We start from the raw sequence: 104383 nt of genomic DNA on the forward strand, positions 1-104383 counted from the left end.
CGCTGTGCCTATTTCGATGTTGGGCTGAGCAACGTCGAAGTTGAACATCGACGTTGCCAGCCCTGGAGGACGTGTAGACGTTATTCATCGAAATAGCCTATTTCGATGTCGCAACATCGAAATAAGCTATTTCGAAGTTGGGTGCACGTGTAGACGTAGCCGGAGAGTCCAGCAGCCATGGGGCAGAGGTGCTATGGTTGCACAGAATTATTTCCCTCCAACCATGTGAGTCTGAAATATTCACTCGAAGGGGTTTCCTCGGAAGGCTCCCAGTTCCCACCGCACGAGTGATTTGAAACCTGTAGCTATGTTAAGTAGGGCCTCAGCACCGCTAGAGAACGAGAACTGGGTGGCTTTAAGAGTCACACCATCATCTGGCCTTGGGGAACCCAGCAGAAGTGCTCTCTGGCAGCGGGGCTTTGGCAAGAGTGGCCTCCTTCCCTGACAGGAATAGAGGGTTTCCCAGAGTGGGTCAGCTCAGGGGATGGCTCCAGCCCAGGAGCCAACAGCTGCCATTAACAGCTGCAGTGGAAGATACCTGGCTCTCTGTTCTGCTCTTCAGCTGCGACTGGCTGCCTGAAGCCATCCAGCCACACTGGTTTCCAGCCAGCTGGTGGCTCTCTGGGGCATTCTACATGTGTGCAGCCCAGAGGGCTAGGATGGAAATGGAGCCAACCTAGGGGCATCACTGAAAGTGAAACCTAGGATCTGGTTAAATGGGGTTCTTACTGTCTTGTAAGACAGGTGTCTTTCCTACCTCCCTGCTCCTGGGCAGCCGTGCTGGTCTGTTTCCAGGTTTTGGTGCTCCTTGGGTGATGCGCATGTATAATACAACATCACTTTTATCACCACATTCATTGACTTCCCCATATACTGGGGCATCAATTTTTATATGCAAAAGTCCCAAGGGAGTTACAGCGCGTATGAAACACCTGCCCACAGTGACAAGTGTGACGTGTGTGCGTGTATTGGGGGAAGGAGGGAGGTTGTGGATTTCACAACTAGTCCAGAAATCTGGGATTAATGCACAGTAGGAAGAGCGGAAGGGGGACAAGAGGAATCACTATTCAAATGCAGACTCCCTTGCTGCCTGGTCCTGCACTCAACGCTAGCGGCCCAGAGAAATGTGGCCCAAACCCAGTGGTACTGTGAATAGGGACAGTAGGGCTTTGGGTTGGTAGGTGAGTCCATAAGCAGCGAAGTCGCAAGAGGTAGGAAGATGATTGTAATTACAAGCTGAAGGAGTAAGAGGAAGAGGAATTAGCATGAGGCCGCACACCCACTTCCCTAATTAATCGAACGCTGGCTGTTCTGGGCTGCTGTCCTTCCAGCGAGCAGGCAGTAAGCATTAATACTACCACTTATACCCATTTGGAGGTGTAACTTACCCCAGTGTATACATCTCTACTTCATTTGGCCCAAATACTTCCAAGGGCGTTATTACCGCCTATGCCAGGCAGCAGACGTCTGCTTGGGAGTTGGAATGAGCACACACAAATGCCTTGTTTGTGAAAGACGCACATCACACAGACCTCCAAGTTGTGCTTTGCAACACACACATTGTCTGTTTGGATCAACATGGCCAGCGGTGGCATTGCAGGGAGGACCGAGCAACAGTGATCTATGCATTGTCACCTCCCAGAGAAGAACGTGCTCAACTCATACTAGCTGAGACCGAAGGTAACTACTACGTGGAAATGATCACTGAATTATTACACAGCCGGCCAAGTGAGGAGCGAAACAGCCAGCATGAAGGCGTTTCGCACCAGAGGTCTCCAGCATCTGGTGGCTAACAGACTGACATCAGTCCAGAAACAAAACCCTTTAAAGACCTACAGGGCCAATGACTGAGCTGTGTCCCACAGCCACAAATCCACCTGCAGATTGACCAAGACCACTTTACCTGTCAGGGACACTGCACACTTAAGATCACGAGGTTCAGACAACCCAGGGTGCAGGATCAAGGCATTCTCAGCAGCAGAAGCCTGGCTCACTGTACCACAGAAGAGCAGATTGATCTCCAACTCAGCTCCTTGCATACTAATGGCATCTCCGGCCCAGGGAGACCTGTGAAAGAGAGAACTCTGGGACTGTGGAAGAGGAAATCCTACTGCAGCTCCTGGCAGCCTAGCATTAGAGCAATGGAAGAGCCAGGAACTAGCTTAGTGATGCTACAAAGGATTAGCAGATAGACAGGGTCCACATTCCCTAAATCTTAACCTGCAAACTCCTTTTCAAACCCCAGTACATCCAGGGCCCCTGATCCTTGTTAATAAAGGGCAGCCAAGCACTCAGCAGACTGACATTTCTCAAGCGCTTGACACTGTATATTCAGGAGCGTGATGGCAGCGTGGATTTGCTGTAGCATACAAAGCCACTTACCATTTTAAATCCATACCCAGTCAGTCCAACTGAAAGCTGTTACCATGTGACAGCGGTTCAGCATCCTGCACATTGGGAGGGGTCAGGCCAGCTCTTCAGCAGGTAGCAGGTCACATCTCAAATGGCACCCAGGCCAGCGGTTTCACTGAAGACACAAGAGACGGCATGAACATGGAGTCATTTGAGCTCCAGGTCACATTTCACCTAGTGCACTGCCAGGGACAGGTTTAGTGGCCAGGGGATATTTAATTATTATTGAAAGAAAGCACAGAGATTCTGCTTTACCACACAGTGCAGAGGAAGGGGTGGCTCTAGTTTCCTACCACGAGCTGGAAGTGGCTAGAATCTTCTCCCACAGGGGAGTGATTCCAGAACTGCCTATTACACGTGAAACTTGTTCGTTTGATTGGTTTTGAATATTGTTGCCTTTCCCTCCCCGCCCCACCCCCACTGCAATGTTTTTCGTGAATTGTCATCATTCAAGTTCTAATTTGGAGTGGGGAAGGGGTGTTACACTTCCTTCCAAGGAGATAGTTCCAAGGGTTACAGGCAGAACTTGTCAGAGATCCACGCCAATCTGTTTCAACAGTGAGACAGACTTAGGCCCAGTCTCTCTAAAATTATATAGGGATCTGTGCGCGAAATGTCAACATACAGTGAATTTTTATTCCTGAGTTATCAATCCTTAAAACAGGTGGTTAGAATGGAAAGCTGCAGGACAAGAGAAAACAAATATTACAGCAGCCATGCAATTGCTGAAGTTGTAAAATATTAACAATGCATTCGCTCTGTCTCTTCCACCAAAGCTCCCATCACAAGAACATCATGTGCTCAGGCCTCAGATTACTGAAATGATTTCTTATGACTATGCAACACACTGACAAATGTCCTTAATGTGACGCACAGCATTAACCTTGCACAAACACTGCGTCAGACTGGTGAGATATTCATCCTATCTTACGTAGGCAAAAGTGTACACTTACAGGATATATGTAAGGCATTTTTATTTTTAGAATGTATCCTTTTAATGCTGAAAAATAACAGCCACTATTAATTTTCACTTTAAATGCAACCTGAATACCATTGCAGACAAAGCATACAAAGATCACCTACAGACATGGTTAAGTATACGGATCATAAGACATGCCAGTTAAAGATTACCGCTTTATTCTTACATTTCGGTCGGACTGACATAGCATTTTGACATTTAATCATATTAGCAAATAACCATGCCATTAAACAAAGGCAAGCACACATAGATACCACAACACACAAACTTATCAAAACTTAAAATTTGTACAATTTACTTTGACAAACAGAAACAGGCTTGTTCTCTAGTAAGCTAACCAAACAAATTTGTCAAAAACAACCCTTGTCCACATAATTTATCTTGTTCTGAAAGAAATTACAGATGTTCTTAATAAAAAGGCACATTTGGCAGCTACTAAAACTGGCATGCATCTGGCACAGGACTTTTTCCCCCCTTTCAACCTTTCAGTCACTTGGTGCATGACATCGTATGTGTTTGTTACAGAGTCAAATGCGACCTTATCTTTAGATCACTTAATTTACAATTTAGCAGCAACTGGCTACTTAAATGCACTATTTTTCATTAAAGGCAAAAGAGAAATTTGCTCACAGTTGACAGAAAAATGCACTTTAAGGTGTTTTGTTTTTGTTTTTTTAATGGAAAATAAGGCATGAAATTTACAAACCAAGTTACAAGTGCTTTTGGCTTTATAAGTGTATTGAGCCACATTTTGCCCTCACCTAACAGACCAAAGAAGACTGTAGCCCACATATCACACATTGCTGAACTGACAAGTCAACAGTTGAAACAGAATGGTTTAAAGAGAAAAATCTAAGGAGCTGCCCAACATTTTTTTCTGCTTTAAAAATGCATTTTCCAGCAAGACTTCCCTGTTAGCAGAAAAAGGCATGACTTTTGAGAGGAAACCCAAAGTGTGATTTTTTTTTTTTGCATACCACAGGCCAAATGTACTGATCACAGCAATTATGTATTAAGGAACATTGTTACGAAGACAGACATTCATGAATGAGGGGGACTTTTCCTGGGGGAGTCTCAACGCATGACTTGTAGGAACACAGAAAGCTGCATATGCGAGTTTCTATGCTAGGAGTACACAATACCCAGAGCAGAAAGAATGAGTGTTTCTGTTGCCAGGTGTTAGCTCTGCTGCAGGGGCTGTGGAGGCAAAACCGGTTCATTCAAACAGCCCTAGTGGTACAAAACAATGATTTCCCTGAATACAGTAAAATAGAACCAGCTGTCAAAAGAACTCAAAGGACCTGATCCAACGCCTGCTAAAAATCAATGGAAAACCACTCACCCATTTGTCCGTTTTAGATCAGGCTCCCAGCTGAGTAAAAGTGATACTGGAGTTCACCAGTCAGAGAAGCCTGATTTAAGATTCCGTCCACATAAAAGCAACAAGCTATGCAATAAACGAAAGCCTGAGCAAGTAAAGGCATAAATGGATTCATGTGGGGGGCACAAACCTTGTTTCTTTTTAAGTGATGGTTAAGCAAGAATTTAGAAACAATTGCAAGAGAGAACATATGTAGCTTAAGGGATCAAGCTCAGTGATTTCATAGTACTGATTCTGAAGCAAAGACAAAATTCTCACCAAATAGACACCGTAAGATCATGTCCGGGTTGTTGAGTACCATGATGACAGTAATTCCTTGCCTGATAACCGTGTGTTCGATAACTTTTCCTTGCACTTTATTTTCAGTTTCACTTGAAATAATGCATTCGGAGTCTGAAAAGCTAGCATTTACAAACTACTAATGGAGAGCTTTTCTTTTTAACATCCAGTTTGAACTTCTGGGGGAAAAGAGACTGGATTTCTCTTTATCCTGCACTGCTATCCTCCACTCTAAATCAGACAGACTTAAGGGACAGACTTCAAACATTGCTCAAATATTGCACTTTCATGTCTCATTGACCAGATCATCAAAGGACTTCCTTTCCCCTCCTACCTCTGCAAGCACCCAACAGCTGAACACCAATACTCTTCAATAGATCAGTGCTGACTTGTGAGCAGTGTCAGGCTTTTCCTCTGAGCTCTGAAGTAACACAGCAATCCCTTTAGCTGGTTGTTAAGATGAAGCATGCTTCATCATGCCATGTTATTCTTCAATATCATTCAATAATCTGGCAAATATGAATAATAAAAATAATGCCATTTCCCTGCCAGTATTCAAAGATATTTGCTTTCACCATTCCTCCCCTCCCTCAAATTAGTACCTTTCCCGAATGTGAAATTCTTCCTTCTTAAAAAAAAAAAAAAAAAAAAAAGGTTATTTCCTGAAAATGGGAAAATAAAATTGATGTGTTCAGGGGCTCAAGCAGTTATGTTCAACATTCTCCCTTAGACACAGGGATTTGATTTATGGCACTGGTCATTCACACCTTGGAGGTGTGCTGTACATTGGTAAATAGTGGATAATGGAGCAGTGTAGCTGAGCACCCAAGGAGTTTAATCTAGGTTTTTATATGATCCTCATCACCAGGGAGTCTAATCAAATGCTATAGGATTGTGGATTTTTATCCTTTAGACCCCTGTAAAGTAGGGAGGTACTACCAGAATTTTACAAATGGGAATATTAAGTGACTTGCCATAGCACACAGGAAGGCTGGGGCTAAGCCAGGATCTGAACGTAGAGCTGCCTCATACCGCTGGGGTGTCCTATTCACTTGGCCAACCAGCCTACCTAGCTAGCCTTGGCAATGGCAGGGGCCATGGTTTTAAGTGCAGAAAAGAGGTGATGTGGGCTCTGAATCTCTGTTTAACATTGGAGGGCTCCCTGTCTTCCTTCTGGAAAGTCAACAACGTCTCACACATGGCACCAAGGTACTCACTACTCTGGGTTAGATCTGAGCAACCATGAATGCAATTTACATTTCTTGTAGGGTAGGATTATACAAAGTACATCTGTAAGAATGTCCTCTTCCCAAAAGCTGAGTTTATAACTCTTACTTCTAAATGAAAAAAAAAAGTATATGGCAGGAGAAGACATGAAAACACCTTTCAAAATACAAATGTTAAAGATCTACACATAGATACAACTGACAAATTCCCCATGTTTGGCTATGACAGAATATGCTGCTTAATGCTGATTAAGTCAAAACACTTTCTGAAATGTAAAGACCACACTGTGGTATCATGGTGCATATCCCACTACCCTAATGGCATCGTAGAAAGTTACTACAATAGTAGATTTCCATCATGATTCGCTCAACTAAACTGTTTCTAATGACATGGCTTTCTGGGATGCTGAAATGTATTTTGTTTTCACCCAAGAGGAAACATGATATAATTTTACTACAACGAATGAATCTCATTAAATGAAGATGAGATACTGCACACATCACAAATATTATGGTAGAGGAGATCACTAAAGTTTCTTTTCTTCAATAACTGGCATGCATTACTGTCACAGTATTGGTTAGAATCAGAGAAGCAGTGCACAGGTTTATGGATAATCCATGTCATGATATTTAGGCAGGTCAATGTTTTGTCATGTACATTTCTGACATAGTAAAGATCCTATTGTAAAGATTAATAATTTTTAAGACAATGTTTGAAATTCTATAAAACTACATACATGTGTGAGAGTAACCCAGCTTTGTCACTCTAATTAAACTTTGTTTCACATGCGCAAACCTGATTTCTTTTTAGACTGTTCTTTATTACTAAAATACATATGCTGAACTACAAAAACCCCATGTACCACAATGTGCTTTTATCCCCTTTTCAGTATTTTTGACTGAAAAACTGAATTGTTTGTCCGTGTAATAATTTAACGTATGTCAGCCAAACGAATACGTGTGTCTTTATTTCAATTAAATTAGAAACAATCTGCAAGCATATTTATGCAACATTCACTATATACACATGATTTATGCAAATGCAGGGCATTTCTAGTTTGCTGATTAATCTATTGTTAGTAAAACATGACAATAACTATGGAAGATGGCCAGCAAGTGTTCCTTTTCACAAGTGACTGTGTTTTCATGGCATGAGTAAAGAATATCTACAAGCCATGAAATGGATTATCAGTAAACCTTAAAAAGAAGCTGATATAACCTAGCATAGATTAACAGTCTTCTCAATGCAATACAATATTTCAGACAATAGTGCTGTTTTTTAAAATTTTCCTGTCATTTTAATGACATAAGACTTTAATCTGCTCTGTTTAATGAAAGTGATAATTACTTCCCGGCAATATGTTTTTTTCAACTGGCACCATAATATTTAATAAAATAATAATAAAGTACCTCTTTGGTGAAGCATAGGTACCCACACTATTCACTGTAACAATTTGTAAACAGGACCGCAATACAGTGCTATGCCTTTGTTCTAACATGGTTAGGTACCACAGATCTTCCTCACAGTCCTTTTAATAATTTTAGGAGAGTACTTTAAAGCAGGGAATAAAGCAAGAGGAAATTAAGAAGGATATAAAGTTCCCTGTTTGAGATTTTTAAAAAAGTGCATAATGTTTTCATTCTAATAACTGTGTCACTGTATAGGACTGATGGATACAAGACTATGTTTTCCATTACCGTACTGGACATGAGAGATCATTACACAAAAAACGGTCTCTGCTTATTGGCCAGAAGCGTCCCTTGAGTCAGTTTTCTGGTACAATCAGTTGTCCAATTACTTTAGAACACAATCCTGCATACTACAATAGAAGTAGTGCATGTATCAGTTGATCACATCTGCTTTCGCAATTCAGTTTCTGTACACTGCTGTCCAAACCTAGCATAGTTCTAATGCTTGGAGTATGCATTTAAGCTCCTTGGCGCCAGCAGGTTCAGCGCATCCATTGCCAGCAACAGACAAAGTGCCAAGAAAATGCAACTCCTAAGCACAAGGTCTGATTCAGGAGGAGTGGGCATTCTCCAACAAGGGTGGTCCGTCTCGGTGCATCGATGGATGAGTGTGCTCCCGTTTGTAAGTTTTTGGTGGAAGCTTTGGGATATGTTGAGAAGTGCTTTGTCGTGGAGGGACAGGTGGCCCCTCAACAGAATGGAGGTCCACATCTTGTGATATCAAAGGAGGGGATGGCAGATGCCTCCGTGCTACAAGTGGTGACGGTGTTTGCGGGGGTTGGGGAGTAAATGGAGAGGGACTGTTTGGAAAAAAGGTATTGCCGAGTTCATTTTTTCTGCCTAAGGGTGGTGGCTGGAGATGTAGTGGTGAGCTAGAGAAAACATCAGGAGTTCGCACAGGTTCTCGTGGTGGTAATACAGGGGGGCTTTCAGGAGGATCAGACACAGAGGTCCGGTCTGGCACAGAGTATCGTGGTGAATAGACTTTTGACGTTGGTTGTCGAGGAGGAATTGCTGGTGGACTGTCCAGATGTGTAGAAGTAACCTGTAGCATACAAAATTTAATTCAATGGTTATAATCTGTGTTAGCATAGCCCCAGTACCTCAGTGAGGGTCAGGGCCCTGGTTGTGCTATGCTATATGGGTATGTTCAGTCATTGCCTCAAAACTCTTAATGTCCAATTAAAGACAAGAGACACACAGCTAACAAGTGATGAACGACTGCCGGGGGCAAGGGAAAGGGGAGTGGGGTGGAGGGGGAATGAAGGAACAGGAGAGGAAATACGGGGTGCTGCTGGTGGCACAGTAGTAAGTGCAGCACAGTTTCTAAGCTGATACCAGCTCAGCTGGCTGGCTGGCAGCTGGGGCACTTCCTATATAGCAAGAGGTCCCCAAAAGGTAAAATCAAAAGGCATTTCTCCTCTAGAGACCAAGAAGGAAGAAAGAGGCTGCTAGTGTTTAACAGAAAAAGGGAATGAAAGAAGTACCTCCACTGCTTAGTGGACTTAGAAGATATTTAGGAGTAAACTAGAGCTAAATAACAGCACAGAACACTGACAGCCAGGACTGGTGGCTGTAAACAAATATTATAGGACTATGGGAAACTTGGCCACAACCATGATAAATGGCCATCTGTCTAACTAAAATCATGCTGGACCATGAATGTTGCTGGACCAGAGTGCCATATTAGAGAGGTTCAACCTCTTTTTAATTCAGACCATTTCTCTGGTTTGTAAAGATCATTTTGATTTCTAATCCTGTTCTCCAAAGTACTTGCGACTTCTCCCATCTTGGTATCATCCATAAACTTTGTAAGTGTATTCTCCACGCTGTCATCAAAATCATGAAGTGTTTAGGATGATTCTGAATAGATCTGGACCAAGGGCAGATCCCTGCAAAATGGTACTTTCCATGTCCTTCCAGCTTGATTGTGAACCACTGAGTACACCCACCTTACTGTATGCTTGCCAAGGCTATACCTTCCTAGTCTGTTTATTAGATAGTCATGTGAGACAGTATCAAGAGACTTAATGTTGAGATATATCACATCTACTGCTTCCTCGTACCCACAAGCAAGCCTTATTACCCTGTCAAAGGATATTAGGTTGCAGCTTTTGACAAGTTGAGGTTGACTAACAAAAACAACACGAAGTCCTGGCTGACTGTTACTTGTAAGATTATTTTCTTCTAGGTGCTTACAAACAGAACATTTGATTGTTTGCTCCATTATTTTTCATGTACTGACATTATGCTGACATTTCTTAATTCCCTGAGTTGTCCTTATTTCTCTTCTTATACATAGGTACGATAATTGCCCTATTGCATCCTCAGGTCCTGTCCTCCATGAGTTCTTAAAGTTAAAGCACTAATGGCTTCAGCCAGCTTCTTAAATATTCTGGGATGTGCTTCATTGGGCCCTGCTGACTCTCAGAATAACTTAGACAAAGTTAGATGTCTTAATTTGTTCTTTTTCTGTTTCAGCCTCAGACCCCAGTCCACTGATACTGGTATTCCCTCTGTTAGTCAACTGATCACTGCTAATTTTTCTGATGAAAACTGAAATACAAAAGGCATTTAACACTTCAGCAACTGCTGCATTTTTTCAGTGATGGGCCTGCCCCAGTCTTCCTCTTGGTTTTCATGTATTTGAAAATATTTTCTTATCATTTATATCCCCATTTAAGCTTGTTTTTTGCCTTGGCCTTTCTGATTTTGTCCCTACACCACTGTGTTGTGGGTTTTTTTCATATTAATCCTTTTTATTATGACCAAGTTTCCACTTTTTATATGATTCTTTCAAATTTCAGACCACTGAAAAGCTCTTGGATAGCCAGGGTGATTTCTTACCATACTTTCTTTCATTGGGATAGTTTGCTCTTGTGCCCTTAATAATGTCTCTTTAAAACCTGCCAACACACCTGAAGCTTTTTCCCCTCAGACTTGTTTCCTCATTGGCTCTTACCTGCCAATTCTCTGAGTATGCCAACATCTGCTTTCTTGAAGTCCATTGTTGTTATTCTGCTGTTGTCCCTCTCTCAATTTCTTGAAATCATGAATGTAATCATTTCATGATCACTTTCACCCACAATGCATTTCACTTTCAGATTCTCAACTCATTCCTCCCTGTCAGAATAAAATTCAGAAGAGCCTCTCCCCAAGTCACTTTTCTCTGCCTTTTGTAATAAGAAGCTGTGTCCAATGCACACAAGAATGCCTCTGACAATCTGTGCCCCACTCTGATTATTTTTCCAATGGATGTCTGAGTAATTTGATAAGGGGGAGTTCAAGTCCTGGGCATTGATATATATATATTTTTAACCCATCTCTCTCTTCTTTTTTCTAGTTAGGCAGGCATTAAGAAAACCTAACTAGAAGGATTGTGAAGATCTGGAATAGACTTCTAAGGAAAGATGTGTAATCGCTGGAGATTCTTAGGAACAGACTGGGTCTGTCATAGGTAATCTGAACTTACTTGGTCCTGCCTAAGCACAAGGGACAGGACTGGATGAACTCTTGAGGTCGCTTCCAGCCCTACATTTTGTATTATTTTACATTCCTATGCCACTGACAACCAATGAGACTGCAGAATACTGAATGCTGCCACCAGCTGAAACAACAGTGTATGTTGCTAACAGCCGAGGGACAACAGAACATCATATGCCACTGAAAGCCAGAGGGACTTGTACTCCTTAGTCACTTCAGTGGTTCTGAAAATCCCACCCTAATTTTCTAAGGTTCTGAACAATTTCACACTCCAGCATAAGAGATCTGCCAATGCCTGCAACAAGTGCAGGATCAGGACCCGGATGAAAATCAACTGTCCTATAAATACAGGTAGAAAGAGGAAAGAGAAGAATTGGGGCTTGTCTACGCTTGCCCCCAATTTCGAAAGGGGCATGTTAATCACAGCCATGGGAGATTACTAACGAAGTGCTGCAGTGAATACACAGTACTTCTTTGGGCTAATTTTCCCCTGCAGCAACTTTGAAGTTTCAAACTTCAAAATTTTGAGGAGTAAAGGGACTTTGAAGTAGTGTGGGCACTTCACCGCTACACGCATGCCGGCACTTCGAAGTTTGACGCTTCAAAGTTGTTGCAGGGGAAAATTAACCTAATGCTGCATATTCACTGCAGCACTTCATTAGTAATCGCCCATGGCCCTGACTAACATGCCCTCTTCAAAGTTGGGGGCAAGGGTAGAAAAGCCCATGGAGTGTGAAGACAGGTTTGAAATGGCAACCAGAGAAGGGACTACTAAACAAGAGGTTACTAGGTTAGCACATTTTATGTACTCTTTCAGGCATACTGAATGGTTTAAAGTGTCTCACCTTAATGCCAATTTCTTACCCTTTTACTCTCCATATACTTTTAGACTATCACCCTGGATTAGGAGGTTTACATGAAACCACTTATCCTCAGAGAATAGGAAACATTTCCCACTCTAAATTTAAACTTCTGTTTGCTATTAGTAACAGAGACATAGCCGTGCTAGTCTATATACTAGCAAAACAAAAGCGTAGTCCAGTAGCACTTTAAAGACTAATAAAATAATTTATTAGGTGATGAGCTTTTGTGTTCTGGTCTGGCTAGGGTCTGAAGAAGTGGGTCTGTCCCACAAAAGCTCATCACCTAATAAATTATTTTGTTAGTCTTTGAAGTGCTACGGGACTGCTTTTTTGTTCTGTTTGCTATTATTTTAACTAATTTAAAACTTGGGGCAGATGAGATGATGGGGCATAAATGAGCTGTTGCTGTGCTGGAGTGAGGCATATAGTTAGTTACTCTTGCCCATCTAAAGGAACTAATAAGGATGGAATTTTTAAGTCATTTTTACCTTTACCTTCACCCTCGATTCTAAAGTTCTAGCTTACCCATCAATACACAAAGTCTGATATGGGCACTTCCCCCGAATGCCACAAGTGTGGGCTCACACATTTCTCACCTTTGATGGCGATGATTCTGCTGGAGCAGATTCCGGTCTTCTCCGTGGAGGAACAGGAGGAGGACCAGAAGTTTCATCAGAAATTTTGGTGAAGTTAATGGATGAGACAGATGCAGATCCTGATGGATATTAAAAAAACAAAACAAAACAAAACACAACACAACACACTTTCAATTCTACATCAAGGAGTGGTTTGGTTCTCCACAGAAAATTTGGAATAACCTACATGCATGATTCCTGACCTACTTCATCCCACATGTGAAAATAAACATAAAGGTAACAGGAATCCAAGTAAAAATATACTGAGACTCTGGCATTGTGCAAGGAGGTAAAACATTTGCAGATACAGCAAATTTGAAGAACCAAAATGATGTGTCAGTTTAGATAAAATCTGACAAACACAAATTTGTGACAGTCCTAAAAAGCATAGCTTTAAATAGCTTTCGCACTTACTTGAATGAAAAGGACTTGAAGGATCTGAATCAAACACACTGCAGACATCTGTAGTACTGGAAGTAGCAGAGGCAGGGGGTGGTGTTAATGGTGTTCGTGGAGAATTTGGTGCAGATGCTGTACTTTCTGACTCATTCTCAGGGATGCGACTGTAGCTAATTTTTCTTGGCTCCTGTTGCAGTGGAGTAGGGTGTCTCATGGTACCTGGCCTCGGGTTCGACGGACGAACACCCGGAGACTTGAGAGAATAGCTGTATTTTTTTGGCTGTAGTGATATCAAATATCAATACTGCACAGTTAAAAACTTTCAATGAATGGAAAGTATAGATTTTAAAAATCAAATTGCCTTAATCTCCATCACAAAATCAGTTCATGAATCAAATAAATTCTAAAAGCAATCTCTGCTGCATTGTGAGAATCATTTTTAAAGTTATTAAGTAAAAAAATAAAATCTGAATACTAACAAATCTTGGTGGAGGCTTGGAATTTCGCGGCTCTATTTCTAATGACTTGTTGAACAGATAATCTGTGAATTCTTTCTCCACGTTATTTCCCATTGGATTCAAATTTTCAAAAAACCTCTGAAATACAGGAAGTTTAGGAAGATTACATCATATAAATTACTTTTACAGGGCAGATTCTACATACTTTATTACTCATAGAGACCTAATGGCTTTCAAAATTCTACGTAAATACTATTCAACAAAGGTGAATTAAATGAAATTCCACTTAAAAATAAAATCAGTAACATCACATATTATTGACATTAATCGTTTACCACTACAGTAAACCCTCGATTTAATGGACTAACGGGGGGAAGGGGTGTCCATTAATGCCAGAAGTCAGTTATAGCCAAATGGTTATACTGTACAATGATGCAGTGACCTTCCAAGCCCATCACTCACTCCCATCCTATGCCCCCATTCTTCCCCTCACACCTCCATCTCCCTCTCGCAATTACCAGGAGAGGAGCTAAGTGCCGACCTGGCTCTTTCCACCTACTGTAGCTCTCTGTGCTGCAGCTCCTCCAGCCCCCAGCTCTGAGCTGTCCGTGCAAAGGTAAAGCCTGGCTGTCCCCAGCCTGACACCGGGCAGCAGCCCCTGACACCATGGCTGCTGCTCAGAGCCACTGTAAGTAGAGGTGGCTGGGTGCCAACATTCTCTACGCACATGGGGCTGGGGAAGAAGAGCTCCTGCACCTGGCCACAGCCTCTCCACCCCGGCTCCTCTGGCCCCAGTTGCCCCAGCCACTGCAGTGGCCCCTCCAGCTTCCCTGGCAGCTCCTCCAGCCCCAGCCACTCTGGCAGGTACTCCAGTGGTGGCTCTGGTGAGTCTCCGACATTTATCTGCCTTTGGGGCGGGGGGGGGGAGGAGGAAGTGACACGGAGTGGCAGACTGTGTGTGTTATTTCCAAAGTCCATTACATCAGGGTCTGTTACATTGAGGCTTTACTGCACTCTGACAAACTAAGAGCAACATCTTGCAAACCGCCAGCACACAGAAATCCATTAACCTGGGAGGACAGCAGTAAAACCCATCGGTGTTATTTCATCTCTCCTTAGGACTCCACTCCAATGAGGAAACAATGTGTTAAGGCATGTATAAATGAGTTCAGACAGGCTTGAAAATGCCAGTTTGTATTAAGAATTCTTTTTCCTTTTAGAATTTGTAATAACTTAAATGTAGCACGAAGTCATTTTGATATGGCAGAAGAGAAAACGGCAGAAGGAGAATTTTGGCAAAGACAGGAACATGCAGAATTCTTACTCAGGGATCATGGATACTGACATGCTACTGCAGAGAGCTTTGCTGAACTCTGCCAAGAAAGAACTGGACAGAAGATTCTATAGAATAAGGTAGTGGGAGTCACTGGATCATGCCACCAACAGATGAGAAGCACCATGCACTGCCTTCTACTACATTAGTGTCCCATAGTGTGATAACATCTATGAGGTAGGGATGGCCTGCACTGTGTCACACTGGAAGCTTGAGACTCAAAGTGAAAGGCCTGCTCTACAGTTGCCTTTGATTTTCTCTATTAAACTATTTCTGAATTAAACACTACAAAGAAATAAGATGTTACTTACTCGGATATCTGGTTCTATTCGTAAGCAGTATGGCTGGTTTTGGTATTGCTGGATTTCCCCTGTTATTTCAGCCACTTTCCTTCTCTTGCTGAAGTTTATAAGTTCTTTTCCATGTCTTTTCAGAAATTCAGGGTTCCCTTCTTCTGTTTTCAAGATATTAGTCAAATAAATTCCTAAAATAGTGAAGAGAATAAGAACATTCAGAGAGAACAGCACAAAACAATGAGGAAATAAACAATATAGCTGAAATATGAAGCTGTTTTAAAGAATGAAAGTTGTGTATTTTAATTACTAAGGCTGGATCTACATTAGCAAGTTAGGTTGGTGTAAATACATTTCTTGAACACAAAAACGGCACTTCACTTGAAGAATAACCATCACTATTCAAAGTAAAAGTGCATATTATAAGGGCACATTCAACCTCAGAAAAATCATATTTCTGTCTACAAGGTCCTTTAAAAAATCTTTTTTTTTTTTGGTAAGCAATACCTAAAATCATTAGAACTGCTCAGGAAAAAAATACTTCTCTATTTTTTCCCAGTTGTTTACTCTGAGAGTCAGTTAATTCCTTCCTCTGTGTATTCAGCCATTATTGTCCATTTGTGTGGATCTGTCACACAGCAGTAGGGAAGAGAAAATGTTTTACCATAAGAGACAGCTGAAACTAAGTTGAACTCTTCTTTAGAAACTGGTTAGATGTCACGCTCGCAGTGCTCCTTTAAAATACACTTCTCCCTTCTGCTTATATTTCTGCTGAGTGTTTTAGCTTAGTCCTTGGAAAATGTGAACTGACGTTTCCTTTATACTGTCCATCCTGAATCAAAACTACTCACCAAAGAAAGGCACACAAGGAGGATTAATGGACCTGAGTTTGGCCAAATATTTCTTATAGTGATCCTCACTCAATTCATGAGCTTCTTCTAAAATCTTTTTCTGTCGACTTGGAATTTGCTGAAAAAGATACAGATAGGTTAGTTAGGAAGGCATTGTGGTCATATGGCCCATCCAAAAGACAGGGACTGACACCTGCCTTTGCTTTGCAGAGTGACCTTGGGTATGTCACAAGCTCAGATTTTTTAAAGGCATTCAGGTGTTGCCGAAACAGCCTAAACCAGATTGGTATTGCAATGCTGAGCACAGAAACACTTCAGTACCCTTAAGAATCTGGGTCTTAACATCTTTGGGTCTCAGTTTTCCCATCTGAGAAATAGAGCACTAATGCTTTGAGAGCTAGGAATGAAAAGAGCTATACAGAGATGAAAACTGATTTTTCCACAGGCATTTGTGGGATTTAAAGGTTTTAAAGCTATACTACCAATATTATGATTGGCAGGAAATCAAGACCCCCCACCACATGCAAATAATTTACTTAGTTACCATAATAGCAAGATCATGGTCAGGTGCTGAGGGATTTGTATGAAAGTCAGGCTTTTGTGAAGAGCCCTGCTGACCTGGGCTGGAGGTTCAGTGTCCTGATTATGCACCCATATGTCAGTAAAGGTCAGGCAGCCCAATTAACTGGATATGGACCCTATGCTAAAATATATGGAGAGAATCTTATAGGAAATGCAGACTTTTTTCCTGCCTCCTGCAACTGGCATGCTCCACTTCTTTCTCAAGACACCCACTTCTCCAATTTACTTGCTCATGCCTTTCTGATATTCCATCTTTCATTTTCAATCATGCCAGTTACTGGTTTCAGGGACTGACGCTCTGGTAATTTGCCAGGTCTTTCTGCCTTTCCGCTGTCTTCACTCTGGGGGGCGGTAATCACCTCTGACGTTCAAAAGAACTGTCAGATCTATTTTACACCTTTAATCAGTCATCCCTGGATGATTTTATGTCCTGTGGGGAACCAGAGACGCTACACACATAGCCTATGCCTACACTAGAGCAATCTGCCGACAGACATTTCTATCAGAAGATATCTTCCAACAAAACTTCTGTTGACAGATGGCAGCCAGACTGCCACGAGGATCGAAAGAGATCCACTCTGTTGACAGAGAGCAGCCGGACTGCCCGGCTGCTCTCTCAACAGGACAGCCAACTGGAAGCACAGCACACAGGGCTGCCTGATGACCCAGAAGCCCTATCTGTCAACAGAGGGTCCCTCGGAATGTCCAGATTGGCTTTCTGTCAACAGAATCTGACAGAGGTGTTCTGCCTCCGGGAGAGTGGCAGACCACTGTCAACAGAAGTACCACATTCTATTGATTTTGTGTTGACAGAACAGAATGCCTTGAGAATGTGGACACTCCACAGGTTTTGTTGACAAAACTCTCTGCTGAAGACATAGCCTTAGATGTGAACTGCAGTCTGCATGTTGTTGAAGTATTTATTTCCTGGTTTTATGCACAGGTATGTAGTCCTCGCCAGTGATTCAGTTGATCCTCTAAATGACTCAGGACTAAATTCTCATCTATGCAAATAACTGAAATTGTAACTGGAGGAGTTCAAAGGACTAGGCAGAGCGCTATACACATAGCTCTGGGGAGTCACCATCATTGTTTTAGTCCTCCACAAAAACTCAAAAGTGACTAAAAATTTTAGTAAAACTTGCCACACACATTCACACTTCACCAGAGGTTAAGCATAGAAAGTTTCAAACCAAAAGGCAAATGTTGTAGAAAACTGTAAGCAACTGCTTATACAGCTAGTTCTCTGTAACTGTAAGCAACTGAAAAGAGTTATGAGTGATTGCCACTGACCCTGTAATAAAACAGCCTTCTAATAAAGTCTAACTATGAGCTATGACAAATATTTCCCTCATCCCATTTTCTCCCTTTTGTTTTGAGTCTTGGTGAATCTATTCTTCTATACTTTTTTATTATGTGTTTCCTCTTATTTGTAATATTTCTTCATTGAATGTTTAAAAAAAAAACAGCTGAAAAGCTTTTCTTCATCTTCCCTTTAAGACACTGTTCTGCCTCCGTTTTTCAAGTTTTTAACTCCCATACATCTGTGCTTCATTCTTTTACTCTCGTCTTCTGTTTCATTCTGTCTGCCCCTATTAGTTTCTCCTGTCTGTCTAGTGATTGGCAGTGCCAAAGCCCAGGCACCAAACACTGAGCACAGAACTAAAGGCTCTTTCAAAGTGCAAGCACCGGCTACCATCCTTATTGGGATACGGAAAGAAACAATATTTATAGGAACATAATGTAATTTAAACAATACAGCTTCTAAACTACAAATGGAAAAATTGTACCCTACCTCAAATGTGTGATCCAGCCTATACACAGGTGAAGAATTCATAGCACTGACAACTTCAAGGACACCATTGAAGTTATTTAGCTCTTGAAAAACTTGCAGGATCTCAATTATCCGACACACTACAATGACTCTTTCCTCTAGGTTTTCTGTTTCTATGATGCATCTAAGTATACAAACAGAATGTTAATTTTGTAGAAATAAGAGAGGGCCAGAAATGCAGCAAGCAACTAGAACTCAGTTACAGCAAAAGCATACCATTTTGAAATGTTCCAACCGATCCAACAAGGCCCACGACATAACTGGACAGAGATTTAGAAACATTTAGAACAAGATAGCTCCCATTTCTCAGGTTAAAAAGCTGGGAATATTAGAAGTAGGCTTTGAAGGATTACATTTTTATCAATAAAAGTTGATAAATAACGATCTCAAAGTACACACATAAACCTTAGCAAAAATATTTCCATTCATAATAAGAGTTTATAGACAGGCAAAGCAAAAAAAAAACAAAAACAAAAACAAAAACAACCAACCCCACCTTCCCCCCCACCAAAGCCCTGCTGGAGAACTCCGAGTTTGATTTAAGCATATTTATTTTACATATTTTCACATGTGATGTTGATAATTTGTGTTTTAACAGTTATAAAGCTTTAACTTTCTGAATCCCAGCATCTGTGACCTAAAATAATTGTTGTCTTACACCCTTCCATCTGTGAATAATTTTCTATAATTGTGAAAGTTCAATTAGATAAAAATTGAAAAGAATTCTTAAAAAATAATTTTGTGCAACTATGAACATTTTTAAAACAAAAATCAAACTTGAAGCTTAAAAATAAACACCTATATTTTCAGTTGAAATTATAAAAAAAAATTAAATTTTGCCATGCCTTCTTACAAATAAGTGTTTTCAGAGGCAAACTGAAATATTTAGCCATTGCCCAAATAGAGGAATCTCCCCCATAAAATGTCTCGTAAGATTCTCTCTCAAGAAGCATCTGAATGAACTATACAGATCCAGCAAAGTTCCAGAAGTAGAGATTTAAACACAATGAAAACAAAACAAAACCCTTACTTTTCAAACCACAAAGTGAGATTAGTGGTGTGCCTTATCATTTTAAGAAGGTTGGGAGAATTAATTTCTTTGTCTTCCTTTGTCCACACACTTCCAACTAGTTCTGATGGCTGCACAGCTCTAAATGAAATTAAGAAAAAAAGCACCATCACATGAAACATTTTTTTAAAATTACCATTATTTTTAAAAAATTGTTAATTATCAGTGAATTTTAATTTAGTGAAAGACCACTGCTTGAAAAAAATACTTAGCTGATAGCTCGCTACCATGCTCTCAGAATCAAAATGCAAACTGATGAATAAGATGACTTGTATTCCTATGCTCTGATTGCCCTTTGCATTATGCTATCAATTAACAAATATTTAAAAACATTAACTGCAACTACTGTTCATCTAAATAAAATGTGATGGCTAAACGTCACTGACTGGAAGGAGATACGAGGAGTCACATGAGACTTTAAAGTGTACCAGATTTATTTGGGCGTAAGCTTTTGTGGGCAAAAGCTAACTTTATCAGATGCATCAGGACTCCTGGTTGTTTTTGTGGCTACAGATTAACACAACTATGCCTCTGATATAATGAGATGTGAGTTCCTGAAGCCTAGCAACTCTTTAAACACGTCCTTCTCACAAATGGCTGGTTCATAATACACTTCACAAACTAGGAAATGAAGAGAAATGGTTTAACTAGTTGTCATGCTCCTCAAAGGTACGCCCTTTGTGGCAATATCACAAAATACCAGGTGATACCCTCCTCTAATATAATGAAATTTATAGTATGCACTAATTAGAAGTGCTCAGATACCCACATGTCCATGAAATAAACAAATAACGTTACATTGGGGTGCAGTCAGAATCCTCTTTTGCATGCTTAATGATCAAGCACACCACATATGTCAAGGGGAAAAGTACAGAGGACCTGTAAAAGCAATTTGGGGAAATCTGGAGTTTGTGTAATAATGTACTATTGTGCACTCAGTTTTTCAGCCAAGTGAAAATACCTGTAAAGATCTGACTCGAGTAAAGTGAGCTGTCGAGCAATTTCTATTGGGTGCAAAGTGAGCAAGTCAAAAGTTTCTGGCTGTCCTTGCTTGCTTATATGCCACTCAATTGCAGGAGGTGAGCTTTCAAAAGTAATATTGTGGCTTGGCCCAATAGCTTGTGCCTGCTTTTTCCGGTAGATTATTTTTGTGATCGACTCAACCCATTTCTTCATGGCTTTACCTGAAATAAGGAGACATCATTAACATTTATTTAACCTTTTTAACTCTATGTTTCTCCAAAGAGGCCAATGTCATTTTTGAAATCCTCACTTTACAAACCCTATGCCCCAATACTCTGAGGTAAGTAAGCATTCTCCTAAATTTACAAAAAGGCAAACAAGCACAGCAGGGTTTTGCTCACACAAAGCCAAGCAGTGAAAGCTAGAAATCGTGGTGTGAGCCCAGTCATCCTGGTAGTACCACATAAATAATTCCTTCTGATGTGAAGAGTAACAAGAAGGGTTTCTACAGGTATGTGAACAATAAACAGGTTATCAGAGAAGGTGTGGGGCCATTACTGGATGAGGGAGGCAACCTAGTGACAGATGATGCAGGAAAAGCTGAAGTACTCAATGCTTTTTTCTGCCTCAGTCTTCACTGACAAAGTCAACTTCCCCATGACAGTCCTAGATGATGCCGTATGGGAAGGTGGAGGGCAGCCATCTGCGGGGAAGGAACAAGTTCTGAGCTATCTAGAAAAACTAGATGTGCACAAGTCCATGGGTCTGGATTTAATGCACCCCAGGGTACTGAGGGAATTGGCAGAGGTCATTACCGAACCTTTGGCCATTATCCTTGAAGACTCTTGGAGATCGGGGGACATACTGGATGACTGGAAGCAGGCAAACGTAGTGCCCATCTTTAAAAAAGGAAAGAAGGACGATCCAGGGAACTATAGACCTGTCAGACTTACCTCAATCCCTGGGAAAATAATGGAGGGAATCCTCAAGGAATCCATTTTGGAGCACTTGGAAGAGGGGAAAGTGATCAAAAGTAGCCAACATAGATTCACCAGGGGCAAGTCCTGCCTGACCAATCTGATTAGCTTCTATGATGAGGTAACAAGCTCTGTGGACATGGAGAAGTCAGTGGATGTGATATACCTTGACTTCAGCAAGGCTTTTGATATGGTCTGCCACAACATTCTTGTCCATAAGTTAAGGAAATATGGATTGGATCCTTGGACTAGAAGATGGAGAGAAGGCTGGCATGATGGTTGGGCCCAGTGGGTAGTGGTCAATGGCTCAATATCTGGATGGCGGTCTGTTTCAAACGGAGTGCCGCAAGGCTCGGTTCTGGGGCTGGTGTTATTCAACATCTTTATTAATGACCTGGATGAGGGACTGGACTGCACCCTCAGCAAGTTTGTGGATGACACAAAACTAGGGGGAGAGGTAGATACATTGGAGGGTAGAGAGAAAATCCAGAGGGACCTGGATAAATTGGAGGACTGGGCCAAAAGAAATCTGATGCGGTTCAATAAGGAGAAGTGTAGAGTCCTGCACCTGGGGCGGAAGAATCCCAAACATAGTTACAGGCTGGGGACCGACTGGCTCAGCAGCAGTACGATGGAAAGGGACCTAGGGATTATGGTGGATGAAAGACTGGATATGAGTAAACAATGTGCCCTTGTAGCCAAGAAGGCTAACGGCATACTAGGGTGCATCAGGAGGAGCATTTCGAGCAGATCTAGAGAAGTAGTTATTCCTCTTTATTCGGCACTGGTGAGGCCACATCTGGAATAGTGTGTCCAGTTTTGGGACCCCCAGTATAAAAAGGATGTGGATTTGTTGGAGCAGCTTCACCAAAGGGCAACAAAAATGATTAAGGGTCTGGAGCACAAGACCTATGAGGATAGACTGAGGGATTTGGGCTTGTTTAGTTTACAGAAAAGACGACTTAGGGGTGATTTAATAGCAGCCTTCAACTTCCTGAAGGGGAGCTCTGAAAATGAGGGTGAGAAACTGTTCTCAGTGGTGTCAGATGGCAGAACAAGGAGTAATAGTCAGAAGTTGAAGAGGGAAAGGTGTAGGTTAGATATTAGGAAAAACTACTTCACCAGGCGGGTGGTGAAGCATTGGAATGCGTTGCCCAGAGAGGTGGTGGATTCTCCATCCCTTTAGGTTTTTAAGTCCTGGCTGGACAAGGTCCTGGCTGGGATGACTTAGTGGGGGTTGATCCTGCCTGAAGCAGGGGGCTGGACTAGATGACCTCCTGACATCCCTTCCAGCCCCGTGATTTTGTGAATTAATAGGAGCTTCACATATGCAACTGAAGGTAAAACTGGACTGTGGAAAAAACAGTTACAAACCTCTTCTGTAACTACTGTTCCTCCATATACACTGACCATGTTCCTTCCACTTCATGTGTGCGTAATCTCAGATGCTGCTTGTTATCTTGTTGAATGTGCCACCACTGTGCTTGGCAGACCTAAAATGTGTTGTAGCGCAACTGGACATCCACACTGATATTCTTTGAAATGAGGATCTTTCAAATGATCTGTGACTACCACAGCCAGATTGTCTGAAGACAATCTAAGCTGTTCAGCCCTTTCCAAGGAGAAAGCTAATGCTCTCCTGATAGCCAGTGCATGGAATCTCTTCTTATCCTTACGAGAATGAAACTCATATTGGTTGACGGATATTGAAAAGAGATTACTTTGGTCAGAAATTTTGGATATGGGCACATACAGCCGAAAGAGAACCTACTGCAAAAGGTTGGACAATGCAAGTTACAGCTGTTTGGGCATATCTGCAGAATGAACAATGAATGAAAAATCAAGACCCAGGTATTCAGCATAATGGATGGTTTGAATAGGAGAGGCAGACCCCACAAGAATGGGTAGATGATATAGCAGATTGGTGCAGAGTTAGTCTACAGAAATTAAGCCACTCCACATTGGACAGGGAAAGATGGAAGGAATCAACAGCCGCTGTGCCCAGGGTGGTGGTGGTGGCTGTTGACGACGATGGACGACATTTTGTAAAGATTGCATAAGGTGGGTCAGACACCAGGGCTTCCAATTTTCCTACTCTCCACGGAGACAGAATTGTCACCAACAAGCTCAGTTATATTAAAAGATGAAGTAATGAGCAGGTACCCAACAGATCAAAAGCCTTGATAACACCAGATTCAAGTCTGAAGGAGGGATGGGATGCACCATTTGCGGGAATAAATGGTCTAGACCAGGCGTGTCCAACCTGCGGCCTGCGGGCCACATGCGGCCCGGGACAGCTAGTAATGCGGCCCCACAAGATCGTAAACTTTTAACATGTGATTTATATACATTAACTATATTATATATTTTGTACACGGCCCAAGACTATCTTCACTCAATGCGGCCTAGGCAAGCCAAAAGGTTGGACACCCATGGTCTAGACCTTTTAAGAACCTGAGCAATATTGGTTTGGAGAATACAATGTGATCTGCAATTGGAGGATCGAAAATGGACATAGCTGCTACGTGAACCTGATGGAGCTAATTAAGAGGCCTTGATGCTTCATCTGGAACATAGTCCAGGATATGGTGTATTCACTCCAGAGTGGAGAAAACTTTCTGCTGAAATCAAAAGAAGAACTGCTTTCAAGAGGTAAGTGCAGTACTAGAAGATTTCCTACTATTAGAAATGTTTTGTACATGCATTGGACAGACCTCCTGAGGCACTTGCCCTGGAGCATCAAGACCATAAGATGAAAAGTCACTGGTTGGCATGAAGGAGATGACATGGTTCTGAGAGATCACTTCTGGTCCTCAAGGTTATGTCAGTGGAGCTCAGGTTGAGATCCTCAGCAGAGTGGAGAACCAACTTCGACAAAGCCACAAAGGTGTTGACAATTCTATGACCATGATCCTGCCTGATTTTTAACAATACTCAGGAGGAGGGGAACCAGAGGGTAAGCATACCTGAGTATGTCCTTCAGAGTATCAGGAAAATATCACTCAGGGAACCTGGATTGTGACCCACTCAAAGAAAACTGCTGCTTTCAGTTGTGGTGAGTTGCGAACAGGTCAACATGGGGAACCTTTTGCTTGAACAATAACTTACTGTATCTGGCTGTAAAACTGTTCGTGGCAACTGGTGAAAGACCTGCTCAAACAATCTGCTAAAAGTGTTCTGAATGTCCACAAGGTATTTTAAATGAATCGTAGTTAACACAAGACTCCAGAAGATGTATTGCCCCTTTGCACAGAAGATTTGATCTGGTCCCTTCAGATCTGTTCACACAGGCATTGCTGCTGTACAGTGCATAAGAACCAGGAATTATTTTCCTTTTCTATGGGGAAGGAAAGCATGACAAGCCAAGTGGAGGGCTCTCAACAACCTCTCATTTATGTGGACAACTATCTCTTGGTCAGACCAGAGACCCTGAGTCCACAGACTCCAGAGGTGGGCTCCCCAATGAAGGGAAAAGGCTTTATAACCAGAAGCTGAATTGAATGTAGAGAAACAAAAGGAATTCTCACACATACATAGGCTGCATACACTCATCAGTTGAGAGAGTTTAAGACCTTCTCTCAGTCTACTGTTTGCAGATTGGAATGAAGAAGGCGTTTGCCACAATACATCTGTGGGTTCCACAGTAGCCTCATTTATGGAGAAAGCCATTCAGGAGGGTCTTACTGACCACCAAAATGTCCACCAATCTATGCGTGCTTACCTGAACTACTTCTGCTTATAATTCCAGGGAGGAAGCAACTCTCTTCAACAGGTCCTGATAGGTCCTGTTACCATTCTGGACAGGCAAGGACACATCAGACACCACCGTATCATCAGGTGATGAAGAGGGAGAACCACAGGTGACTGAGGTGAAGCCTCCCCTCACAATTCCACTGGAGGAACCACCTGGGGCAGTTTGTTTTTCTTCAGTGCCCAAAATGTTACTGTATCTGACCTCTTCCCTGCATTCCTCAGTGACCTCTCCTAACCACTGCTTGGGCATCTGGTGGGGATGAGAGTGCAGATAGAATCTGGTGGCAAGAAGGAATCTTCCTGGGTTTTAATATGGTAGGGTTTAGGGCCTCAACTTCTTCCCAATCACAGCTCCATGCCCTCTGACTGATACAGAATGTCAGCAGCATATCAAGGAGGAGAGAAGAGTTATGATTCAGATATAAATCCAAGTCCCCTGATCAGGGAGAAGCAGTATCTTAGTGTCAAGAAGTACTGGTGAGACTCAGGATGGTACCAAAGAAGGCATACTACACTTGTTTCTTCTCACCCTGCAAGCAGATTTAGGCTGGTCTCAAAGTGCCCACAGTACCAACCCCACCTGAAGGTATGTCAGAATGAGCGTTCATAAGTGCCAGACAAGAAGCTTCCTGAATCACTGATGAAAATGGACCTGACAGACACAGGAGACCGTGTGCTGCATCTTAAACCTCTGGCACGAATTGCAGAGGGAGGCTCCTTTACTGCTGCACTGAAAAAGTTGCCCCCAATGGTTGTGATGATGCTCCAGCAGCGGTCTGTCTCAGAAACAGCTGTAGTGGAGCCAACGACCCTGCCTAACGTGGTATTTGTACCAGGAAACATCATCTAGAAAGTTCTTTCCTGTTCCCCAGCCTGCTTGTTGGCCAAGGTGGGGACTTCAATCTTTTAGAAGGTGGAAATCACTTCACTCTTTACAAAGTACATACATATTCAGTACAAAGCTAAGTTAGTCAATGCTTTTGGGGCAGACTGAACTCAGAAGAAAAGTTCATAGCTCACTGGAAACAAGCATACAAACAGGGCATCCAACCAACACTTGGAACATTCCCTAGTTTATTAAAAACATGTATCAAATGACTGTATAAGTGCGAAGGGAGAATCTCAGAGGCCTATAACAACTGTTCATCATTAGGAAACTCAGAAAGGTATGTCTCCTGGTGCTACGGAGGAAGACGGCTACTGAAACTGCACAATGTCCAGAACAGAACTTCTAATAAAAGTAAAGGGTTGTGCCCATTCTGGGCAGGAAAGCTCTGAAGATGGACACAGTGCCATTCCTATGAGGCAGTAACAATCTCACCTTCCTGTCCCTTTTCGTTTGGGGCTTAAAGGCTCTGCAAATTTGGCACCTGGCCTAGACATTAGCTGCAAAGAACTCCCGCATCGTAGTCTTATGCTCTGTTTACAAGATCAACGATTTCCAAACCTGTCAGTTCACCTTATTTGCAGACAGTCCACATAGTTCACAGGGGACTGGTCATTTGGTGCTTATTCTTTTCCTGTTTCCAGCTGCTCAATATATATTTAATACTTTTCTGACATAACCAGTGTTTTTTTGTTGTTGTTGTTTTTGTAAGAAAAGGGTTCCCACAGTTGGGGCTCCATGCCCCACGTGGCTCCTGTCCTTGGGGCTGCTGGGGTTCCCCCGACCAAGTCAGGTCCACGGGATGGGAGCTGCTGGTGGGGCTCCATGTCCCAAGCCAGCTACCATCCCAGGGCTGTACTCCACACTCCGTATGGGCTCTTCACTCTGGGGCTGCCAGGGTCCCCCAGCCAGGTTCCTGGGGTTGGAGGTGCTGCCCCGGCTGGCTCATAGCCCTGGGGCTGCTGGGTTTTCCCCAGCTGGGCTGGGTCCAGGCCCCAGGTGGCTCCCAGCCATGGAGACCCCCGCAGCTGGGGCTGTGGAGGTGCCAGTTCTCTGTACTGGCACAAAAAAGGCCTGAATATAACACTTTCCTGGATGCAACTGCTGTAGCTGCCACAGGGATACTTCACTATTAAAAATGATAGGGGAAGGCTTGCAGCACAATTATGAACTGAAGAGGAAGCAGCCTATGTGATAACCTCTCAATATGTGGTTCACGCTGTGAAATAGCCTGAGAATCCTTGCTCTACAGTACCCTATTTTCTCCCTCAAACTTTTATGCAAAGTTACTCAAAATACAGCTTAAGGGCCTTCACTCAATGAACAGGTGACCAAAGACTAATTTGTTTTGCCTTCAAAACTAACCACTCAGTTGCTGGCAATTTTCAGTTATATCAATTCATTTTCAATATAACTGGAATAATATTTTGGCCATCAAAGTTAAGCAACATGGATCATATCTTTCTGAACAGACACCATATTTTTGGACGTGAAAACAATTTCGTATTTTAAACAAAGGTCTTTTTTCAAGATAAGCAGCGGTTAGCAGAAATCATCATATACACAAAATGTTTCATTTTTCTTAATCCACTGACCATAAGGAAGCATCTTTACATAACACGGATGTCTAACATGGGACATGTTTTAATATGCTGACATATCTACAATCATAAATACCTCTTACTGTTGCAATGAATTCTTCCAATCGGTGCAAAAGATCTACATCTCTCTCAAAGTCATAGAAGTGGTGTTCTACCCAGTGTCGGCATACATTTAATACTCTACAAAGTTAAATGAGAGATTATGAGCTCTTCCAGGGAAGAGACAGGCTGTTAGTCTATGTCTGGTGTCGCTATTGCCAGGGCTCACATAGAAGCTCTAGGTGCTACATACGAATTAGACAAAGAAAAATGAACCAAGGGATCAGTTGCAGTTAAGATACAGCCTTAATTTCACATCAAAAATTCTACAAACATTCTTTTGTGAGAGTTCTTGCCTTATATATGTTTATATATTTGAATAATGCTGTCAGAAAACAATTCTGCTTATTTAGGTGTTATCTAAATCAGGAGTGCTTTGCTGACATAGATATAGCAATACACTACCCTGAGAAACCACCAGTAGAGCGGAAGCACCTTAGGGCTTTGTCTATATTAAGTACCCGACGTTCAAAACCGATTTCTCTGGGGTCGGCAATTGATCCCTGTACTCCACGTTATCGCATGGAGTAAGAGAGGTCGACATGAGATTATAGATGCTATGTCTTCACTAGGGAAATAAATCAATTCCAATACGTCAATTCTAGCTATGCAAATGCCGTAGCCAGAACTGCATATCTGAAATCGACTTATTTGCCTAATATAGACTTAGCCTTTACTGGCAAAGCTGAGATTTTGCTAGCATAGCTTATAATAGCTCCCTGAGTGAAACAAGCTACAGAGGCAAAAGTGCAATTTTGCCAGTTCAACTAAGTCTACACTTAGAGACCTGAGTAGATACAAAATCTGTATTCACAGCCACATCTCCTGAAATTTTCTCACTCAGGGGTGTGAAAAAACGTGCTGAAGTGAAGCAAGTTACAGTGATGTGACGCCCCAGTGTAAACGGGATTCAGCTCTGGAAGCTATGTCTCTTATTTAGGTGGTCTAAACAGTGTGCCAGGAGAGCTCACTCCCAGTGCTCATGCCGTGAACATTCCCACACACCTTCACGTAACTTGAATTTAATGCAAGTCAGGTGGCGGGTTTTCTCCCTGGAGGAATGGCCCTTCTGCAGCCAGGGAAGCAGCAGGAGCACCTGGAGCTTCTTTTGAAAGGTAAGTCCTGGGGTTGGGGGGGACAGTTGGGATAAGCCTGGTGGTGGGTTGGGGCTGTGAGAGGGGAACAGGGGGTTTAAGCCTGGGGTGGCTTAGGGCTGCAGGATGGGTGGGGGGAGGTGGGGGACTGCACAGCCCTGTCCAGGGGTTAAGCTGGAGCAGGGTGGGGGTGAACTGGGGCCAGGGGGGTTTGAATCAGTGATGCACCGAGGCTCATGTGTGTGTTGAACAGGGGCCAGGCGGGGCCGAGGATGAGCCGGAGCTGTGTGCACAGGGGGCGCGTGTGAGAGAGCCGGAGCCGCATGGAAGTGCGTGCGCGTGTTGAACTGGAGGCGTGGGGCTGGGAGGGCTGAGGGTGAGCCAGAGCCGCGCAGGTGTGTGCGTGTGTCTGTGTGTTGAACTGGGACTGCAGGGGTTGAGCCAGGGCTGGGGGGAGTGCTTGAAATTAATGTGAGTTAAGCACAACCTGAAATTGTATATTTTGAGGGATTACTGTGGTGCCACAGCAGTGCTTTAATTTTTTGAGTGGAGACATAGCCTCAGAGAGACCTCAGGAGGATTCCAAAGTAGAGAGAAGGTGGGAGGGATCAATGTGCATCTGCACAAACAATAGAGAAAGAACACTCTCTGAAAAAAAATCACTTTTTCTGGCTATTATCCAATGAAATATCAACTTAAAGAAAGAGGTTTATGCTTCTAGAACTGTTTTGTAAACCAAATCAATGAAACTGAGGATGTGTTACTAGCTGTGCTCCCTCACAGCTTTACTATCATCAGTAGCTCTGTGGTTCGTAAGAGACTCCTTGGGGAAATCTGCAGAGGCATTCTACAAAGGAAATGTTTTATATGCATTTCTCGAATACTCACCGCAGCTGTACAGGTTGTATATATTCTTTCCTAAATCGTTTCAACTCTGCACTAAGAGGCTGGTCTCCATTTTCCATTGCTATGCGATCAGCTTCTGTTGGCTCAGGCTCTGGAATTTCAAACCTACCATGCGACAAACAGTAAAAGTCTAACTCTTTAAATTCTTTTAAATAACATAAACAGGAACCAGTGTTTTGTTGCATTAAACTTTTTCAGAGCATGCACTAACAAAACTATTAACTGTTTGAGTCTATCAAAGATACTTCTGCTTCCACAATGTGGAAGCCTCTCCCCAGCTAGTCAAAAAGTTTAGAGGGTTTCCATTAAACCAGGCCCGGACCAGTTATTAAGCATAGAGCAACCACTTAGAACATAAGAATGGCCATACTGGGTCAGACCAAAGGTCCATCCAGCCCAGTAGCCTGTCTGCCAACAGTGGCCAGTACCAGGTGCCCCAGAGGGAGTGGACCAAAGACAATGATCAAGCGATTTGTCTCCTGCCATCCAGCCTCTGACAATCAGAGGCCAGGAACACCATTCCTACCCTTGGCTAATAGCCTTTTATGGACCTAACCTCCATGAATTTATCTAGCTCTTTCTCAAATTCTGTTACAGTCCTAGCCTTCACAGTCTCCTCTGGAAAGGAGTCCCACAGGTTAACTATGCACGGAGTGAAAAAGAACTTTCTTTTATTAGTTTTAAACCTGCTACCCATTAATTTCATTTGGTGTCCTCTAGTACTTGTATTATGGGCACAAGTAAATAACTTCTCCTTATTCACCCTCTTCACACCTGTCATAATTTTATATACTTCTACCATGTCCCCCCTCAGTCTCTTCTTTTCTGAACTGAAAAGTCCCAATCTTTTTAGCCTCTCCTCATATGGGACCTGTTCCAAGCCCTTAAACATTTCAGTTGCACCTTTCTGAACCTTACATAAGAACGGCCATACTGGGTCAGACCAAAGGTCCATCCAGCCCAGCATCCCATCTGCCGACGGTGGCCAATGCCAGGTGCCCCAGAGAAGGAGAACAGAAGACAATGATCAAGTGATTTATCTCCTGCCATCCATCTCCTGCCCTTGTTATGAAGGCTAGGGCACCATACTTTATCCCTGGCTAATAGCCATTTATGGACCTAACCTGCAAAAATTTATCAAGCTCTTTTTTAAACCCTAATAGAGTCCTGGCCTTCACAGCCTCCTCGGGCAAGGAGTTCCACAGGTTGACTGTGCGCTGTGTGAAGAAAAATTTCCTTTTATTAGTTTTGAACCTACTACCCATCAATTTCATTTCGTGTCCCCTAGTTCTTGTATTATGGGAAAAGGTAAATAATTTTTCTATATTCACTTTCTCCACACCATTCATGATTTTATATACCTCTATCATATCGCCCCTCAATCGCCTCTTTTCCAAACTGAAAAGTCCCAGTCTCTCTAGCCTCTCCCCATATGGGACCCTTTCCAAGCCCCTAATCATCTTAGTCGCCCTTTTCTGAACCTTTTCTAATGCCAATATATCTTTTTTGAGGTGAGGAGACCACATCTGCACGCAGTACTCAAGATGTGGGCGTACCATAGTTTTATATAGGGGAAGTATGATATCTTTTGTCTTATTATCGATCCCTTTTTTAATAATTCCTAACATCCTATTTGCCTTACTAACTGCCGCTGCACACTGCGTGGATGTCTTCAGAGAACTATCCACTATAACTCCAAGATCCCTTTCCTGATCTGTCGTAGCTAAATTTGACCCCATCATGTAGTACGTGTAATTTGGGTTATTTTTTCCAACATGCATTACCTTACACTTATCCACATTAAATTCCATTTGCCATTTTGCTGCCCAATCACTCAGTTTGCTGAGATCTTTTTGTAGTTCTTCACAATCCCTTTTGCTTTTGACTGTCCTGAACAACTTGGTGTCATCTGCAAACTTTGCCACCTCACTGCTTACCTCATTTTCTAGATCATTGATGAACAAGTTGAACAGGATCGGTCCCAGGACTGACCCCTGGGGAACACCACTAGTTACCCTCCTCCATTGTGAAAATTTACCATTTATTCCCACCCTTTGTTTTCTGTCTTTTAACCAATTCCCGATCCATGAAAGGACCTTTCCTCCTATCCCATGACCACCTAATTTACATAAAAGCCTTTGGTGTGGGACCGTGTCAAAGGCTTTCTGGAAACCTAGGTATATTATGTCCACTGGGTGCCCCTTGTCCGCATGTTTATTAACCCCTTCAAAGAATTCTAATAGATTAGTTAGACACGACTTCCCTCTGCAGAAACCATGCTGACTTTTGCCCAACAATTCGTGCTCTTCTATGTGCCTTGCAATTTTACTCTTTACTAGTGTTTCTACTAATTTGCCTGGTACTGATGTTAAACTTATCGGTCTATAATTGCCAGGATCTCCTCTAGAGCCTTTTTTAAATATTGGTGTTATATTGGCCATCTTCCAGTCATTTGGTACCAAAGTGGATTTAAAGGATAGGTTACAAACCACTGTTAATAACTCCGCAATTTCACATTTGAGTTCTTTCAGAACCCTTGGGTGAATGCCGTCTGGTCCTGGAGACTTGTTACTATTCAGCTTATCAATTAATTCCAAAACCTCCTCTAATGTCACTTCAATCTGAGTGAGTTCCTCAGATCTGTCACCTAAAAAGGCTGGCTCAGATTTAGGAACCTCTGTAACATCCTCAGCCGTGAAGACTGAAGCAAAGAAATCATTTAATCGCTCCACAATGGCACTGTCTTCCTTGATCGCTCCTTTTATATCTTTATCATCCAAGGGCCCCACTGCTTTTTTAGCGGGCTTCCTGCTTCTAATGTATTTAAAAAACATTTTACTATCGTTTTTTGAATTTTTGGCTAGCTGTTCCTCAAAATCTTTTTTGGCTTTTCTTACTACATTATGACACTTAATTTGGGAGTGTTTATGTTCCTTTCTATTTTCCTCACTAGGATTTGACTTCCACTTTTTAAAAGCTGCCCTTTTCTCTCTCACTGCCTTTTTAACATGGCTGTTTAGCCATGGTGGTTCTTTGTTAGGTCTCTTACTGTGTTTTTTTATTTGGGGTATACATTTAAGTTGGGCCTCTAGTAACCTTCTCCAGTGCCAGGATATTTTTTTAGATATTTGTAGATTTTTTTTTTTAAGATGAGGAGACCACATCCGTACACACCATTCAAGATGTAGCGTACCATAGATTTACATAGGGGCAGTAAGATACTCCGTGTCTTATTTTCTATCCCTTTTTTAATAACACTTAACATCCTCTTTGCCTTTTTGACTGCCTCTGCACACTGCGTGGATGTTTTCAAGGAACTATCCACAATAACTCCAAGATCTCTTTAGTTACAACTAAATTAGCCCCCATCACATTGTAAGTATAGCTGGGGCTATTTTTTCCAATGTGCATTGCCTTACACTTACCCACACGCTTACTATATGTGAAATAATAAATAATATATTTTATGCCAGTACATGAACAACACAGAGGACAGCGTAACAGCCACAGTATGTACAAAATCTTCCGGGACAAGAGTGTCATCTGGTGTAGCTCAGCATAACTTCATTGACTTCAACAGAACGATATCAATTTACACTGAAGAGCAATCTCTTGGGTTTGAAAACTTTTAAAAGACCAGAGACAAAATCAAAGCCATCTTTTTAAAACAGCTAAATTTTAAAATAAGCAATTTTTTATCCTACTCCATATTAAAAGAAAGACATGAAGAGCCTTTCTGATATGCACTACCACAGGATGCACTTCAAAGAATTTAAAAAAAGTCACATACCTTTCTATCAGAAGACTCAATAATTCTTGAGGTTTGCAAAAGGATCGGTATGTTGTGAGAAATGTCCGAACAAAATTTGGGTCTAGGACACACAAATTAGTTGCATTAAAAACTGATTTCAACAAATTCTCTAATTTTAACGCAAAAAGATTTAAAATGAATTGTTCTCATTAAAATTAAGTGTACATGAAAAGACTCAGACCATTGACACCTGCTATACCGTACATTCAACTTTTCCTTGTTATTTTAGTGACAATTTGGAACTTTTCAGTGTGGCAATATGAGGCGCAATGGATCAAATCAATTTCAACTGTGTCAATAATTACAGAAAGTCATTTTTCGCCTTCAATTAAGAGAATAACTGGAAAAATTCATCCAAGGTTGCACATAGTACATTTAGACCATGGTTTCCCAAACTGGGGGGCGTGCCCCCCTGCGTGGGCATCAAGCAATTCCATGGGGGGTATGATGTGACCCAGCCCCCTTGCATCATTCCCCTCATCTGAAGAAAGAGCTGGCCTTTGACATTTTATATGGGTGACCTGGCGCAGCTGCTATAAAAAGTAAACAGCCAGCGAAGACTCACGTGGAGCTAGCTGCCTTCTGCAAAGATAAATGAGTGGGGGTTGTGGGACAAGGAGGATGGGGTTAGATGTGGGGCTTGGAGTGCCTGGCTCGGGTGAGGGAGATGGAGATGGGATAAGAGCGGGGGGCTGGTGGTGCCTGGCTTTGTGGGATGGCATGGGCTCAAGTGGGCAGCTCACAGGGCTTGCAAGGCTCGGCTGGCCGGCTGGCTTGTGGGATTCACGATACTTCGGCAGCTGGCCCCAGCATCTCAGGTTCAGGCAGCTCAGGCTGGTGGCTGGCCCAGCAACATGGGGCTTGGGTAGCTCAGGATGGCAGACAGGCAGCTGGCCCTGGCAGTGTGGGGCTTGGATGGGCAGCTGGCTCACAGCTGGGGCAGGTGGCTGGTGGGTGGACGAGCAGGCAGCTGGCCCAGGTGGCTAGCAGGTGGATGGGTGGCTGGCCCCACTGGCTCAGGGCTCAAGCGGGCGGTTCTGGCAGCACAGGGCTCAGGCAGGCAGGCAGGCGGCTATTGTGGTCACCTCTGGTGGCTGGCATGGGGCTCAGGTTTTGTGTTTATTTTAAATTATGAATTGAATTTTTTGTGAAAACGGGGGTTGGATGATGGTAAAGAAGAGGTGGGAGGGCATGAGGGTTTCTTAAAAATCAAAAGGGGGGCGTGATGCCAAAAAGTTTGGGAACCACTGATTTACATAAATACACGCCATGTTATGAGTGAGTCATCTATCTAGTACACTATCTTTGACAGTGACCAGTACCAGATGTTTCATCACTGGTGTGACCATGCTGGAACAGTGTATCTACACATCAAGAAAAAATGCTGAAAAATTAGAGAGGGTTCAGAGAAAAACCACATGAACAACTAAAGAGTTGGAAAACATATCACATATTGAGATATTCAAAGAGCTCTACTTAGTTGATCCAAGAGAAATTTGGGTTACTATCACAGGCTGAAAATATCTACAGTGGAAAAGGCCTGCCAAGGTGGGCGGGGGACAAGCAAGGGGCAAGTTGCCCTGTGGCCTGGTGATTTAAAAGGGCCCAGGGTCTTAAATCGCTTCTGGAGCTCCAGCAGAAATGAGGGGTTGCTGCTCCTTGCCCCACCCCTTCTGCAGGGCCTGGAGCTGACCTCCCCACACATTGCCCAGGGCTTGGCAAAGTCTGTCAGGAGTCCTGCAATAGGAACAGAAATTTGATAAGAGGGCTCTTCAGTCTAGCGGACAAAGGTATAACAGGATCCAGTGGCTAGAAGTTTAAGTCTGAAAACTTCATACTGGAAATATGGCACAACATTTTAGCAGTGAGAGCTCTCACACCAGCATAAACACACTGCTCCCAACAAGTGGTGGGAAAACATTTTCCAACAACATAGCATTGTCCACACCGGCGTGCTTGCTCATGAAACTTATGTCAGCCAAAGGTGGGTTTTTTCACACCAACTTACAAAAGTTCTGTGCACAAAACTGCCAGTGTAGACAAAGCCACAGATATAGTCCTTATTAAATCAATGACTTTTGTTTTTTGGACAAGGTATGGATTTAAGTTCCCAGGATCATGTTTTGCAAGTGTTCTGCATGTTTCCTTTGAGGACAAAGACTAAAAGGTTACATAAGGAGTGATCATTTTGTAAAACGAAAAACAAAAGTTCATCCTCAGCCAATAAGATGGTTTTGGTTTTTTGTGTGTTAAGTACATCTTCCTCACAGATTTCTACCACAACGTTGGCAACCACCATCCTAACAGTCCATGTCACTCCTAATGTTCTCTCCTATATTAGCTCCTCATCTGTTCCACCTGGTGTTTAGCTGTGACACTGATTACGTTTCCCAGACCTGAAACAGCTTTGTGTAAGCTCAGAAGCTTGTCTCATTCACCCACAGAACTTGGTCCAACAAAAAATATTAATTTACCCACCTTGTCTCCTTAATAAGACCGTCATGGAAATTAATGAAAATAGGAGATTCCCCTTTACTCAGTGCAGAATTTCACTTTTACAGAGTTGAACTGCACTTTTACACATAAAGGCAAAACATTTCAATTTTGAGTGCCAAAAGGCAGGTGTCTACATCTATAACTAGAAGCACTTGAATTTTTACATGCCAAATAATGATAGTTGTAAGCAGTCAGCACATGTGAAAACCAGGCCCCCTCTCTTAGATGCCTGACTTTCAGCTCCTAACTCAGACAACATGAACAAAAACTATTCACCTATAAGTAGTTGTGTTTCCACAGAATGATTCTCATTACCTATGACTCAAACACACATGTACCCTAAACATATTTTGTTTAAGCCAAAGTGTAGAATGCCTCCACATAATTTAAAAATGTCCTGGTTAATGAACATCTGAGCCACAGCTACTGTTAATTACAGAAAAATTGTAGATCAGCTTTTAGAACCACAGCAGCAGTGCCCCATTTGAGGAAAGCAGAGCAAATCAAATATGTTTTTTCTTTCAGTTTCTGATTACAGCTGTCTTACTAAAAAGCCAAAGGCTTAAAAAATGTAAAATATATAACTAACCAATTTGTAGGTTAAAACAAATACAGACAACCCCACTTAGTCAGGATGTCTGCTCATGTGATAATTCTCCCTTCAATACAGCCAATGTAAAAAGCTAAAAAAGAACAATAACTTATTCTGGAAGCATTTATAAATAATCACCCTTGAATTCCTTAAGAAAGGAAACGGACACTATGCTGACGCACAAAACACTGAACATATCAAAGCTTTTAAAATAGAACAGCACTGCCCTATAGATAAAAAAAAAGTTACCAGGACTTTCAAAACTAGGAACCCCTAATCTTAACACTCACAAACAAACATCAGGAAATTGTGGGCGGAGGAGTGGAGAAGTCACATATACAAACAGGTTTGTGCAAATGGGGTCAAATTCAGGGGCAATGTCTCTCTTCTTTAGGCTACGTCTACACTTACAGAAAACTTTGAAACAGCCATGCTACTGGCCATTTTGCAGACTACTAATGAGGCGCTGAAATGCATATTCCGCACCTCATTAGCATGCCGCTGGCCACAGCACTTCGAAATTGCTGCTTTTCGCTCCTGCATGACTTGTCCAGATGGGGGTCCTTTTTGAAAGGACCCCTCCAACTTTGAAATCCCCTTATTCCTATCAGCAGCATTTTCTCCATGTACCCATTTATCTGGCTGTTCCATTACAGGGATGATGCAAAGAGTTACCATGCCTCATGGAAAATGCTGCCATCAAACCTGGTGAATCCTAGGATGCCTGTGTCATTACACTGGCCCTGACCATTGATGGATGCCTGACTCCCTGGCAGTACTACTCTGTTGGACCTAGCATACCAAAGATTTCACTCTGGTGCCAGTGGGAAATTTATTGCTGCTAAATTAATACAATCTATGGTAAACGCAGAATTCCACTCCCCACATCAATGAAGTCTGACATAATCATTATGGACCTTTGATTATAACCCCCCCATCCATAGCAGATATTTGATTTTGCCTCAGACTTTAAACATCTTAAGTTTCCAATTAATTTAGCTGCAACCTGTTGTTACTGACAATTCACTGGTAAAATGTATGTATTTGTGCCATCTTTCAGTGGCAGGCCTATCTATACAATAAAAGCCTGTTTTATACCAAATTTTTGTTCTGTTTGTACAGTGCCTGGCATAACTGGAGCTGAGTCCACTCCAATGGCTTCTAGGCACCCACAAATAAATAATATTGCTTACAGCTACCAAAGTTATGTCTTTAAAGCTGATACTCAAAGGACTTTGTGTGCACCAGCTGCACTACTTGAGAAAAAGTGTGATCATGCAATCAGACACTACCATATGGAGAACACACATATGCACAAAGGGCCAGAGTTAAGTTTGCATATACAATTTTAAATCTTCTCTTAACAGAAATGTTATACATGGTGGAAAAACAAATTCCATAATCTGCAATTATTTGGCTAGATACCATCAGAATGCCCTTTTGTAGTCACCTGAGTTAGTACTGTCAGGTGAGCAAATGGAGCCATATCCTCAGCTCATGCACATTACATAAAGCCAATAGGAGCAAAGATACTGTGAAGGAGTGCTTCCCTCCATCTCTGCAAATCACTGCACTCTTTACCAAGTACATATAATCAGTACAAAGCTAAGTTAGTCAATGCTTTTTGGGCAGACAGAACTCAGAAGAAAAGTTCATAGATCACTGGAAACAAGCATACAAACAGGGCATCCAACCAACACTTGGAACATTCCCTAATTTAGTAATAACTTTTATCAAATTGTTGTGTAAGTGCAAAGGGAGAATCTCAGAGGCCTATAACAAGCATTCACCACTAGAAAACTCAAAAAGGTGTCTCCTTTGAGATTGTTGCCCTGATAAATACTACCTCCATTCCCTCACTTATTTTAGTATTCAAACTTTTCAAAACTGTGTCACAAAAACAATTCTACTCAGTGCTCATGCTTTTGCTCTCAAACACTGCTGAACTGCCTTTGTTCCAGCTTTCAAAAATTTCATGGGACAAACACCAAACAAATAAAATTTCAGCTCTAAAGACTAAAAGATTTGAACAGTTATGAACAAATGAGAATGGCACTGACAAATAGCTTTGCTGTGACTGCATGAGGAACGCTATGTTTATTTTTCCATGCCACATTTTAGAAAGATATTACTGTAAACTCTTTCATGTCTGGCAGCCCCGGGACTGGGAGGCTGCCCGATATTCAAAGATGCTGGATAATAGAAAGGTATACCTAGCAATGCATAACACCAACAAAAACCAAGATTTGATATTAAGAAACAAACAAACAAACATGTACGCAGAGTACTTTATTTACCAACAGTGGTACTGTGCACTGTAAACTTATAATGTATGTGCTGTATTTATTTGTATTTACTTTCACTATACTGTTCTTATGGAAAATATAACTAAAATTTACTTATGGTTAAAATGCCAATTATTTGAGAGTTCCAGATAATAGAATGCTGGATATGAAAGAGTTTACTATTATACATGCAAGGGCATTCAGAGAACAGTAACTGGTTGAGCCATGGAGAGATTAATTTACAGTAGAGATTAACAAGTAAAATAATTATAATTTGGTTAAGAGACAGCGGGGGCGGGAACTGTAAGCCCCCACAAATATTCAACGTGCAATGTATCAGTTACATGATGTACTGGGATGGAGAGCAATTTACAATAGTTATAATGGAATGAAATTGAGAAAGGAAAAATAATGCCACTGAATAGGAGGAAAAACATTCACAGCGAGATGCATTAGTCTCCTCAGGGAAGTGTTCCAAGTGCAATTACTTGGGACTTTCAAATTTGACAAACACCGGAAAACATATTCTAAAGCAAAATTTCATGCTGATATGGTTTGGACCGGATGACCTGGCACAGGGGTGGCCCAATGTACAGCCCACCAGACTCTAAGCACTTCATAATTACACAGCCTGCTTCAATACAATATTTTAACAGCCCATTCATTAATGTTTTGTCATTATGTTTACATCGTTTTAGTTACTACACAGAAGCTGACAAAACATAAATCAATACAGGCAACCTTAAATCTTATTAAAACATGTAGAACCTGTTTGGCCCATACGAGATTTTGTTTAGGTTTGTGTGTCTCTCTTCTGTAATAAGATTGGACACCACTGACCTAACAGACATTCTCCATCTGTGCCACAGAATCCAATCAGTCTCTTCACACTGAATCCTAGTCTGAACCTTGGCCTACACCTAGTGAAAGCCAACCTCTCCAAATGTGCTGGAAAATTCTATTACTGTAATCAGTTGTTGCCAATAGGATGTAAAGTCAGTCTTGTGATTGTAAAAATCTACAATACAGAATCAGGAAACCGTCAAAAAAAAAACAGAAGAGTAAATCCCACAAATCCCTTTTCTCTTTCAAGAAGGCATTTTCTCTCCCCAGCTCCCAAAAGAAAGTAAATAATTAAATATTATAAAAGTCAAAGTATCATTCAATAATACTTTTTATAAAAAACTGAAAGATATAACTTTGATAGTTGATGGGGGTGGCATCCCAATCTTTTGTCTAAATAAATTACTTGTTAAAAATGGCGTGTTTAAAAAAAAGAATTAAAAATGGCATGTTATACACTCAGAATCCTAAATCCGATTGATTTTATATTAGGTGAAAAAAATCTGCAATTATTTATTGTACTGTATAGTATACTAGCTCATAAAATACAAGACTTCATACATTAAAAAAATGAGCAAACCAATTTTCAACCCAGTTTTGGGAAGAGGCATCCTCATCAGGAAATTTGCACATTTCAAGCTTTAAAGGAGTAAGCAGGAGAACAGGTTAATATTTCTGCAAACATAGCACATAAAATATTAAGAACCAGGTAATTAGAAATGAGTACTATCATATACTTATATCAAGTACAGACATTTGTATTAAAAACCCCTAATGTCAAATATATTAACTTTATTCCTTTAATAATCTGATTAAGTCTTTATAGTGAAATTTGACTGCATTTAAACCAAGAAATATACAAAAGATTGTTCCTCTCTGAGCACTAAATTGATATTATATCTTGCCTACTTACTTTGTTTTTGTTTCACTAGCTGCCTGCACAGGCACAGATTGAATTCAAGGGAGTAGCTTTAAAACAGAGAACTGGTTGCACAAACACGTTCTGAATCTGAGGTCCTCCACATATAACCATAGTTTACGATGTTCAAGCACAACGAAACTCTCAAACTTGGAACATACAAAAAAATAGCATTGCATATGGCTCTGATCATGCAAGCACTCATGTAGGAGAGTGAATTCAATGGACTGGGACCTATATTTTTCCCTCTGCAGTAATAAAGCTATAGAAAGATCTCCTGAGATCTAGATCTTTTTAAAAAAAACAATTTTATTTCAAAATGTCTTTTGCACTGTAAAGTATATTGGGTAGTTGAGGTTTTATAATTTTCTTCTATGCTTGTTAAAAAAGTACATACAGTGTCAAGCTATTTTACTGCACCACTGTTAAGTAAACTTTTCAAGACCCATATTATTAAGCCACAAGGAAGGCACATATGACAACAGAACAGTTGTGGTTCTGCTAAACAAGAAGAAAAGGCTGGATGTGAGTGGGGCCTTTTCCACAACAGGTCTGTACTGGTGCAGAGGTGAGTAAGGGCAAAGCAGAGACAGGCTGGGGGCAGAGCCAGAAGAGATAATAAAGCTATCATTCAGTTCTCCATCCTGTGACACTGTTACACTAGGGACTGCAGAGAGCTTCTTTAGTTACTGAGCTAAAGAGGCTTCCACAGAAACACTATATGCTAGACATCTTGTATTCTTAGCCAAACTACTGCATCAAGACTCTGCTCATACAGATGGGGGGGTGGGGGGGGGGGGGGGGGTTCTATGAAAAAAATCTCAAAAGATGACAATATCTTTGCCTCTCATTTTGTACTGATAAGTTTTAATGCAAAGAAATTAGGGACTTAGTAAAATAATGAATAGGTTCAAATATGCTAAAACAGCTCAAAGGCTGCCTCACCTGCATACATGTGGTAGGTCAGTCTCTCAATGAGTTTGACAACAGTTCCTGCCTTGATGATAGGAATTCCAGATTTGGGCTGCATGTTTTCTTCAAATACAATATTTTCCTCAGAGTCTGGTTCTGCAAACCTATAAACCTCAGGACTTGGAAATCTCATCTGTTCCTCCTTCTCTTCCTGTAGCATTGTTACATCTAACATTCTTTCCAGAGTGCTTCTGTACTGTAAAGATATCAATGCTGCCATCCAGTTGTTTTTCTCTTCTGCTGATTTAGCCGCAAAAATAACACTGTTCTCATCTTTTAAAATAATTTCAAAGGCATGTTTATATTCATTAGTGTCATCTTTATCATTGATTTGTACCTTTCGCATAAAAAATTTTTCTTTCAGACGATACTCCGCATTGCTAGCACCAGGAAGTCTTGGCTGGCCATGATTTGACTTACAGCAAATCATTAGTCCATCAAAAAGGAATATATGTCTCTCATGTTTTGCACCTACACGTGTGAGAGTTCCTTCCATTATAAACTCATTGCAGCACTGTCCAATGTCTTTACCCTCCCAACCATCAATGTTTTTCTGGATCTCATTCATTTTCTTGATTGCTAGTTGTTTCCCCTTCATCTGCTGACTATAGAACCGACATGCAGATTCACTTCAGTGAACAAGAGTAACCATAAAAAAGGAAATACTTCGTTAGTACATTAGTTCAGAAAAGATAAAATAACTCATCCCTTCTGAATGAGAAGGCAAATGCACCCTCAAAGAAACAGATGCATCAGTATGGAGAAACTGCTAGCTAATTCCCAAAGTGCCTTATTTAAATATAAGCATTTTATGCGTTATCAACTAGGCAAATTGTTACAGCACATTTTCACCTGTCTAACATGCATTCTCAATTTATTTTCATAATTAAAGAATGCTCTTTATTCTACCTTCCTCAGTTATCAGATAAGCTGTACAATGTTTTTATGTCTAAGCCTAAAGATTTAATTTTAGAGTTTAAAATTTCATTAATTAACAAGAAAATATCTAACGAGTCTTGAATTGAACAGAATTTTTAAAAACACCTAGTACACAGCACTGTATAGTGTCATTTATTTTAACCACGATCAAATCTACTTGAATTATATTATACATAACATTGCAATTAATTACTGGTTCAGCCTTGAGCTTGGTTTTCAACTGGGTACACACACAAAAGTCTGTTTAGATAACGTAAATGCTTCCACGATACAAGAATGCCTACGTTCACCCATAAGAAATGCAAACTAGCAATTATAATTTTACAAATCTGCTTACTATTTGAAAGAAAAAAAAATCTACAATTACAACTTATCTTTCTGCTTACCACTAGATTCTCAGGATGTCTTGACCAGTTGTGTGCAAGGACACACACAAATCCAAAAGGTTTTAAAACAATAACAAATTATCTTAGCTTTGATGTCACTTCCTCTGAAAAAACAGGCTTGTCACAAACTATTTTGTTCATTGTTCACTGAGAGAGGAAACTGGGAACCCTGGATTTATAGCAAAGCATCGAAGGCTGAAAGCAGGAAAAATGGAAACACGTTTACCTAAGTCTTCGCTTTGCAAGGCTTTTGGAGCATATCCGTTCCATGCTACTCTGAAGATTAAGAAGGGCTGTTATTGCTTGCTTCAAACATTCTTTATCCTCTTCCTCCTCACTCTTTTCTTCCAGTTGCTGTGAACATTGAAAACTAGATATTAAAATGTTAAAGAATGATTGTATATGCATGTCTGAAAACATTAAAAATAATCTTGTTTAACAGTGAGAACAAAAGTTCTCATTAGATGGGTTTACGTGGCTTTTTCTTAACTAAATCACAGAATAATCTACATTATTTTGATGCTTAGGGGAGATGACCCCCTTTAAGAAAGGAGTTCCTTAATGATCCAAGGACTCAGCTGTGCTAGGGAAGAAGCTCAGGTTTGAGCAGTGCCCCTCACGCCACCAGCAATATGGAAAAGACAGTCCCCCACTGACAGGACTCACTGGACAGGGGCATAACTGGACAACATGGTTATTTCTAAATTAATTTTGTTTATTTTACAGTACATGTGAGAGGGCATGCTTGAGTGTTTTACATTTCTGTGGGTCCGAGACATAAAGGGAAAGCCTGTGTATCTTTCTGGAGATGTGAATGTGTTTGTACACTATGCAGCCTCTTCCATATTACATACTTGATGATTTTCCTGAGAGTAGGGTAGATTGCTTTATGGCCCTGCAGGAGAAGGGCTACAAAATGAGGCTGGAAGAGGTTACACTTTGTGAGAGGCACTTGGAGGGGCAGGCTCTCTGTGTTTGAGAGGAAAAAAGAAAGAAGTACCAGAGTGGGCTTTTTTATTAAGCCCTCTTTTATAAAGGAGTTCCTTTGTTTTAGTTGTCAATTAGGTGTAGTCTGGGATGGAATTGCAGTTTGTTACTGTAAGCTACTTTGGTTTTCATTGAAAAAGGGTTAGTAGTTACATCATTAAGATGTCTTTTGCAGCCTATATTGGATACCCAGCTCTGGCAATTAAGTCCTTTTTTTGGCCACCTTAACATGGCTCTGGAGAGTGAGAAGCATAGCCAAAAGCTTCAGGAACACAGCCTGAGAGTTGTAGGGGAGAGGAGGATGTTAACAGTGAAGGCTGGATTCCTTCCAACCCTCTGTTAGATGGGCAACAAGGATGAGATAAAACAGGGTAAAAAATGGTGCTAAACAAATCTGAATTGAGATTTTTATTTCAGTGTCTCTGGTTTAGTCTGCAGTCTTCTCAGGGGTTAGGGTTTCAAAGGAAGCAATTCCTAGATTATGGCTATCCTTATGAATACATAAATCAGCTGTCAATAAGTAACAATAATTATCCAATTTGATATGACATTAAGCTCTTATACATATCACCAAGTACCACCACAACAAAATAGAAGGGTTTATTTGGCACGTTTGTTCTCAGGCAGGTTTCAGTGCCTTATGAACCTAAGGATGAATCAGAGTGGAGATGCTGTGACCACGGTTTGCATCCAACTTGAAAAGTAAAAGGTGCCCCACTCCCACAATGGATCAAATATAGTGTGTCCAGCTTCGTATGAAAATCCTGGGGAAAGTTACTCCTCTCCATAATCTGTTCAAGTTCATTATCTTCTGTTGTGGATAACAATACTGACAGCAACAACTTCAACATTCCCATGGACGGCTAGCTTTCTGAATCAATTTAGTTTTTCTCTGGTCACCAGGGCTGTGTCTACACTAGCCCCAAACTTCGAAATGGCCACGCAAATGGCCATTTCGAAGTTTACTAATGAAGCGCTGAAATGCATATTCAGTGCTTCATTAGCATGCGGGCGGCCGCGGCACTTCGAAATTGACGCGCCTCGCCGCCGCGCGTCTCGTCCCGACGGGGCTCCTTTTCGAAAGGACCCCGCCTACTTCGAAGTCCCCTTATTCCCATCAGCTGATTATGATGGGAATATGATTATGATTCCCATCAGCTGATTATGATGGGAATATGATTATGATTATGATTCCCATCAGCTGATGGGAATAAGGGGACTTCGAAGTAGGCGGGGTCCTTTCGAAAAGGAGCCCCGTCGGGAGGAGACGCGCGGCGGCGAGGCGCGTCAATTTCAAAGTGCTGCGGCCGCCCGCATGCTAATGAAGTGCTGAATATGCATTTCAGCGCTTCATTAGTAAACTTCGAAATGGCCATTTGCGTGGCCATTTCGAAGTTTGGGGCTAGTGTAGACGTAGCCCAGGAGGCCAATGAAACTATTCCAACTGGTTGCTGATTCAACTTACATGGCTGGCCACACTCATGTAGGGTTTCAATTGGGATTGGAGGTGGGAAATTTGGAAACTAAACCCCTGCCATGGAAAAACTACCAAATCCATTGATCTGAGACTGGGGCACACAACAAAGGATGTGTTCAGGTGGTACATCATCAAACTAACACAACCTGAGTATTTCCAGAAGGCTCTCAAGGAGAACACTGACGTCCTGACATAACACACTGTCAACGATTAGTGGGATATTTCCAAGCATATCCTCTACCATTAATATGGCAGACCTATAGCAACCTCTTAACCTGGCTTTGATCTTGTAGGTTGCTTAGTTTATAGATGACCTTATCAGAATTCCACGGTGACAGATTACAGCTCGAGCACCCTGAGAGAAGTTTTGGGATGCAACAGACTGCAGCACAAGTATCTCTGAAATCTTATACTGTAGCCCTGCAGGTTCTCTGCCTTGCCCATAACAAAGGCAGCCTTTTGCTGCCTAGGTTTCTGATAGGATTCCCTGTTTCACCTGAATAATCATCTTTGAGCTGCAGCCAAAGCTATTACCTACCAGGTCTCTGCAAGATCAGCCACATGGCTATACCAAAACGCAGACTGACCTGCTGAAAGGTCAGTATCAACGTAAATGAGATATTTCCATCACATAATTATGAGATATACAGAACGTTAGCTTGGACTTTGATACAGCATAATGTTATTTTATGACAAGGGTTGCAGACCATGGAAAATGAAAAACAGGTCCTTGAACCTATGCGTGTTGGTGTAAGAGAAGCAGCAGTGACAGATAAAATACTTAGGCCAAGTCTACAATAGAGCTGGAAGTAGATCCTAAATATGCAATTCCAGTTGTGATAATTGCGTAACTAGAATCAACGTATCAAGGACCAATTTAACTGGCTCTCCTCACAATGGGAGGTTGACAGCAGAAATTCTCATGTGGACCTCCCTTACTCCTTGCAATAATGAGTACAGGGGGTCAACTGCCAAGCTCTGACAGTTTGATTTTGTATGTCCCCAGGAGATGTGCAAAATCAAATCCCAGAAGACTGACCCTAATTGGGTCGATCTCCTAGTAAGTATAGACATACCTTTAGTCATTCAAGTCATTTTGGTAATGAAACACTCGCACAAAAATCTGATCATACAAATACACAATGCTTTTTAAATCTCATTCCAAATATTCTGTGCAAGAAAGAGGATCAGCAGCAGGAGGAACAGTTTCCTTGCAAGCAGTGAAGAGATTAAAATGTTTTTAAAAATTGGTCTTCACAGTCATTGTGTTTTTATGTTCATGTTACAGGTTGAACGTCTCTAATCAGGCACTCTTGGGACCTGACTGGTGCTGAACCTGAGAATTTGCTGGACCACAGGAGGTCAATCTTGTCTAGCACATTACCAGCACTTCCACTGCTTACTGGGCTCTTAGAAAACACTTAGTGGTAAATGAGAGCTAAACAACAACACAGAACACAGGAGTCAGGACTGGTTGCTGTAAACAAACTTTGTAAGACCAGGAGAAATTTGGCCACACCCATGATAAGTGGTTGTCCAGCCAGCTAAAAATCAGACTGGATTAATGATATTGCTCGATGAAAGAGTGCTGAACTAGAGAGATTCAACCTGTACTAGTTAAAACATGCATGCAGGTTATTTAATCCTGATAAGCTCTAAGTGTATGACTTAAAAAATACTTTTCTTGGATACTAATGAAATTGAATTTTCAAAAAAATAATTTCTACTTCCAACTCCATATTCATGTAAAAATCATGTGTTTAAAGCTACTAATGAATTTAATCACACCACAAGTTTTTTTTTAAATATTAAAATAAATATTAAATTTCTAAATGTTAGTTTTTTAAACTTAACTCATATTTATATATTTAAAATTTTGTAGCGTTTAAAAAATTTGGCACCCAAGACCACCATGACTATGGTTTAATATAAGTGTTACTATTGCTGAATTATTTCTTACAGTCAAAACCACAACAACTATTTGCAGAGTTTTATGTTAACCATACAAAAACTCCCTGTTCCCCTAAAGCAAAGGCTTGTCTTCACCTGTTTCTTTTTAAAAATATAGGTTTAGCAGGGAAACATGGTAGGAAGAACAACATAGGATTTTTGTAATCTAGGGTCACATTTAATACCTACTTTCTGAGGAACAAACAGGATGTCAGTCGCTATACACCACAAAATTCAAACTGCCATTAAAAGTCCCACTGATTTCTTATCTACTTATAGTGCCACCTAATGAATAAGCACAGTAATTGCAAAGCATAGGTGTTTAAAGTCACCTTTTATAAAAAAGCTGAGCATGTCTAGCTAAGCATGACTGGGATATTAAAGGTATCACACTCTGTTTGGTAAACTGTCTGTATTCTTACCAGGTATAACAGGTCATACTCTCTCTTCCAAGCTGTTAAAGTCATGGAGCACCTCTAGCTGCCAAACAAATATGCTACCATCTGAGGGTGAAACTACACTTACCTGATGATTGATCTTTCAGAGCTTGATTTTGCTGCATGTGTTAAGATGTGGCAAAATTGATCTCTCTGGGCTCAACTGTCAACCCTGGTACGCCATGCTATTGCATGGAGTAAGGGTGCGGGAGTGAGCCTGAAAAGACTAAATCTACAATAGGTAAGAAAACTGATTCTGATATGTCGATTCTCTGTATCAGAAATCAATTTTCCACCCTACTGTAGATCAAGCCCAACAGAATAACCAGTGGGCAAGAACTCAGAAGCTGTAATTAGTTTCCACACAACAATAGGTTTAGTTGCACACAAATCAAAACTAACATCCTCAGTTACTGTAAGGCTCAGCCCACCCACAAGATGTATCACAGAAATGCGTACCCACAAGTATTCACAGGTGCACTGCCCAGAGAGCCTGAGCAAAACTCAACAATTATGATGCATAAGAGAACTACATATACAGCCATCCTAGCAGTTGGAGAATGTTAACAATTGGAGAATTTTTTCCAAGTTCAAAAATAAATACTGCAAAGCAGAAGAGATTTGAAAGCAAATAGCGTATAGCATCATCTACTATCCTCTTGAATATTAGCATGAGACCTACTCCACTATTTAGGGGTATTAATCATGCCTCCGTGTAGCAGCAATAAGATTATTCATCTTCACAGTATCCAAAATAATAGCAGTTGATAAAAAATATTAATGTGAAAGATATAAAATCTCATGCTTTCACAGTATAAATCAAACTAACTATTACAGATGAGGATCAGACTCTTGTGGGGATGGATTATTCTAAATATGACTATTGGTGGGTTTCTTATACCTTCCTCTGAAACATGAAGTACTGGTCATCATAGGAGACAGGACACTGGACTAGATGTACCATGGGTCTAATTTGGGAAGAACAACATTTCTGAATTCCTGGGATAGTTATGTTACATACAAACACCAAGGAGTTGAGTATAAGGCTTTTGGAAGATCAGCCAAATGGATATAACATAATGGTTTGATTTTCCATTTGAATTAGGATCATCTTCAAAGTTAATTGGCAGGTGAGCTGTGGTTTGAGCCCCACACTGGCACATACATAAGTCAGAGCAACCACCCCTGGTGTCAGCAAACCTCTCCGACACCCTGTATTTCTTTGTATATTTTAAATGTTTTCTTCCACATAAGGCTTTCTCCATTAACCACTGTGATGGTGGGAGTTCATGCCTCCTTGATCAGCTACTTGACGTTTCTCTGTAATACACTGATGCCTTGAGCCCTGACAGAAGGCAATGATTTCAGGACCAGTCAAGGGATTGGCGCAAGAAGAAACAAAGCCATTTTGTGCATAAAGGGTCCCATAGATATTGCAGTTATGCACAGCACTTCTCAAAACACTCAGCTCAGAGACAAGTGCTTTCACATACCTGATCCACACTTGAAACAATATCCAAAGGAGGTTCTGCTAGGTGGAGACATACAACACACTGTGCAGGGAGGAACACACTGATGGACCAGTGCACTGGTTACTAGTCAGAAGTATCAGTGGCTTGGGGATTTATAAGGAACCAGAACAGGCAGTGGACAGCCCCCTCCGTTAGTGGACCACACAGAAGACATCTATGTTACAGAACACCTTAAAAAGGACCAATGTATCATGGAGTCTACCCTTCTCCCTTTTGTGGATCCTTCAGTTTGTACAGACTCTCTGTGCACCAAGAAAGTGATAGGCTAGGAGTAAGCTGGTCTCCAAGACCCAAAAGGCTCTTCGGTTCCTGGGCCTCATCAACACAAAGTGTTGCAAGCAGCCAAAAGGTAGCATGTAGGAGTAGAACATCTGGAAATAGACAAAGTTCCATCCTGCTGTGAAAACTCTGTTGAACTTCTGAGATAGCCAAGTACTGCACAAATCTGGAGGCATGTCACATTGTAACATTTTGCAAGATCTTTTGGTTTAAAAAACCGCCCCCACTATTTTCAGTCCTCTGAGCTAATTATAACTTTATGACAACACAAACACACTTTTGAGTTTAACAGGTGAATTTAGCTTCATGTTACAGCACAATTCTCATAATATGTTACTATTCTACTTAGACAAACAGAACTACACTTTAAGAGATTATTACAGATTATTTTTCATGGGCTATGCTGATTTATTCAATGGTAGACTTTTAAATTAGATTATATTCATGGTGCTACATGGTCTTTCCTTAAGTGAACATTCCATTATACGCCAAAACCTAGGAAGAATCAATGATTAACTGAATTAGGGAAACCCCCCTCCTGTCGATGCCTAGTATTACCTAAGTAAGATAATATATGATACAATAATATAATCAGGAGAAAAAGATCCCACTGAAGTTTGTTTTCCCTAATACCTAGAATTCAAATATGACGTGATTTTTGGGGTCCTTCAAAATTCACATTTGATAAAACTAAAGCGTCAATATAACAAAAAATTAAAGAATCATACAACAAGTTTTAATGTAAGGTTCTCCAGTTCATAAGCAATTTCTGCCTTGACAAACTAAGCATTACACAGCTTTCATGCAGATTTAATACATGTAAAACCTCAGGATGATGTTGGCTAGGTGATCGATTCTCAAATTTTTCTATAGTGCTGTCCAATGTACCAAAATAATTTCCATCAACCCCACTCTCATATAGCTCTTTTTAAAAAAAAAAAGTTGACCCCCACTGTTGGAGGAACCCATGTTCCAGATAGGTTAGGGAATTTTGTACTTTTGTACTTGCTAGTGCAGAAGTAAGGGTTTCTTCCACATTGGAAAAGGAAAAAAATTCTTACGTTTACTCATTATTAGATGTACAAAATCAATTTTATTAAACAATTTCTGACACTAAAAAGGTATGGTCAAAAATTCTTGTTTAAATATCCACAAACAGGTGCCAAAATATGTTACTTAAACTACTATTTCAGCACATACAAATGTAATCTAACCTTACAAGCAAGAGATGAAAATAGCATCAAATATCTCAATGTTGGCAATAAAAGTGACACTTCAACTGCCTAAAAAATATTTTAGAAGTCTACAATGGACTCAAATGGCTACTTTCAGATTCTTCCTACAGATTTTTTATTCTCAAGACTCCAGCACTGAGAAGCTGCATACTGCCGCTTCCACAACTGAAGAAACTGATGTAACTAACAAAACCCATCATCGTTTCACCTTCCTCCAATACTTTAGGTTCATCAGGTACTTCCACACTTATCTTGTCTCTTACACAGCAGTTGCATTACAGTAAAACCCCGAGACACACCCACTCCAGTTGCGTGTACCTCAGGTTAATGCAACTGCCACCCATGACAGGAGCAGGGAAACCAGGAACAGCCTGGCTCCCAGCTCCTCTTCACATGTGGTAGCTGGGAAACTGACCAGCACCAGCACCAGCACTGGTCAGTTTCCTGTCTCCTGTGAGAGCCCTGAGCTGGACCCTGGCTCAAAGCCCTCCGCTGCTCACAGGAGACAGTTTCCAGAAAACACAGGACACTGTCTACTCTGAGCAGTGGGGAGCTGGAGCCTGGCTCCCAGCTCCCCGCTGCTCAAGAGAGATGGGAAACTGAACAGTGCTGCTGCACTGGTCAGTTATCTGGCTCCCCGAGTTACCGGAAAATTCAGCTTACATGGGGCTGCCAAGAATGCAACCTCCATATAAGTCGGAGGTCTACTGTATTTTTCTGGAATACAAATGCAAACAAAAAGGTCTAGTTTTCCTCCTTGGCCCACATGTTCTTGGGACTCCTCTCCTCTTCCTTGGAATTATCTTGCTTTTTCCTCTTCAGTGGGAGCAGCACTGCGAAACACAGACGAACATTTTTTTCAATAACTAAGCTGGTAACATACATGACTACATCTATGTTTGAAATATCACAAAATATTTTACCTATTTGCTTCCACATTTGGGCATGAGGACATCAGTTTTCTTTCTCCATCATAGTAAAGTAAGGATGATCTAAAACACAGTCTTTTTCTTATATAATTCCAATTTGTAATAAAATTCACCTTAACAGCTTCAACATAATTCAGCCTGGAGTCTGATTATTGGGCAATGTTGGGAGGCCTTAAACTCAACTCCCTGGCATTTCTGCATTTAGATATGTAACATGATAACCTCTGAATGCTGCATCCAGCCAATTCCAAATTTTTCAGGGTGTGTACTAAGCATCAATGGGCAGAACCCTATTCATTCTGATGACAACTGGAAAAGCCAAAGGGGTAAATGGAAGACACACGGAACCTCTTGGCATCTGGTTTGCAGAGCTAGCAGGTTCAGCCAACTCCATTACTGTTTATAGACCAACAAACCAGTTGACTGCAGCCATTATCATCTTCCTGTTTTATAATAACCCTCTCCTGAGATCTGCCATTCCTTCCTATACTATTTAAAAATGCTGACAACCCTGAAAGAGAAAGAAAATAAATATATAAAAAGGAGAAAAAAAATGATGGGAGAAAGGAGGCCACAGAGACCTCCTGGCATGAAGACGACATAGGGGATATACAGGGATTCAAGGACCCCCTGAGATGACCAATGAGCTCAGCCAACAGAAGCAAGGTGTGTAACCTGCTAGATTGCTCCTATTTCTAAGTTGATTATGTGTTTCAAGAGGTCTTCATTTGGGAGACCATCTAAAATGTGAGCAGAGCTGCACTTTCTGTAAATGCAGAAGAGAACTATATACCCCTGTCATGCTGCATGCCCATGTATACATACACATGGAGAGAGAGAGAGAGAGTGCTAATGTTAAAAGAACACAGATTACCAGTCAAACATTTGTAGAGTAGGAAATATTAGATTTAGGGGTGCCTGGGCAAACTTTGTTCTGTCTCCTTTGTGCATCTTTCCTGTATGCTAAATGAGGTAGAGTTCGTGGAAAAGATACCATGTGATCATGCAGTTAAAGACGACCATAATGCATATGTACAACAAGCAGTCAAATTAAAGACAGCACATCTGACATTGCTTAACTTTCAAACGTTTGATTTACCAACCTAAACAATGCTAATTTAATTTATTTTTATGTTACTTCCTAAATTTTAGTTAAAAAGCAAAAAGGTAATATAATCTGATTTTAAGTATAACTGTTACAATTCCCTATCATGCAGTGTTTGTGAAACTTTTAGTGCTGGAGTACAGACTGAAAGCCCTTGAGCCACAGAATTAACTTTATGAGCATGCCACAGCAAAAGCCTGGTTTGGGGAGAGGTTGAATAGGTAAGACCTACTGGCATGGCTTTCCTAACCCCTTGGAACAGTGGAGCCAACAGCCACTGCAACCCTGGGGCAAGGAAGGGGTTGGGCCTCAGGTAGTCAGCCCTCAGCATTGCTGGATTATGGTACTGGGCACTTCCAGCCTTCAGAGCCATATGGAGGAGAACCGCAGTGGCAAGCAAAGAGGAATGGGGGAAAAATGCAAGTAGATGAAGGCATTTGCTAACAGCTTGTAACCCAGCAAAAGCTAAACACAATTTCATGGGACAAAGAAGAGGAACTTCCCTACCCTAATGGCATGCCTTCATGTCAAACATCAAAAGTTCACTGCAAACAATGCAGAGGGCCTTGGGAGTTCTTTACAGAGAAAAGTGTTAAGCAATGGAAGTATAAGAGTCATTACCAACCCCCCATAATAATATAAGTCTGGTCTACCACTAAAAATCAGATCAACCTAGACTGATATTGCACAGGACTGTGAAATATTTTATGCCCTGGGTAATTTTGTTATGTCAAGCTAATCCCCAATGAAGATGCACCTAACCTGACAGAAGAAGTCTTCTATTGACTTAGGCACCACCACTCAAAGGGAAGATTTAATATAGCTACTATAACAAAAAACTTAAAGCCCTTCTGTCAATGTAGTGTCTGTACTGCAGCTGTGCCACAAGCCTACCACAGTACAAAATTTTATATTCTTCACAATACTGAAGGCATAATTCACTCAATTTTTTTTATTTAAACAAATTAAGAAATCTTACTACAATATACAAAAATTGAAGTGGTCTTCCAGACTAAGACAGCAAGGTACAAAAATTCAAATTCTAAGTAGCTGCCATTTCTGGTCCATTTCAGTTGGCTAAAAAACTGAAAAAGAAAAACCTAAGCAACTCCCACTGTCTCCACACATCAGAAATATAACATTCTATTTCTCACTTTATAAAGAGAATTGCAACATTATCAGATCATCTTTTCACTGCCAACATTTTACATACCTACATTGTGACTAGACCAGCATTTCCCAAACTGTGTTCCGTGGAACACTGGTGCTCTGCGCAATGAGAAGTGGTGTTCTGTGAAAAAATTTTGATGCTAGTGATATTTTTTCCTTCTAAAATATTAACTATGAAATTATGTTTGTATCAAAAATACTAAGGTATTTAAATAGTACTTGGATTGTAGGCATATTAATATTTATAATACATTCATAACAGTATAGTTATGCGAATCATGCTGAAAAAAAAATCAGTCAATTTGAATCATTTTAGCATGAGTTGTATTCAGAGAAAGCACATGATGCAGCATCTGATATGAGGATCCATCTCGCCAGCATCATTCCTAATATGAAGCAGATTTGTGATAAGATACAAAAACACTCTTCCCGTTAAAAAAAGCTGTCAAATGTTACTTTTTCTTTTCCTATAGTTTTCTGTAAAAAGCAAACAAATCTATAAAACCACAAAATTTAAAAATATTTTTCCATATCTAATTTGTTTTGCATTTCTTTTTCATAAAAATGTTTTTAAGTTTTAAGGAAGGAGAGTCCTTTTTTTAACAATATTCTTTCTATTTTTGAACAAAAGTGACACTAACCATCCTTCTTTTAGCAGTCATATTGACATTTTGTTTCGGGTTTGTACTTATTTAGGTTTATACTTAATTTTTAATTTTTATACTTAATTATAGGGTTGCTAACCGTCCTCCTGTCAGAAGGACATCTATTGTTCATTCAGATGATCTTCTCTTGTTGTTTTTTATTCTCTATAAAATAAGACATCTAAAATGACTCTTTTAAATCAACTTTTGAGCATTACATGTGGCAATATTTTGGTATCACACCCTCCACCGCACCCCAACCAGCAGGTATGTGTTCTGTCAATGTATTTCAAGGCCAAAAGCATTCCATGGCCAAATTAATTTGGGAAATGCTGGACTAGACAAAAGGACATGGCGATACCCTGTTTCATATGCTCCCTAAAACATTGCCCTGTATACTTTTACCATTGACTGAGTATAATACAGAGATAGAAAGCTGAATTTCCTAAAATTATAATAAAGTCACAGTTTTAGACTAAATTTTATGTAGACTTATAATAGATCATGTTGACTTATGGTTTTGTAGATTTTTGTGATTATAGACTCTGTTAAGACTTTCTGCTAGGTAACATACACATTCTTTACTACTCTGTTCACTCTGTAATACGCTAAATTGTAACAAGCTTTGATATACGTTCTCTGTTACAATACACATTCTTTGTTCTTGCCATGATGCAGTTATGCAAATGTGTGCCTGTGTGTGTGTGTGAATGAGAGAAAGAATGGAAATAAAAGGACCTTCAATACCTAGAGCATCAGAGGTGGAGACCAGGATTTGGGCTAAACCAAAACAAGGCAGACTGACTACCTCAAAGCTGGAGGCAGGCAACCCTTTTGATGAAGAATGGATAAGGACTTTCCCGAGACAGCAACACCTTCAGGCCATCAGAACGTAACGCACCACCTAGAAGGACTGTTTGAAATGCTGAGTGATTGAGTAAGGCCTGATAAAGTGAAACACACGGACTTGTAAGAGGGAAAAACCCCATAAAGAATTGCGTGTCTTGTCTTAGTCTTTGGGTTCCAACCTGATATAATGTGGAGCGCTAGTCCTGACAGAAAGAAAGAACTTGGCTCAAGCCCCCATTTTTGAACTATCTGGCCAGTAGGTGGGGGTGGGCAACAGACTAGCAACTATAACAGCAGCTGGATGGATGGATGTGTGGGGGGAGAAGGGGGCATGGGGCCTTATCCCCCTGAAAAAGATCCCATGTGCTTCTTTTAAGCTTAACATTTAATAGGATACATAATTATATTTTAATCAAGATATTATTGCAATAATCATGGAAGGTATATTACTTCAGTTCCCACGAACAATTTATGCTGATCTAATAAAATTCAGTACATATGCAGAAGTATATTCACTGCATATATTCTATTTCCTAACAGATTATCCTGTGTCTGTTGTAAAGTTATTCTACTTCTTTAAATCTGTTCTGTCATTAATGGATAGTACAGTAAGGTCTCAGAGTATGCAAACCCGCTCTTATGCGGCTGACCCCAATTTCTACAGTAAACCCTGGAAATGTGCAATTTCCAGTTGTGCTTAACTCGCTCCCCCCCTCCCCCCTCCAGCCCTGGGTGAACCCTCCCAGCCCAGCTCTGCACAGCCCCAGCTCCGCTCACCACCCCTGTCTCTGGCTCTAGCTCACCACCCCTCACGTGCCACTGTGGCTCTAGCTCCCCAGCCCCGGTTCAATCCCCCCCTGCCACCTCACCACCTGCGTACAGCTCCTGCTCACCCCCCCATCCTCGTGCCCAGCTCTAGCTCAACACCCACCCCAGTTCAAACACCTCCCCCCAACACCCAAGCAGGGCTCTGGCTCAACTCTACCCCTCACCCCCCTGCAGCCCTAACCCACCCAAGGCTTAGATGCGCGCCCCCCCCCCCCGCCTCCCATGGCTCCAACCCACCACCAGGCTTAATCCTCCCCATTTGCCTCATCGCCCCTTTCTGCTGCTTCCTTGGCTGCAGAACGTACATTCCGCAGGGGAAAAAGCCAGACCCCAACTTACATGAAATCTGTGTTATGCGAGGGTGCGTGGAACATAACCCTAGCATAACTTGGTGGTCTACTGTAAATGGAAACCTCTTTCTGTCCACCAAGTAATACGAAATTGTTTTTATATTATGTGTTTGTATATACAAATGTAAAATAATTATTTTTATTTTGAAGTAGTATATGCAGAAAAAAGCCTACTAATGTACAGAAAGCAGCAAGACTAAATTACCAGACACAAGGAAAACCTCAGCAATCAGTTTCAAGAAACATGTACTTAAATCATGAAGCCTTGAGGTATATTTTAAAAGAGTTAACAAACACTGTTGTAGCTTCTACTCCCTTAAAAACTAAAAGCAGAAATATTTAACACAGTGCAAGAGACTCAGCAACTATTTGAAATTAAAATGTTTTCAGTGCACATGGGCTAGAAACTAAGTTACAACTCTGCAAAGCCTGGAGAATTGTGTTAAAGATGAAAATCAGATATTAAACAAGACTTTAGAATCTATAGGATCTGTCTGAGTACTAGAGATACTAGAAGAAATCAGTTGAAGTTACAGGTTGAATCTCTCTAATCTTGCACTCTCTGGTCCGGCAACATCCATGGTCTGGCATGATTTTAGTTAGCTGAATGTCCTATTATCATGGGAGTGGACAAATTTCCTGCAGTCCCATAAAGTCTGTTTACAGTCACTAGTTCTGTCTTTCAGTGTTCTGTGCTGTTATTTTGATCTAATTTATCTCATATGTCTTCTAAGAGCCCAATAAGCAGTGGAAGTATAGTAACGTTACTAGACAATATTGACCTCCCATGGTTTGGCACTGGTCAGATCCCAAAGGTATGGGACTAGAGAGGTTCACCTGGTACTGTGAAATGAGAGTATATTGGACAATCAACCAAATACACAAGTACATGTAAAATTCAAACAACTACAGACAGTTGCTTCATTTTCACAATTCACATCAAGTCACAAAACTTAAGTTTATACGCATTATTAACAGAGTTAGCAAAATATTTTTAGGGAAGGAATGTACAATATTGCGCCCCCTGTATCAAAATACTTGCATTACTATACACACTTTAGAACTTGAACCATTTAAAGTTACTGAAGCCTTAGAAGCCATGATACAGTAGACAGTTATCGAAGAGAACGTACACCTTACCCTGTCATATGTTGTATTCTTCTGTGAAGGAAAGATTCGCACATTGCTTAAGACCTTCTCTCTAAGCAGAAGGACGTTTACAGGTGAGGTTTCCTAAAAGTTATCCTAATAAAAAAACAGCCCTAACAATACCAAATCAGCATGTGTCTACCCCAATCAAGACAGAGATATGGCACCTACATCTACAAATCTTGTGAATTTGTTTCCTCTGACAACACAACAGAAGCAAATTGTTAATTGATATTATCCGGCTCCACTTTTTGCAGCACCACCTCACATAAATACAAGCCGTCTTTGTCTCCTTTAATTTTGCATTAACTACTTACAGCAAGCAGGAATTCTCCACAAACAGTACTTGTACTCCTTCCAGTGTGTGCATGCATGTATGTGTGCATGCACATGAATGTACCCATGTAGACACAGATACAGATACTGTGAAGGGAAACAGTAGAACTATATAGCCGATTTAATTTCTTATGAAACTATTATGCTGTCAAAATAAAAAATTGAAGAAAAATATATAAACTATCCACATTCTCCATAAATATCAGTCAAGTATATGCCACTCTTGTGCCAATACTTCAGCAGAAATCTGTATCTCAAAATAATGGATATTTGTCTATTCCTGAGGCACTGGCTATCTGATTTCGTTTCCCTTTCTTTTTAAAACAATGTGATAATTGTAGTGCACCACAGAAGTCCAACTGCTAGACAGAGGTTTAAAACCAAAGCAATCTAGCCTCAAGACACTGCTAGCACCAATTTGCTCAAATGCTCTGACTACAAGAATTATGGAAAATAAATCAGAAAATTTGTTCATTACGTAAAGCAATGTCTCCCAAAGTGTGGTACGCATACCACTGGTGGTACGCAAAAGGATTTCAAGGGGTAAGCAGCAGAAAATAAATTACTAAAAATCAGGAGATAAATACAGGGACCATGTCTACACTGCAAAATAACTTTGAAGTTGCTTACTTCAAAGTACAACTTTTACATAGCAGACTTCGAAGCTGAGTGTCCACATACCCCCAACTTCGAAGTTTAACCTTATCGGTGGACCCCCTCTCCCCTGGTGTGTCTACACTAGAAACTAACTTTGAGGTTATATGCTACTTTGAAGTAGCGTGCAGAGAGTCTACACACGTTTTCCCTTACTTCCAAGTAGGGTGCCCAACTTCGAAGCCCTTACTCCATTCCCGGGAATGGAGTAAGGACTTCGAAGTTGGGCACCCTACTTGGAAGTAAGGGAAAACGTGTGTAGACTCTCTGCACGCTACTTCAAAGTAGCATATAACCTCAAAGTTAGTTTCTAGTGTAGACACACCTGGGGAGAGGGGGTCCACCAATAAGGTGTAAGTCCCAAAGGGGGTACACAAATGTTTTAAGTTTGGGAAACACTGATGTAAAGCATCTCATGAACTAGTTGACATTGGTGGCTAAAAGAAGACATGAACATATGACCTTATTTGTGCCATTCTGACTTTTTACTACTGAGAATAATTTGTCTGCAATCATTGTAATCCTAGACTGTAAATTGAGCAATATAATTCTTTTTATTTCAGATAATTCTGTGTTCTTTACAGTTAAGTGTTTATAAAAATGCTATGTCTTCATTCAATTTCATGTACTAAAGAAATTGGTTGATGTGACTTTTCCCCCCATAAAAATTTGAATTAGAATAATTTCAAGTATAACGAAAAATTTTAAGCAACTGAATTTTGTTGTTTTGTTTTGTTTTACATTGAGCTTCCAGAACACAAAGGCTGCATCTAAACGGGCAAGTTCTGTCGACAGAACAGAGCTTCTGTCGACAAAACTCGAGAACATCTACATGACTAAATTGCTCTGTCGAGAGTTTGTTGACAGAGGTCAGCTGTTCCCGAACAGGGACACGGCCTCTGTCGATAGTTTGCCTGTGTAGGCAGTTTTGTCAACATAGAGGGCTTCTGGTTGCCTGGCAGCCCTGTTTGAAGTGCTGCCATTCTGCTCTTCTGTCACCAGAGGGCAGCGCAGGATGGCAGTTTTCTATCAACAGAGCAAATTGTGTATAGCAGCAATCTGTTGATGGAGGTTGTTGAGATTTCCCTGTCAACAAAGGCCTCTGGCGACAGAGGCTGCCCATGTAGATGTAATTAAAATGCTGTTGCCAGCCAGAAGAAAGGAACAATTTTTTCCCCATTCTCATTTAAATTTCTCCATGTCTGAGCTTTTTTCCTGTGAAAGACTTTTTCTTTCTTCTTAAAATTTACCTCTAAAATAAAGTTTAATTTTGAGAGAACTTAGAACAGAATATTTAATACTTTAAAGACTATCGCTTAATAAAGATGTTAAATATGTTAAATAAAAAGATTTTGCCCATTTATTTTGTACCGTTCAGTTACAGTTGCCAACAGTTAGAGTACTTTAGATTATACGATCTTTACAGTTAAGCCTCTGATAGTCCATCACACCACACAAAAAACCCAGAAAAAAAACAATTAATGGAAATTACTCACCTATAGCCTAAATTCTTCAAGATGAACCTCTCACATTCCCTGCTCATGGATGTACACAGTACTGTCAGGATGCACTCACTATACATCCCATGAGCCAAGCTGCGTTATCAGTACATCCCATGAGTGGAATATGCAGAAACTACTCAATGGAGCCAAAAAAGTTAAGGCTGAAAAAGAATTTCACTGCAATCCAGTTTTCACCCAGAAACCAGTTACAATTACTTTACAAAATCTCATCAACTTTAGAAAACTCCAGGTTATATGTATTTTTTTCACGTTTCCCAATTAAGAGATGCCGCCACATGTTCACTGATCTTACTCCCTGTCTTACACGTTCACCCAGGCTTATCTTTATTCATAAAATACAAGCAAAATAACGAGTTCCAAGAAAATAAAATTCCTTTTTCTATTTAAGGGATCCATTTTCAATACGCCAAAACAATATAATTATAATATTCCTCAAAACAAAACCTGAAATGTTAGTTGCTACACAATATAGATTAAAAAAATGGGCTAACATTCTCTACACAATCTACAGTGTCATAGAATCTACATTTCATTATACCAGATTGATCATTCCACTTCTATTAAAAATTCTGTGAATCTACTTACATGCCTCATTGAGAATATACGTAGCTCTGATGTGACTAAAATTGAGAAGTGCCAGTAGGAAACAAAACATTTTAGACAAGCAATGTAATTTTTTTCATACCTTTAAAAGTTCAAAGTAGTGAAGACAGTGATAAACAGGGGCAAGAAGCAGCCTCGGTAGAACATACTGAACAGCTTCTTTAAAACCTTCTCCTATTGACTAGAAGGAAATATGATTTTAATCTCAAAACACTAGATGTGTTGTTGTAACACAATGTTACTCTCTTAAACACATTTTAAAAATATATCGTACCTGTAAATAGAATGCTGCTCCAGGCTTTGATAACTGACCAAGAAAGTGATCGTGAAAACCAGTTCGCAAAATATCTTGAGCATAAGATTCATACGGATCAAATGCCAGTTCCTAAAAGGAATATAAAATAAATTTAAAATGTTTTAATATCCAAGACTTGTGTTTGATAAAATATTAAATATATTATATAAGAGAAAGTGTTCTATATAATTGTATTAGTAAATACATTTATATGGATCAGGCCCCAAGCCTGAGAAGATTAAGGCACAAGCTTAACTTCATACATTGCTAGCTGGCATAGTGTAACGTTAAACTCATGACCAAGTCTCTGCAGAAGTAGGGCCTATTTGATTTCAGTGTCTAAAGGCCAAGTTTGACACTTCTAAAGCTGAAAGCTCTTGTTCATTTCATTTCTGCTAACATCTCGTTCCATCACTTGCATGCAATGGCTGTAAGGAGGAATTCTGATATTTGGGGGGGGGTCACACTTCAGTTATATAGTCTTAGGCCCTGAAAATCTGGTGGCAAGAGGGGACGCTCAGGCAGCCTGTAATGGTCAAAGCCCTTCAAAAATGTCACAAAACCTGCACAGCCAGGGCACAATCTTTTAATGGGGAATCCCCCTCCCAAAAAAACCCTCAAAACACACATTGGAATGATGAGTGGAGGATACCCATAGTGAAATTGGTCCCATGGTCTTTATGGGTGCGTCTACACTAGCCGGCTACTTCGAAGTAGCTGGCACAATGTCGAAATAGCATGTGTCGCATCTACATGTGCTGTGTGCTATTTTGATGTTGAAATCGACGTTAGGCAGCGAGACGTTGAAGTCACTATTCCCATCTGAAGATGGGAATAGCGCCCTACTTCGACATTCAACGTCGAAGTAGGGCATGTGTAGATGATCCGCATCACACTACTGTGAAATAGAGGGGTCCTCCATGGCGGTCATCAGCTGAGGGGTTGAGAGACGCTCTGTCCAGCCCCTGTGGGGCTCTATGGTTGCCACGTGCAGCAGCACTTAGCCCGGGGCTTCTGGCGGCTGTTGCTGCTGCTGCTGCAGCTGGGGGTCCATGCTGTGTGCACAGAGCCTGCAACCGGTTGTCCGCTCTGTGGATCTTGTGCTTTGCAGGCCAAGTGTGTCTAGGAGGGGCCCTTTAAGGGAGTGGCCTGGGGCTCTGCTGGCCCCTTATTTCGACGGGGAGTGCTTGTGTGTGTGGACGCTCCGCATTTCCTTCCGGGGCAGCTCCTTTCGACGTTCTCCGTCACTACTTCAACGTTGAACGTCGATGGCACCAGCCCTGGAGGAAGTGTAGATGATACGTGTCGAAGTAGCCTATTTCAATGTTCTTACGTTGAAATAGGCTACTTCGACGTAGTGTGCTAGTGTAGATGTAGCCTATATGACACAAACTAGTCTGCAGCCCCTGAATCCAGGGTGGACTTGGATTAAATGGAAAACACTCACCTATAGCCTACATTCTTCAAGATGAATGCTTCTCATTCCCTACTTATGGATTTACATAATACAGTCAGGATGCACTCACAACACATCCCAGGAACCAAACTGCATCATCAGTACATCCTATGAGTGGGAATGTGCAGAAACTACTCAATGGAGCTAAAAATGTTAAGGCTGAAAAAGAATTTCACTGGAGTCCAGGATAAAACTTGAGAACCTGGGAAAATCCATCCTGTGATAACTGTTTCTTTGAAGAAGGTAGATGCCAATGCAGACAGACAGGACAGATGAAACAAAGATGTACTGAACTGACAAAAACATTTATTCTTTTTAAAAAATTATTCCAATTATCTATGACATACAAGGCACACTATATAACAAAAACAAACAAATGGAATTACTTACCTCTGCTAGGTCTTCAAAGCAACTGCCTACTAAGGGATGGGGACTACCCTCATCTGTCATTTCTACGGTGTCTTCAATGTGGCCCAATAGTTTCACACTAAGTTCATGAATATCTGATATACGACTAAATATGTTTTCCACATCCTGAACAAAGAAATGGAATATTGGGACAATAAATATAAATGGTGGGTAAGAAAGAAATGAAATCCATAAGACAAAATATACACCACAGAAAGCAAGCTAATTAAACCATCTTACATTATTGAATAAACACTGATTAATTTCTCAGCTAAAGCAAAGTTACAACATTGGCGATTACAGAAAAGTGATTAATTACTGTGACTCTGATATGGTAGGAAAATAACGGGATAAGAAACAGACCGTTAGTTATATTCAACTGAATTTAGGAATAGGGTTATTCCTTCACTGAATCAAACTCTTTAGAGTTTCCTACAAGTGTTGCCTTTTGATTTCCATTTCAAATTTTAGTTAAGAATAATAATGACTCAAATGTTAGCCTGTCCAAAACAGTATAAACTTTATGATTTGTGTACCATAATACAGTGAACTCATTCACATCCGGTATTCTATTATCCTGAACTCTCAAATAACTGGCATTTTAACTATAAGTACATTTTAAATATGTTTTCCTTAAGTACAGTGTAGTGAGAGTAAATACAAATAAATACAGCAAATATAAGTTTACAGTGTGCAATACTACTGTTGTTGGTAAATAAAGTACTCTGCATACAGTTTTGTTAGTTTCTTAATATCTAAACTTGTTTTTCTTTAGTGTTATGTATTGCTAGGTATACTTCTCTATTATCCAGATTATTTGAATATGTGGCAACCTCGCAGCCTTGGATCTGCCAGATAAGAAAGAATTTATTGTACTATGCAATTTTCCAGTTTGTGTTCTGAACGCTCTGGTGATACCCAAAGTCTAGCAGAAAATAAAGATGAACTTATAGAAGAGGTGACCCAAACTTTTTGGCTTTGTTACTTTTAAATAATTCAGTTCTCTTCACCTCAGGATTTACTGCACGCACCTAATATTACACACGATGGCTGTGTCTACACTAGCTCCCTACTTCGAAGGTAGGATGGTAAGCAGGGTGTTGGGAGTTTATTAATGCAGTGCTGCGGTGCATATGCAGCACTTTATTAAGCCAATTGCCCCCCACGGCAACTTCGAAATGCTGAACTTCCAAGTGCTGGCTTGCGTCTAGCCGCAGCAAACCCAGTGGTACTTCAAAGTGCCTGACCAACTTCGAAGTCCCTTTACTCCTCAAGGACTTCGAAGTTGGTCAAGCACTTTGAACTACCACTGGGTTTGCTGCGGCTAGATGCAAGCCAGCACTTGGAAGTTCAGCATTTCGAAGTTGCCGTGGGGGGCAATTGGCTTAATAAAGTGCTGCATATGCACTGCAGCACTGCATTAATAAACTCCCAACACCCTGCTTACCATCCTACCTTCGAAGTAGGGAGCTAGTGTAGACAAGCCCAATGAGTAAAATCCCTAGTGAATGAAGTCAATGGCTGAAATACCACTGACTTCAGAGGAGCCAGAATTCCACCTTACAGCTTAGTTCCAATAAAGGATGGGGGGAGAAAAGATATGGCAGACTCAGAAAGACAATTCAACAACAAAGCTCTAGCACTCAGACAGAGATCTCATGCAACTAAGAAAGTGCATGGCACCGATGAGAAAAAACAGAAATTCTATTTCCAATACTGTGACAGACTCCTAAAAAACAAACACACAACACAAACAGGAAACTCTGCAACACCTTCTGAACTTTTACCCAGTAACGTACTAGGCCATTTATGCAATGCCAAACAAAGAGGAAGAAAATCCTTCTGGTTCCTCAATCATGACCAGTTTATGACCTCAAGTATAAATTTGATCACCCTTGGCAGTCTTCAATCTTTGCATTTATATAGCATCTTTCATAACTGGCTCTTGAAGAACTTACAAATAAGCAGTTTTTCCTTCTATTTACAAAGATCAACAAAATATTTTTACTCTGAAGTTATTTGCAGAACATCACATAAAGCATTAGAAGAGTAAGTGAAACATCTTTCCAAATTTCTATCCTGGAATGTCTACACAACACGTCCTCTGTTTATATTGTCAAGGGACATCAGCACCTACATAGCAATGGATGCTTTGCAAACAGACAGCAGGCACAACAGAGTCACAGACGGGAGAGGTATTCCAAAAATGTGGGTCTTAACATGCTTTTCAGTTTTGTTAGTTTTGTTTTTTACACGTACAGTTGGATAGAAAAATGTTACAAGAGAAATTTTCTTCAATTTCCCCAACACCAGTACTATAATTCCAAATGCACTAAGTTGGCTTTCTAGGATGCCAGAGAACTGCAAGGGAAATATAAGGCTGCACAGAAGAGGACACTCCACCCACCCTGATCTACAGGTTCGTATTCTGGGTACTAGACTCCTGGGCTGGGAGGGAGAAAAGATGCCTTTACAGAGTGAGGTACAGCACCAAAATAAGAAAATCTCTTACTGCATGGTTTCCCAAAATGGGGGGGCATGAAGAAATTTGGGGGGGATGAGGCAACCCAGCCCCCCCACCATCATTTGCCCCACCCAAAGGAAGATCCAGCCTTTGTGTTCGGCTCTGAGCCCCTGCCATTTTACATGGGCAACCTAGTGCAGATGCTATAAAAAGCAGGCAGCTGGCAAAGACCCACAAGGAGCTAGCTGCCTCCTGCAAGGGTGAGTGAGTGTGGATTGGGGAAGGTTGGGGGAGGAGGATGGGGTAAGGGGGGGAGGGGGGGGGCTAGCGGTGCCTGGCTTTGTGGGAGGAGTGAGAAAGAAGCGGGAACGGGGGCTTGGGTGGCCAGCTTGTGGGGCTTGGATGGCTGGCCCCAGCATCACAGGGCTCAGGTGCCTTGGCCTGGCAGGTGGGCAGCTGGCCCTGGCAGTACGTGGCTTGGGCAGCTGGCAGACGGGCAGCTGGCCCCAGCTCTGCAGGGCTTGGGCAGCTAGCCCCAGCAGCATGGGGCTTGGGCAGCTCGGGCTAGTGGGCGGGTGGGTGATCCTGGCAGCATGGGGCTTGGGCGGGTGGTTGGCCCCAGAAGTGCAGGCATGTGGCCCACAGGGAGGGGTTGGGGAGGAGGATGAGACAAGAGTGGGGGGCAACTGGCTCTAGCAGCATGGGGCCCCATGTCTGGTGGGTGGGCAGCTGGCCCCAACAGCTGGAAGGCAGGCGGGTGGCTCTGGCAGCACAGGCCTCAAGTAGGTGGCAGCTGGTGAGGGCAGCTCTGGCGGCTGACACGGGGCTCAGGCAGCTGGCCAGCTGGGGCTGCACCAGGAACCCACAAGAGGCCAAAAACAATTACTTAGACTTATTTTTAATTTTCGTGTTTGTTTTAAATTACAAATCGAACTTTTTGTTTAAAGGAGGTTGGACGATGGTAATGAAGAGGTTGTGGGACATAAGGGTTTCTCAAATATCAAAATGGGGGTGTGATGCTGAAAAGTTTGGGAACCACTGTGTTACTGTAGGTATTTTGTTTCATCACTGCTAGTTCTAGCTAGAGCGACAAATGTTGAGAAACTGATGGTTTTCCAACAGTTCTTTCTATACTATAGGAATGTTACCCTGGACAAAAGTCAGGTCCCAGAAATACTTGCCTACACTGACATAAAAGTAGACTTGATATGTATCAGTTGTAACATCTATGTAATACTTACATGAGCTGAAAACAATTTAGAGTTGGAGACAAAAGGCTCTCTAAAAACTTTTATAATGAGATTTAGTTCCCTTATGTATTGTCGAACCTCTGCCATAAACGACTTGACTAGATCATAATAGGTTTGTTCCCCTGAGGTGGAGGGTTCTTCATCAGATAAAGTTAGTGCACTTATATCTTCTACATCTTGATGGAACATATCCATCAAAACCTGTGTAAATGAAATTGGAGCAAGTTATTGGTTTCCTTAAATATATATAAAAATTAGATAAAAATGTTACTGGGTGAGGGGGAACAAGTTGTTGCTATAAAGATCAAGCTGAATACAATTAATAGGAGGCTACATATATTGTCTTGAGATTGGTTGAACATATTTGGTAAAAAGGAAATTGAATTACGAGAAAGTAATTAAAAAACTATGCTTTATACTAACTATAACTCAAAGCTACAGGAAAGAACTGACTGACAGTTTGGTCTTTTCTATGCTTTATATCCCATACAGAATGGGGCACCAGGTTCATGCACATCAAGCACATGCAACTACAAGTGGGATCCAAGTGGACAAATGCTTGGAGATATGCAATTTGGTTCATTTGTCTGTTCTCCATTTGGGGGTGGGGGTAGTAGGGAGGAAGCATAAAGAGGAAATACAGTTTATGTTATTTGAAACTGATCATATTTCAGATGCTTATGGAAACAAGTTAAGCATTATATTACATTACATAAAAGGGCAGACTACAAACAGCGTGAAGATTCTTGAGGGAATAATGCACAATGGCTGACATCTCCAACAGAGAACAGGGAGCTGTTGACAGCCTTATGATGTCTTAGCATTAACTGATAAGGCTTGGATGGTATATGGGCCACATCTCAGAATAAGAGCTAACTCTCAAAATGGAGATATATAGATGCCATTCAAGAGCTGGTCAAAAAGTTAAACACTGCAACATTTTTCTTCCATTCATTAGACAAGTATGAAATATGCCACCTACCTTATCAGCACACATTGCCACTTTAATATCTTGTTTCGTAATTTCATAATGTCTTATATTTCGTACGTAATTCCCAACCAGCTTTAAGATATCTGCAGAAATATATTCTAATACTGCTACTATGTAAACAGATACTTGGTGGTCAATTTTATAACCCAGAACTTCCTAAAAGTTAAAAAAGTGCACGATTAAATGTGTTATACAACCAGATGAATAACTAATTTATGTATTTTTGATTAACCCGTTGGTATTAGATATTTAGTGCAACAGTCATTAAAAAGTCAGTACCCATCCAGCATCATTACAGGCAATACTAAAATAATTCTCTCACTACATACAATAGGAAGAACAGTGGTATCACACAACACTGTGTGGTTCATACTGACTTTGAAATGTTGATAACTCTACCAAGCTTTCGTAACTTGACATAATTATCTTTATTACTTAGCTAGAACTGGGAATGTTAAAGATCAAGTAAAATGGTAACCAAGTAACTGCCAAATTTCTGCTGGTTATCTGATTAACTGCTCCTCCTCTCTTCCACTGTTCTGCATTTAAAAGGCTGAGCCTGCACACAGTCTAGCTTAGCTTCTGTCCCCTCTACCTCACCCCTGCTGCTCTGCGCCCTGTATGCCGGCTCAGCCTTTTAAGTGCAGAGTGGCAACATGGAAACTGGTCTGTTCCTGGAGCACGCAGCGTTAGAGACAGTCAACCATTCTCCATTTACTTGGTGGCAGGGGACCTGTGAGCGACGGGTAGCACTAATCAATAAGCAAATGCTTATCTATTAGTCATGTAACTGGATACCCTATTACATCTCTAGCTAGAATAAAAACATTGCAATTTTTGGCAAATAAGCAGTTAGGTTTTTCTTTTTTCCCAAAAACCAGCATTACTAAGCTTTCAAGACGCACTACACATGTCCATTCCATTCTTGATGTGCAAGCACTTCATGCACAGCAAGAGAAGTTTTTCTCCTCAGTGGTACCCATTTGGAGTGGTTTGATCACCCTCTGCTGGCACCAGTAAAGAGGCCCAGCTGACCTGCACAGTGAATATACTCTCTCCCATTGCAGTTTACGTGGCTGCCTCACACAGACTGGTAGATGCGAAAAGGTATGTTTTTTCTTTCATATGAACATAACAGAACTTTCTTTGTTTTGTATTTTATTAGATAGGTTGGGGGTGCCCAACTAACTGCAAGGACTAAAGGGGGGGGGGCTGATGTAAAAAGTTTGCTCACCCCTGGTTTAAGGTAAAATACAATGAAGTAAACTGACTGATATGAAACTACCTCAGAGAGAGAAAATATTGATGGGGTACAAATACATGCGTTTTATGGGAGGGCACAGTTCAGAGACCCTTCTGGCACAAGCGATAGCAATTAGGAAAACCAACTTCCACAAAGGTGCTGCTAAAGGCTCAAATGGTGGTCCTATAAATTTAGACAAAACTAAATTCAAGTCCAAATGACAAATGGGCTCCTGTATAATTTAGAGGGTATAATTTGTCCAGATCTTTAAAGGAATCTAATTATCATTTTTTCCTAATAACATAAGGGTGGAAAGCTAATATTGCTGCCAGGTGGAACTGGATAGAAGAAAACGCTATGACTGGCTGTTTCTGATGCAGCAGACAGACAAATATACGGTGTTTGGATGAATGCATCAGTGTGATAAACACAAACAAAATACTGTTTCAATTTTGACAGGCAGATGGACCTGGTGGAGGGCATTCTGCTACGTAGCCAGATCTGCTGAATGTACTCTGAGCAAGCCTCGTCTCTGGGATTTAACCACAGAGTTTTCAAGCCATTAACTGAAGAGACTGAAGATGTGAGTGTAACAGCCAACTGTGGTCCTGAGAGATCAAACTGGGGTGCAACAGGAAGGAAATTGGATTTGCCACTTACAGGCCCAGTAGAGTAGATTGAACCTCCTGAACCAGAAGCCATTTGTGAGTAAGTGTCCTTAAAGAGGGACAGAGATGGAGGGAGGATATGATACAGGGGTAGAAATAAACTGGAAGGTGCTCAGTACCCAACAGTCCATAATCATATGAAATCAAGTACTGAGGAAATAGGAAAGGTGGTTTGCAAACAAATGAAGACCGGGGTCTGGAATCCTTGGAGCTGGTTTTATGTCCTTGAGTGTCCCACCAAAATGTCTGCTTACAAACCCCTTGATGTCTAGGTGGGGCAAGCATTAATGCAGAGATAAAGGAAGAGGTGGTCTAGGTCTATAACCTTTATTTTTTCTCTGCATGTCTTGTCATACAGCTGGAATAGAATACCAGAAAGTTTGCTGTGGCCTGAAGTGCTTCCTGGAAGTGGCTGAGGTGTACAACCAAAGGGACTTTAAGATGTTGTTGAATAATCTCTAAAATTTTAATCTATGGGACTTAGTGTCAGTCTATTAAGTTGTAGGTATACAAATGCAGGAAGTATGGAGAAGAAGCAGAAGAACTTGAAATACTAGTAAATAAACACAAGTATGTTTTAGATGATATTACAGAGACGGTGTGACAATACACAAGATTGGAATAGGAGGGTACAGTATGGTCAGGAAAGACAGGGAGAGGAAAAAGGGAAGAGATGTTGCTTTATGTATTAAAAATGTGTATACTTGGACTGAGGCTGAGATGGGCATAAGAGACAGACTTGAGAGTCTCTGGGTAAGCTTGAAAGAGGTAAAAAGTAGAGCAGGTAAGAGTCTACTAAAGACCACCTAAGCAGGAAGAAGAGGTGCATGAGGCTTTCTAAAAACAACGAACAAAATTATCCAAAGCACAGAACTTTGTGGTGATGGGGGGACTTCAAATGTTCAACCATCTCTTGGGAAAAGAACACGGCAAGGTACAGATTATTCAACAAGTTCTTGGAATGTACTGGGTATGTTTTGTTTGTTTTTTTTTATTTCAGAAGGTGCAGAAGGCTTCGGGGGGGGGAGCTGTTTTTAGATTTGATTTTAACAAAGAGGGAGGAACTAGCTGAGAATTTGGAAGTGGCAGGCAGCTTGGGTGAACATGATCAAGAAATAATAGAGTTCATTATTCTAAGGAGTAGTAGAAGGGAGAACAGCAAAATAAAAACAGTGGATTACAGAAAGGTAGACTTCAGTAAACTCAGAGAGCTGGTAGGTAAGGTCCCATTGAAAGCACGACTATGAGGAAAAACAGTTGAAGACAGTTGGCAATTTTTCAAAGGGATAGGAAATGTGGCAAGAGACCAGCCTGGCTTAACCAGAAGAGCCTGAATGACCTAAAAAAATCAAAAAAATTGTATAACAAGTGGAAACTAGGTAAAAATACAAAGGAGGAATATAAGCAACACAGGAATGTTGGGGCAAAATTAAAAAGGCAAAAAGCACAAAATGAGCTCAACCTAGCTCAAGACATAAAGGAAAACAAGAAAACATTCTACAAGAAGCAAGAGGAAGACCAAAAGCAGGGTAGGCCCATAGCTCAATGAAAAGGTAGAAACAATAATAGAAAACATGGAAATGGCAGAAGTACTTAACGATTTCTTTGTTTTCGTTTTCACCAAGAAGCATGATGGAGACTGGATGGCTAACATAGTGAATGCTAGTGGAAATGGGGTAGGCCAAGAAGTTAAAATAGGGAAACAAAAATTAAAAATCTCTTAGAAAAGTTAGATGTCTTCAAGTTACTAGGACCTGATAAACTACATCCAAAAATACTAAAGAAGCCGACAGAGGAGCTGATCTGAGCCACTAGTTATCATCTTTGAAAAGTCATGAAAGTCAGGAGAGATTCCAGAAGATTGGAAAAGGGCAAATATAGTGTATACCTATAAAAAGGGAAATAAAAACAACTGAAGAAATTACAGACCAGTCAGATTAACTTTAGTACCAGGAAAGATGATGGAGCAAATAATTAAGGAATCCATCTGCAAACACCTGAAAGATAATAAGGTGATAGGTAACAGTAAGCATGGATTTGTCAAGAACAAATCATGACAAACCAATCCGATAGCTCTTTTTCATAGGATAACAAGCCTTGGGAAGCAGTGGATGTGGTACACCTGGAGTTTAGTAAGGCATTTGATACAGTATCGCATGACCTTCTTATCAGTAAACTAGGGAAATGCAACCCAGATGGGGCTACCACCAGGTGGGTATGTAACTAGTTGGATAATGGTTCAGTCATACTGGGAGGGAATAACAAGTGGGGCTCTACAGGGATCAGTTCTGGGGCCAGTTCTGCTCAACATCTTCATCAGTGACTTAAGAAATGGCATAGAGAGTATGCTTATCAAGTTTGCACATGATACCAAGCTGGGAGAGGTTGCCAGTGCTTTGGAGGACAAGGTCAGAACACAAAATGATCTGGAAAAACTGGAGAAATGGTCTGAGGAAAACAGGATGAAGTTCAATAAGGCCAAATGCAAAGTACTGCACTTAGGGAGGAACAATCAGTTTCACACATACAAAATGGGAAGGGATGCCCTAGGATGGAGTACTGCAGAAAGGGATCTGAGGCTGCGTCTACACTACAAGATAAAATTGAATTAATATAGATTTTGTAACTGGAATTTATAAATTCGATTTTGACTACCCTCACCTCCCCACATGCTCATCACAAAGTCAACTTATTGTTGCCACACTCAATTGGCAAACATTGACTGTAGCATCAGTGCATTGTGGGAACCTATCCCACAGTTCCCTCATCCCCGTAGCATTCTGGGCATGTTTGCTGGTCTTTGACACCATCTTCCCACATTGCATTGTCCTCATTCCCCTCCCATGTTAAGCAAATGTCCATTTTTCTGGTCAGCAGGAAGGAAAAGTAGGGCATCAACAAAGATGGCCAAGTTCACAGAAATTTCTTTCTTCAGTAACTGAATTATAAAGGATTTCATAAAAATCAGCAAGTGTGTGTCTTCTCAACTGGCCATCCACTGACTGTCCCCCTCTCCCGTGACTGCATTTGATCCTTGAAAATAACACAAGGGACAATAAAAATCTTGAAGAAAGACTTGATGGTAAAGTTTTTGGAAAAAGAGAGCTGCTGAGGGGAGGGTATTTGGCTTCCCAGTTCATTATACAGCTTCTGTGCACAGTCTGTGTTCTCAACTGGCCCTCCACCCACTCTTCCCTGCATGAAGTGGTGCAAAGTTAGAAGAAAGAGGATAGAAAAGGCTAGGAAAGAAGGTTTTTGTCTTCCCTTTTCACTACACAGAGATTGCCAACACTGGACGGCAGTGAAATCTCATACACTGAAATTATAATGCAGAAAGGAATCTCAACTGGCCCTCCACCCACTGTTCCCTGTGTTTTTAGGGGATCAAAGCATGAAGTAAGGGGATAGAAAAGGTTAGGAAAAAGATTTTGTAAATGAAATATCAAAGATTTTGCAAAAAGCAACAGGTGTCTGCAATGGGCAGCAAGCCCCGGAAAATATTTTTGGTGGTGGTGGGAGGAGGGGTATGACTGTGGTCTGCAGCGGCGGAGCCGGCTGAAATGTTCCACTGCCCCATAAAATCTTAGGATGCCCCTGGAAGCTGCAAATGCCTCTGGCATGGTTGATACTAAGAAAGTATCAATACATTACATGTCTCAGATGTGGAAGAAGCTCCGGACAAAATAGCATCAGTGGTAAAGTCTTCTGTAGTATTAACATAGAGGAGTGCTTAGACTTAGACGACATTCTATTCTTATTCCATGCCTATGCATATTTCAGCGCCAGGGATCTCCCCTTTTAGCAATCTGCTTCTTGGTCCTCCTCTTTAGCACCAGGATGGTGAACAGTGTCAGGATACAGACACAGTAGAAGGTGCACTCCTTACTAATGCCAAGACTGTTGGTGATGAATTTGACCAACCTGGCTTAGCTAGAGTTCTGAAGGTTGCTGCACAGTGAAAAAAAAAACCTTTAGCCTGGCTTCACCAGCTTTCTTAATGTCCATGTTAATTTGGCAATCATCCCCAAGGCACTTAAAGCAACTTGACTGCAGGTAGCTCACGGGAATAGCCCTATTTCAGGAAACGCAGGGCTTGAAGCCTGGTTATCAAGGCACCCCTTGAAGTCAGGAATCAATTGAAACCTCAGGCAGGATAAATATTAATTACCCAACCACTAAACTGTAACAACATTAAATTATTTACAATAAAATTTAGTACTCTCTGTCCTCTTATGGGTAGTTGAAGAAGGAAGAGCTATTTCAGCAACTGTCACAAAAGGTAAGGAGGAACTGAGGGAGTTCAGGGTTGGATAGGCCCTTTACACCGATGCCAGCAGTTCTAGCCGCCAAGACTGATATCATTGAGGGAAAAATTTGCTGTGGAATGTACATGTAGAATTGATCAAAGAAGAACAAAAAGAACTTCTGGGAAGTATAATCAGAGTCTTAACTGGAATAAACAAGCACACAATTAACTGAAATAAAAATATTACAATGATGATTCACCACATACACTAAAATCCAGATGCTTTATAAGATTTGCTTTACTCCTTTTGAGCTGCATGGCAGGCAACGTACAGTCAACAAATGAAAACGACAACCTTAAAATTACTGTATATAATTTTGTACAAGACAAATTTGCCTAATTTTAAGTAGCAAGGTAATTATGACTTGAATGCTTACTTTTAATAAAGGATGAATTTTTTCTACTGGGAGAGACAATGGATTTCTTCGTTTCTTTTTTTCAATTGCAGACTGGGCATCGGCTATTGCCCACTTATCAATAGGATGGGGAAAACTTTTTTGAACGCGATCCTTAGGAGACAAAACAAGCACTAAGAGCTCAATGCGTAATCAGATTGTATTCAGCAAACAGTATTCTTGTTTAGACAGATACTCCACTGTTAGAAATTGAAAGCACCTCCTTAAAGGGAATCATTCATTTTGATGCAACCACGTTTTAATGTACAGATAGAAACTAAAGGTATACTAGAAACTGTACACAGACACATACCCTACATGTTGTATGCTAAATATATATTGCATACAAAAAAAACTACTCTCAACAAACGTTAAGGTTGCAAAGTCAAGCGCTCATCAATTAGGAAATAACAGAATTAAGGTTGCCTGTGCAACCTTATATCTAAAAAGAGGGCTGAATTAATACTACATTTGATTACATGCTCATATATTGTTCCCCCACTGGATTTTTGCCTTAATGCACAAGATGGTTGAGACTGAGAGAATAACCAGAGATGTGTTAACTGTGCATAGGACCTCTGTCTCCCTTGTTGAAGAAGTTGGAATAAGTAGTAGTAAATGGAGTAAAGGATGCAGGAAGAAGAGGATGGTAGTTTAGACAGCTGAGTGATACCATGGAGAACTGGATTCTGTTTCTGTCAGTGTTTCTAGAGGATGCTATGCAAATTACTTAACAAAACTTTTTATAAGCAGCCACTGACAGAGTTCTTCATATTTTAGGTGTTCATTTTGGGATCTGATTTGCATAAATACTGAATACGCATAACAAAAACAGAAATGAATGACAGCTTAGCTTTGAACAAATAATGGTATAAAAATATTAGAAATGAGTCTAGAAATCTCACAGAAACCAGGCCTTAGGCATCTCAAATTAGGTATCAATAACTAGGGTGACCATCCATTCCATATTTGGTGGGACGGTCCTGTATCTGGGACGCCAAAAAAGGCGCCCCTACTTATTTACCAAAATGGACTAATTGTCCCATGTTTGGGCCCCCCACCCGCTAACCTTTTTCGCCAGCAGCTGCCGGCCGGAGAGCACTAGGCTGATGCATCCGTGCCACTTCCCTGGAGTTCAGGGGGAGGGTGGGGCAGGAGTGCCAGAAGCTGACGTTTCCCTGGGGCTCCAGGCAGGGCAGGGAGTGCCGGAGGCTGCCGTTTCCCCAGGGCTGGGGAGGACAGAAGCGACGGCAGCTGCCGCCTCCTTCCTAGCACCCTGGGGCTTGCTGGAGCAAGGAGGAGCTGCCCCTCCCCCTCATATCTCCCTATCCTGTATTTGGGACAGGGAGATATGGTTGCCATGCCTCTAGCCAGTGGACATGTCACATTTATATCTCTGTGCTGCGCCTTACCTCCCCATCTGTAATATGGGGATAACAATGCCCTTATATCACAGGTGTGCTGTGGAGTTTATTAACCTTTATGAAGCACTCAGATGCTACAGAGGAGTGCCACAGAAGAGGCAACACAGAACTTAATAACTATCTTCAAAGCAGGGTTTGAATAGTGTGCTGTGACTGAGACACAAAGCCACATGCTGCATAATAAAAGGTTACAATAAAATACTGAGTAGCTGTTCTTTCAGTGAGCTCAGTCCATGCTGTGCACTAAGCAAGACAGGAGTCCTGTGGGAAAAAACAGTCTGTGATCATTTAATTGAAGATTAGTATAATACATACACAACATGTGAGCCAAATTAAAATTGCACAGGGAAGCTTAATTCTGCCGTTTCCAAACTTGCAAGGTTGTCTTTGCAATCTTAAAGTCCTTTTAATGCAGAATTTGTGTGTATAAATTCCTAGGTTTTTACCACAGTAAACTAAAACACAGAAATTTCAGCAAGTCAGTCTCTATGTACGTTAGCCTTTTGAGCAAGGGATAAGACACATTTTGACAATGGGGTTCACAGCTAATTGCTGACAAGAGAAGAATCTTCAGTCAGAAATCCTGAGTTCTATTCCAAGTTCAGAGTGCAGCATCTTCTTGTGGCTGCACACAGAGGCTATTCAAAGGCTACTGGTACTGTATCAGCTTTAGAAATGTCATGATATATTTCTGGTAGAGCTAGTGATGGTATTCATGGCTCAGTGGGTGAGCGCAATAGTGATTCCAACAGGAACTGAACATAGTTGGGGGTAATTAATACAAACCCCTAATGGGGGTGACAAGACTGTGGAATCATACACTGTTATGACCTAGCTCAAGAGGCATGAAAGACAAAAAATTGGAAACGTTTTAAAGATCATGGCCACCCTAATTTGGGAGAAGGGACAGCCTATCCTGCTTACAATTGCATGTCAGTTCTTGGGCTGAGAGAGACAGACCCTGAAAAAACTGTATTAGTGTAAGCTGGGCAGTGTCTGTTGAAGGTGGGTGATTGCCTAGTAAGCCAAACCCTGGACAAAAGTTGTTTATTGTTTGTAAGACATGTTTTCTCTATAATGAATTTCTTATGAATAAATAACCACTTGTTAACTCTGTGACTGCTCATGGGAGAACAGGGCGCTGAACTAACAGACCTGCTGAGATTGCCACAGGACTCAGCCCAGAGAAAGCTGACAGTGAGAGGACTGAGACTTTAAATGAGATTCTCTCAATGGGGCCATGACAGGGTCTGAAGTGTGGGTATCTCCAGAACTGTGATAATATGTGCTATATATAGTAGAGTATGTATACATTTTATTCATATATACTACACAACATATAGAATGATTCCAGTGCACAAATCTGACACTAGATATTAAAATACTGGAAATGTTACGGAGGACCTGGGATATGAAACCTGCTTTTGGTCCTGTGGAACTCCTTGTGAGACGAGGCTGGGACTATAAAAGGGTTTAAAAGAGAGCAACATAAATTCATGGAGGTTAGGTCCTTTAATGGCTATTAGCCAGGATGGGTAAGGAATGGTATCCCTAGCCTCCGTTTGTCAGAAGCTGGAGATGGATGGCAGGAGCGAGATCATTACCTGTTTGGTTCACTCCCTCTGGGGCACCTCGTATTGGGCACTGTCAGCAGACATGCTACTGAGCTAGATGGACCTTTGGTCTGACCCATTATGGCCATTCTTATGCTCCTATGTTTCTGGTTAGCCACTGATACACACATTAGTACCATACTTCTTCCATGCACTTCACTTCCATCATACTACATACAGTGGATACTCAGAGTTATGAATACTAATGTTACAATCTTACCAGTCTATAAATCCACCTCATTTTGAACTAGGAATACACAAAGAAGGCAGCAAAGAATCCATCCCACCCACAAACACTGTACACCACGATGTTAAATGTAAACTACTGAAAAAAGAAGTAAGTTTAATAAAGAGTTGACAATGTAAGGAAAGAGTTTCTGTGCTTCTTTCATTTAAGATAGTTAAAAGTAGCATTTCTCTCTGCATAGTAAAGTTTCAAAGCAGTAACTATTAAGTCAAAATTCAGTTGTAAAATTTTGAAAGAACATAACTCTGAACAACATGTCATAAAACATTTCAGAATTCTGAACATCTGCACTTTCAAGGTGTTTGTAACTCTGACATGCTACTGTATTTCTCACTAGAAGGGCACAGTAAACAAGAAAACTTGTCGCACTAATAGATGGTCCAATACAAGATGTTGCCTCACCCACTGTATTGCTCTAATATCCTGTGACCAACAAGACTACGACATTTATTTCTGATGACATTTTAAAGTTCTAATTTATTAGACTATTCATTCACAGCAACCAAAATTAAAGCTGCAAAATACAGACCAGATAAACACTCTCTGTACCTCTACATCCAGAAAGCTTCTTGGCTGGGCTTGGCACAGCATATTCAACAACTGCAGAATTAACTCCTCAACATACTGTAAAGCATCTTCAGCCGAGGAAAGTTTAGGATGGACCTGCACCTGAACCTACATTGAACAGAAAATATATTTAGCCTTCCACACTTCTACCCATGAGTATGGGCTTTATTTTCAAAACAATTAACACAATTCAAAAGAATTTCAGGAGCTTGACACCACAGACTTAAAACCTACTAGAGAGCCAGAATTTTATGTCATATAAGTCTATGGAACTACTCCAATTTGTGCCAAATCTAACCTACCGTACTGAAACGAACACATTTTTGCAAAATTTAATGTTGATTTAGTTCTGCTTTAATGTCTACAAGACACTGTCTTAGCAGTGAAACAGCTATGCATATTTAAAACAAAACAAAACAAAAATGTATATTTCTTCTCTCTCCATCTGTTGCTTGAAGACTAAACTGTTTAGGCTGGAACGGGCTGTAAGAATACTATACTTAATGTAGCATAAGCTACCCTAATGCAAATAGCAAAATAATTTCAAGGTATAGGTACTTGTGGTTCTATAGTTCCCTCTTTCTTAGAAAACTTAATTGTCTTGAAGCTTAAAATTTAATCAAATTTCCCAAAAGGGTGTGGCTTTTACCAAAAGTAAATTTCCTTTATTGTTGTCTGAAGGAAGTTAAACTCTCTCAAGTGCCAGTAGCACTGTTCTGAATACTTGATTATTCTGAACCAACCTCCAAAATAAAAATATTTGGCCTTATGGCATAAGGGACTGGCAAGAGAGGGGGTTTTTGCTGAGAGAAGCACGTCTACACAGCCTGTTTACTGCTGGTAGCTTCTTCTGCTGCCAGTGAGATTTTGTGCGGCTATGCTAATCAGTCAGGCAATTATGCTAATGAGTAGTCATTTGCAATTGCAAGACTGCTCATTAGCATGAAGCTGCTGGCAATACTCCTCCATGTAGACCCAGCCCATCGGAACAGCTTGATGTTGAACCTTTAGTACAGTGATCTGAAACTGCTGTGCTGTGGCACACGAGTGTGCCACAAAGCGGCACTTAGTATGCATCAGAGAGCTGAGCGCAGGGAATGCAGAGAGCTGCTCTGCACATGCTCCCTCCATTCTTTGGTGGGAGAAGTGTGTGGCAGTGGCGGCTGCTCTGGTGAGTTGCCAGCAACGAATTAGAGCAGGGAGGGGCTGGGTGATGCCTGGCTCTGAGGGAGGGGATGGGATTGGATTGGGTTTAAGCAGAGTACTGGGGTGCCTGGCTTTAGGGGATGGGGAGGGCATTGCGCTAGAGCGGGGGGTTGGGGAAAGGATTGGGTTATATATATTGGGTGTGCCATGAAATTATAACCAGTGCTGCAATGTGCCAAGAAGTGATAAAGGTTGCTGAGCACTGATCTAATATAGTTAAAACCTTTATTTACACAATTTTGACTCACACATTACTTGGATTAACATGAGCCAAATCGTGAGGGGTGGGGAGCTGGGAACCAGGTGACTCCTGGCTCCCCTCCACTTACAGGAAGCTGGGAAACTGACCAGCACAGAAGTGCTGGACAGTTTCCCAGCTCCTGCAAGAAGGGGAGCTGGGAGCCAGGTTGTTGCCTGGTTTGCTGCTCCCTGCTAGTACCAGGAGCCAGGAAACTGACCAACGCTGCTCTGCCCACTTGCATGAAATTTGACTTACACAACCTGGGACACAACCAAGATGTAAGGCAGGGATTTACTGTATTATGTCTTTTAAGAAATGCCTGTGGCTCATTTTCTTTATAATTGGCCTTTCTGTGGGCTCTTGCCTACTATTTCTCTGAGTTGGCTGAAACCAGTCTTTTGCAAATCCAGTGTCCATGTTTTGCTGTTCCCATGTTCACCTTACCATAGGATCCTGAATTTTATCAGATCCCTATCACTTTCTCCCCAAGTTCCCAATCACCTTCACCTTCTCAACAAATTCATTCCTGGTCAAAACCACATCCAAAATAGAAGACCTCCTACTTGTTCCCTCTATTTTCTGAATCAGAAAGATAACATCTACACATTTTAATATACATGTGAACTCAGAAGATGAAATTAACGTTCAGTTTACTGAGTCAACACATAATCTAACATCACACTCTAGTAACACAGATTATTTATCTGAACACTTGACACCACCCTGAAATGATGGTAGAACTTCTTCGTTCTGAAATGTTTATCTTGATGAGACTATAAAAAATAACTGCTTAAGCCTTTCACAAAGGCTTCAGAGAGTGCTAAACTAAATCGTGAAGTTTCACAGTCAAGTTAGTTCTTTAGACTTGCAGGCAGACAAGTCCTGGATTTCAAATGCAAGATACAGATGGGATTGAGCTGAATTCTTACTGGGGTTTAAAAAAAAAAAAAAAAAAAAAAGAGAAAAAAGCAAGCATTCTGATTAGCTTCTATGACAAAGTAACAGGCTCTGTGGACATAGGGAAGTCAGTGGATGTGCTATACATTGACTTCAGCAAAGCTTTTGATATAGTCTCCCACAACATTCTTGCCCATAAATCAAGGAAATATGGATTGAATCCTTGGACTATAAGGGTGTGTTTATACTAGCCAAAAACTTCGAAATGGCCCTGCAAATGGCCATTTTGAAGTTTACTAATGAAGCGCTGAAATACATATTCAGCGCTTCATTAGCATGCAGGCAGCTGCAGCACTTTGAAATTGACGCGGCTCGCCGGCGCACGGCTCGTCCAAACGGGGCTCCTTTTCGAAAGCACCCCGCCTACTTCAAAGTCCCCTTATTCCTATCTGATCATAGGAATAAGGGGACTTCGAAGTAGCTGGGGTCCTTTCGAAAAGGAGCCCTGTTTGGACGAGCTGTGTGTCGGCGAGCCACGTCAATTTCGAAGTGCTGCGGCCGCCCACATGCTAGTGAAGCACTGAATATGTATTTCAGTGCTTCATTAGTAAACTTTGAAATGGCCATTTCTAAGTTTTTGGCTAGTGTAGACATAGCCTAAGATGCACAGAAAGCTGGCTTGACAGTTGGGCCCAACAGGTGGTGGTCAATGGCTCAATATCTGAATGGCGGTCAGTTTCAAGTGGAGTGCTGCAAGGCTCGGTTCTGGGGCTGGTGTTGTTCAACATCTTTATTAAAGACCTGGATGAGGGACTGGATTGCACCCTCAGCAAGTTTGTGGATGACACAAAGCTAGGGGAAGAGGTAGATACGTTGGAGGGTAGAGATGGAACCCAGAGTGACCTGGATAAATTGGAGGACTGGGCCAAAAGAAATCTGATGCAGCTCAAAAAGGAGAAGTACAGAGTCCTGCACCTGGGGTGCATTGTTATAGGCTGGGGACTGACTGGCTAAGCAGCAGTACAGCGGAAAGAGACCATGGGGTTATGGTGAATGAAAGGCTGAATATGAGTAAACAGTGTGCCCTTGTAGCCAAGAGGCTAACAGCATATTAGGGTGCATTAGGACGAGTATTTCAAGCAGATCTAGAGAAGTGGTTGTTCCCCTCTATTCTGCACAGGTGAAGCCACATCAGGAATACTGTGCCCAGTTTTGCGCCCCCCCCAGTATAAAAAGGATGTGGATTTGCTGGAGCAGGTTCAGCGAAGGGCCACAAAAATTATTAAGGGGCTGGAGCACAAGACCTATGAGGAGAGGCTGAGAGATTTGGGCTTGTTTAGTTTACAGAAGAGAACACTTAGGGGTGATTTAATAGCAGCTTTCAACTTCCTGAAGGGGAGCTATAAAGATGAGGGTGAGAAACTGTTCTCAGTTGTGTCATATAGCAGAACAAGGAGTAATGGGCTGAAGTTAAAGAGGGAGAGGTGTAAGTTGGCTATTAGGAAAAACTATTTCACCAGGAGGGTGGTGAAGCACTGGAATGCGTTGCCTAGAGAGGTGGTAGATTCTCCATTCCTTGAAGTTTTTAAGTCCCACCTTGACAAGGTCCTGTCTGGGATGACTTAGTGCAGGTTGATCCTGCTTGAAGCAGGGGACTGCACTAGACGACCTCCTGAGGTCCCTTCCAGCCCTATAATTCCATGATTCTATGAAAATAAATCTACCAACAACAGTATTACACGCAATAGAAGGTGTCAGCAAGCTCAAACCATGGAATCATACCATAAGTGACTATTTCTACAAGGATAAGGGGCAGTTAACGGACACATTCCTTGACTAGGCAGATAACCTGTCCAAATAGTATCTTTTTTTTTTAAATAACTGCTGCTGTGTAAGTTTCTGAGAGAAGTAATCATGTTAGTCTGTATCTTTGAGAACAGCAAGAAGTCCTGTGGCACCTTATAGATTAACAGATATTTTGGAGCATAAAGCTTTCGCGGGCAAAGACCAGCTTCCTCAGATGCATGAGTGGGAGAGAATGAAGCCACCTTCTGTCTCTTCAAGGGAAATCTGTGCAGCTCTGTTGTCTCTCCCTCCCATGCTCTGAGCTCCTAAGTGAGTCACTTACCAATTAATGCTTCAGACTGAAGCATCTCTGCTATGTCTCCCCCTCTCCCCAGTCCCTGTTCTGTTGAGATGGAACAGGGGAACATCTTGACTTCAGTGCTGCCCTCTCCTCTCCATACCCCACCCCCGCCTGCATAGCTAGCAAGAGAATCCTAGCAGCAGCACTGCTGCCGATGGAACGTGGTGGGGGAGGGGCAGCTGAAATTGTTCTGCTGGCTATCAGCTGGCTGAACTGGAGAGAAATGCTTAGGAGGCAGGATACAGTCTCCGATGCTGCTTTTGCCCATCCCAGTCTAGTCCCTGGTGGGAGTGAGAGTCTGTTGCCTTATTCCAGGAAGCATATAGTGAGCTGGACCAATGACCTTATTTTAAAAACTGCAGGAGACCTCTGCAGTACTAGTATGGTTCCGGTAATCTGAGTGAAAAGGAACAAATGAACACAGCTATTTTGACAAGGACTGGGCTTGCTTGACCTAGGAGAAGTGAGGCCCCACTCTCAGGACTCACCAGTTAGGCTATGTGCTTGCACTTCTGTTTGTAAAATTTTTCTTGACAGAGGTGTGAAAAAAAATCACCCCTGACATAAATTTCACCAACGAAGTGCAGGTGCATACAGCACTATACTGGCCAGACACACTCGCTGGCTGACATACCTACCATCGCCTATTGGGGGTGGTTTATGCTGACAAGAGAGCTTTCTCCCATTGGCATAGAGTGGTTACACTGGAGATCTTACAGTGGAACAGCTGCAACAGTACAGCTGTGCTGCTGTAAGGTCTATAGTGTCGACACAGCTTAACTAATTTGATAAGTCTCCCTGGCAGCAGTACCCTTAGGCCTCATTCTAGCGATACTGCTGTTAGCTACGCTGGAAGTACCAGGGCTGCTGAGATCTGTAAATGGACAAAGGCATTCTTCAACTGCAGCTGAGCAACTCGGCTGTGAAGGCACAGAACAAACTGACATCTCAGTAATGGATGATCTGGGGATCTTGGCTGCTGGACTGAGTACAAAGAGAGGAATCTGCTCAAACTGTCAGAATTACAGGGCAGATGCATGAGGCAGAAGACGACACTGTCTTGCATGAAAACACACAGAGGCTGGAGTAGAAAGGGTTCAGGTGGCCCAACAACAGGCAAAGGCTGGAGAGAAGTAGAATTGCAGAGACATGGACAATCTGTCAGAGCTAATAAGCAACGGGAGTGCTTGTGGTCAGGCAATGACTGAAGGCTGCTCAACAGACTGGAGAGATTACTTTCCAAGGCAGGTATATCGGGTTCTGAGGAATCACATCGGTTCTTGCTTGTGCACTGGCTGAACCTTGGCTGGCTCAAGGAGGACCAATCACAAGACTTGCTGGTAATTGCCTCTCATGACTCATCTTTGGCTCAGGAATGGCTTAAGCAGGCTCAGGTGTTAACTGAGAAATGGGCAGGCTCAGTGGTAACTCAGGAATGAGTCATCACATAACCAGAATGCTTGCAGTAGAGCTCTCAAAGAACATACCTCCACTGCCCCCCACAGCACTGATTTATAAAATTGCGGAAATAGTTGTAATGGAAAGATTTTCATTTATTTCTTCAGTGGAGATGTCAAATATGTAGAAATCTGGCTTCCTTTCTTCATTTACTTGGATACAAAACAATCCCCAGCTGCCAAAGTAAAGAATCTACATTTGTGAATATCAAATTATTTTCAATAATAACTGAAAGGAGTGGCTTCTGGATCTTTGCCAAATCACAAAAAGAGATGTTAGTTTACCTGAAATAGAAAGATTGGACTATGCACTGACAACCGAAAGAGTAAAGAAGCTGAACTGGAAAGTGACAATTTGCAGTTTTTATAATGGTTTGATGGGGAAATATTATGGGCAGGGGAGACAAAAGCATAGAAACCTTCTGTACTATAAATTACCCTTTTAATAAGAAATTGCTATGAAACAACAAGAGATTGTCTGTGAGTCAGACTTCCCCCAAAGGCTACTCAACTACTCAGAGTTCAGGCCTTACCAAATTTATGGTCCATTTTGGTCAATTTCACGGTCATAGGATTTAAAAAAAAAAATCATGCTTACCACTCTGAAATTTCAAAATGTTGTAATCCTGACACAAAAATGAGGGGAAAATGAGAGTGGGAGGCAAAGAATGGATTTTAGGGGGGGTGTATGTATAGTACTGCTGCTCTCTTTCTTCTGCACTGCTGCAGGCAGTGCCACTGCTTTCAGAGCTTAATAGCTGAAGAGTCGTGGCTGCTGGTTGGAAGCCCACTCCTGAAGGCAAAGCCACTGCCAGCAGCAACACAGAAATAAGGATGGCATAGTATGCTATTGCCACCTTTACTTCTGTATTGCTGCCTGCAGAGCTTGGTCCTCAGTCAGCAGCAGCCACTCTCTAGCCACCCACCTCTGAAGGCACCAACACAGGAAGTAAGGATGGTATGGTACAGTATTGCCACGCTTAATTCTTCACTGTTGCTTCAGAGCTGGGTGTATGGCCAATAGCTGCCTCTCTCCAGCTGCCCTGCTCTGAAGGAAACCCAGAAAAAACGGCAGAAATACCACCAATCCCCGAAAATAATTTTACGGCACTCCCTTGCAACTCCCTTTTGAAACAGGGACCCCAGTTTGAGAAACACTGGTCTCTTCCAGGAAGTCTGTGTAATATACAATAAAACAACATAAAAGATCAGATTTCATGGTCTGTTGTTTCATGGCAGTGAATTTGCTAGGGTCCGATTGCTAGTCAGCACAGTCAAACAAGCCATGGTGAGTTACACAGCTAGCTGAATTAAGTGAACAATTAAATCTCCTGGTAAAAAGGAATACCTGGATACTGTACTCAAACCCATACACAATACAAGAACATCTATTCCTCTGGATACGTGGTGATCATGCCCAAGTTTTGCTATCTTCAAATTACACCAAGTATCTGCATTTTCTCGAATCTCCAACTTCAGCAACTCTATATTGCTATGAAAGATTAAGAGAGATGAAAAGTTAATTAATCTCAGTTACTGTACACCTACAGAACAGCTACACCTGTGTTTTACACAACATCTAGTTACCAACTGCTACCAAATGTACGTTTTGACACAAATTGGACGGTGAAGGAGCTACTCAGTTTCCTTTTCCTACAATCTACAAGAATGACAAGAGTTCAGAACTACTGTGCCACTGAAGATAGTACAAGGAAAGCCCAAAATAGGAAATGTAGTTGAAATGAGAAATGAATGACATCCAGTGTTGCTGTGAGGAAGAAGTCAAGGAATGGGCTTGAATCAAAACAGTTTCACAAGCTGTACCTGCTTGAATGCCTCAGCACATCTATAATATAGTTTTATAACGCCTTTTGAAGAAGTTTTTTGTTCATATTGCATTCAAAAGAAAAAAAAACAAGCATAGGAAGCTGACAATAGAGGAGTTACTGTATCTCTGGAAACACTCTGGGTAAGATTATTTACAATTTACTATAAGGAAATTAATATTTTTATCTCTATCTATGTATTTGCATTCCCCCTGCAACTCAGCTCTGTCAATGTGGATAACCAACTTTAAGTGAGTGTAAGTACCAGCTGCCTTGTTGTATATAATGCTCAATTATTTCATAATATTTTGTATTGATGTGGATATGAGACTGTGGAATATTTTTATGGAAAGATCATCAGTTCTTTTGATTTACTTCTTCTGAATATCATTAAAATCTTTAAGATATTTGTCAAGTAACAACTGTTTATATCACAAAAACAAAAGTTCAGAAGAGAAGCAAGCTCTGGGTAGACATGAAAGATCTCTACCATATGAATGATACTATAATGTATGAAGAGGTGGCATGGAGGGAAGATTCATCACCAGGTGCAATCTCTTGAAGACTGTTTAAATTCACTAGACTGGAAGAATCTTCCCTGAAGTTGCTGGAAGGCACTGGTTCATGGATAAGGACGTAGCTAGACATCAATTTCCAAAGCAGCATTAAAATGACAGATTTTTGCCATCCCCAGTCACCTGAGAGATGTCACATTCCAGTTTTCTTCAGCTTCACACTCAGCTTATGTTTGTATAACCATCATCTTGCTGCTTATGCAGCCTTAGCTTCTCAAAGCGCAAGCTGGCTTTTGTTCCTTGCTTTGGTGGAATGCCAGGAATAGCTTGTCCCTTGTCAGCATCTTCAAGTTATTGGAAAGCTTTGTGTTCTTTGTTTTTGCTCCCTCAAAATACCACTGATCAGTCAAGGAAACCTCTCAGAATGCACAACATCATCTTCTTGATTTGGTGCACTCGGGTCTATATCTGACTTATTGAACTCTATGTCTGTCGTAGTGGAGAATTAGAAGAAACAAGTTAAGGTTACATTACCATTTGATCTGTTTAAGCACTGGAAGTTTGAAATGCAGCTGTTCAGAGCGAAGATAGAATATATTATCAACAACCTATACAGTATGTATTTCTTAAATTTCACCCTAGTTTGACAAAATACCCTTAAAACAGGACTTGAATACTTTGTGTATACTTACTTTATGGATTTTGATTTCTTATTTATTTCAAGCATCCCAGACAAAAATAAGAATGTGTCATTTTGGGCCTTAATTGTTCCTTATTACATACCAACCAAATGTAGCAAGTGGGTAATGGCAGGCCATTCACAGCCACCATAATGATGAATATTCCACTATTGCATGTTGCTTTCCTCACTGGCTTGGAATATTCCATCAAAGAATGCACATTTTGCTCTTTTGCCAAACTATCCATATTGTTATACAGATCAGAAACCTAGAGCCTCTTACAGGCAGACTTGAAACAGCTACCACCAAATCCTGAGAATAAAGTGTTCTAACTTTGTGCAAAACATCCAGCTCTCAAGAGATCTGGTATTTGTCCAATTGCTCGTGATATTCAAAACTGTCATTTGCATGGTCTTCTCCTATATCGTCAAGATGATGAAAAACATCCCATCACATCATACTCCCAAACTTTCCATGAATGCACAAAGAGGCTCCTGCCCCAAACCTACCTGGCACCATCTATCAGGCTGCCCCAGAGATTTGTATATTTGAAGGATTGAGCCAGATCAGGAAACTTCACTATGTGATGGCTGGTGCAATACCATCAGCCATGGGTACTTTGGCTACAACAATGGTCCTTACTAGACTGTGTGTGTGAGTGATGAAGATGCTTTGCCCATATCAGGGCATGTAACGTTTTAATTGAACACAGGAAAAGGAAGCTTTCTTGTCAATTATGTATTATGCTAGATGCACTAACCAAAATGGGTAAGATGTCTAAAAACAGATGAGTAGACAGCAACTGATGTTGCAGCATACTTTCAGAGATCAAACTCCAGTTCATGTTGCAACTTCATACCATAACTAACAGTGTCTTTTTTTCAAAAATGAGAACAGGCACCAGAGCCTCTAGCTACAGGTTTAGCCCACTTTTATAGGACGATTTGTAGTTGCAAAGCTGAACAATTGCACTGCTGAGAAATCTGATGCACTGATAAAGATGAGTTCCCAGTTGATCTTATTTTCACTGTACCATCTTTGTCCATCAGCTCCAAGAGATCCATGACTTCATTCTGGTGGCTTTTCCCCCACCACACGCATGCCTGTAGAATTCAGCAACATATATAAGTTTAGCTTTTCCACAAGCTTTAAAGTTTAAATGTTCATTAACTTGGTTGTATTCATGTACTTATCTCTGACGCTTTCCCAATGGGATTTGATGAAGATGGATGCTGGTTAAAGGCAGAAGCTTTCTTTACTCCCTTTACACCAAGAATAATGGTAGCAGCTGAAACCTGGGATTCTAGATTTGACAGTCTGTATTTAGAATGCAGACACAAAACAGAGAGTGGTCTCAAGAAGAATCTAGGTTTGAGAAGTTAAGATTTGTTGCATCACTGCAAATAAGTGTGTGTGTATGCGTGGTGGGGGACTGGAAAACTTAAGGACATAAGAATGGCCATACTGGGTCAGACAAAAGATCCATCCAGCCCAGCGTCATGTCTTCTGACAGAGATCCATGCCAGATGCCCCGCAGGGAGTGAACACAACTGGATCACTGAATGATCTTTCTCCTGTCATCCATTTCCAGCTTCTCACAAACAGAGTCTAAGGAAACCATTCCTACCCATCCTGATTAATAAGTAGTGCTTTTTTTGTGCCAGTACCTCTGCAGCCCCAGCCTCAGGATTGGCTTAGGGGCAAGTTCCAGCTCCTCCCCACCCCTTTCTCCTTTAAACAAAAAAAGACATCACTAATAAGCATTAACGAACCTAACCTCCACGAACTTGTCTAGTTCTTATTTGAACCCTGATAAAGTCCTGGTCTTCACAAACATTCCTTGCTGGTTGACTGTGTGCTGTGTGAAGAAAAACTGCCTTTTGATTTAAACATGTTACTTATTAATTTCAGTTAATGACCCCTAGATCTTATGGTATGGAAACAAATAAATAACATTTCCTTTTTCACTTTCTCCATACCTGTTAGGATTTCATAGATCTCTACCATATACCCTTTTAGCCTCTTCAGTTACAGTCTTTTTAATTTCTCTTCATAAGGCACCTGTTCCAAACTCACTAATAATTTTCGTTGCCCTTTTCTGAATCTTTTCCAATGACAATATATCTCTTTTGAGATGAGGTGACCACATCTGTACACAGTATCCAAGATGTGGGTATACTGTGGATTTATATAGTGACAATAAGATATTCTTTGTCTTATTCTCTTCAGCTTCAAAACTCACTTACCCCGTTATTTGCTAACTTCAAGTAAATTTGCCTCACAATTCTCAGACATACACCACGAACCAAAACAAATGCAATACATAAAAACCAAAGGAATGCTATCTAGCGTTGCAGGCTTTTCATCATCCCTGTCAGTTTACCTTCTTCAACTTTTTCTGACATTTGGCCTAAAATTCTAACACTTCTTTATTGCTGGTCCTCAGCAAGTTCACCTTTAACACACTTTCTCCAGCAAGCACTGATAATCAAGGCCAGTCCACTGTTTGGCTTGCTCACCAAGATAGGAAGAACACTTAATAGAAGCAGAAAGACACCTGAGCAGTCCCAACAGGAACAGTTACTGCTGGACTCATACTAGTTTCCTTTACCTCATCTGGGATTATTGGGCACTTATTGTCCATTTCTGTGAACATGCTGCACCTTATTGCTCCAGATCCCAGACAGGCTTAAATCATAGTAACAGAGAGGAAGCCGTGCTAGTCTATACACTATCAAAACAAAAAGCAATCAAGTAGCACTTTAAAGACTAGCAAAATAGTTTATTACGTGAGCTTTTGTGGGACACACCCACTTCTTCAGACCACAGCCATCTGGGTCTGTCCCACGAAAGCTCACCTAATAAACTATTTTGCTAGTCTTTAAAGTGCTACTTGACTGCTTTTTGTTTTGATAGGCTTAAATCAGCTTGCTTTCAAATGTTCAGACGTACTGCAAGAAGCAAAAATACTGGCAAGCTAGACCAAAAATTTAGTGATCATGTGTGCACAGCAGCAGCAAATGCTGTGGAGAAAACAAAGATAAAATTACTCCTTAGTACAACAAGCAGAACAGCTCAGAGCACAGAAGATGCTGGGAAAACGTGCTCACTCTGGAACATGAGGAATCACATTTTAAAATGAAATGAGAAAGACAGACTGAACTGATGCAGTTGAAACACTTAAAACTTCTAGTCCACAGCAGAAAACGTGCCATTTCATCCCGACCCGAGAGCAAGTGTTACACTCAGACGTTCCAGTTAGCAGTTAAAAAGTAATACATTTGTAAAATACCTCAGATGTCTATTATGTATGTGAAATAAGATGTTTAAGTTTTACAGTCTGAAGCCACTCCAAGCAATGGTTTCCTGAATCTCTCGTCTTCTATAGACAAAGTTCAGAAGTGGATCATAAGACAGCCTGGCCATTTCCCCCATACTCCACTTCTCCAACACACAGAAATTCTAAAGAACTCATGGGAGTGAGACTTACTGCTCCTTCTTTTCCAGTAAAGGAATCCTTAGCAAAAGGCATTTGTACAAAAATATACTAAAACTAAAGTAAGGTCACCAAATCACAATTTTAATTTAGCAAAATACTTTCACTATAAAGTCCCTCCCTCCTACATAATTGTATAACTTATAAGCAAAATTCTAAGTTATACCTTAAGTACCCATTATATCTGTTTCCTTCATAAAAATAGTTGAATGTTATTTTCAAAAGAGGTTAACCTTTGACTTTCACAGCTGAGAAATGTCAATTTCAGACATAGTGTTTCATATACACAACAATGGAGAGGGATAACCAAATGTTTTAAGTGCAAGTCCCCTTAAACTGAGATTTTTAAAACAGCCATTACAAGTACGTTTTAAAATACACATATTCTTCTCCAAGTAAATAATTATATGTTGTTAAAAAAGATTCAAAGCAAGCAACTTTGGAATGAAAAATCATTTCTGGACCTAACATATTTCGAGAAGAAAGAGTCCCACAGAAAGTCAGTTAAACAAAAACAATGGATTTCTGAGACTGACAACCAGAAATGGAAGTATGTCCTATTATAAGGCTTAACTGGCTAATTAAGACACCTGATAGCCTTGGTATTGTAAGATCAAGTGAGCCTGATGAAAGACAGATATTCTAAAAACAATGAGCAAAAAATGACATCACAAGAGAACATAACCAAATTTACTGTTATCTGCAAACATAGCAACTAAACAAAAATCCATTACAATCTCCCCCAGGCCTTAGCAAAAGTTTAACATAGTGTGGCACTGTGAGAGCTCACCTGACTAAAGCATAAAATTCACTGCAGTACATTCAGTATGATATAGACCATGATAAACAAACCTACAGATATCAAATGGTTAATTTTTAAACTGTATTTGCAATATTTGATATTGTGATACATCAGTCATTAACGCAGATAAATGCGTTCATAGTGATGAAGAAAAAAAGATAGCTAGCTGCCACTACTATGGTCACAGGCATGCCTCAAATTGCTAACATCATCTGGCTGTCATAACATCAATTCACCAGAGAAGCATCCAAGCCATTCACCAGAAGTTGCTAAAATGCTCTCCAGTTTGATAGGATCAAGTGTGATCTATTTCCCACAATCTTGCCCTGAATCTACTGAGAAAGCTTAGAGAATCCTTTACACAGGCTTACTTCTTGCAAACAGCAACTAGACCAGTGGTTCTCATGCAGGGGTACATGTACCCCTCGGGGTATGCATAGGTCTTCATGGAGAATACATCATTTCACCTGTATAGTTGTGTAGTTTTATAACACGCTAAAGAAAAGAGCATTAGCAAAGCCACTACAAACTAAACTTTCATGTAGCCAATGACTTGTTCACACTGCTCTACATATATACTAAAAATGTAAGTACAATACTTATACGATAAAAAGGAGACCATACACCTTGTCCAGTTATAGCATCGTGTGACACTTTCGTACTTCTAGGACCCATTTCTGCAAGCAAGTAGTTTTTAAGTGAGATGAACCTTGCAAGCAAGCAAGGTAAGACAAATCAGACTGCAGAAAGGGGCAGGGCAGTCTGGAGAGGTTTGGTGGCACTTACTAGACCAGGGTGAGGAAAGCTGGTAGTGGGCCCCCTCAGGGTGTGTGTGAAATTTTGTAGGGGGTGGTGGCGAAACATGATCAGCTGCTAGGTCTGAGACCTACCCATCTCTTTAAAAATCTTGAAATATGTTACTGATTTTGTGTGTGTATTCACATTTATATACCAATTAATTACGTTTTTAGGTTCCCTGCACTTATTTCCTCACATATGACAAGAGAGAATCCCACCCCCCCGGCCCCATGAACGTAAAATAAGTTTCGGTCGGTTTGGATTACCTTACACAGGCGGGGGACGCAGGCGAAAAATGGGGCGCGACATAACAATTTGCTCACCCCCGTACTAGACCATCAAAGCAAGGTCTCCACCCAGGGCAACCGCTTGTCCCCCCCAACGGGGGGCGGAGCGACCGAACCCGTGTCCGTCCCCCTCTCCAGCTGGGGGCAGAGGGGAGGGCCGCTGCCCATACCAGACGGGGGCAGCACCGCCCCCACCCCTCGCTGCCCAACAGCGGCTCAGCTGACGGCGACCCGCAGCATCGCGGCAGGTGCATCAATGGGCCGCCCCTCCCCCCGCCCGCCCGCTCGCTCGCTCGGCCCCTCCCCCCGGGCTCGCGCCCCGCCCCCCCCCTCACCTTTTTGAGGGCCGGCACCAGCAGCCCCCGCCATTTGGGCGCGTTCTCCTCGCTGAAGAACTCGTAGAGCAGCGGCGGCGCCTGCATCCTGCCGCCGGCGGGCTCGGCTCACGGCCCAGCGCGCGGGGGTGGGGGGCGGTCAGTGGGCGGCCCGGCGCGGCGGCCGCGGACAGCCGGAGGGCAGCGGCAGCAGCCACCCGCGGCAGGACTCAGCGCAAGGGGGCGGCGGAGGCGGCGGCATCCCGCCCCCGGCCCGCTCTCGCCTCAGCGCCCGCCCCGCTCAGGGCCCCGAGGCCGGCGAGCGCTGGGCGGGGAGGCGAGCGGCCACCCTGCCCCGCCGGCCGCACGGGCATGCCCGGCCCGCTCGCGCGGCAGGACGGGCGGACTGTCGGTCGCGCGCCGCCTCACATGCCCCGCCGGGCCGGGCCGGGCGCCGGGAGCTCGAGCGCGGCTGGGATTCTCGGGGCTTTTTTCCTCGCCCTGACGGTTACTCCCGAGGGCGCCTGCGCCGTGAGGGGCGGCGGAGGGCGCAGGCGCGCGGGGCGCCTGCGCCCCGCCCACTCTCCCTCCCACCTCCCGGGCGGAAGCGGAGCTCGGGCGGAGCGGCCAGGAATCGCAGCGGAGCGCCGAGGGCCTCGCTGGGCGGGCGGAGGGCGGTTCCTCAGACGGCGCCCCCTGCAGGGAGGGAGGAGCCGCAGGCGGCCCGGCGGCCGCTGCGCCTCGCGGGTCTCGCCCAGCGGGGCGATGGGGCGGAGCTGCCCCCAGGTGGCTGGGATGCTGCGAGCCGGGCGCTCCCCCCAGGGCAGAGGTGGGGAGGACGGACCAGCGGTTGCGGAGACCCGGAGTCAGGTCCTGACCCGCCCTCAGACCAGGCCCAGAGCTACCACCCCTGCCTCAGTTTCCCCACGTACAGAGCAGGGGCAAAGGCCCCGCCCTCCTCTGCGAAATCGTTTGAGATCTGCTTGTGGAAGCAGGGGAGCCCCCGCGTCCGGGGGTACCAAAGAGCAGCTCGTGCCAACTCCTCCCAGCCTTACACCCCTTCGGGGGGACTGCAGCAGGGGCCAGGCCGTACCTTTGCTATTCGGGGCACACGTGGCGAGAACTGGGACGGCGAGAGACCTTCTCACACAGTAGCTGGGGCTGGTGCGGATTGGCTGGTTGGGGCAACCCTCAGCCCCTTTGTCACAGCGATCACCACACTGGTTCTCCTCCCAATGAAGAGGTCTTGGATGCAGGGATGGCTGTTGTTTGTATGGCACCCAGCACAATGGGAGCCCACTTCCAGGGGCCCTTAGGCAGTATTATAAGCCTAGGTAACAACCACCATAGTAGTAGGCATCCTTCAGGCTGCATAGACTATGGATCGCACCCTTTAAAGTTTCAACTGAGGGCTTCATTTACAGCGTCTACTGTGACTATGAAGACCCACACAAGAGTGACAGTCCTTGCTGCATCTCTTGCAAATGTGGTGGGTGTCTGGCAACTCCTTATTGTGCTTTCTGTGCGCTTGCTTCTCCTCTGCTAGCTGTCTGATCTTCAACTCGCCCTTCTGAAGGCCATTGTGTAACCCCTGCCTCCATCTGCTGCAGTCATCTGCAAGTTCTTCTTAGTTGTCCAGCTCAATGTCTACCTCTCTGAGGTCTCTCTTGCAGACATCGTTGTAGCGCAAGTGGGGGCGTCCGGGAGATCTTTTGCCAGAGGCTAGCTCACCATACAGGATGTCTTTTGGAAGCCTTCCATCATTCATCCTGTGGATGTGGCCAAGCCAGGGGAGTCGACGCTGCCTGAGGAGGGTGTGCATGGTTGGGATTCCAGCTTGCTCGAGGACAGCGGTGTTGGTCACTCTGTCCTTCCATGATATTCCAAGGTTGCGCCTGAGGCAGTGCCAGTGGAAGACGTTCAGCCTCTTTTCCGGGCGGGCATACAGAGTCCAAGTCTCGCTGCCATAAAGGAGGGTGCTGAGGATGCAGGTTCTGTAGACTTACATTTTGGTGTGAGTGTACAGCTTGTTGTTGTTCCACACTCTCTTGCTGAGTCTGGACAGAGTTGTGGCCGCTTTTCCGATCCTGCTATTTAGCTCAGTGTCCAATAACAGGGTGTCAGTGAGGGTGGACCCGAGATAAACAAACTCATGGACGACCTCTAACATATAGTTGTCAATGCTGATTGATGGGGATTCAGTAACATCCTGACCGAGTACGTTTGTCTTCTTTAGGCTGATGGTAAGCCCAAAGTTCTTGCACACTTTGGAGAACTGATCCAGCAGTTTTTGAAGCTGGTCTTCTGTGTGAGACACTACAGCAGCATCATCTGCAAACAGCATGTCTCTGATGAGGACTTGTCGCACCTTAGACTTAGCTTTCAGCCTTGCAAGATTGAACAGTTTCCCATCAGATCTTGTGTGCAGCGAGATGCCCTTTGTTGAAGATCCAAAGGCATGCTTCAGGAGGAGTGCGAAGAAGATCCCGAACAATGTTGGAGCAAGGACGCATCCTTGTTTGACGCCGCTCCTGATTCTGAAAGCATCTGATAATGTGCCATCATATTGGATGGTTCCTCTCATGTCTTCGTGGAATGACTGGATCATCTTGAGTAACCGTGGAGGACAGCCTATCTTGTGGAGCAGTTTGAACAGACCATCCCTGCTGACCAAGTCAAAGGCCTTGGTCAGGTCAATGAAGGCTATGTAGAGTGGTTTCCTCTGCTCCCTGCACTTCTCCTGCAGCTGCCTTAGAGAGAAGACCATGTCAACGGTAGACCTGGGGGCACTGAGAGCAGCTGGGGGGAGAGGGGCCAGTGTAGTGAGGGGGCGGACATGGGAGCAGATAGGGGTAGTGGGTTGGGGAGGGTCCTCTGGTGATGGTAGCTGGGGGGCGGGGGCGCGAAAGGTGGGGAGGAGGGTCCTGGGGATATGAGGTCATTGCTCCACAGGGAACTATGGTGTCTGGTGGTGACAGGGAGGTATGAAGTAGTGGGATCCTTAACCACATTCTCCACACCCCACTGCCTTGTGGGTTATCCTGGGAAGGAGAAAGGCCAAGGGAGTAAACCCTGACAGAAAATCCGGAGTGGAATCCGAACGTGGTTTGGTGTCAACTTCTGGCACTGTCCCAGCAACTCCTGCAGCTGAGCTGGTACCAGACGTGGAGGTTATCCTCTCCTTTGGACTACATCAGTAAAGCCGAGAGGGGGACGCTGGTGTCTGGGCAGCCCAGAGTCTCCATAATAAGTGCCCAGGCTTGTGCCCGGAGAGGTACTCTGGCATTGCTGAACAGCGTTGCATCAACACGGGAGGCAACAGATACCGGTTATAAGCTCTTGCTCGATTGGCGTAGAGAACGAGCGCCAGGGGTTGCCTTCGACGGTGGGAGAGATCCTCGCATCTCATTGGACAGTCACCGCCTGCCTCAAGCTGGGCAGCCCCCAGCCAATAGGGTACTGTCCCGCCACAGTTCACCTGCCTCGCTGAGTGTGTGAGGCTTAAGGTTCCTGAACCTGACAAGTGACTGAAATTTGGGCACCAGGCAAACCAATAAGAAAATCAACAAGAAATGAGAAACATCAACAATTTAAGCTTGCTTGCTGGAATGTGCAGACCATGCTGACCGGCTTGACTGAAGATCTTCAGGCCATCAGTGACACCCGCAAGACCGCTGTCATCAACGAGGAACTGAAGAGGCTCAGAGTTGATATCGCTGCACTGCAAGAGACGCGACTCGCAGATTCGGGATCTGTAAAGGAAAAGGACTACACCTTTTTCTGGCAGGGTAAAGCCCAAGAAGAACCCAGAGAGCATGGTGTTGGCTTTGCTGTCAGAAACACCCTTCTACAAATGGTGGAATTAGTCATGGGCAGATCAGAAAGACTTCTTCGGATCGCGCTTCAAACTTGCGCCGGTCCCGTCCACCTGATCAGCGCTTATGCTCCAACCCCGTACACCACACCAGAAGTAAAAAAACAAGTTCTATGATGTGCTTAGTGCTGCTCTAGTGCAAATACCTGCTCATGAACAACTGTACATCTTGGGTGACTTCAGTGCAAGAGTTGGAGCTGACTGGGCCTCATGGCCTTCCTGCTTAGGACACTTCGGTAAGGGAAAAATGAATGACAATGGACAGCGTCTCCTTGAACTGTGCACGTACCACAATCTGTGCATTACAAACATATTCCGAACGAAGCCACAGCACAGAGTGTCGTGGAGACACCCACGCTCGAAGCACTGGCATCAACTAGACGCGGTCATCACTAGGCGTAATAACTTCAAAAACGTCCTGCTGACACGCAGCTATCGTAGTGCTGACTGATACAGATCACTCGCTGTTTGCTCCAAGCGCAAGCTGAGACCTGAGAAGCTGTACCGCTCTAAACCTGCTGGAAGGCCCCACATTGACGCCAGAAAGCTGAAAAGTTCAGAGAGACCCTCCAGGAAAATCTGTGCAGTGGTCCCGGGGGCACCAATGTGACATCCAAATGGCAACATCTGAGGGATACAGTTTACAACACGGCCTTGTCAGTGTTTGGAACAAGAGCTAGAAACATGAACAACTGGTTCGAAGCTAACTCTGATGAGGTGATTCCAGTCATTGAAAAGAAGCGCGCTGCACTCCTGGAGTACAAACGCTCACCAAGCCAGAGTACCCAGCAAGCACTTAGAGTGGCCAGAAGAACAGTATAGCAGACAGCCAGGCGCTGTGCCAACAACCACTGGCTCCAGCTACGCAGGAGCATCCAGACCTGTGCTGACTTTGGTAATCTCAGAGGAATGTACGAGGGTATGAAGAAGGCATTTGGACACACCCAGAACAAGATGGCACCTTTGAAATCCAAATCTGGTGAAGTCATCGCTGACAAAGCCAAACAGATGGAGCGCTGGGTTGAGCATTACTCCGAGCTGTACTCACGCGAGAACGTTGTGGTTGACGCAGCCCTCGATGCCGTCGAGCTCCTATCAGTAATGGATGAACTGGATCAGGAACTGACTGTGGATGAACTGAAGAGAGCCATTGACAGCATTGCAGCAGGAAAGGCCCCTGGCCACAATGGTATACCACCAGAGGTAATCAAGTGTGCCGCGGACGCACTCCTGGAACCCCTACATGAGCTACTGTGCCTGTGCTGGAAAGAGGGTGAGGTTCCACAGAATATGCGCGACGCTAATATTGTAACGTTGTATAAGAACAAAGGAGACAGAAGTGACTACAACAACTACCGTGGACTCTCCCTCCTAAGCGTCACTGGTAAACTGTTCGCTCGCGTCATCCTTGGCAGACTCCAAAAGATTGCTGAGAGGGTGAAGAACAACCATGTTTAAAAGATAAAGTGGGGTAACAGGACTGGCCTACCTCACAGGCATGTTGTGAGAATAAACACTGTAGCATCTAAGCCCCTCAGTGTAGAGCAATGGGGGGTTATACCTGACCTTCACTGCCCCCCCCGGAATTGTCTTACTCAGGGACAAGCAAACATTTTCATCCCTGCAGGTAACAGGGCCCCCATAACCTGTCTTATGTAATCCAGCTGATGGAAAAGAGAAGTTACTCACCGTAGTAACAATGGTTCTTCGAGATGTGTCCCTGTGGGTGCTCCACGATAGGTGTCGGGCTCGCCCCAGCGCCGCAGATGAGATCTTTCCAGCAGTTTCTACCGGACCGCGCATGCGCCGGCGCGCGACGCTCCCCTGCGCGCTCCCGGCCACGTGCGCGATCCGGTCCCCGCCAGTTCCTTGACCAACTGCCTCAGATGCTCCTAAAAAACACCAAACAGAGATCCGAAGCGGGGAGGATGGGCGGGTGGTGGAGCACCCACGGGGACACATCTCGAAGAACCATCATTACTACAGTGAGTAACTTCTCTTTCTTCCTCGAGTGTCCCCGTGGGTGCTCCACGATAGGTGACTACCCAGCAGTAACCCAAGAAAGGAGGTGGGTAATCGGGTTATGTGCAGCTTGCCCCCGAAAGGACCGCTGTCGAGAGACGGGTATCCTCTTGGAATACCTGGTGTAGGGCATAATGTTTGGCGAAGGTGTCATAGGATGACCAGGTCGCCGCTCTGCCTATGTCTTTTAGCGCGATGCCCTTGTAAAAGGCTGTTGATGCCACCACCGCCTGGATGGAATGAGCCCTAGGCGGGGCCAGTAAAGGAGTCTTTTGAAGTTCGTAGCACATCTTCATGCAGGACATAATGTATTGTTTCGAGATTCTCTGTGAAGAGAGACCCTCTCCTTTTGATCTGGGAGCGAGAGAGACTTAAGAGCCTGTCCGTTTTCCGGAAGGACTTAGTTCTGCCTATGTAGAAGGCCAACGCCCTCCTCACGTCCAGGAGATGCAGGCATGCCTCCTTGTTGGAGCTATGAGGCTTCGGGTAAAACGAGGGTAAAACTATAGGTTCGTTAAGATGGAACTCTGAAGAAACTTTTGGAACAAAGGCTGGGTGCAGCCGTAAGGTTACCGCCTCCTTTGAGAATACCGTGCAGGGCGGCATTGCCATAACTGCTGCGAGCTCACTGACCCTGCGAGCTGACGTGATTGCAAGAAGGAAGGCTGTCTTTATCATAAGGAGACGGAGGGAAACAGTGGCTAAGGGTTCAAAGGGTGGTCCCGTTAGCACGCTGAGCACCAGGTCCAAGCTCCACGATGGTGGAAGCGGTTTCCGAGGGGGGTACAAGTTTACCAGCCCCTTCAGGAACCTGGTAACAATAGGATGGGCAAACACCATGGGCCCTTCCTCTTCATGCCGAAAAGCTGATATAGCGGCAAGATGGACCTTCAACGATGAGAGGGGGAGCCCGCCTCTCTTGAGGTCCAGTAAGTATTCTAGTATGACAGGTATAGGCACTTCAAGGGGAGCTAACTGCTTGGCGGAACACCATGCAGTGAATCGAGTCCACTTCTGTTCGTAGGTCTTCCTGGTGGAGATCTTTCGGCTACTTTCCACGACTTGTTGCACTCCCTCTGTACATGTACTTTCTTGGGAGCTGAGCCATGGATTAACCATGCTTGTAGGCGCAGGCCTCGGGGGTGTGGATGCACTATGGACCCCTGAGCCTGCATGAGCAGGTCCGGCGCTACCGGAAGGGGAAGCGGTGGATGATCCGACATGTGGAGAAGCAAGAGGAACCATTGCTGTTGATCCCATGTGGGGACCACTGGGATCATGCGGGCTCTCTCCCTCCTGGCTTTCTGCAGGACCTTGTGGATGAGCACCATGGGGGGTAACGTGTAAAGCAGTGGGCCCTTCCACGAAATCGCAAACGCGTCCCCCAGGGACCCCAGTCCTGCCCTGGAGCAGTATTAGGGACACTTCTTGTTGTGCTGAGTGGCAAACAGGTCTATCTGGGGAAACCCCCATGCATGAAAAATCGGTTGTAGCAGATCCGAGCGGATCTGCCACTCGTGTGTGAGTGCGAAGTGCCTGCTCAGCTGGTCTGCCTTCACGTTGTGAGCGCCTGGTAAGTACGAGGCTTTCAACGTTATATTGTTGGCGATGCACCAGTTCCACAGCCGGACTGCTTCCGCACATAAGGCACGGGATCGAGCTCCACCTTGTCGGTTTATATAAAACATGGTGGAGATATTGTCTGTATTGATCCCGACTACCTTGCCTTGTATGTAGTCTTGAAAGTGGTTGCAGGCGTTGAACACCGCTCTGAGCTCCAGTATATTTATATGCAGTGACTGTTCCGGAGGGGACCACAGTGCTTGCGTCACCCTTTTTGCCAATATGTGCTCCCACCCTATGTGGGAGGCGTCCGTGGTGAGAAAAATAGAGATTTGTGGTTGGTGGAAGGGTACCCCTGTTAGCATGTTCTTGGTGTTTACCCACCATTGCAGGGATCTGCGCACCTCTGTCGTGGGCGACACCCCCCTGCGGACAGTATGGGATGCCGGCTTGTAAACGTTCACCAGCCAATGTTGTAGGTTGCGCATATGCAATCTGGCGTTCTGTACCACGAACGTTGCCGCTGCCATGTGGCCGAGCAGCTGCAAGCACGTTAAAACTGGCACCGTGGGGCTGTAGGTAATGACTTGTACCAGGGAACCGATGGCACGAAAGCGAGTGTCGGGTAGATAAACCCTTGCTGTGATAGAATTTATGCGTGCCCCTATGAACTCTATGTCCTGTGTGGGGTCGATCTTTGACTTCGCAAGGTTGATGACCAGGCCCAGCGAAGAAAACATGTTTGCTGTTACGTGTATCATACGTAGTACCTCCGCCTTCGAGGCCACTTTCAGTAGGCAGTCGTCCAGATATGGGAATATAAATACCCCCGTCTGTGCAGGTAGGCTGCAACCACTGCCAGGGTCTTGGTAAATACTCTGGGGGCCATGGAGAGGCCGAACGGCAGAACCTTGTATTGGAAATGTTCTTTGCCGACCATAAACCGGAGAAAACATCTGTGAGCCGGGTGGATCGTTATATGAAAATATGCATCTTGTAAGTCGAGGGCTGCAAACCAATCTCCATCGTCCAGTGCCGTGAGTATAGAGGCGACTGTGATCATCCGAAAGCGTTGTTTGCGCAAGTACCGGTTGAGGCCTCGAAGATCTAAGATGGGCCTCCAGCCTTCTGTTTTCTTCTCTGTGAGGAAGTATCGTGAATAAAACCCTTTCCCTTGAAGTCGCTCCGGCACTCTTTCGACCACCCCTATAAGCATCAGGTGGTCCACCTCGTGCTTGAGTTTCGCCTCGTGGGAGGTATCCCTGAGATGAGGCCTGGGCGGAGGTCTTGGTGGTGGGAGCAACTGAAAGGGGATCACGTAACCCGTGAGTAGAATGGTCAGAGGCGATAATGGAACATTAATTGTGGATGACATTGCGCGATGGTAGTAATAGTGCAGCCCTCGACCTGTCCGTCAAACCTGTTGCCTTTGGGCCTGCCCCGAGGATGCACGGCCTTGTTGGGAACATCGCCTAGGAGTTCTATACTGTTGTTGCTGTTGATGCCGCCCTTGGTCGTAGCCCCGTTGGTACTGAGCACGCTGAGGTTGGTACGGGTATCGCCGTTGTTGAGGGTAATACTTTTTCTTTCTGTATGGAGGGGTATAAATACCCAGGGTTCTGAGTGTGGCTCTTGAGTCTACTGGAATGAAGGACCAAATCAGTTGACTCTGCAAACACCTTCTGCGTGTCGAAAGGGAGATCGACAATTTTTGCCTGCAGATCCCTCGGGATACCCAATGTCTGGAGCCAGGATTCCCTGCACATGACCACTGCCGTAGCCGTTGAGCATGCCGCCGTGTCCGCTACATCCAGCGCGATCCGGACTCCTGTCCTGGAAGCTGAATAGCCCTCTTGCACAATGGCCTTCAGCACCGGCTTCTTATCTTCTGGAAGTGAATCCATGAGAGAAGTAAGCCTGGAGTAATTGTCGAAATTGTGGTTCGCTAGATGTGCTGCATAATTAGCCATTCTCAGCAGCAGGGTGGAGGAGGAGTATACCTTTTTGCCAAATAGCTCTAGCTTCTTGGCATCTCTGTCCATTCCCCCTGCTTTGTACTGGGACGTCTTTGATCTCTGCTGAGACGAGTCTACCACCAGAGAATTTGGTTGTGGGTGACTAAACAGGAACTCCATGCCCTTCGCCGGGATGAAGTATTTCTTATCCGCCCTCTTGTTTATAGGTGGAGCGGAAGCCGGGGTCTGCCATATGGTAGTAGCAGACTCCATGATTGCTTCGTCGAGCGGGATAGCGATTTTGGACGAGGCCAGAGGCCTCAGGTTTTTGAGGAGCTTGGGGTGCTTCTCTTGCACCTCTGCTGTTTGGATGCCTTGTGTGAAAACCACCCTTTTAAACAGCTCCTGAAACTGTTTGAGGTCATCCGGGGGGCGGGGCAACATCCCCAGGGGTCATAGCCTTGTCAGGGGAGGACAAGGAGGAACCACTAGGGTAGACCTCCCTTGAACTCTCAGGGTCCTGCTGCCAGTTGTACACCCTCTCACTAGAGGCTTACAAGGGAAAATCTCAGGGTTCCAAAATCAGCTCCCCTTGAGACAGCTGTGTTTCTGTCCCCGTCCGTGAGCGCCCGCGGGGGTACTGGGCGGTTGAGGGGGACCTGCCCCTGGGTGTATTCCTGTGGTGTGTATGCCCAGTGTGATAAGGACGACCGTGGCAGCACGGGCACGGTTCCTGGGATGGAGACCTTGACCACTCTCGAGGTGCATACCCCTGATGTCTGGGGGAGCGAGATTGTCTGGATGATTGAGACAATGGTGAAACTGGTTTGTGGTCGTACTCCAGAGGGTCAAATCCCAGAAAAGGCGAGAGTGGCCCGAGCCATGGTGATGCTGGTTGGAGGAACGGAGGAGGCGGCTCTGGGTAGGCTGGGGGAGACCCATGTCTCCTGGTTGGTGTACGCAGTATAAGGGGAGGACTTGTTGAGAGCAGCCCTGCAGCCCTGTCCAGAGAAGGGCTGCGGTGCCGGGTTTTCGCTGCTGGCTCCGCCCCTCCCCATGCTGGGTATCTCAGCCCCGCTGTCGGCGCCGCGCTCAGCACGCTCATCTGCGGTGCCGCGCGGGTGGTCTCCTCTGGTGCCTGCAGGCTACATGTCTGTTAGCCCTGCACCGTTGGTGCCGCGGGGGTCTGTGGCGCTTGCCTGGCCGCCGCTCTGAATGCGCGGGCCCGCTGTTTAGTAATCGGAGGCTCAGCCTCTGCCACTTGCGCTGCCGCTCGCTTGTGACTGCGGCTGGGGGCTGTGTGCTGCGCCCGTCCCGCTCACTGTGACCGCCGGCAGGGATCGGGCTGGAGAGAGCTTCCTCCGTTTCTGCACCGAGGGGGTGAGGGACACCGCCTTCCTTTTATGGAGCCCTGTGGGTCCCTCTGGTTGAGGCCTCTCCGGCACGTCTGGCTGGAGGGCCTTATCAAACAGCAGCATTTTCAGCCGCATTTCTCTATCCTTTCTGGCTCTGGCCGTGAGCTTTGCACAGAAGGAGCATTTCTGGGGGACGTGTGATTTCCCCCAGGCACCTAATACATTGACTGTGCCCATCAGAGGCCGGCATAGCTTCGCGGTACAGCTCACACTTCTTGAATCCTGAAGAGGACATTGCGGTGAGTCTTTGAGCTGTTAATAGGGTACTTAGCACCTTCTCTCTGCCTGTTCCCCTCTCACAGACTCCAGCCTGCCGCAGCAGGAGGCCTACTGGCCTTCACGTCCCTGGGTTGCCTCCACTCCTCCTTCTCGTTACTAAGACTTTCTACTTATTGCAACAAAAAAAAAAAAGGAAACTAACACTAACTAAGAACTCTGAAAGAAAACTCTAAATAC

The 104383-nt window shown here is 42.8% G+C and overlaps 1 protein-coding gene across 1 annotated transcript; it reads right to left on the reverse strand.

The window, feature by feature from the left end:
* Positions 1 to 3384: 3384 nt before the first annotated feature.
* SOS1 (SOS Ras/Rac guanine nucleotide exchange factor 1) lies at positions 3385 to 93651 on the reverse strand. Its single transcript, XM_074989287.1, has 22 exons — positions 93120 to 93651; positions 78416 to 78541; positions 74565 to 74696; positions 67962 to 68126; positions 66971 to 67180; positions 63248 to 63391; positions 61381 to 61491; positions 61189 to 61287; positions 43296 to 43423; positions 41718 to 42373; positions 33617 to 33698; positions 29809 to 29931; positions 27804 to 27907; positions 20509 to 20731; positions 19509 to 19628; positions 18440 to 18602; positions 16063 to 16180; positions 15230 to 15402; positions 13607 to 13723; positions 13143 to 13407; positions 12690 to 12808; positions 3385 to 8792 (listed from the first exon to the last, which is right to left on the reverse strand). Exons 1-22 carry the CDS (start codon positions 93204 to 93206, stop codon positions 8298 to 8300), a joined length of 3960 nt encoding a protein of 1319 aa, XP_074845388.1. The 5' UTR covers positions 93207 to 93651; the 3' UTR covers positions 3385 to 8297.
* Positions 93652 to 104383: the final 10732 nt, after the last annotated feature.

This window comes from Carettochelys insculpta, chromosome 3, assembly GCF_033958435.1.
Source record: "Carettochelys insculpta isolate YL-2023 chromosome 3, ASM3395843v1, whole genome shotgun sequence".
Lineage (NCBI taxonomy): Eukaryota > Metazoa > Chordata > Testudines > Carettochelyidae > Carettochelys > Carettochelys insculpta.

Excerpts from the sequence above, each read along its gene's own strand:
- SOS1 (XM_074989287.1), bottom strand. The coding sequence starts at position 93,206 with ATGCAGGCGCCGCCGCTGCTCTACGAGTTCTTCAGCGAGGAGAACGCG. Across the intron at positions 20,732-27,803 it reads ATTCATTGCAACAGTAAGAG|GTAAAGCCATGAAGAAATGG; the intron begins GTATTTATGATT and ends TCCTTATTTCAG. Across the intron at positions 18,603-19,508 it reads CTCACTTTGTGGTTTGAAAA|ATGCATCATAGAAACAGAAA; the intron begins GTAAGGGTTTTG and ends TTGTATACTTAG.